Below are 144,179 nucleotides of genomic sequence, written 5' to 3'. Positions count from 1 at the left end.
GTTCACAACAGCTTATGCTTATCTGCCTATCTGCCATTTAAACCATAACTAACCTTCAGCGTTAGTCTTCTGCGATTGGTGATGGAAGTTTCCAAAAAAAATTCTCAGCAAATCCTTATAAGAAATCGAACCCTTCTTTCTCTTTATCTGTTCTAGTTGAGTCAAGGCATTATCTAATACATCAAATATGATGTCTTGCAGGTTTTTATCCAATAGTGTATATAGAGAGGCAATTGACTCGATGGAAGGGATTTTGCCTAAAACTTCTGCTGTAATCAAGATGACTCGAGGATGCAAACATTTATAAAAACTTAGTAAGAAGATAGTCCATTCAAGAAACAAATACCACCTAAAAGAAGTACATAAAAATCTTTTCATATTCAAAAATAAATAATTTACTTATAGCCAGAATTTCTTTGGGCATCCTTGTGTCTTTTATGTAGAATATGTTACGGACTACGTTTTCATTTTGAAATTTTTCTCCTTTTTAATATGGATAGGAATCTTTCTTTATAGGCATAAACTTCACCTTTATTTTGTTTATCTTAATGATGTAAATGCTTCCTTGCTCATTAAAAAGTGGTGTTGTGATCATACCCTTGGCTGACCTAGAAGGATATGGCAGGTCACCATTGATACAATGTCACTCAATTTCTTCCATCAAAATTCAGAAGGAAAAGTTACAAATCATTTTTGTTCAATTGAAGGCACAAATCGAACAGATGTTGTAAGGCACTGTATGCTCTTAGATGTCAGAGTTTTTTTTTTTTTTTTGGACCAATTTGTAATCCAAAGTTCTTGCAGCATCCATGATTAAGTGCTATTTTGATTGTCTGTACATATCAAAAACTGGGCAAAATATATTTCCAAATGTTGAAGGCACTTCTAGATCCATGTCTGCCATAGCTCTACTCTTAGTATACTTCCCTAAAAATAAGAATTTATTCAATTTACGAGTCCGTCGCTTCAGCGGTCTAGGGTATCTGACAAAATTGTTGAGGCCTTGATGTTTCAGATAGAATAAATTGGATGCCAGATTACTTTCAATTTGTGTTGGATCAAGAATTGGTATTCAATGATGCACATCAATTATCAGATTTTTCTGAAGGAAGAAGTGAGTCTTCAAATGAAACTTCAACTACCCTAAGTCTAATTCCAACTAGATCTTGGACTCTAAGTTGGTTTCAAATGCAAGTGAGTACTGATCTGATCCTTGTGGCACCTCAACAATTGCAATGGATCATCAATTTGTCGTGTTTCTCATTATCGATGCTCCACCACAATCTTACTCTGATGTTATAATAGCCCAATTCCTTTGGGCTAGTGGATCGGCCTAAAGAGGCTAGGCCCATTAGTATTCAAACGTGCTATTACACGCAATGAGAAGAAGACTCCATTGGAGTTTTCTTCCTCCTCGACTTTGCCGGACTTCAAAAATCTAGAGGTGATCCAATCACCGGCCGGATAAGACTAGGATTCGATCTATTTAAGGCCTCCTCCTCGAGCTCCATCGACGAACACCCAGCAAAAGGAGCCCAAGTTAGAGAGCCCTATTGTGAAAAAAATTTCTAATATTTTTCAAGACGATTTGCCTGAGCTACCTCTCGCTAAAGATATTGAGTTCTCCATTGACTTGTTTTGTAGTGTTGGTCCAATCTCTAAGGCTCCGTATTGGATGACTCCAGCTGAATTGAAAGAGCTGAAAAAGCAATTACAGGAGTTGCTGGACAAGGAGTTTATCAGGCCTAGTGTATCTCTTTGGACCGCTCCTATATTGTTTGTTAAAAAGAAGGATGGTTTTCTCCGCCTCTGAATAGACTACTGGGAATTAAACAAGTTGACAGTATGGATTAAATATTTCTTATCCAAAATTTATGATTTGTTTGATCAGTTGCAAGGGGCCTAGGTTTTCTCAAAAGTTGATCTTCATTTTGGCTATCACTAATTGAAGATAAAGGCTGAAGATGTGCCAAAGATAGCCTTCAGGACCAGATATGAATATTATGAATCCTTGGTTATGCCTTTTGGGTTGACGAATGCGCCTGTTGCCTTCATGGATCTTATGAACCGGGTATTCAAACCTTATTTGGATCAGTTTGTAGTAGTGTTTATTAATGACATTTTGATATATTCAAAATGCTCACAAGAATATGAGGACAATTAAGGGTAGTGTTACAAACCTTTAGAGAGAAGAATCTTTATACTAAGCTATCAAGGTGTGAGTTCTGGTTGGACAGTGTTACTTTTCTCGAACATGTGATCTCCAAGAAAAGTGTCTCTATTGACCCAAAGAAAGTGGAGGCAGTAGTTGAGTGGGGAAGACCTTCCAATGGGTATGAGGTGCGCAACCATGAATGGCGGGTTATTACCAAAAATTTGTTGAGGTATTCTCTCATATTGCCATGCCTTTATCTCGCTTGACCTAGAAGCGAGTAAAGTTTGAATGGGCAGATGATTGCAAGCAGAGTTTCCAAAAGCTAAAAAGATGGCTGGTGACAGCTCTAGTGCTAATTATTCCATCTGGAATAGGAGATTTCACCATCTACAGTAATGCATCTTGTAAAGGACTTGGGTGTGTTTTGATGCAGATTAGGAAGGTGATAGCTTATACCTGTAGATAGTAAAAGTCATACGAGCAAAACATCTCCATGCATAACTTGGTTAGCAGTTGTAGTTTTTGCTCTAAAGATATGGAAACATTATTTATATCGAGAACACTGTGAGGTTTTCACAGACAATAAGAGTTTGAAATATATCTTTTTCCAGAAGAAGTTGAACGTGAGGTAAAGAAAATGTTTGGAACTATTAAAGGATTATGACCCGACTATCAGTTATCATCCAGGGAAAGCACATATGGTGGCTGACGCTCTAAGCAGAAAATTTTTGAGTGAATTGGTGGCTCTAATTACTACACAGAAGCATATTTTATTAGATCTAAAGGAATCTGGGATCAAGGTACAACTATATGATCCTAGGGTATGATTAGCCACTCTCTTATTGCAGCCTACTTTGATTGAGAGGATTAAGTTGTCTCAAAAAGAGGACTCAGAGTTACAGAAGATCAAAGAAGTGGTAGAGTCGGTATGCAGTCAGAATTTTGATACATAAGGATAGTTCTTTAAGGTTCGATAGCAGGATATGTGTGCCGAAAGTTTTGGAATTGAAAGAGATTCTTGATTAGGCTCATAACTCAACTTCTATTGTGCACCAGGAGGTACTAAAATGTACTGAGATTTTAAAAAAAAAAATTGGTGGACAGACATGAAATGAGATATAGCTCAGTATCTCACACAGTGCTTGGTGTGTCAGCAAGTGAAAGCTAAGCATCAGAGATCTGCTGGATCATTGCAGTCTCTTCTTATTCCCCACTGAAAGTGGGATAATGTCACTATGGATTTTATGACTGGCTTTCCTAAGACCCTTCGGGGTAATGATGTTGTATGGATGATTGTTGATTGGTTGACCAAGTCAGCACACTTCTTACCATTCAGAGTTGGTTTTTCTTTGAAGAAACTGGCAGGCTTATACATAGAGCAAATTATAAAGTTGCATAGGATTTTAGTTACGATTGTGTCTGATACAGATAATATATATTTGTGTCACAATTCTGGAAGAGCCTTCATAAAGCCCTTGGTACCAGATTCAACTTCAATACAGCCTTTCATCCATACATTGATAGACAATTGGAGTGGACCATTTAGATCTTTGAAAATATGCTAAGGGCTTGTGTCATAGACTTGGGTGGTGCATGGGATAGTTACTTATTGCTGGTTGAGTTTGCCTACAACATTATCAAGCTCGTATTCAGATGGCTCCTTTTGAGGCATCGTATGGCAAAAAGTGTCGATATCCAATTTGTTGGAATGATGTAGGAGAGAGAAAATTATTTGGTCCTGAGATAATACAACAAACTATGGATAAGATTCAAGTAGTCAGAAAATGACTTCGCACAACTTAGAGTAGACAAGGAGTTATGCTGATAATAGAAGAAGAGAGCTGGAATTTCAAATTGGTGGTCATGTTTTCTTGAAGGTATCTCCCACTAAAGGTATGATGAGGTTCGAGGTAAACTGAGCCCTAGGTATGTTGGTCCATTGGAGATCTTAGACAGGATCGGAGAGGTGGCATATCGATTGGCATTACCATCAGTTCTATCGGTTCTACATAATGTATATCCATATTTTGATGCTAAGGAAGTATATTTTGGACCTGAATCATATAGTAGAGTATGAACCATTGTGTCAGCATGAGGATCTAACCTACAAAGAGTACCCAGTATGGATTGTAGATAGAAAGGATCGGTGTTACAACATCGGACCATTCCTTATGTGAAGGTGCAATGGAAAAATCATTCAGAAAGAGAAGTGACCTGGAAGCTCGAGGATAACTGCACCAAGATAGTAGGACTGTATTACACGTTAACTGCACCAAGAGGTTCACCATTCTATTCTGCTGGGTAGCCACTACATGCTGCTAGGTATCACTAGTGGATGGTGGGACTCATAGGGATTGTCTCGATGATCGATAAACCCTAATGAGTTGAGTTGGAATCGTTCCAACCCATTGAAAGGAGTTTTTCAATGATATTGAGATAAAGATCACAATATATCTCACTACCAGTCAGAATAGAACCTATGGGGTCACACACACTAGAAGTATTGACCGATCCGATGGTTGAAAAATGATTATGAATCACGAGTAATCAATTCGATTGATAAGAAGTTGAAAAAAGAATGGGAATTGATTAATTAGACTTAAAACACAAATCCTACTTGGAGTAGATTTCCTGGAGTCCTAATTGGATTAGGACTGGGAGTCCTACTTGGAGTAGGACTGGGATTCCTACTTGGAGTAGGATTCCTACAATCCTAATTAGATTAGGATTTTGAATTCAATTTGGATTCCTACTTAGAATAGGATTCCTAGAAGTCCTAATTGGATTAGGACTTCGGATTCAAATAAGAGTCCTAATTGGATTAGGACTAAAATTAAATAAGTCCTAATTTGGATTAGAATTTTTTAAGTCACAATTAATTATTAATCCAATGAATCAAGATGACTCCTAATTAGATTAGGATTGAAGGGTTCAATTGAGTCATGGTTCATTAAGTCCTAATTGGATTAGGACTTACCTAGATTAAACCCAAATTGGTTCACCCTTAGACTAAGCCTAATTGGATTAAGACTTAACCACATTAGGGCATCCCAATCCTTACTTAATGAGGATTAGGGCAACCATGAAGGAGGGGCACACGCCCCTCCTCCTTTTCTTTGCTTGGGGCGGCAACACAAGAGGGGCCGGCGCCCCTCTTGGAAGGTGATCAAGGGCTCCTAATTTGTAGGAGCCCTTCATGCCTTTAAAAGGACTTGTGGGCGGCACCTAGGGATTCATTGAAGCTCTCTTCCTCCAAGCCGTGGCCACCCCTCTCCCCTCCTTGTTTCAGCCGCAAGCAAGGTGAAAGAAAAGAAGAGGCTTGGCGGCATCCTTTCTTCCCTCTCTTGGTTTCCAACGTGAGCAAGGGAAAAGGCTGCAAGCAAGCATTGGATCTTCATCCATCTTCATCCTTCTTCTTCCTCCTCCCAAGCACAATCAAGGGTTGATTAAAAGGGAGGAGATCAGCCATCAAAGTTATCTCTGCAAGGGAGCTAGCACCCCGGAGAGATAGAAAGCTTGGATCGGTTCCTGCTTCGTGTGGATACCCGTAGAGGCCGGGTAATTGAACGGCTTCAAGCGAACCTTCATCCAAAACCACGATCATCAGTTTGCGGTGATCATCTACCCGCATAAGGTGAAGATCTGATCTTCCTAAGTTTTTAAAAGTAATTAATCCTTACCCATCTACGAACGGTTATCGATCGACGATCATGCGATGAACGTCGATCCCGCTTATGCTGATTCCGCTGCCATCTGAAAATTTTTGAATTTTCTGCGGCATGGGCGGATTCCCAATAGGCTTTGGGTTGGTAAATCAGAATACCATTCGAAATAGGGTACCCTATTTTAGTCTCATTTCATCCGAGATACATTGCCTTCGGCTGTTGGATTTGGCCAAGTTTTTCCACCGCTGGGGACCCTTGTGATCTTGTGGCTGTGAGTTAGGAAGACAGCCACGATTTAGACCGAGTTTGGCTAGATTCGAGAGCTTCATGATGATCAATTGTCATCGCTAATGATGACCGAGGCTGCAGGCCACCTATGGCCACCATTCGGTTGGGAGATAGGGCCACCGTGCCCCCCCCCCCCCCCCCCCCCCTTTGACCTACAAGGGGAGGGGGAAAGGAGAAGGGGAAGATGAACTTCACCGTTCATGAAGAGAGAAGAGGGGTTCCTCTTCTTTCTTCTATCTGTCTCTTCCCTTCCTACCTTTATTCACTAGTAATTGGTAGAAGGGATTTAGTGGATGTAGTGATGGACACTGGTAAGCAGTCTAGGTTACTAGACCACTGTATATTTTTCTTTTGATAATCATGTTTGATTCTACAGGGAGAGAGTCATTTGCGCAAGAAGGTTCTAATCAGGATACTCTGCACCCTAGCTCATAAATCATGAAGTGGGTCAGTGATTATTGTGTTTAGTCAATCTTCAATAGAGATAAAAATTTATGTACTTCATTACTAATATAAATATATATACATGTTTATTGATTTGTACAGTTGGATTTGCATCATAAGATTTATATCAATAGATTTAGTTTGGCATATGATGGTATGTTCTATATGATTTCTAGTACAAATATACTTGTATAGTTATTATATGTATTAGATATTGAAAATATGATTATGTGAACAATAATACCTTGAATTTGAGAGAAATGCACTATGTAAATAAAAATTGATTTGACAAAAGTAATATGTAAATCAGGAATAAGATATGATTTGGACTAAACTCGTCATGGGATAGCCTCCATGAGCTTATGCGTGAAAAAGTCTCTACAAGCTTATGCATAGTATAACCTCCATAGGCTTATACGTGGAATTTTATTTAGCAATCTTAGACTGGGTCATGATCTTGGTTAGTCCAAAGCCAAAAAAATATTGTTATGAAACCTAAAAATCAAGTTAATAAGAAATAGATGACATGGCATAAAAAATGTATATAAGAAATTGTTATTGAACAATTGGTTAAATTTGATATACATACATATATACATACATACATGACATGTATGTATGTTTGTATATGTATATATATGCTTCTTTGGTAAGATGATAATGAGGGCCTATGTATATGTTATTTGTATAAGCTTTCGAGTATTTATATGGTATTTATTTTATCTAGTATTGTTCATTTGATTATTTTCTGATTACTTATGGTATAGCGGTCCCAGATTCTTACTGGGCTGGAAAGCTCATATTCTTTTTTGTATGTTTTTTTTTAAGTCACAGGAGGCATAGTTTTGAATGGGAGAAAAATGGAGTTTGTGCAGTTAGTTAGTTGCTAGTTATCTCTATTATTTTTCTGATACTGGTGGACAACTAAATCTTTGTAATTGAGCTAGTTGATTATTTAATGTTAGTAGTTTTATTGGATTGATTTGATTATAATTGTTAGTATTATGTGGATATTGTTCATCTTAGGCCTTACATGATCTTTAGGGCTTCACTTTAAGGATTATGCGGCTGTGTCATGTGGTTGACCTGGGTGATGGGTTCGAGGCATGATAGATGCTAAAGACGACATGGCATCCCTGAGCTGAGAATTGTGATGTGGGATCATGGTGAACATATGCAAAATCTGATGATTGTATAGGATTGCAAGTAATTCTGGCTAAAACCAGATTGCAGGAAATCTTTTCTATCTTGGAATAAATTTCGAACTCTTATGCAAGTATGTGATGTTAAACACAACTAAGAAAGAATTGAAGTATTGATGCATTCCCATGCAGATGTCTTACTAGTACAGATCAAGCAAAACGTAGTCCTATCTATCTACCTCTCCGAGCACAATATCTTGAGTACCTAAAACTATATTTAGGGCTGCAAAAGCATAGCTGTAGCCCCTAACATCTTCATCTCCTTATTTTTATTTTGAATGTACATTTCTGTGATGATAATGGTACAAATCTTGGTGTCAGTCAGGAAAAACAAAGTTGAGGTGAACCATGTATCAGAACAGTACCAATATGGGAGTGGTATTGGTATTTTACATGTATTGTCCAATATGGCCCGTAGATATTGGTATGAGTTGATACTCAAATCCTTGTGACAAAAAATATGAACAAGTGACTGAAAAAAAAAGAAGGGACTTAAATTGCATACAATCTTGACCTATATTACATGTTCGACTATTTAAATAAATCATCATTATTTATAGTAAGTCAATTATTTTCTTGTCAAGCTATAAGAGCTGGATAACACTAAAAGAAGGGACTTCTGACTTTTAGGGAGCCTTACATTTCTTAGATGTCTTTATTGAAAGTGAAAAGAAGTGAAGATTCCAGCTCATCATGATAGTAAACCTAAGTTTTTAGGGTTAAGAGAATTTTGGGGAGGGCTACCCCCTATGGTGTAGTTCATTGCCTACAGTCCCTTCTATCAACAACAACAAAAAAAAGAGGTGAAGATGCATAAAGTTCTTTCACTTTCTTATATGTTCTTGTTTGTTATTTTTCTTTTTCATTTTTTTGTCAGAGATACAAGTCGAATAAGTTGGAGGAAAAAACTCACACTTTAATAGATTACAACTACCGCAGTAAAACAGGAGAGAGTGGAGGTTCTTGGTGCCATATGATAATTCTATAGGACAAGAAAGGAGGACCAGCTGAGAAGAGATCATAAGAAGAAAGAAGAGGAAAAAAAGGTAGGAAATGAGAGACAGAGAAGGGAAAGTGGAGGAAGAGAAAGAAGAGAAGAAAGGGAAGGAAAGCATAGGAGCAAAACAAGAAGAAGAAAGGAAAAGAAAAAGAAAAGAGAATTGGTCAATGCTAGTAAAGGGCATTTAGTTAACTCCCATAATCAAGATATGTAGCAGTTGTTGGAGTCATCATGAACTCCAAGAATCATATTATTTTTTTTTCTTTGTTTTTATGTACTGTTCCAAGTTAGTTAGGTTGAGCCTTAAGCTTAATATATTCGAGTTTGTTTTTTTTAATTGAAGTGGGATATTGATATTTTTGTCTTTTAGTGGGAGAAAGAGTGTAGTTTTATAAATAAGAAGAGAGAGTTACGCAAAAATTTGGAGAGAATTCTTTTTAGTGAGGTGAAGCATTTTGAAGAGACATGAGGTTTCTTTAAAAGAAGAGCCAGACCCATTATTTTGGATTTTATTTTCTTTTAAATAAATATAATTTTCCCTCTCAAATTTTTCTTTCACTATTTATGTTTGATTTATTTGGTATTTTTTTGGATCCTAGGTCGGCGTGGTCGATCTGTTCCAAGTATTATGTCATTCTACATGGTATCATAGCTAGACTGAAGTATGGGCAAATAGTGTGCGGCTTTGATCAGATTTATTGGAAGCATAGTTTGTGGAGCAGCGACTTGACTATTGGTGGTTTTTGTGTTCGTAGCTCGGCATGGTTAAAAAGCTTCCAGTAATTTACTGTACGATAGCGCAAGTATATGGATTCTTATTTTGATGATTTAACATATGAATTATCATAGCTGATGCTATTGCCATCTCTCTCAATAAGCTTTGGTTTTCTATAGTTTTTAAGTTCATCTAAAGTAAGAACAAAAATCTTTTGTCTTGTAATGGAATTTGTTTTATAGTGCGAGAGCTTTAGGGGAAGAGAAAGTATATGTGACGTTTTTAAAAAGAGGGAAACATTAGAGTGGGGATTTCTTTGAAGAGAGGTGAGGCATCCTTGTGTGGCACGAGAAGTATTGACAATATGACTTCCTATAAAAAATTATATGGAAAGTATCCTAATATTTCTCATCTTCGTGTGTTTGGATGTGTTTGCTTTGTTTATAATTATGATGCATTCTCTAATAAGCTAGATAAAAATTACGTCAGATGCATGTTTCTTGGCTATGATGAGGCTAGAAAAGGTTGAGGTGCATTAATCCTGAGACAAAGAAGAATTACATCTCCGGACATATTTTTGATGAGAGCTCTTCTTGGTAGTCTTTTGATGGGTCTTACTTTCCAGTTGATGAGTTTAGGTCAGTTTATGATGTGAGGACCGTATTTTTTAGAAGGATAGTGAACCTACTTCCTCCTCTACAACTTCTTCTTCAGCTCAACAGCCCGAGTAGTCTTCATTTTTGCCTACTTTAGGTACTCAAAAAAGTCCATTGGTGTATATGCCTCAAATTCTAAAAAAAAGGAAGACATAATTAGAGGAGAAGAAGACAACAAGTTACTTGAAGATAAACCTAAAGCTCCTAAGGATCCATCACCACTGTAGAGAAGCAAGAGAAAAAGGAAACAGGTTGATAGGTATCGAGATTGAGATTATTCTTCTATTGCTTATTGTTATATTTCTAAAATTGTTGATAAGCTAGAACCAACTTCATATGATGAGGCCAAAGGCATTAGTGTTTGGGAGGATACTATGAAAGAACAGATTTCAGCTTTTAAGAAGAATGAGCCATTGAATTTGGTTCTTTTGCTTAATTTTTCTTCTATTTCTTATAAGTGGGTTCATAAAGTGAGGAAAAAAAAAAGGTTTTTATAGAGGTCCAGTTAATGGATATTTTAATCAAAGAATCGGCGATCGAGTAGTTTAAAGATTTGCACGACAAGCTTGGCATTGTAAGCATGGGATTCGTAATGAGGGAGAGTATTGGAGTCATCACGAACTCCAAAAAGCCTATTTTCTTTTTTATTTTTATGTGTTGGTCCAAGTTAGCTTAAGTTGAGCCTTAGGCTCAACATACAAAGTTTGTCTTTTAAGTGCTAGTCCATTTAGTTAGGTTGAGCCTTAGGCTAATATTTTTAATTTTGGTTTTTGGTTAGAGTGAGAAATGGATGTTTTTGCCTTTTAGTGGAAGAAAGGATATAGTTTTATCAATAGGGGGAGAACATTGCGTGAAAACTTAGAGAGAATTCTTTTTTGGTGAGATGAAATGTCTTGAAGAGATATGAGACTTCTTTGTGAAAGAAATTAAACTTATTATTTCAATTTTTATTTTCTTTTGAATAAATATATTTTTTCTTTCCTAAATTTTTCTTTCACTATTTTTGTTTGATTTATTTGGTGTTTATTCTGGATCCTCGTCTGGTATAATCGATCTACTACGGGTAGCATGTCGTTCTATAGAAGTTTTGTTGGCCTACAAATATAGGCTCGTCAAATTCATATAGGTAGCTATACTTAGGTGCTAATAAATCTAATCTAGAATCATTTTGGCTTATCAAAATCTGACATAAACCCTCTTATAAAAAATCCCTATGACTTGATCTCTAGAAAATTTGTTATCTTTCAATACCTAGTGACCATAATTTTTGCCTGTTAGTTTATGTTAATGTACTATAGGTAGGTTTAGGACATCTGTTGTTTTGTTCTCATAAGGAAATGACATAACAAAAGAATTAGGATCTATAGATCTATAAATAAGTTAGGAAAGTTGCAACTTTGGTGGCGATGTTGATGAATTGATAAAAACTTACTAGTTCCATCCCCTTTTCTCATTCAACCCCTCGTTCCTAAAATCCAAGTCTTAAGGAGTCATCTAAGTATTATAACTTTGATCCCACAGAGAATTCATGTATAAAATCTGGAAAAAAAATCAAACGTTTTATACTTACAGTATTCATATACATAATCATAATCTTTACCATCCAACCTTTCCCCCAACTATTTGGTGTTGGTTTAGGGATCCTCATTCACTGAGGGTTCATGAGAGTACATTCATAAAGTGTTCTCGTTTTGGACCATGTATCAGCTTTTGTCCTTATGGAAACATTCACCAAGTGTTCTTGTTGGACCATGTATCAGCTTTTGTCCTTATGGAACTATATCCTCATTTGGATTTACAAAGGGGCATTTGTACAAGAAGAGATTAATCAAGAGGCCTAGAAATGTAGATTAAAGGAATGCCAAACTTAGGTTTAGTTAGATGTTATGTAGTCATCCTATTGATCCAACTCCTCCAATAATGCTAGTCCAATTTCCAACAACCTATAGCGTTGGTGAGGAAGCTTTGGAAAATAGTCCTAGTTGGAGTAAACCAGATCAATGCACAAAAGACAAGCAATAGATCCTTCAAGCATTGCCAACCCTATGTCCAACAGTTCCAATTATTCAAACATTTATATGAAGTCTCTTGAATGAAACTATTCCAACAAGTTTCAAATTAGGGATGGTTCTTTGTTTTTGTTACAAAATGGAAAATAAGCTGCATGAAGATTGACTTAAAGTTTCGATAAAAAAAAAAGACTTAAAGTTTGGAAACTAAACTAGTGAAAGAATCTCAAATGAATCACTTTTGAATGCAGGGTTCTCCTCAGAGGCTTTAAAATTCAAGTAAGCTTAACTTGCTTTGGTTGCCTCCAACGTTAAAGAAGCCAAGATCTAACCACAACTGGAATCTAAGATTGTTGGTGCCCGAAAGATGCATGGTTGCGGATCAGTAGTCTAAAATTGACGACGAAATTATGTGAAGCTTCAATTGTAGGTTTATTTTAACAGAATTGCTAGATAATTAAATTGAACATAACCAGAGGATCAACTAGGAGAATCAATAGTCCTATGCCTTTGGCCAAATATCAATCTTCTGTCGGAGTTAAGCTTGAAAATTGATAAGGATTCTTAATTTGACCCTTAGAGTTAGCATCAGGTAATCACTTGTGAGACTTCAAATTTAGCATTACTGAGTTTGCAAAATTAAGAAGCATATAAGAAATGCTCTCCAAGACAAGATTTTAAGTACCATGGGATGGGGACATTCTGGTTTTTTTGTGGAGCGAGACATCCCGTATACCGACACTTGGGATGGTGGACGTCCTGTCCCATCTAGGTCCAGTTCCCAACTTGTCCTATCCTAAAACTCAAGATGGTGAGACACCCGGAGTCCTGCCAGTATTTAAAACCTTGCTCCAAAAACCTTAAATATTCTGAATTTATGAATTCTTCATTGATTCCCACTTAAGGTCCCTTTTTGGTGCCTATGTTTTGTTGCTAACCTTAGAACTCGACTAGGATTTCAAACATATATAATTAATAGAAAGGAAAAACAAAATATTCAAATATATACATGGGACAGTGAACTAAATCTTACCCTAGTATCACACCTTTCAGCTTAGCAAGTAAAAATCCTGGGTTTGATTCTTGGGTGCAGTATCCCCAAAATTCTGGATCTAGGTAATGTTAGTGCAGGAAGGTCTTCCTCTTTCTCTCAAAAAAAAAAAAAAAAAAAAAAGAAAAAAGAAAATATAACTAGGAATGATTTACAAGGTTGGCAATACTTTGGGTCAGGTCAGCTTTGGATTAGGTCAAGTTAGAGCAATAAAATGGTCGACCTTGGCTCGTACATGACTGAAACCGGTATTGGAATCAGACCTTTGACCCATCTCAACTCATGACCTAATCTAACCCAACTGGCATATTTTCTATTACTCTTTGCCTGGCCCAAGCTGACACAACCCCCACATTGGCCATGGATAGTAAAACTAGTTATGCTCTCGTTGTAGCAAGCATGACAGAATAGACTATAACTATCTCATCTTGGGAGATGCTTAGAATGGTAAAGATTAGAAATCAGTTTGTCAAGATTAGAAAGAGCATACAACTTATGAGATCTGTCTGGACTTTGGAGGCCTCGATCATTCTATCCTTGAGATACATCGTGCACACAGAAACTTCGAAAGGCATATTTAGTTGGAGAAAGTTGGGCTCTGAAACAGAAATAAGAATGAATGAATTCCATTCAAGCCGTTTGATTGGAAAGAGACCCATTCCCATTCCAATTTCAGAAGAAAGGGATGCCCCAATCCTCTAAAATTCAAATCCAACTGTCTCCTAATATTCAAACCTTATTCCAATTCCGATTCCATATGAACCAAACATGTTGAGAAATACTGCCATTCCAATTCTCATTTCAATCCATCCCAATTACCCTTTCGGTTGTGAGCCAAATGCACCCTAAGTGGAGTAACGGAAGCATGGGAGAAGTGGTAGAAATTGCTAGAAGTTATGCAAATTCATCGAAAAGATTTTGCTCAAGAAAAAGAAAATTCATCTAAAAAGATAAGCTCAATTTCTCAAATATATTCAGATTATGGAATCTATCGGTTCTATTTCCTTCAAACTTCTTCATTCTTCCACCATGTTCTTTCTCACTATTCCCTTTGTGTAGCAGATATCACATGAACTGTTGGTTTGCCGTGGAGAGGACTTACAATAATGGACCAAGGCACTGACTCCAAGTAGTGTAAACTGTAGAAATATGCATCTCAAACTCTCTATACTGGAGGAAAACCACAGTGACCATGTCCCGATCTACTGTCAATTATGTAAGCTTTTATATATGGGTCTTCAGCAAAAAGGATGAGATGAAATGTGTCACTTTTTGTGCCTCAGGCCGCAAAGGAATTATGCCAAGGGCCTCTTTTTTATATTTTGAGAGAGATTCAACCACAGGAAATCAAAAATATTGGAAATGTTTTTTGAGGACTTTATATTTGAAGAAATTTTTTCACTTGATACGGAAAAGCTGATGGTTTACACTAACAGATTATTGGAAAAATTGTTTCAAGAATTTTCTTCTGTATTTCAAGGAAAAGAATTAACTTATTTTTCTATCATATCTTTGATAGATTTCACAAGATATATCTTTGTTTTTCTTTTTTTATGATTTAGAACAAGAGAATAGAAAGAGGATATATTTATGGCTTAAAACGAAACCATATAAACAAGGTATCAAAATTCATGCCTCAATTTTTTGGCAGTTCTTCAAACCGGAATCCACGCTTAATAGCTATTATTCTTGAATAAAGTTATGTTAGTATTAATATGCTTGAACTGGTGTAAGCATTTAGAGGACCCTAGAAAACTGTGAAAGAGGAGGAGAAGAAGAAAGAGAAGAAAGCTAACATCTAGGAATAAAAATTCTAACTCCTCAGCAAATTTCTTAGATATAAGCAACCAAAATAATAATGACAACCATGGATCACATAATTAGCACTTGTTGCACATCAAAGAAAAGCATAATAACAAGACAAACAAAAAAGACAGGACAACACTCAACAAAGAGAGAAGAATATCTTGAGCAGCATATCATTCATCTTCCTGATAATAAAAGAAACTCTTGCTTTCTCACCTGAGGCTGAAAAATATATAGGCTCTGCCTCTGTCCTCCACTGCCTCCGAATTCTCAAAAGCCAACCGATTAGCATGGATGCTGATGAAGAATTCGTCGTTTTTTCTCTTCATCTATTGATGAGAAAATATTTTGAGAATTGATGAAAATAAATCCGAAGAACAATAACACAATGGCCAATAACTTGTATTTTATGAAAGAAGGCAAAGGAAAGGATCAAAGAGAACAAATTACAGTCAGAGTAGACGAAAAATCTTTGCTTTGATCGAATCTGGAATTGTTCCCAAGAAAATCCTCCTCCTGGGAATCATTCCGCAGCCAAACTTGACTGACAGACTTAGGAGGGAAAGAGAAATTCTTCTTCTCCTCCTCCTTCTTCTTCTTCTTCTTCTTTCCCCCTTGAGGTTCCCCTGGAATGAAGGGAAGATGGGTCAAGGGAAATTCCTCTGTTGGGTCCTTTGTTCCCGCGTAATTCAAATTTCTTATAGCTCGTTACCCGCGTGGTCAACCGAGTTGGTTTCGTTTCTCAATAAAAAGCATGAAGTCTATGGCTTTGGCTGGTTTCTTTTCATAATATAAATTTTTAAATAAAAAAGTCAATGAATTGGACTTTTGACTGGCCAAAGTTTAAGAGCTCATTCTTTTCTTAATCCTACCTGCGATTGTAAATGGACATAAGGACCCGTTCAATCTTCCTAACTCAATGGCTGATTTAGGGGGATATTGGTTGTAACTTGCTTATTAAAGCTGAGGTGTACAGCTGTTATCCTAACCATAATTGGTTGATGACTATGTAATATAAGGGATCCTGGACCTCTGTAAAAAGAATATATATAACAAAGAAAGAGAGATTTAATGATGGATCTAGGTCATCATTGGGCCGAACCACATTAACCTCTGGTATTATTTGTCTTCTTCTTTTTCTTTGTTTCTTCTTGTATTTCAGAATTCTAGGCCATTGATCCATTTGGGGTCCGTTTAGTTGCTTCTTTCTGGTGTTGATCCAGATCGGGTCTGATCGAGACCTTCGTTCTTCCTAAGGCTTCTTTATTTCCTCTCAAGGATCATTTTTTTTTTCTTGGCATGGATTCTCACCATCATCCTCGCTTGGCGGTGAATTTGGACGGTAAAAACTACGTCCTATGGTCCTCGTATCTTCGTAATTTCTTGCAGGGACAAGAACTATGGGAGTTGATCAGTGTCGATACTCCTCAACCTTCTGATAAATCAAAAGCCCCCAAATGGTTGGCAAACAATGCCAAGATCAAAACTTGGATAATGAAGTCTGTGGAGAACTCCATTGCAGTGAATCTCAGCCCATTTACTACTGCCAAAGAAATGTGGGATTATCTTCAATGCTTGTATTTGTAGACCAATCAGGCACGTCTCTATCAACTTGAACAGGAGATAAGTTTTATTTCTCAGGACTCTCGTACCATTACTGATTTTTATGCTGCTATTACCTCTCTTTGGAATGAAATGGATATGATGTCTTCTGACATTCCTAAGGAGGCTCTTCCCACAATAATCACGATGCGACAACAGACACACTGTCAACAATTTCTAATGAAATTACGTCCAAATTTTGAGCATGCTCGAGCCTCTATTCTTAATCGTAGTGGGAGTTACCCTCTTGATACGATTTTATCGGAATTGCAAATGGAAGAGGCACGGCTACAGTCTCTTGCATCTCTCAAATCCTCTCCTGAGACTGCACTTCTTGCCAATACTTTCAAGGAAAAATTTCAAGATATTAGCCAAGTTAAATGTTTTCACTGTCATGAGAAGGGACATTACGCCAATACATGCAAGAAGAGAGGTACTGAGAGCAACTTGATGTTTTGCCATTATTGCAAGATGCAAGGGCATGTTATTGAAAATTGTCGCAAACGTCCTCAAAAGCCTAGAAATCATCGAGCCTATAATGCTATTGTCCAGCCACCTGTGGTCACACCATCTGCAGAAGCTCCGACTCTAGATTCTTCGACTTCAACAAGCTCAACATCTCCATCTCCAGACTTTATTCAGCAAGTTATACAAGCACTCCAAGCTTCTAGCATCGGTAAGAACTATAGTCGCTCTTCTTGGATACTTGATTCACGTGCTTCACATCATATGACAGGAGATTTGTCGACTCTTCATCATCCACATCCCAGTTATAAGAATAAGAATATCATGGTGGCAAATGGCAACCGTCTTCCAGTTGAGCGTATTGGTTCTTTAGATATTCCTCTTTCAAACTCAAAGTGTTTATCTCTCTCAAAAGTTTTATATGTGCCTACGCTCTCTGCAAATTTACTTTCAGTAGGACAGTTTGTGAATCAGAACTGTATTATCTCATTCTCTCCCTCTGGATGTCTAATACAGGACCTACAGACCGGGACAACAATTGGGACCGGCCGTAAGGAGGGGGATATTTTTGTACTGAATTTCGGGACTTCCTCATTAACTCCTCGCTGTTTTCTTGCACCCTCATTGAAGGAAATAAATTCAGCAAATAAACTTTGGAAGCTGTGGCACCACCGTTTAGGTCATCCTCATGCTCGCAATTTGCATTCTATGTTTACATCGGGTCTGTTAGTTGATAAGCTTGACTCTAGTATTGATGTTGACAAAACTTGTGAAGATTGTGCTCTTGCTAAAGCACATACTTTACCTTTCACTAGTAGTTTAAATCATGCACAAGCCTCTTTTGATATTATTCACTCAGACGTATGGGGGCCCACCCGTGTTAGTTCATTAACGGGAAAATATTACTATGTTTTGTTTGTTGATGATTGGTCAAGGTATTCATGGGTATATTTCTTGCGTCATAAGTCTGAGGTGATGCCAGTGTTTCAACAATTTTATACTATGGTCTCTACACAGTTTGACAAAAATATTAGGATTCTCCATACAGATTCAGGGGGAGAATATATGTCAAATGAATTTATTGCTTATCTTATCTCTAAAGGAATTGTGCATCAGCGAAGTTGTCCCCATCAACCTCAGCAAAATGGCCTTGCGGAACGGAAACATCGCCACTTGTTGGAAACCTCTCGCACTCTGCGTTTTCATGCAAATCTTCCTAAAGTTTTCTGGGCTGAAAGCTTTCTCACTGCTTGCTATTTGATCAATCGGTTGCCCACACCGATCTTAGGTAATATTTCTCCATTGCAAAAGCTTTTGGATTCTCACCAAAGTATAATTTACTTAGAGTTTATGGCTGCACTTGTTATGTTCTTTTGGCCCTAAAGGAGCACTCCAAACTTGATGCAAAATCAGTTAAGTGTATTTTTCTTGGATACTCCGAGACTCAGAAGGGTTATCGATGTTATGATTGGTTGGCTAAACGAATGCGTGTATCCCAGAATGTTGTGTTTTTTGAAGATATGCCATATTTCAGTGCTCCCACCCCTCAATCTGTTTCTGTGACTTCCACAGATGTGCCGCTATCTTCTTTTTCTCCGAACACACCGCTACATTCTTTATTACCTGTGACTCCTCCACCAATACCCTCGTAGCCACTGCTATCATCTTCTCCTTCATCACCACCGCCCCCACCGCCACCGCCACCTCTCCTTCGTCGGTCATCTCGTTCAAATTTCTCCAAGCCCCCTGATCGCCTATCTCTATTCTCTTCCTTGGATCCTTTATACATACCTCGATCCTATAAGCAAGCTTCAAAAACTGCTCACTGGACTCGCGCTATGGAGGAAGAGCTTGCGGCATTACATTCGAACAACACCTGGAATTTGGTTCCGGCTCCTGCGAATCATCCGCTAGTAGGGTCTAAGTGGGTTTATTCCATCAAGTTGAAAGCTGATGGCTCATTGGATCGTTATAAAGCAAGGCTTGTGGTGCAAGGTTTTAATCAGGAATATGGGGTTGATTATGCTGAAACATTTGCTCCGGTCGCTAAAATGACAACTATTCGTACTCTTATAGCTGTTGGCGCAATCAGACAGTGGGATATTTTTCAAATGGATGTTAAAAATGCTTTTCTTAATGGTGACCTTTATGAAACAGTTTACATGAGACCACCTCCAGGATATCATGCGGCTCCCAATTTGGTGTGTAAGCTCAAAAAGGCTCTTTATGGTCTGAAGCAAGCACCCCGCGCATGGTTTGCAAAATTGCGTGGAGTTCTACTAGCAGCAAGTTATCATCAGAGTCCTAATGATTATTCCTTGTTTATCTCCTCCACCCAACAAGGTAATATATTTGTTTTAGTTTATGTTGATGATCTCTTAATTAGTGGTGATAATAAGGATGGCATCCAATATCTCAAGGACACATTACAATCTTCTTTCCACATGAAGGACCTTGGTTTAGCTTCCTATTTTCTTGGATCGGAGATTTCCAAAAATTCTCAAGGATATTTTCTGAGTCAGCGGAAGTATACACATGATTTGATCGAACTTGCTCAACTATCTGATGCCAAAATAGTAGCTACACCTCTTGAACTCAATGTTAACTATGGCTGTGACGATGGGGATCCCCTTCCTGACCCCATGACTTATCGCAGTATTGTTGGTGGACTCGTGTATCTCACAGTTACATGGCCCGATATAGCTCATGCCGTACATATTGTTAGTCAGTTTGTTTCTGATCCGCGGTGTTTGCACCTCACGGCTGTTCATCGCATTATCTGTTACCTTCGGTCTACTTCTCATATGGGATTATCGTATGCTACAACTTCTGCTTCGTTATTAACTGTCTACTCGGATGTAGACTATGCAGGGTGTAAGGATACACGCAGATCCACCATAGGGTATTGTGTTTTTTTGGGAAGTTCTCTTCTCTCCTGAAAGTCCAAGAAGCAACCAACCGTATTCAAATCCTCCACTAAAGCAGAGTATCGTGCAATGTCTTCCACCTCTAGTGAGATCGTTTGGCTCCGCAGGTTACTCGAGGATTTTTGTCTTCCCCAAAAAGTCCCTACACCTTTGTTCTGTGACAATGAAAATGATGTTAAGATTGCATGTAATCCGGTGTTCCATGAACGCTCAAAACACATTGAAGTCGATTGTCATTTTGTTCGAGAAAAATTTGAGCAAGGTTTAATTTCTCTTCCTCATGTATCATCTAAGGAGCAGCTGGCTGATTTCTTTACTAAAGCACAATCATCGCTGCGACACAACTATTATATTGGCAAACTGATGATGGATCATCATCAGTTTGAGGGGGAGTGTAAACGAACATGAGGACCCGTTCAATCTTCCCAACTCAATGGCTGATTTAGGGGGAAATTGGTTGTAACTTGCTTATTAAGGCTGAGGTGTACAGCTGTTATACTAACCATAATTGGTTGATGACTATGTAATATAAGGGATCCTGGACCTCTGTAAAAAGGATATATATAACAAAGGAAGAGAGATTTGATGGTGGATGTAGGTCATCATTGGACCAAACCACGTTAACCTCTGGTGTTATTTGTCTTCTTCTTTTTCTTTGTTTCTTCTTGTATTTCAGAATTTGATAGCGATATAGATTAGATGGTCCACAATCTGATTGTTTCTACTCTTTCTAATGGTTGAACTCTACTCACGACTGTATACAACAACAAAGTCATCAACAACAAAAGCTATGTTTGAGCTTTACTTCCAAAAAAAAAACAACCTGAAAACTAAAATTAAGAACACCAACAACAACAACAACAACAACAACTCTGTTTGAGCTGGTGAATGATGCCGGAGTTAGGGGTATCAATGGAGGCTCATACTTTAACTTTGGATTGCAGGTTAGCATGTTATCAGCTTCCATTGAAACCCATAATAGCCAGAGATTTAAGTTCTTTCGAAGTTGGCTGCAGAGGACCTCATCCAATTAATGAGCTCGAGATTGAATTGCATGAAACTTAGTAAAGGTTCTAATCTACACCAAGACTCCCATTGGTATTTGTATATATTGAGCTTCTACACGATCAATGATGGACATCTGAAAATGAAGATCCATATGTTAATTATGACTTCTGATATCTAAATTAGTTAGAAACAAGAAAATCATGTGTTTTTGAAGTCCATCAATTGATAAAAAATCAAGCAATTTTAACAATATAATATCATGTTTTAGTATTATTTCTAATCCAGATGTATCTAAGTTAGCTAAAATTTTCATATTATATATATGTATATCAATTGCTAACTTCACCGATTATTTCATTATCTTCATAAGAATCCCTCGTTACGAGCTTGTACACATACTTCTAAAGCCACCCTATTAACTACTGCACCAGACTAATTTCCCCAAGGGTGTTCTAACGGTCGTCCACCAAGTTGTGGTATGGAAACATTCCAAAATCTTTCAGTCAGGCAGGCATATTCCAAACATGAATGCTGCTAAAGCCACAGGCATAACACCTAGCATAGAAACCCAATCTGGAGTGAAATAAATACAATGACTTCAGTCTAAAAATAATAGTGCTGAGAATGTATATAAATAAAATAAACTCAAAGTAATCTCAAGATAAATGTTTGGTTTTATATTATACATATTGTAATATAATTTTTACTCATTAACTATATTATTACTACTCATTTTGTTCTTGTTTGATGTATAGGGAAGAGATTTCCAAAATAAATGATTTTTAACCTCTAGGTGTTCCATACACTGTAGATCATAGTCAATAGCGTAGATTTTCATTTTGGGGGGTCTACAAATTTCAATCATTAATTATATCATTACTAGTCATTTTGTGCTTACTTGATGTATAGGGAAGAGATATCCAAAATAAATGATTTTTAGCCTCTAAGTGTTTTGTACACTGTAGGTGATAGTCAATAGCATGGATTTTCCTTTTGGGTGGTCTAATATTAATTTTCATTATAAAATATTTCAAACCAAATGCAATCAAGTATATTCTAGTCCCTCTCCCCATCCTCTCTATCTCTTATCTTGACCAACATAGATTTATAAATAGCAAGATTTGGACAATATGATAATCATATTTTTTATTTTTTAAAATTGATTTTAACTAATAAATTTCAGAGATAATATTTTAAACTACATACTGGTATTAGATCTATCGTATCAACTGAGCTTTTGAATGATGCTACTTCTTTTCAATTTTCTTATGTTCCATATTGGCCAAGACAAATGGAGATTTTAATTCATCTTGAGTCTCAACTATAGACTAAGATGACCAAGATCAACTTTTAAAACTTTGGTTTTTATGGGTCTTTAGTCTCAAGGACCTTGGTATTGCTTTTGCTTGATGTTTTTGGTTTCAAAATCTTAAGAAGAAAAATGAACTAAACTGAACAACTTGCTCATTACTTTGAGACTCCCCCTCTTTTGAGTCCATATAATTTTTTTTACTTTAGTTATCGGAATATTTTAACTGATGACAGAAAGAACACTACTCTCCATAGTACTCCCCTTGAGAAGAGTAGGGATCCGAAAGAATACTACCATTTTTAGAGAAAAGAAATAAGAAAGATTTTCAAAGAAAGTGGCATCCATGGACACAAAAGCAAAGATTTATTGCTTTTGGAGATAGTGCAAATAAAAGCAAGGAATAACTACCATAAACATTGTGAATGCTATCTTCAACATCAATACCCATGTAGTATTTCATTAATTCGTAGAGAAATAAAACACATAAATTTTTTATCAAAAAAGACAAAAACACAAGAACAAGAATGACAACAACAAAAATGCCAAATAGCTAGGCTCCAACTTATTTGAATTTTCAGAATCTCCACTATAAAAGTATATCTATATTATGTGAACTTAAATTTATGTAACTATTATTCAATATTTTATGTTTATATGTTAAAATTAATTTATATTTATTTGGTATTGTATGTCTATGTATTTAATATATATACTATATTTTATTATTTTTATGTTTACTCACTATTCGAATGATTGATACACTTTGAGGATTAGAAATCCAAACAAGTCAAGCTTTATTTTTCATTCAAAAAAAGGTTTTCATATATTTGAAAACCAAAAACCTTACTCCTTTTTTTAGGGGAAAAGGTAAAATGTTTCTTGGACCTGTTTAATGTTTCCTTATCAACAATTAGATGACAAGTTGCATTTTCATATGCATGAAACTTTTAATTTGTTGATGCACAATTTTCTAAGCAATGAAATAAGAAAAATGTGAGGATATTGTCAGTAAGATGATTCATGTATGCATAAATTCCTCCTTTAATATTTTGGCACCATCGGCAACTGCAACATTAGTCAATTATTTCAACTTAGATCATAGCACTTCAGGAGCATCTAGCAAGATGAATCAAGCGGAAGTTGACTTGTGAAGTGGATGCTCCTATTCTTCTTGTCATTGTTGTTGTTATTGTATAATAAAGAGTGAAATATGTTTCTCCAAAAAAAAGGAAAAAAAGAAAAGAAATAAAAGGTCGAATAGGTTAGGTTGCTTGAACTTAATTTAAGGCATGGTTTAGATCTAAAACTGGGTTTGCTACAAATAGAGGTGGCAATGCCTAATTTATTTCACCCGTTTAACTTGATTCAATTTGTTGTAAATCGGGTTAGGTTACTTATTAACAAAATGGTCAAGCAAAGGTCTAGATTCTTAGCCAACTTAATAAACAGGTTAGGTTTGGGTTAATGAATTTTTGACTCAACATGTATCCAACCCGACCCATATCTGGTCCAACCTAACCCAATTGCCATCCTACAAAGGAAAAACCAAGCTTTTGACATTGAGTTCTCCTCCAAAATAGGAGAGACTTTAAGATCTTTATACCCTATCAAGTGTTCAATAGTACAATGAAATTTTAGGCAGGCAGTACGAAGATCTCATTGCCTATCATGTATTACTAGCAAGCTCAAAGTGAAAATTTAGTTTCGCCCTAGGATGTACTTGTGTAGATCCTAGTATACCAGCAAGGCATCGGCTACACAAATAAAAAATAGCCTCTCCCAAAACAATGATTGATGCTTCAGTAACTCACAAATTTTGATGAAAAATAATAGGTTATACAAAACACTTAGGGCCTATTTGGATACTCCTATATGATTAGGTTAAAAATTCTGTAAGATTCGTGAATTGAGTCATCTAGTTAAGCATGGCCCAGTATCAACCAAACCCACCCAGCTCAAATCCCATAGGAAAAAGGAAAAGACTTTCATAGGCCTTTTTTTTCTTCCTACAGCCCAAAGGCTACGACCTATCTAGGCTAGGTTTGGATAAGCATTTGGAAAATATAAGCTAGATGGACCAACATGCTTAATTCCTATAGGATTTTCAACCCAATCCTATAGAAATACCCAATCATGCCCTTAAATTTCTAACTTGAAATAACATGCTACATAACATGCTACTTGAATGGTAAGGGACTCCAACTCCAAAACCTATTTTATACCCACATCTCCCCTCCACTTGGACCAAAATCAAGATCCGGCCAAGCCTAATACTCATGGAACCAGATAGTAGCGGTATCCAAACTAATGCTTGATGGTTAAATTAAGCAAATTGGCCTACCATTATACTAAAATTCTACACCATTGAGAATATGAATCCATAATACCCGACAAATAAAGGAACATCTTTTACCAAGATATACATAATTACCTCTTTTCCTTTGTACACTGGTTTGTATCATAATTTGAAGATGGGGAGTTCATCATCTTTTCTGATACAAAAGGTTTATAAAAAAAAAAGAACTTATACAAAATTACTTAAGTATTACCTTTGTTTCAACTGTGTTTTCACTAAAAAATGTCAAGCACCACACTTCCTACGAGAGAGTTATGGATTGAGATCCAGGATATCATATCCCTAGCCCATAATTTGCATAGTCCTGCAATTCAATGCAGGCTTGTCTGGATCATTAGATTTTGATCAGTGCAGTCGGGAACGGAGGGGTTTTAAGGTGCACATTTCACAGTAAGTATACAGGATAACTGTCTCCTTGTTTCATGAGGGTTGCCTGCAAGTGGTTTCCATTAGTTTACTATCTTTCTAGTTTTAATCATGCTGACTCATGCACATATTGTAACTTGTGGTCAAACAGGATTAGTTCAACTTTAACAAAACCCGAAAAGAAAAAAAGATTAGTTCAATAATGCCAATATCTTCAAATAAAAGTTATCGATGATGGGCTATCATTATTATTCTCTCGCTTGGAAATTGAATTTAACAATATTATTTTGTTTCATGGAATTGTGAAATATCAAATCTCAACTGTTAAGTTCATCATATAAATGTGATTAGCTTTTCTTTTTTCTAAAAACAATTATATAATCTATCCCCTAGCATCCCAAAATACATACATGCACAAATGGAATGAGCTGGATTAGATGGATCCATACTATAACAGTTGCCAAATAAATATTTCTTCTTGATGCACATTAACATAGAAACAGTGCTTCGAGACCATGTTTCAGCTTGAACCTCGTATAGTAAACCTAGAAGACTTAGGTAATTTATCTTGATCAAGGGCATGTGACACATCTTGCAAGAAGAAATTTTGTTAATAGATGTCACGCCCCGAACCCGAGGCGCGGCAGACGCCGCACGCCCACACGGCGGGCCGCACAGGCGTGCAAGGCAGCAGATCATATCAAAGCAGATACAGCTATTCAAAGATGACATAATTATTTAAATTGTTCAAAAGTAAACTTACAAAATTTCAAAATAACATATGCCAACATAATTCAAATGTCCAAACTAAACTAACTAAAATGCCAATAACTGAAGAATCATCCGAAAATCTAACGCACTCCCCAATCCCGTGCAATCAAGCCTCTGGATCTGAAAAATAGAGAAAATAAAATAATGAGCTACACTAGCCCAGTAAGCAACAAAATACCCCAAAGTGGGGTCAGAGCATATCAGATCAAATACAGGATAATAAAATAAATCATAAATAACATTGTTTTACTATTTTCAAAACTTATTATCATTTTTCCAAAAACTCTGATACTAGAATCTCAACATAATAGGCTACGGCCACGTAACCCAGTGGCATGGGTTGCACAAGGTGCCAAACACTACTATTATTATGCACCGGTGGTACGGTGTCCAAATACCACTATTCTAATCACCGGTGGTACGGTGTCCAAATACCACTATTCTAATCACCGGTGATACGGTGTCCAAATACCACTATTCTAATCACCGGTGGTACGGTGTCGAAACCGATTCCTCACAGATACAAGTCGACAGGTCCAACGTATAATCCCCATTGGCGGGGCCAGAACAGAACAGAACAGATCATAGCCATGCTGAGAATGCATATATATATATAAATATATTTCATGGATTTCAGAGCATATAACATGATTTTCAAATAAAATTTAACATGTCTGACCCATTTTACTGAATGCAAAACATATATCAAAACATAATCTGTTTATTAAATAATTCAGAAATCACACTTGAAGTATTAAGTTACTTACATCTTCTCGCTTGATTCCTACTTCAGATAGACGGATCAGGTTCACCTGTTTAAATTTAATTAATTCCTTATTAATTTCAGAGCTAAGCAAAATCCAAAAATAATACTATTGGTCACGGCCCAACAGGGTCCAGAGTTGGCCCATAATGGGCATGGCCAGATAGGGCCCATATTGGGCACGGTCCAATGGGCCCACATAGACCCAGCTAAATAGGGCCCCCAAGGTTGGCTTCTAATTGGTTTATTTATGCAATAAAATTTATTGCAGGGACTAATACTTAATTACAGGGTACTGTTCTATAATAAACTTTAGTGGAGGGACCAATCAAATATATTTGGGGAGCCTTATGTAATAATCTTTCTTATAGGGACCAAACATAAATTACAGAATACCCTTTTTGTGAAATAATATACTGGCAAGGGCTTATCTACAAAATTTCATTTATTGGCCAAATGGGTTCGGATTCCGGGTTCGGGTTTGGGTTCGGGTTTCGGGTTCGGGTTCGAGCTCCGGGTTCGGGTTCAGAGTTGAACTGGGTTTCGGGTTTGGACTGAGTTTCAGATTTGGACTGGGCCCACAAAAGGGTACGACCCAAATAGGGCCCGGACTAGGCTGAACTGGGCCCGATTTGGGCCCACAAAAGATTATGGCCCATCTGGGCCCAACACTATTGAACTGGGCCCAAGTTGGGCCCACAGTGAACCAGGCCCAAGTTGGCCCAGTTCGGCCCACGATGGGCCTTCATCTTCCCCAAACTCCCCATGGACAGGGGAGATGGGTACCAAGAGAGGGGAGAGGGGAGAGGGGAGAGGGGAGAGGGCTGGCTAGGTGGCCGAAGGCCACCCCTCGGTTGACGGCCAGCCGGCCGCGGAGGCGGCCGGCGGCCGCTGCGACGGCTAACGGGGAGGAGGGCAACCGAGATGATCTCGGTTTGTAGGGGCGAAACAGAGGAGAAATCAAAGGTAAATGGCAACGAAATGAAGAGCCAAAGAAGAGGCCTACCGGTGGACGATGGAGGCGGCGGATCCCGGCCGCATGTGGCTCAGTTCGGCGGTCAAGTGGCGGCGATGGCGGTGGGGCTCTCCGACAGGAAGAAGATTTCAAAACAGGGGAGACTCGCGACGGGGTTTCGGACAGCGCTCGGCCGGGAGGGCATGCCGGTCACCAAGGAGAGGAGGAGGAGGGAAGGAGGGAAGAGGAGGAGGAGACGGAGGAGAGGGAGGAGGGCTCGGGTGATCTCCGAAGGAGGAGGAACGGGGGTTTTATCACCCCATTTCAACGGCTCTCCGTTGCGGGAATTGCGGCGGAGGCGAAATCAGCGGCCGTGCGTGCGGCCGCGAGGTGGACGCGGGACGACCGCGGTGCAGCCGCGGGATGCCCACGGCGTCTCTGTGCCCGAAGAAGAAGGAGGGGATCGCAGACGCGATCCCCTGCTACGCCCCTTCCAAAAGAGGCGTTGGGCTGAAGTCGGCTAGGGCTGCCGGCTTCAGCCCAGTATCTCACATTCTCTCCTCCTTAAGAAAATTTCGTCCTCGAAATTTGAGAGATCTAGGCCTTTCAAATTTAGAAATGCTCAGCCTATTGAGTAATACAAATCCAAGTTCTCATTCTCCTCGGTCAAAATCAGTGATAGATAGATTTAGATCAATTATCAAAACTTTCATATAAACTCGCAAGATTAACACTAGATAAGTGACTAACTAAAATCTCAGACTGAAATTATCATCTTGATGCATGTTCACTCGAGATCGGATCAGGATCGATTCACAATAGGATTGATTAAAATTAGTTGTGTTTGGGATAGAACTTGAAATAAAATGAATTTGATGCTCATATTATGGTAAGGAGCTGATCCCACAATAGATAATGACCAACCTTAGAGTCAAATCATTATATTGCTAAGAATATGATTCGCAAAATGAACATGTACTGATGATCATTAGGTAGCAACGATTTATCTCAAAAATGATTTGCATCAAATCACAAAAGCAAGTCTGGAAAGACAAAGTATTGATACTATGATTCAATATGCCGCAAAGCTTTTAACTTAAACTTATAAATCATAAGATGGAAGCAAATAATGCATGGTGTATTCCGATACTTAACAAATTAGACCATATTTAATCAATAATCAACCAATCTTGGTCATGATATCCTCAAATTTTTCTTAGCATACCCAAAAATAGCAAAGTCTATCCAAGAGATAACATAATCTTATCATGATTGACCTGAGAATCAATAGCATACACCTTCCCTTATTAACAAAATCTTTCATTATTGAACAACATAGTCTTTCATAATAACATGTTACCAAAACACAGTCAATATTTTTGACCAGTTTAAATTGACTCAGTCCATCATACTTTCGCTGCGCAACTCTGATCAATATTCTCCAAAATTTCTTAATGATCCCAGATCATCAATATTTTTTTCTTTTTTTTTTATCCAAGCAAAATTTTATCCTTGCTTTCCAAGTACACTAGGTCATGATTAACCCTTGAGATAGTTGTCGTATTTGTACCATCGTATAATCAAGTAATCATATTCTAGATCCAAATTTGAACTAAGCCAATTCTAGTTTCCCTTGACAATTCCATTATACAAGTTAATATTTATTCTAAGCTTTGTTAATTAAAAGATTCTAGATTAACTTACTCAGGAGCTTACTCAATCATCCCGAATCTTTTCTTTTAGGCTAAACTTATTTGGGCCTCTCATAAAATCCCACTTGCATTTCTCATATGGTGATACAAAATCCACAATCAACTCACAGCCTTGATTAATAAATATTTAACTCACACAAATCTAATAATCTGGTTCAAAGATTTACAAGAAATTCCTCCAAGATATAAGCTCTATGATTTTTCATTGAGATCAATTCCTTAAATAAGTAAAATATTTTTTTATTTGCAATACTGCAAACATTTCGGAATCTTGTAAACTACTAGACTTAGAGAATCTATTCAAAACACCACAAACTCATTAACTATTTCATCCCTTTAATAATAGTTCCCATTTTTTTTAATATATATATTGCAGATAAAAGAATCTACTAATAACACAATGATATCCATATTGATCAAAATCAGAAACACTATACTTTCCAACGAAATTTTTCATTAACAAGAAAAACCATCAAGAACTTTTCCAAATCAAAGAGGACCTATTTTCGACCAACCCAAAAATATTTTAATACTCTAATATTCTCAAGACGTACTAATTGACTTCCCATCAAAATACCAATCTTAATTGTAAAACGAAAAGATATAAAATTTCAAGTCCCAAGTAGAGCCAAAGAAGAACTCTTGAGTCTCATCCTTAAATATATTTTACTTATATATAACAATTTCATATTTGATCCGACTACATATTTTAACCTCGAAGAATATCATAAAATCTCTCCTAGTTCAAGCATTAGACAACTTCCTATGAACGAAACTTAACTTGCCACCAAATAATTAACTTCAAACTAGAAGTAATATCCACAATACCTGATATCAAGTTGAACTTCAAAAATAATTACATTGCACGATAATATTCCATGATTAACATTCCTTCACTTAATTTAGTCAAAATCTAATTAATCATAACTTGAAATACAAATTGCTCTACCAAGAATACTCTCGGAATAGCTTATTCACACTTCGGTTACGACCATAATTAGGTTTCATTCTAATTTTAGCATTTCAAAATTATGATAAAATAACTCAAATTTATCAATAACCAAAGCAAATAAATGCCTTCGTCTAATGGCCTAATGTCTACCCATCTCTCAAACTTTCCGATGAATCCTAAAGATCCTAAAACTTAAGCTCCATCTGACTATTTCAAACACAATCCCTAGGAATCTGAAATCTGAGCTCTGATACCACCAAATCTGTCACGCCCCGAACCCGAGGCGCGGCAGACGCCGCACGCCCACACGGCGGGCCGCACAGGCGTGCAAGGCAGCAGATCATATCAAAGCAGATACAGCTATTCAAAGATGACATAATTATTTAAATTGTTCAAAAGCGAACTTACAAAATTTCAAAATAACATATGCCAACATAATTCAAATGTCCAAACTAAACTAACTAAAATGCCAATAACTGAAGAATCATCCGAAAATCTAACGCACTCCCCAATCCCGTGCGATCAAGCCTCTGGATCTGAAAAATAGAAAAAATAAAATAATGAGCTACACTAGCCCAGTAAGCAACAAAATACCCCAAAGTGGGGTCAGAGCATATCAGATCAAATACAGGATAATAAAATAAATCATAAATAACATTGTTTTACTATTTTCAAAACTTATTATCATTTTTCCAAAAACTCTGATACCAGAATCTCAACATAATAGGCTACGGCCACGTAACCCAGTGGCATGGGTTGCACAAGGTGCCAAACACCACTATTATTATGCACCGGTGGTACGGTGTCCAAATACCACTATTCTAATCACCGGTGGTACGGTGTCCAAATACCACTATTCTAATCACCGGTGGTACGGTGTCCAAATACCACTATTCTAATCACCGGTGGTACGGTGTCGAAACCGGTTCCTCACAGATACAAGTCGACAGGTCCAACGTATAATCCCCATTGGCAGGGCCAGAACAGAACAGAACAGATCATAGCCATGCTGAGAATGCATATATATATATATATAAATATATTTCATGGATTTCAGAGCATATAACATGATTTTCAAATAAAATTTAACATGTCTGACCCATTTTACTGAATGCAAAACATATATCAAAACATAATCTGTTTATTAAATAATTCAGAAATCACACTTGAAGTATTAAGTTACTTACATCTTCTCGCTTGATTCCTACTTCAGATAGACGGATCAGGTTCACCTGTTTAAATTTAATTAATTCCTTATTAATTTCAGAGCTAAGGAAAATCCAAAAATAATACTATTGGTCACGGCCCAACAGGGTCCAGAGTTGGCCCATAATGGGCATGGCCAGATAGGGCCCATATTGGGCACGGTCCAATGGGCCCACATAGACCCAGCTAAATAGGGCCCCCAAGGTTGGCTTCTAATTGGTTTATTTATGCAATAAAATTTATTGCAGGGACTAATACTTAATTACAGGATACTGTTCTATAATAAACTTTAGTGGAGGGACCAATCAAATATATTTGGGGAGCCTTATGTAATAATCTTTCTTATAGGGACCAAACATAAATTACAGAATACCCTTTTTGTGAAATAATATACTGGCAAGGGCTTATCTACAAAATTTCATTTATTGGCCAAATGGGTTCGGATTCTGGGTTCGGGTTTGGGTTCGGATTTCGGGTTCGGGTTCGAGCTCCGGGTTCGGGTTCAGAGTTGAACTGGGTTTCGGGTTTGGACTGAGTTTCAGATTTGGACTGGGCCCACAAAAGGGTACGACCCAAATAGGGCCCGGACTAGGCTGAACTGGGCCCGATTTGGGCCCACAAAAGATTATGGCCCATCTGGGCCCAACACTATTGAACTGGGCCCAAGTTGGGCCCACAGTGAACCAGGCCCAAGTTGGCCCAGTTCGGCCCACGATGGGCCTTCATCTTCCCCAAACTCCCCATGGACAGGGGAGATGGGTACCAAGAGAAGGGAGAGGGGAGAGGGGAGAGGGCTGGCTAGGTGGCCGAAGGCCACCCCTCGGTTGACGGCCAGCCGGCCGCGGAGGCGGCCGGCGGCCGCTGCGATGGCTAACGGGGAGGAGGGCAACCGAGATGATCTCGGTTTGTAGGGGCGAAACAGAGGAGAAATCAAAGGTAAATGGCAACGAAATGAAGAGCCAAAGAAGAGGCCTACCGGTGGACGATGGAGGCGGCGGATCCCGGCCGCAGGTGGCTCAGTTCGGCGGTCAAGTGGCGGCGATGGCGGTGGGGCTCTCCGACAGGAAGAAGATTTCAAAACAGGGGAGACTCGCGACGGGGTTTCGGACAGCGCTCGGCCGGGAGGGCACGCCGGTCACCAAGGAGAGGAGGAGGAGGGAAGGAGGGAAGAGGAGGAGGAGACGGAGGAGAGGGAGGAGGGCTCGGGTGATCTCCGAAGGAGGAGGAACGGGGGTTTTATCACCCCATTTCAACGGCTCTCCGTTGCGGGAATTGCGGCGGAGGCGAAATCAGCGGCCGTGCGTGCGGCCGCGAGGTGGATGCGGGACGACCGCGGTGCAGCCGCGGGATGCCCGCGGCGTCTCTGCGCTCGAAGAAGAAGGAGGGGATCGGCGATCCCCTGCTACGCCCCTTCCAAAAGAGGCGTTGGGCTGAAGTCGGCTAGGGCTGCCGGCTTCAGCCCAGTATCTCACAATAGACACCTACAAACTAATGAGTTGAATAGCAACATTGTGGAACTCCTCAGTTCTTCTACTACTTACTAGTATAATTGCCTTATTAACTTTGCTGCTATTGGTAATTGCAATTTGTTTTGGCTCCAATTCAATTCACTACATTAATTTTTATTCCAATATAACTTGGATTTGTGCCATGGACTGGCTATTGTTTAGCTCTGGAGCCCTGATTTAGACTTACCTTGTTCTTACATGAACCTAGCTTAGATCCACATCAATTGGACGCCTTTTTGTGACCTAACCCACCATAAAGTCTGCTACTCCTTTTGATTTCTGTTTCTCCCTCTTTCATTAATTTTGGTGGCTTCATACGGTGCGTTGTGACCTGCTGAAGCCCATTAAAAAGAAAGGAAAAAAAATCCAAAGGAGAAAATAGAATTAAGTATTGAATATATTGGAGGATGTTTTGCAACTTGCCTTATTATTATTATTATTATTATTATTATTATTTGCTTAGGAAAAGGGAAAGGGAGGAGGAAGGGACAAGTCCAACCCCGCGTAGCAGCCCCTACTGGGCCTCCACCCTGTCGCAAGAATGTTCGATGCGGACAAAAATGACCATATGTTGGGCACGCCAGCTGGTTTTACTCATACCCTCTCCACCCGTAGGCCGGGCTCGTTACCCCTCTGGGCTCCGGCACGGTTACCCTCCGTGTGAGTATGTCACACCCAGCACCATCGAGGCTACCAGCAGACCAATAAGCCCTCCCAGATTCCGCGTCCAAGCAGGGAGCATCCGGTCTCCACAATTTAATCGACGCCCGCGCGTTTCAAACTCGGAACCACTTAGTTGGAAATAAGACCCAGTTTTACTGAGCTACTACCTCATTGGCCGCAACTTCTCTTTATCACTTTTTCATCTTTCTTCTTTCTTAAATTGCTTGCGGTTTTCTTTCAAAAGTTTATTAACTAAAGGTCCTTTCTTTTTCCCATTTTTCTCTTGGCAAGAATCCGGGTTAGTTTGGTCATAAAGGACAATTAAGGCTGCAATAAGCACTTGGGAGGTTCCTAGTAAAGCCCTGTTAATGGCTAGTTTGGTCAGAAGCCTCTCATCCTGTAGTTGAGCCTAATTTAAACATTAAAATAATTCCCAAATAAATCAATATTTTAGGAATAAATTGAAATAATTAGAAGTAAGAGATAGGCTTCTATATGAATGTGGCCTGCCTAGCGCGGCTCATGCCAGCTGAGCCGAGCAAGTATGCATGGTTCGTAACCCAAAACCGGGGATATCCGATTAAAATCTACTAGTTGACAAGTATTAAACATAACACTATTTGCATTATTTTTTTCTCCATAGAAGTGACAAACTCGATATAGACCACTTTGTCTGCTACAGCTACAGTTGAACAAAGCTTGAAAGTGAGATCCATGATGTTAGAAAGTTGAATTGTAAGCCAAAGTTTCAAAAACTGTAATTGGTCCTTCCATGTTCGATTGAGATAATCTTTTTTATATAAATTAAGTAACTTTCCAAGCTTTGCGACGTGGTGCCGCACCTCAAAAGATGCAATCATGCCTCATATTTCATCATTTGAGTGTCGAAATGGACCGATCAAATCGAAATTTTCTTTTTAAGAAAGATTTTGATCAACCACATCTTCTAATCCAAAAATAAATAAATAGAACAATTGAAAGCAAAGTCGATGTAGAAGTCGAGATCTACCTCCTATAGAATTTTAGCTTTTTCATATTTATCTCTGTTAGTCATTTTTATTTTGGGAAAGCTAAGTCTTATTGGAACTAGAAGAGGAATCTAGCTGAAATTATATGAAGGAGGATCTTGCTATTATAAATAGATGTTATATATCTTAATTTATGATCATTAATGAAAGAAAAAGAAAACTATACCCTATTTTTGCCAAAATTTCTACTTCTTCTTCGATTTTTAAGAAATTCAAACTGAGCAGATTAAGAAAATTTTTCCTTCACTCTGATCGGATCAGACACGAAGAACTAGCTGAAATTATATGAAGGAGGATCTTGCTATTATAAATAGATGTTATATATCTTAATTTATGATCATTAATGAAAGAAAAAGAAAACTATACCCTATTTTTGCCAAAATTTCTACTTCTTCTTCGATTTTTAAGAAATTCAAACTGAGCAGATTAAGAAAATTTTTCCTTCACTCTGATCGGATCAGACACGAAGAACTAGTTGAAAAAATAAATATTTTGAAGAATGAACACATTCAATCAAAAATCAGAAAATATGTAAATAATTAAATATTATCTCACATGATCATCTTTTGGATGTCTTGTGGTCCAACCTTATGTCCCATAGGTGTGCCAAGCCACCAGCCCACCAAAATTAAAATTAAATATCTCTCAATCTAAAAAATATTAGATAGAGCGACTAAAGACAAAATTGATGTAGAAATCAAAATTTACCTCCTACAGAATTTTAATTTTTCATGTTTATAACTGTTACGGGGGAACTTAGCCACCACGCCCCACGTGACCGGCACGCGCACCCAGGAAGACTACGGCAGTCCCTTGATCCAGTAATCCGACCCCGAGTCGGATATCTTCGGCTTCGCAGCCCGACCCCGAGTCGGCTGCCCCTAGATCCAGCTGTCCGACCCCGAGTCGGATATCTTCGGCTTCGCAGCCCGATCCCGAGTCGGCTGCCCCTTGATCCAGCAGTCCGACCCCGAGTCGGTAATCTCTCGACAACGACAGGTTGTTCCCCTGAAGCACGCCGCGGCCCTCTGCTCCACTACTCCCTGCAACGGTCGTATCCGACGCTGCTCCACGATCCCCTGTAACAGCCGTACAAAGCGGAGCTCCACTACGCCCTGTCATGGCCGTACCCAGCGCTGCCCCACGACGCCCTGTAACGGCCATGTCAGTGGCAGCTCCATCGTGCTACACGATGACCAATCCCCCAGAAGGACCCCCCAGCCTGGTATATATGCGGCTGGGGGGAGAAGGGGGGAGGGAAGAAAAGGTTTTCCAGAGCATTCTCTTACCTGCTACTGCTATCTCTCCTTCTCCTTCAATCCTCTCTGACTTGATCGTCGGAGGGCCCCCACTACCCCAGTGGTGGTGCGAGGCTTGCTTGCAGGTTTCCCGGTGGAAGGTGGAGCGCAACCAACCCAACTCCAAGGGAACCCCGTTCACACCGCTGTGCCAATCGTTCTCGGTTTGGACCACCAGCAACAGTTGGCGCTAGAGGAAGGGACTGATCTCAGAGCGATCGTAATGGCACGGCGAGGTGGTCGTGAAGCTTCCAACGCTTCCGGTCACGGGGCCTCTCGCGCCTCCGGCCGGGAGGCCACTGCATCTCCAACGCGCTCTCAGCAACACTCCACCGCCCCACCGCCTATTCAGACGGTCGAAGCCGCTCAGTTCGACCAGCTAGCCCAGCAGGTTCGCACCCTCGCGGAGGCGGTGCAGAATCTGCAGGGTGTGATGTCCCGGGCGCCGCAGCGGGCTCAGGAGCCGCTGCTGCCTGAGCGTTCGCCTGCTCTCCTCAACCCGCGCTCCTTCCTCTCCCATGGGGAGGAGCGCCGGCGCGAGGAGGATTCTCGAGCGCGTTCCATTCTGCCGGGACCTTCTCATCGGAGCTGCGCGGGGTACGAGAGGCGGACCCGGGCGCATTCCCAGACCCCCTAGTCCTCGAGGAACCCGCGCTCCAGTCGGTCTCCCTCCTGCCGCTCCTTGTCTCCCGCCCACCGGTCGCGCTCCCTGGACCGGCGGGTGGACGATCTCCACCGACAACTCCAGGTCCTGAAGGGCCATTCCAAAGATCCCTTCGCCGACTTGGAGATCTCCTCCCAGCCGGCGCTAGCCTCGAGGATCCTGCGGACCCCGAATCCGCCGGGGTTCAAGATGCCGGCGATCGAGCCCTATGACGGGGCAGCGGACCCGCGGGATCACGTCGAGAGTTTCAGGACCCTTATGCTCCTCCACGGAGCATCAGATCCTCTCCTCTGCAAGGCTTTCCCAGCAACCCTCCGTGGCCCGGCAAGGGCGTGGTTCGCCGGCCTGGAGGCTAACTCAATCCAGTCCTTCGACCAGTTCACTCGCCTCTTCATCACTCATTTCGCCGTCAGTAGCCGGCGGCGACTGGTCTCCGACTCCCTCTTTGATGTTCGGCAAAACGAGGGAGAAAGCCTGCGGGATTATCTCACCCGCTTCAACAAGGCTACGCTGGAGGTCCGGAACCTGAGCCAGGAGGTAGCTCTTTCAGCCCTGAAGCGCGGCTTCCGGAAGGGCAGACTCACCTTCTCCCTGGACAAACGCCTGCCGAGGAGCTTCCCGGAGCTGTTGTCCCGGGCGAACCAGTATGCGGACGCCGAGGAGGCGGCCGCCCACCGGAGCAAGGAGGCCGCCGAGATCCCTCCAAAGCTTGGGAAGAAAAGGCGAAAAGAGGCACGCCAGAGGAGGAGCCCGACGCCCCAGCGTCGGCGCAGAAGCCCGTCGCCGGCGAGGAACCACGGCGCCCCACGCCCTCGTTCTCCGCCCCGACGTTTCAACCGGTACACCCCTCTCCTGACTCCCCGGGCCCAGATCCTTATGGAGATCAAGGGGCGGGAGGACCTCCCGGCCCCGAGACAGATGCGGAAGATCCCTGGAAGGAGGCCCTCCCGGGCGTACTGTGAGTACCACCGGGACCACGGCCACGACACCGAAGACTGCTTCCAGCTTCGGGACGAGATCGAGGCTCTCATCCGCCGGGGGCGTCTCGGACGATATGTGAACGACCGACGTCCCCCCGCGGACCCGCGTCCAGCCGACCCGGCTCCTCCGGAGCCTCAGGAGCAGAATCGACCCGTTGCGGGCGTGATCCACACTATCACTGGGGGCTGCTCACGGCCCGTGAGGAACGCAGGGGGCTCGGCGGAAGCGTCAGGGACGGCCATCGTAAAGAGGCAGAGGGTCGGTAATGTAATCACCTTTTCTGATGAGGATGTAAAGGGGGTTCAGACTCCCCACGATGACGCCATGGTGATCTCCCTCACTATGGCAAACTATGATGTAAGGCGTGTTCTTGTTGATAGTGGAAGCTCAGCTGATATTTTGTTTTACGAGGCCTTCCAAAAAATGAGCTTGACCAGACAATTGTTGCACAAAACATCCACCCCCCTCATCGGATTCACTGGTGACGCTGTCCCGGCCGAAGGAGTCGTTGAGCTGCCTGTGACTGCGGGCGTTGCACCCGCAGAAGCTACGGTGCGACTCGGGTTCTTGGTCGTCCGTGTTCCCTCGGCCTACAACGCTATCCTCGGACGACCTGGACTGAACGCCCTTCGTGCGGTGGTCTCTACGTACCACTTGCTCATGCGGTTCCCCACGGCGGCTGGGATCGGAGAGGTCCGAGGTGACCAACCGACCGCACGGCAATGTTTCCTAGCGACTCTCAAAGGGAAGAAGCCCGTGGAAGCCCTAAGCGTCGAGTCCCTTGATGCCAGAGACGAAGTGGCCTTGCGGCAGGGGGAGCCAGCCGAGGGTGTGGTCGAAGTTCCCCTCGAGGAAGGCCGCCCAGACCGGACGGTCCGGGTCGGCGCCAATCTCGACTCGAGAGCTCGGGCCCGGTTGGTGGAATTCCTCCGAGCCAATGCCGATGTATTTGCCTGGTCGGCGGCCGATGTACCCGGGATCGACCCGAAGGTCATTTCTCACGCCCTCAACGTCGACCCGACCCACCGACCAGTAAAGCAAAAGAAGAGACACTGTGCCCCGGATCGGATCCGGGTGGTCGACCAGGAGGTAGACAAGCTCTTGGAGGCAGGATTCATAAGGGAGGTGAGTTACCCCGAGTGGCTGGCAAATGTCGTACTTGTCCGGAAGGCGAGCGGGAAGTGGAGGATGTGCGTCGACTACACCGACCTGAATAAGGCATGCCCCAAGGATAGCTTTCCGCTTCCGCGGATAGACCAACTGGTCGACGCGACTTCCGGATATCAGCTGCTGTCTTTCATGGACGCCTTCTCCGGCTACAACCAGATAATGATGGCCCCACAGGACGAGGAGAAAACTGCTTTTATAACAGACCGGGGGCTGTACTGCTACAAGGTGATGCCTTTCGGTCTGAAGAATGCTGGCGCCACTTACCAGCGCCTCGTCAACAAAATCTTTAAAGAGCAAATCGGCCGGAACATGGAGGTGTACGTGGACGATATGCTGGTGAAGAGCCGCCATGCAGATCAGCACATCGCGGACCTGGAGGAGACTTTCACCACCTTGCGGAAGTTTCGCATGAAGCTGAACCCAGCGAAGTGCGCCTTCGGCGCTTCGGCCGGGAGGTTCCTTAGTTTCATTGTCAACCAGCGGGGTATCGAAGCAAACCCGGACAAAATCAAGGCTATCCAAGGTATGTCCCCCCCGACCAAAGTGAAGGAGGTTCAGGAGCTCGCTGGAAGGGTTGCCGCGCTCGGACGATTTGTGGCAAAATCGGCCGAACGCTGCCAACCATTCTTCAAGGTGTTGAAACGCCCGAAAGACTTCCTCTGGACGGCCGAATGTCAAGCAGCGTTCGACCAACTCAAGGAATATCTGGCGTCTCCTCCCCTGCTGTCCAAGCCGCAAGAAGGGGAGATGCTCTACCTCTATCTGGCGGTCTCCCCAACCGCGGTCAGTGCGGTGCTGGTTCGAGAAGAGGCAAAGCTCCAGAAGCCCGTGTACTACATCAGCCGGGTCCTACGGGATGCCGAGACGCGGTACACGAAGGCTGAAAAGATCGCCTTCGCGCTGCTGACCGCGACCAGGAGGCTTCGCCCCTATTTCCAGGCCCATTCGGTCACTCTCTTAACCGACCAACCATTACGACAGATCCTCAGCAACCCCGAGAATGCGGGACGGCTGGTGAAGTGGGCAGTAGAACTCGGTGAGTTCGACATCCGCTACCAGCCTCGACCCGCCATCAAGGCCCAGGTGCTCGCGGACTTCCTCGCTGAGTGCACGGTGCAGGAGGCGGAACCTAGACCGCCGGAAACGCCCAGCCTCGACCTCCCGATCTGGACGCTTCACATCGATGGGTCGTTGAACCCCGAAGGAGGAGGGGCCGGGCTGGTCCTTACCAGTCCTGATGGAGTGATAGCCGAGTATGCCTTGAGGTTTGGATTTCCAGTGACCAACAACGAGGCGGAGTACGAGGCCCTAGTCGCGGGACTCAAACTCACCAAGGAGCTCGGCATCCGGCGTCTGAAGGTCTTCACCGACTCCCAGCTGGTGGTCGGGCAGGTCCGTGGGGAGTTCGAGGCCCGGAGCCCGACCATGCAGAACTACGTCCGGAAGGTGCAAGCGCTCATTCCCGACCTCGGCAGCGTCGACTTCCAGCAGGTTCCCAGAAGCGAAAACGCCAGGGCCGACAGGTTGTCCCGCTTGGTGGACGCAGAGGCGCACAACTTGTCGAGGGCGATCTACCTAGAGACCCTGGATGCGCCGAGCATCGGCGAGGCTGGAGCGGTGATGGCAATTGATCCGGAGCCGTCTTGGATGGATCCGCTCGTCGCCTACCTCGCCGAAGGGATCCTTCCTGAAGACGAAGAGCAAGCTCGGCGACTTGTCAAGAAGTCCGCCCACTACGTACTCTATGAAGGGAGGCTGTATCGGACCTCGTTCACCGCCCCCCTTTTAAGATGCCTCCGCCCCTCGGAGGCGGTCTACGTCCTCGGCGAAGTCCACGAGGGCATCTGCGGATCGCACTTGGGGGCTAGGTCCTTAGCGCACAAGATCATGAGGCAAGGCTATTATTGGCCTACCTTGTTGGAGGACTCGAAGGATCACGTGCGGAAATGCGACGCCTGCCAGCGCCACGCCAACATCCAGAGAGTCCCTTCTGTCCCCTTGGCCCCGATCACCGCACCCTGGCCCTTCGCACAGTGGGGAATGGATATCCTCGGACCATTCCCCGTCGCTTCAGCCCAGCGGAAATTTTTGATTGTTGCAATCGACTACTTCACCAAGTGGGTAGAAGCAGAGCCGCTGGCCACTATCACGGAGGCGCAAGTCCGGAAGTTCGTGAAGAAGAACATCATTGTCCGATTTGGGGTACCTCGGGTCCTCATCTCGGATAATGGTCGACAGTTCGACAACAAGCATTTCCGTGACTTCTGCGAGGAGTTCGGGATCGAGCATCGGATCACATCTGTGTCGCATCCCCAAACCAACGGTGAGGCCGAGGTCACAAATCGGACGATCCTCCAAGGAATTAAGGCGCGAATCGGTCGGACAGGGCAAGCTTGGGTCGAAGAACTCGAGAATGTCCTTTGGGCGTATCGGACCACGCATCGGACCCCTACCGGGGAGACGCCATTCAGCCTAACCTATGGCACGGAAGCGGTCGTCCCCGTGGAGCTCGGACTCCCCTCACCTCGGGTGGCCGCGCACCGACCCGAGGTCAATTCGGAGCAGCTCCGAGGGAACCTGGACCTCTTGGAAGAAGCAAGGAAAATGGCGCAGGTTCGGATGGCGATGTATCAGCGGAGGGTGGCCCGATATTATAACTCCAAGGTCCGACCGAAACTTTTCAGAATCGGAGATCTGGTGCTAAGGCGAGCCAAAGCATCTCAACCCGCGGAAGGTGGGAAGCTGGCGCCGAATTGGGAAGGCCCGTATAGGGTTCGCTGGGTAAACCGACCTGGCTCCTACCAGTTGGAGGCCCTAGATGGTCGAGAAATTCCAAGGAGCTGGAATTCCGCTAACCTGCGGGTGTATTACCAGTAGAACGACAAAACCAGGAAGACAGTTCGAAGAATGTACAACTCTTTTCATTTCAATAATTCTTGGTTACAACGGTGTGTTCGTGTGATTACAAAGAATTTCCAGGGGGGAATTAGGGAGTAAAGAAAGCAAGGAAGAGGTGGAGACTCTGTGGAGCTGAAGATCTGGGATCCCGAACCCTCCATCCGAAGCAGCTGCAATCCCGCCGGGCGTGGGTGCTTCTCCCCGGAGGCGCCATGGACGCCTCACGCAAAAAGACGAAGAGCCAGCGCGGACGAAGAAGAAGTGGACGAAGAAGAAGTTCCCGCTGCCTCCAGAGGAACGCCACCTCCAAGGGATATCCCGGTCCTCCCCAGGTTGGGGGAGAGAAGGAATACAAGGGAAGAAGAGCGCGAGGAGGCGCGATCCCGGATGGAGCGTCTGGCGCAGAGCTCAATCGGGAGGGGGGACTGAAAGGAGGGGGGATGTGATCCCGGATGAAACGCCTAGAGCGGAGTTCCGCCGGGGAGAACCTCCTTGTTGATCCCAGATGAAACGGCTAGTTGGCGGAAGTCGCGAGGGGCGCGCCTCCCGTTCCTCCAGCAGGGGTTTTCCAGCCACGCGCCGGAGAGGAGGTCCACGATCCATGGCAACCTGAATACCTTCGGCTTGGCAGACTCCACCGCACCTGCACTTATATTTATAGCCAAACTGAGGCCCCCCGGTCGTTCCGATGCGGGTGGCTCCAATAAAGGCGGGCGCACCGAATCCGGAGCCGTTCCGGCTCTCGAGGCGTATCCTCCCACGATCTCCTAAGCGTCGTTCTCCTTAATTGCATTCTTTGTGCAGGACACTCCGGACGGCATGTATCCCTCGGTCCACGTATCTCCGCTCGCGCCCAGGCCGCATCCGCCTCGAAGAACGCGCGTATCGCGGCCGCTTAACTGACACTCCTTGCAAGCAGCAACTGGCGGTCCGATTTCCCAGGTAACGCTTCAATTAGCATTTAATGCCCTTCTGGTGTTCCCCAGGCGACGCTTGGAGAGGAGGAGAAACACGATCGTAGCTGGACATGGAGAAATCCCGTCGAGTGGCAAGCGACAGGCGCGTGGCCAACGAGCGGAATTTTTCGAGGCTCGGCCCTCGGATGCCAGGCTAACCCGATGATCATCCCGGGAGCAGACTAGCCTGAAGCCCCGACCAGTCGCCTCGGCTTGCGCCAGCCTTGGCCGACCAACGAGCGGAATTTCCCGAGGCTCGGCCCTCGGATGCCAGGCTAACCCGATGATCATCCCGGGAGCAGACTAGCCTGAAGCCCGACCGGTCGTCTCGGCTTGCGCCAGCCTTGGCCGACCAACGAGCGGAATTTTCCGAGGCTCGGCCCTCGGATGCCAGGCTAACCCGATGATCATCCCGGGAGCAGACTAGCCTGAAGCCCCGACCGGTCGCCTCGGCTTGCGCCAGCCTTGGCCGACCAACGAGCGGAATTTCCCGAGGCTCGGCCCTCGGATGCCAGGCTAACCCGATGATCATCCCGGGAGCAGACTAGCCTGAAGCCCCGACCGGTCGCCTCGGCTTGCGCCAGCCTTGGCCGACCAACGAGCGGAATTTTCCGAGGCTCGGCCCTCGGATGCCAGGCTAACCCGATGATCATCCCGGGAGCAGACTAGCCTGAAGCCCCGACCGGTCGTCTCGGCTTGCGCCAGCCTTGGCCGACCAACGAGCGGAATTTCCCGAGGCTCGGCCTTCGGATGCCAGGCTAACCCGATGATCATCCCGGGAGCAGACTAGCCTGAAGCCCCGACCGGTCGCCTCGGCTTGCGCCAGCCTTGGCCGACCAACGAGCGGAATTTTCCGAGGCTCGGCCCTCGGATGCCAGGCTAACCCGATGATCATCCCGGGAGCAGACTAGCCTGAAGCCCCGACCGGTCGTCTCGGCTTGCGCCAGCCTTGGCCGACCAACGAGCGGAATTTTTCGAGGCTCGGCCCTCGGATGCCAGGCTAACCCGATGATCATCCCGGGAGCAGACTAGCCTGAAGCCCCGACCGGTCGCCTCGGCTTGCGCCAGCCTTGGCCGACCAACGAGCGGAATTTCCCGAGGCTCGGCCCTCGGATGCCAGGCTAACCCGATAATCATCCCGGGAGCAGACTAGCCTGAAGCCCCGACCGGTCGCCTCGGCTTGCGCCAGCCTTGGCCGACCAACGAGCGGAATTTCCCTGAGGCCTAACAACCCTCAGATGCCAGGCTAACCCGATGACCATCCCGGGAGCAGACTAGCCTGAAGCCCCGACCGGTCGTCTCGGCTTGCGCCAGCCTTGGCCGACCAACGAGCGGAATTTCCCGAGGCTCGGCCCTCGGATGCCAGGCTAACCCGATGATCATCCCGGGAGCAGACTAGCCTGAAGCCCCGACCGGTCGCCTCGGCTTGCGCCAGCCTTGGCCGACCAACGAGCGGAATTTTCCGAGGCTCGGCCCTCGGATGCCAGGCTAACCCGATGATCATCCCGGGAGCAGACTAGCCTGAAGCCCCGACCGGTCGTCTCGGCTTGCGCCAGCCTTGGCCGACCAACGAGTGGAATTTCCCGAGGCTCGGCCCTCGGATGCCAGGCTAACCCGATGATCATCCCGGGAGCAGACTAGCCTGAAGCCCCGACCGGTCGCCTCGGCTTGCGCCAGCCTTGGCCGACCAACGAGCGGAATTTCCTGAGGCCTAACCCTCGGATGCCTGGCTTAGCGCCGGAAGAATTTCCTGAGGCCTAACCCTCGGATGCCTGGCCTAGCGCCGGACGAATTTCCTGAGGCCTAACCCTCGGATGCCTGGCTTAGCGCCGGAAGAATTTCCTGAGGCCTAACCCTCGGATGCCTGGCCTAGCGCCGGACGAATTTCCTGAGGCCTAACCCTCGGATGCCTGGCTTAGCGCCGGAAGAATTTCCTGAGGCCTAACCCTCGGATGCCTGGCCTAGCGCCGGAAGAATTTTCTGAGGCCTAACCCTCGGATGCCTGGCCTAGCGCCGGACGAATTTCCTGAGGCCTAACCCTCGGATGCCTGGCTTAGCGCCGGAAGAATTTCCTGAGGCCTAACCCTCGGATGCCTGGCTTAGCGCCGGAAGAATTTCCTGAGGCCTAACCCTCGGATGCCTGGCTTAGCGCCGGAAGAATTTCCTGAGGCCTAACCCTCGGATGCCTGGCCTAGCGCCGGACGAATTTCCTGAGGCCTAACCCTCGGATGCCTGGCTTAGCGCCGGAAGAATTTCCTGAGGCCTAACCCTCGGATGCCTGGCCTAGCGCCGGACGAATTTTCTGAGGCCTAACCCTCGGATGCCTGGCTTAGCGCCGGAAGAATTTCCTGAGGCCTAACCCTCGGATACCTGGCCTAGCGCCGGAAGAATTTCCTGAGGCCTAACCCTCGGATGCCTGGCTTAGCGCCGGAAGAATTTCCTGAGGCCTAACCCTCGGATGCCTGGCTTAGCGCCGGAAGAATTTCCTAACCCTCGGATGCCTGGCTTAGCGCCGAAAGAATTTCCTGAGGCCTAACCCTCGGATGCCTAGCCTAGCGCCGGACGAATTTCCTGAGGCCTAACCCTCGGATGCCTGGCTTAGCGCCGAAAGAATTTCCTGAGGCCTAACCCTCGGATGCCTGGCCTAGCGCCGGACGAATTTCCTGAGGCCTAACCCTCGGATGCCTGGCTTAGCGCCGGAAGAATTTCCTGAGGCCTAACCCTCGGATGCCTGGCTTAGCGCCGGAAGAATTTCCTGAGGCCTAACCCTCGGATGCCTGGCCTAGCGTCGGAAAAATTTCCTGAGGCCTAACCCTCGGATGCCTGGCTTAGCGCCGGAAGAATCTCCTGGGGCCTAACCCTCGGATGCCTGGCTTAGCGCCGGAAGAATTTCCTGAGGCCTAACCCTCGGATGCCTGGCCTAGCGCCGGAAGAACTTCGAGAGTCAGGAGTCGGCGAGACGCTACCAAGAGTTAAAAAGAGGAAGGATGTCCGCCGAAATCCGCAGACTGCCAGATCAGCGACAACCGCTATACGTCATAAAGGAGGCGGGGAGCTCGAAGCGCGCGCGCCTTTCCGAGGGATGGCGGCAATCTCGAAGCATCACTCCCTTCACCCGTTCCCCTCCTGGTTCCAGGCTCGGAAGTGGGGGGCTACTGTTACGGAAGAACTTAGCCGCCACGCCCCACGTGACCAGCACGCGCACCCAGGAAGACTACGGCAGTCCCTTGATCCAGTAATCCGACCCCGAGTCGGATATCTTCGGCTTCGCAGCCCGACCCCGAGTCGGCTGCCCCTAGATCCAGCTGTCCGACCCCGAGTCGGATATCTTCGGCTTCGCAGCCCGACCCCGAGTCGGCTGCCCCTTGATCCAGCAGTCCGACCCCGAGTCGGTAATCTCTCGACAATGACAGGCTGTTCCCCTGAAGCACGCCGCGGCCCTCTGCTCCACTACTCCCTGCAACGGTCGTATCCGGCGCTGCTCCACGATCCCCTGTAACAGCCGTACAAAGCGGAGCTCCACTACGCCCTGTCATGGCCGTACCCAGCGCTGCCCCACGACGCCCTGTAACGGCCATGTCAGTGGCAGCTCCATCGTGCTACACGATGACCAATCCCCCAGAAGGACCCCCCAGCCTGGTATATATGCGGCTGGGGGAGAAGGGGGGAGGGAAGAAAAGGTTTTCCAGAGCATTCTCTTACCTGCTACTGCTATCTCTCCTTCTCCTTCAATCCTCTCTGACTTGATCGTCGGAGGGCCCCCACTACCCCAGTGGTGGTGCGAGGCTTGCTTGCAGGTTTTCCGGTGGAAGGTGGAGCGCAACCAACCCAACTCCAAGGGAACCCCGTTCACACCGCTGTGCCAATCGTTCTCGGTTTGGACCACCAGCAACAATAACTATTTTCGGAAAGTTGAGATTGTGTATCTTAATTTATGATCATCAAAAAAAGGAAAAGAAACCTAAACCCTACTTTCACCAAATTCTCTACTATCTTTTTTTTTTTTGAGAGAGAGAGAGAGAGAGAGAGAGATTTAAGTTAGACAAAGAGAATTCTTCCTTCTCGTAGATCAAATCAGGAACCTAATTTATTGAACTAGCTGAAAAAATGAATACTTTAATCAACAAACATATTCAATCAAAAATTAGAAAATATTTACATAATTAAATGTTTTCTAACATGATGATCTTTTGGATGTTTTATGGTCCAACCATCTATCCCACTGGTGTGCTAAGCCGCCAGCCCACCAATTTGGTTTTGCCTATTATTTGAGCACTTTGGACTAGATGTATTAATTGTGAGACTCAAATGTATCACTGGAGCTCAATTCTCAAGCTCAGAAGCTAGTTAGGTCATGAGTCCATCTTGATTACTTGTAAAAGATTAAAATTAAATACTTACTCAATGGAACTCTAGACCTAGGGTGGCATTTGGTGATCCAAATGGGAAGTGACCCAAATGGGATCATCAAGATGATCTTAGATCACTAGCGATCCTTGTTTCGAGATAATCTGATCCTCGATAATCTAAGCTTACCGTATTTGGTATATTATATTCCTATTATTTAAATCCTTGGGTATTTACAAGTAACTTGTTTGATATTTTATGAGAATCCAAAATCGCTAATCATATAATACTAAAACTACCCCTACCCCTGATATATTCTATATAATATATTTATTAATATATTAACTATTAATATACTTCACAAAAATATATTTATTAATTCTATAAATATATTAATTATTATTATAGAATTAATATTTTTATTTATAATAATATATTATTATTTTAAACACTAATATCTATTTTGATTAAAAATGAAACAAATAGAAGTTATATATTTAGGCCCCATTTGGGAAAGCTTTTGGAGGGCCAAAAAATACTTTCTCATCTCCAAAAGCACTTTTGGATGAAAAAGGGTGTTTAGTAAAAGTTTTGGAAAGTTGTTAGAGCTTTTTCAGAAAGCTAAAACAACTTTTTGGGAGACCTCCATTTTGAAGTTTTCCAAAAAAGCTATTTTGAGCTTTGTCGGAAAGTTATTTTTTTGACCAAAATACTTATAATAAAATATAATAATTACATACTTTATCCTTTTATAAATCTAAAAATTTAGTGGAGCCCTAACAAAGAACCCTAGCTGTAGATCAGGCTCCCCTCCGTGCAAGAAAAGGTATTCTTATTTTCTATTATTATTTTATACCTTTATTATTGTATTATACTATAAATATAATATTATATTACATTATATCATAATACATTAATATGTTATGTTAAATAATTTAATATTATGTTATATTATGAAAAATTAAATTTATGCTATAATTATAATATTTTATACCTTTATTATTGTATTATACTATAAATATAATATTATATTACATTATATCATAATACATTAATATGTTATGTTAAATAATTTAATATTATATTATATTATGGAAAATTAATGTACGCAAATAATTATAATATTTGGTAGCTTTATTCTTGTATTATACTAAAAATATAATATTATATTACATTATATCATTACACATTGATATGTTATGTTACATAATTTAATATTATATTAAATTATTATACTATAGTATACAATATTATATTATATTACAGTAATATTATACTATATCATATATATATATATATATATTAATGTATGTTATATTTTATTATGCTCTGCTGTATAATAATATGTAATATCCTTTATGGTAGTTTTGTCTTACAAAAGTATTTTTTCAATTTGTTTGCCAAACACATATTAAAGTGATATAACACTTTAGAAATATGGTTACTAAACAGCAAACAGTTTTTTATAAAAACTCTACTTCAGTGAGCTCTACTTCCAACAGCTCCTCCAAACAGAACTTTAGTAATTTCATAATACCAATATAAAGTGCAGTAATATATTTGTATTGTAATTAAGAATTATAATTTAATAATAATATAACAGTAATGTATAATATATTATATATCATAAATATAATTTTAGTCAAAGATTGCTGCTCTGGATTAGAATCTGGATCAGGTGAAAATTTGAGAAGTGGATATGCTTTAGAATCACAGCTTATAAGATCAGAATATAATAAAATATAATGAATGCCAGCACCAAATGCCCCATAAAAGCCATCGTATGCAGGTCAAAAACTGAACCTGAGGTGGGTGCCGTACTACTTGACAAAAGCGGCGGAACTGCGTGCAATGGCTGAGCTCCATGCGCGAGCCCTTGTCAAAGGAAAATAATAGTTTTTTTCCCTGCAAATCAGAGCCGAATATATAAATGAAAGCGTGGAAAAAATTTGTCTCTTTTGTGCCGATGAATAGCGACGTCTTCCCACCGCCGGAGACTCTTCTACTCTGGGAATCGGAAGCGGAGAGATTCTCCCATATTCGTCCCCTCTCCCAAAAATAAATGGTTCTCTCCACTTCTTCGGAGTCGTCATCGCCCTCGCCATCTTAGAGAGTGCGTGGGAGATGAGAAGGAGCGCCTCCGACGGGGTCGAGGAGGAGGAGCAGCAGGTGATCTCTGAAGGAGGAGGGAGAGGTACGTGGAAGCACGCGGCGTTCCACGTGGCGACCACCATCGCCACGCCGGCGGCCTATGCTCCCTTGCCCTTTGCTCTCGCCTCACTTGGCTGGCCTCTTGGTATTCTCCTCCTCCTTTTCGCTTCCTCATCTCTGTAGAGAAAACGTTTTAGGAGAAATCTCTGGGCTCATTCGACCATCCATCCGACCTTAGCTCAGTTGGTAGAGCGGAGGACTGTAGTTGAGCAGGTTAATCCTTAGGTCGCTGGTTCGAATCCGGCAGGTCGGATTTTTTTTTTTTTTTCTATGAAATTTTTTTCTTGCTTGGAAGTGCTGTGTGCTGAAGTCAAAACTTCTTTTTTTATTTTCCTAATAATAACTATTATTATAAATCATTTTTTAATTCGATTGACATGTTTAAAATTTTAATTTGCATGTATGGTTGTTGTTAAAGCATCAAGCACTGTGAAAGAATGCATTGTTCTTTCCAATTAGCATCTCTTTTTTTTTTTTTTTTAACTGCTAGGTGCTGAAGTGAAAGCTTCTTTTCTTCCTTCCTAATCATAACTATTTTAAATCATTTTGTGATTCAAGTGGCATGTTTAAAATTTTGATTTACATGTACGGCTCTTATTAAAACATCAGGCACTGTGAAGGAAGGCATTGTTGTTTTTCCAATTTGGATCATTGAAAAGGCATAGGAACTCACCTTGAAGCCTTTGAGTGCCCAAAGACTAACTACCAAGAGAAGGAATATGCAGTTCAATTGTACAAAAGTAATGAGAATCATGATGTAAAGATGAAATTAAACCGAAGACTGGAAAACATATCATGGACGAGGTCAGGCACACGAAAGCCTAAAAAGCAATGGCCCTAAGCTCATAGCCAGAAACCGAAAGCTCATGTCTAAGACCGATCCAAGATGGTGTGAATATACAATTTTGAAATTACAAATGTCTAAAACTTTAAAAATGTAGGAAAATATATGTTTGTTGAGTTTAATAAATATTTATTCCATTAAGCAAGTCGGTATGTATCGTGAAGCCTTAGAGTATGTCAGTTGATACACCATAATGTGAAGCAATATTGAGTTGTAATGAGTCCATTTTTACTGCCCAAAGGTTACAAAGGGTGGGCATCATGCTTAAGAGACCTCAACATATTTCGTGCTACATGATAAGATATGCATATATGGTGCAGAGCATTTTCTAAAATTCAGAGGATCTACATGAGAAAGCATCGATCAGTGTGTACTAATATTTGTTTTTATTGAAATAGGAACAACCATATTATTGACAGGAACGAAAAATAGAGATAAAAATTTGAAAAAGATGCAAAAGAGTAAAGATAATGTTCAGATCATACACCTATTAAGGTATAGGCAGTTGTGAGGAACAAAATTGAAATTGATCCTAATGATAAAGATTCTAAAGGAGACCACAAATTCTAAGGATTAATCTGGATTTATGGTAAGATTTTAAGCATTTGAGGTTATCTTCTTCCTAAGGAACTTCCTACATGAAAGAAAAGAGAAAGAAAATAAATACAGTTTATTGACGCGGAGCATTTGAAGAAATGGTTCACTGAACATTAGATGCAAGGCAAATAATAGGACTATACCATATCAAGATATACGTAAAGACTAATACTAGAAATTGTGGTGGCAACGCAAGTGAGATTCTATGATTTGGGACTTATACTGATGTTGATCTTTATTCTTGATCTATTTACATTTGTTGTGGATGAATAATTGTTGAAAATAAGAAATTTCCAGGATATGATGTCTGCAGTTGATGGTGATGCACATGCGAACTAATATTTAGGAAGAAAAGCTATCGAGAAGAAGGCTTCAAATATTAACAGAATCATAATATGTACGGTGTATGCAATTTAATAAGGAATTAAGAGGGAGAAATGATGATTCAGAACTCTTGCTCTCGTAGCTTAATTATACAATCAGTTCTGGATAACGGATTGTGCCGAAAAGAAATAAGCTGGATAAATGAAGTGAAAAGCTGCATGCCACTTAGTATCGAATAATGAGTTTATATGATAATGGTGTGGCTTGTACATGGCTCATGGATTTTAGCACTCGCAAAGGGTTATGCTCATGAGCGGACATCACAAAAATGACCCTATTAAGGTGATAGTTTGGTAAATGGTAATGGCAGAGAGGATAAGCTTAAGATTGAATGCATTAGAGGAGACAAATGGTCATGCTGGTTATAGACGAGTTCCTGCATTTACGATCATGTGGGATGTATATGGAATATCAGTGGAGGCTTTCATAATAAGTGCTAGTAATTGCCAAAAGGCCAAGAATGGTTGGCAAGACCTTAGATAGCTAAGTGAAAAAGTTTGGAGAAACAACTGACAAATCTTGCATTGGTAGATAGATAGCCCTCAAAGGGAATGAGAAAGGATTTACTTGTCTAACTTAAACCAAGTAGTAATTGGCTTCATGGAAACTATAAATAGCAAGCCTTATCCCAAATGGACCAATTTAGGGATTTCTCTAGTGCTATTCAAAAGGGCTAAACTAAGCCCCCAGTAAGATGGTGCAGATTGGATCTCACAGCTTTCATACAGGTTTTTCCAAGTGGCTTTCAATCCTTTTATTCAAATATCAGCCCCATTCTATAATATATGTTTCACCAGTTTTGTGTTATCATCTGCATGACTGCATCACTTTGCATTACCAATTCTTTGTCTTCCTAATAGACATGTATGCATAATTTCTTTCTTATTTTCTATCTTCACAACATCAGTCATCTTATCTTTATGCATTCTATGCATTTCCAACATTTAAACACATAGACATTATCCTCCTATGCAATCGACGATGGCACAAGTCTGTATATTTTTCCCTTCCTCCATTCTACTCTAAGATACTATGAAAAGTTTTGTCTTTTCGAAATGATCTTGATAGTGGTTGCTAGGAAAAAAAGTTGGCAAGGCTATGGTATTTGTTGCACTCACATCTGATGAATGATTCTGATCCTTTTGAATGTAGATCCAAGAACACGATTTCTCTGAAAATGATCCTCCAATCTGAAAATGCAACATTAAGAAGTCTTATTTTCCTGACATATGAGAAATTCAATTACTTGAATCTTCATGAATCTCTCAATTTTCTTTAATTGCACTAAATTCTCTGATAGAATCCTTCATATTTTTGGTTAGTTGAAGACTAGAATTAAATTTTGGTCATTCTGGTTTTAATTCAGGTGTTTGCAGTTTGGTTGGTGGAACGCTCACGACATGGTATTCCAGTTTGTTAATTGCTTCATTATGGGAATGGAATGGAAAGAAGCACGCTACTTATCGTCTACTTGCAAAGAGTATATATGGTTAGTTCCTTTCAACTAAAAATAAAGTGTTCTACAAAGATTAGTAAATTAAAGCAACTCTTCTTGATTATGAAGTAAACTAGTGAAGTGTTTCTAACATTTTAATTGCTTTGTAATCTATTAGTTTCCTTAACTTGTGAAAAGTAGTGACATGTTGTCTTCCAGAAATGGGCTATCATTTAATTAGTCTTAAACACATCCCAACACCACAAATATATGCATGTGCACAATGTAATTGAAAGGAAGAAAAGCTTTATAGTTCGTCCTCTATTTATGATCTGATCAGGGAGAAGAAAAATTTTCTTCAACCCACTCAACTCAAATCTCTCGGAAGATAACTAGAAGAGGATAGAAGAATTATTAAAGTAGGGCTTTAAGTCTCATTTCTTTTATTAATGATTAAAAAAATGAAGTACATAGCCTCTATTTATAATGTGAGGTCCGCCCAAATACAATTTGGCTCGGATCTTTCTTCCTAAACTTAGTAGGACTCTCTTTCCTAAAATAGACGTTACTAGTAGAAATCTTTTAGAAAAAGCTAAAAATCTTGAGGGGGTAGATCTCGACTTATGTTGCTTCACCTGATTCTTCTCAGATAGAGAGCTACGTCTAGCCAAAGTCTTATCCGAAAAAAAAAATTTGGTTTGATCGGCCCGTTTTGGGCCCCAATCGATGAAATTTGGACTATATCGCTTGGGGCGCCGGCCCCTAAGGGCATGGCGTCACGTCGTAGATATCAAAAAATTGTCTGATTTAAAAAAAAAAAAAAAAACCATCTCAATCAGACGTCGTATGACCAAGTTATGGTCTCTAAAAGCTTTGGCTTGCGACTCGACTTTCTATTGTAGTGGATCTTGCTCCTAGTCTCTGTCTAGCTCTGCTCGTAGTGGCCAAAATAGTGCACATCGATCTGGAGATCCTCTTGGATCAAGTTACTAGAAAAAAAAGAGGAAGAGGGGAAAGAGAAAATAAAGAGGAAGAGGAGAAAGAATGTGAAAACAAAACAGGAGTTTGAGAAAAGGGAAGATGGGAATTCTTATGATTGATATGGTATAATGTGGCTCGTAAACTTTATGTATCTAAGCATGGGCTATACAACTAATCTCTACTCCTCATATTGTTAATGGTACACCTAAGATCATTTGTCTCTTGAGCCAATGAATGAAGGTCCATCTTTCCTTGCTTGCTTGAGTTCTTGACACTTCAGAAAGAATATTAGCAAGACAAGCTTGTCCTTATTTAAAGGAGAACAATTTCTTTTGTGGAAACTCTATCTATCTATCTGCCTGCCTTTTAAAATAAATATTAAATTTTATAGTTTTCTTGCAAAATAAATAAGGAACTGTTCTTCAAGTTATTAGGTTTTTATTTGGGCTTCAAAAACTTAGGTAGATTGCCTGTCAACCACAAGAGCAGGCCAATCGGGATTTATGTCTCTACTGTCATGTGATCATGATTGGTAAATAAAAATCTTGTCTTTGCGAGGAGTTCAGATATCCTAGTGTGCAACTTAGGATGATTTAAAACTTTATGATGCATGATTGATTGATTAGGACCCCAAAACTTATGCAGTGGTATTAGATATGGTGTCGATCATCCTCCCAACTACCAACTGGAACAACCCTTCTTTTGAAGAGTTTCTTCACTTTTTTATTGCAACTTGAGTGGTGTTCCATGAATGCATCATCTTATCTTGATCTAACTTTCTACTCACTGAGCAAATATCTTGTGTACCAAATTCTCTTATAAAAATAAAAAGAAGTAGCAAAATAAAAAATATTGGATAAGGATTGTGCTAAAAACAGGAAAAGAGAGAACTGAGGCCAAGTAGAAATAGAGGGATGGTTGTTGGGGTTTTTTAGAGATAGGTGGGGGTCCATACTGTTGGGAGAGAGAGGATAAGAATTGTTAAGAAATTAAACAACTTTTTAAGATGGAGAGAAACATCGAGAGAGAGGATTGTTTAGATGGATGAGGATAGGAAAAGAATACTTGTATTAGGAGATTTGAATTTAAATAAAGAAGAAAATTTTCTCTTTCATATTTACACATGCTATCGATTCTATTAAATAAAGCTTTATATGAATAACTAATTGAAATTCTGGCAAGGGTCAAATTTGATAGACCTAAAAGCCGCATGATTGATTGATTAGGACCCCAAAACTTATGCAGTGGTATTAGATATGGTGTCGATCATCCTCCCAACTACCAACTGGAACAACCCTTCTTTTGAAGAGTTTGTGGGGGTCCATACTGTTTGGGAGAGAGAGGATAAGAATTGTTAGGAAATTAAACAACTTTTAAGATGGAGAGAAACATCGAGAGAGAGGATTGTTTAGATGGATGAGGATAGGAAAAGAATACTTGTATTAGGAGATTTGAATTTAAATAAAGAAGAAAATTTTCTCTTCCATATCTACACATGCTATCGATTCTATTAAATAAAGCTTTATATGAATAACTAATTGAAATTCTGGCAAGGGTCAAATTTGATAGACCTAAAAGCCGCTGCCCTCCCCCCCCCCCCCCCCCCCCCCCCCCCTCCCCTTCTCTTTAATATAGTGTAGATATAGATGAAAGGAGGCAAAAGCTAAAGTTAGAAATTTTCAAATTCAGGTAAAATTGAATGAAAACATTTTTTTCATCAAACCTTCATCTCAAGAACCATGATTTTATATTGTTTCTCTGTTTCTCCACTGAATGTATTATTTTTCTTCTTAGGATCCTGGGGTTATTGGTTTGTGACACTCTTTCAACAAGTGGCTTCTTTGGGCAATAACATTGCTATCCATATTGCTGCTGGAAGCAGTCTTAAGGCAAGTCTTCGATACCATGCATTTATTCATCCTAGTGGATACCAGCTAACTAACTTGAATCATTTCTGTTTTTTTCTCAGGCAGTGTTCAAGTATTATCATAGGGATGGTACTTTAACATTACAGGATTTCATTGTTTTCTTCGGGGTCTTTGAGCTGCTTTTATCACAACTCCCAGATATTCACTCACTGCGGTGGGTAAATGCCTTGTGCACGTTTAGTACCATAGGCTTTGCTGGAACAACCATTGGTGTGACCATATACAATGGTAAATTCATTATACTTGTTTTCTCTTTGTTAATTCACAGATATGACTTATTAGATCAAATCAATGAATACAGCTTAACTTTGCTCCTGTTCTTTTCAGTTTAAATGCTAGAATTAGCATGCAATATTATTTCCTTTGAGGATCATTATGTTTTGTAAAGTTACTGTTAACATTTTTTGCATTGGCTAGCTTCATCAATTGTAAATTTACTTCTATATTAAGGATATTTAGGCTGGCAAGAACTTCTAAGGGGCTTCTCAATTATACTTTCTATGTCACTGTCCCGCCAACAAGGCTTGCCATATGTTTGTATTCGAAACAGAAACAAAGGGGCATATATGAACTTCGATATACGTATAGAGGGATGTTATATCTATACAAGAATACTCTTTTTTGTTATATAATCTTATGATTACTGATATCCCGATACATTTTCCAAGAACATGAAATGCAGGTATATTTTTATAATTTAACCAAAAAAGTCAGTATTCCAGTTACCTGTGAATTTCTACATTTTCTTTTCTAATCTCAAGTACTACATGTTTTAACTTATTCCCTACTGAACACTTTGCTCCATTGTTGTTGGTAGCCTTTATTACCCTCTACATCTCCATTTCTATCTCATGGAATCCTCATTATACAAGGTATCTACTACTTAGAACAACTACTAACTATTTACTAGGGAATGTAAAGAAATATAACTAAACTACTTAGGTTCAAGCATTGCCTTTTACAGTTGTCTTTCTGTTCTAGAACTATTTTAATTTAGGATGATCCTGTTATAATCTTACTGAGATTTAATTTCCAGCTGAGTGAATGGATTATATACACATGAGTTGTGAGACTGATAGTTAAGCATGTCTCAAAAGGAAAGAAGGCACAGAATTGGATCCATAGTCCATAGCATACCTCAAGACTTCTGATTATCATGGGCAAAGCTGGCTTCCTCCCAAATAGCATGACATCATGCAGAAGATCCATGGATACTGAACTACAATTTTCTTGAGGTCCAAAATTTGTGTGTTTACTAGTCTCTGCAAATGGAATTTACATTTAACATTGCTGTGGTGAAACTGCAGGCAGGTAACCAAATCCAACAGCAACCAGCACAACTGCACGGCTCTCATTAGATTGCCAACTGAAAGGAAGAAACGAACAGGTAAAAAACTAAAAGAATATAGACTGAAGGTGGCAGGATGAGACATCATGCAGTCCCTCCTCGCAGTTCGGAAACATTTTTTTAAGTGAAATTGGGTTCGGGATGCGGCAAAGCTAATTCAAAGGCATGCAATATCGGCTTGCACTTCATGATCACGCTTGTGGACAATTGTCATTATTTCTACCAAAATGTCTTGGACCTCCAAAAGTATGGCCCTGAGATGGTCCAATTATTCAAAAGAAAAAAGAAAAAGTAACCTAAGGGATTAGAGGAGGACGAAAATAGGAGTGTCCACATTCTTAACCCAAACAAGGGAAAACTCAAAAGCAAGGTTGCCTAAATCAGTATCAGTACATGTATCGGTCAGCCACTGGTTGGGTACGGTATCGGTTTGGTATCATACCTGCACACAGTATTACATGGCATGCTGGTCTGATGATGACATGCCTATTTGTTTTTTTTTAGTTTTTTAATTTTTTTTTAACATTTAATGAAATGTAATCAATTGTTTTTATTCTTTAAATGATTTTTTTAACTCTAATTTGATGTTTCTTAATATCTTTTGATGTTTTTATTAAGGTGAACCTCCTAATTTGATATTTTTATCATCTAATACATCTTAAATGATGCTTCTCAACCCTAAATAGACCATAATTATATCATGAAATGAAATTAAAGTAGATCAAGCAGTATATTTGTAAAAAAAATAGTGGAATACAAAATATATAATTAATTAGATGTATTTAAAGTACAACATACATACGAATATTTAAAATCTGGTGGAGTGTCGATGTCTCTCGTAGATGTCTGGATCATTAACATAATTAGGAGGTACATCAGTCCACCTCTCTATTCACTGTGTACATGATCGCCCCCAAACTTGAATAAATGAACACTAAATTTAGGTCGAGAGTAGCTTGCATACCCTTAAACAAGCTTCAAATTTTGCAGTTATTTTTTTGTTATTATTTTATTTGTTCAAAATTTTTAAAAAATAAAAATATACTTTTGATTTAAAAAAGTATAGATTTAACAAAAATTAAAAATTTTAGTGCCATTATATAGATCATTCATAAATCTACAATATATCATGAAATCATACTAAATTCAAAATTTTTAGCATAACCTCCTCTATTTTTTTCATTTTTTTTTCCAATTTTTGGCCTAAAAAGGAAAGAAAATGAAGAAATAGAGAGTGGGAGAGTAGGAATACCTTGAAAGAAGCTTGGATCTTATGCTTTTATTGTTGAAATCGGTGTTTATGTTTATTTTCATGGGAATTTTTGGAGAAAATTGAAGAGAGGAGGTGCGAGAAGCAACAAGAGCTTCTCACGCCCTTTTCTTCAATTATAAAAGGGGAGGGGGGGTGAAACCAGACTGAATCGGTCAGTGCGAACCACCGGGTTTGCATCGGTTCCACTCAGAAGCTCTTGATTCAAAGTGGCTTGCACGGGTTTGGTGCATTTTTCATTTTGTGGGAGAGAACCTTGCCCAGTTTGGTTCGGTACGCCCAGAATCAGGCAATTCGAGGCGCATACTATGCTCAAAAAGAGAGTAAAATAATAAGAGTTCATTAATTTTTTTAGAAGAAATAGCACAAATTAAGTTGTATATTTCACAATGAAACCATTACAAAGAAGATTCAACCCATTCCAAATTAAGAGATGAGATAATGCAGAGACAACATAAAGGACAATGAGATCATAAGAAAGAACACAGAACCGTGGTGGTGGTGGGAAGGGCAAAGAGAAATGGAGAGAGAGGGGGGCACAACTAAGATTTGAGAAAGAGAGAGCAATGGAGGGAGAGAGGGGAAAAGGGAAAGAAAATGTAACACTAATTTAGGAGAGATGGAGAGGGAGATAGGACCAAAGCCATGACAAAGTATGGAAATGTTGCCTTAAAGATATGGATGGCCGAATGCCATAGGCTGCAAATTTACTGGGAGTCTGAATGGCATCAGCAAGATCACCAGTAAAGGAAAGACAACAGATATTCCATTTTCCACATGCTGGCCTTGAAGTGTTTTGTCCTCAGCAAAAACTTTTCCACCTCCATCATCTCCTCCCTCTCTCTTTTTGGGCTCTTCCATCCACCTCACCTCCACCATCTCTACCTCTATTTGAAAATGCAGATTCCAATGATGCCTCATGGTCTCTTCACAAGCCATAGAAACAAGAGAAGGGGTTACAAGGGTCCAAGATCTTAGAAGTTGATTTTTTTTTTTGGCTTCTTGGTATAATTTCTTCTGATATAAATAAAATATGCTCATGCCTCAAAACGGGCATTTGGAGCATGAAATGGGGACACGGCAAAGTTGCAATAATTCCCTAGTTTTGGCTTTTCTTCTCCAAGATTTGAATGTTAAGAACTTCAAATAAGAATCGTTATGTTTTGGCAACTTCTTATGTGTGTGTGTGTTCGTGTGCATGTGTAGATTACGTACATGTATATTATGTGCATATGTGTTAGTCTATGTATGCATGAACATGTATATTATCTCTGTGTGTGAGAGAGAGAGGGAGATAATACACATGGTGTGAAGAAAAGAGTTTACGCCTTCTACAAAATTTTAGAATATATTGACAACTAACAGTGGTATCATTAATGTTGCTTTCCTTCTACTCTTTAGTTTCACTATCTCTTTGATGTTGAATCCTGAGGTTGTTTGCTCGTTTGTCTACAATTACACAAGGGAAATGTTTGATACATTTGCTGTATATAGCACATATCTAAACATGCAGGCCATGAAACTAGTAATGAAATGCAGTAAAATTTAATCAGGAAACAGTGGACAAGACAATGGATAGCATGATCTCTAGGTTTTCTATATGATGGTGGTTACCAAGTTTTCCTCTTTTTTTTGTAGGAGAAAAGATTGACAGGAAGTCAATCAACTACACATTGCAAGGGAGCACTTCCTCTAAAATTTTCAAAGCTTTTAATGCTCTAGGTGCGATTGCTTTCTCATTTGGAGATGCCATGCTTCCAGAAATACAGGTGGAACATCTTGGAATGATTATTTCATCAGCATTTTCTGTTTCTGGTTGCATTGAGCATATTTTTTTTATCAGTAAACTTAATGTTCTATATTTTACTGCTTAAATTGTCGTCTACAGCCAAGGAAATGATCTTCACAGATTGTATGCAAATTGAGCTAATCTAGTACAATTTCAAAATTATTAACATTATGTGAATAAGCTTGACTATAGGAATTATATCGGAAACTAGCCATAATTTTAGCAATGCTGCATAACACATTAGAGTTAGTAAAAATCTGGTGGAAGAACTGTGAGTCATCTTTTATTAGGAAAAAGAAAGATATCATTAATTTTTTTCGTTGAAAAATGTTTAACACTTAAACTAGATGCCTCGATAACTTAAAAGAAAGTCCAACTAGTATATTCATATCATAATATGGTTTAGTTGAATGGTATCTCCTGTACGTGATTGGGCACGTATATTAGATGGGAGAAAATATCGTATACTTAGCATTCATGACCTTATAGCTGTCTCAAATTATGAGTCGTTTGTCTTTTTATTTTGTTATTTTTATTCCTTTTTATTGGGAAAAAGGAATTTTGTTCTGATGCAGCAAGAAAGAACTCTGAACCAAGGTTTGTTGAATCGTGCCGAGCCGGCCGGTTCGGGGTGTATCAAACCAGACCAGTCGGCTACCGGCACGATTCAGTCCATCGATTCGAAACAAAGGAAGATGGAGGAGAGAGAGGAAAAGAAAGAGGAACGGAGACGGAGATGGAGAGTGAGGGAGAGAGGGAGGGAGAGAGAGACCTCTCGGCTCGTCAGTAGGGGTTTCCCCTATTTCATTCTGAAATAGGGGGATGCCCTTAATTTTGTTGATTATTTTGAACTGAAGTCCACAAGCAATTTGCCAACTTCACTTAACTTCACTTAAGTAAAGTTGGCAAACAGTTTGCCAATTTCAATTCGAAATCAATAAAAAATTGAACTCGGTAAATGGTTTGCCGACTTTAGTTTGAAGTATTCAATAAAAAAAATACTGTAATCCTAGAATGGCACTGTATGGGCCTGTACCATACCATGCTGGTCGCGACTAGCGTGAACCCTAGAACCGGTTCGGCGAATCTTGCTCTAAACTGAATTAGTAATACTTGTAAGAGATCTTAGTTTCCACCAATATGTGTTTGTGATGCTATTCAGATATGTGACATAGTTATTAGGTGTTCAAGCATCGTTAAACAATGGACACGGGCCTTTAAGAAACCAGACAGCAGAATGGAAGATCTCTAGATTCACTAACTGTAGTTACTATATATTTGCAACATTTTTCAAACAGGTGACGTGTCTCAAGTCTCCAGCTTTCCAGAAGGACCTTAAAGAATTCCAACATAGGGAAACAAAAAGTACATCTGCAAATGTGTTTAAAGATCTTTTCTTATGTATATAAAATATAAGCAGTTGATCTAACTGCAGTACAATTTGATAAAAATGACATTTTGATAAGTATTATGTTAGAGCAGACTATTTTACCTAAAATTACAAAAAAAATGACAGAGTAGTAATGATATCATGGTTTGATGTGATGAAATCTCGAGGAGTGTGGATGAAGTCTACAATTTCGTGACAGGTCAGGAATCGAAAATTTAAAGCATCCAGATAACAGTTAATGTTTTTACATTATTTTTATAATAAATCTGGTATTCCAATTTAAGATTTATATGGACACATTTACATAGAGGCTAAGTGCTATCAATTGAGCGGATGGTGTATTCATTTAATAATATATAAATATGCGACTCTCTTACCAGAATACTGTAAAGGAACCTGCAAAGAGGAACATGTACAAAGGTGTATCAGCTGCATATGGAATTATTGTTTTGACCTACTGGCAACTGGCTTTCACTGGATATTGGGCATTTGGTTCCCAAGTTCAGCCCTACATCTTGTCCTCCCTCACCATTCCAGGATGGACAATCGTCATGGCAAATATATTTGCTGTTATTCAAATATCAGGATGCTTTCAGGTACCTTTCCTTCATCCCTATCAAAAGCTGTAATTTAACACGTATGCTTTTCGATGTAGTGCAGATAATGCAAGCAATTTAAAACATATATCTTGATGAATTTTTTTCACTTCATACTTCTTCCAATATAAGCAGTGTGGTCCCGATTGCCATCTATTAGATAGGAAAAACAAACAATCTGTTCACACACGTATTCTGATGCATTTTATATTTTCAGATATACTGCAGGCCAACGTATGCATACTTTGAAGAACAAGTTCTGTCTAAAAATACAACTTATGGCATGCGCATCCAAAATGCTCTATGGAGACTTGCTCTCACCTCCATCTATATGGCTTTGATTACTCTAACTGCTGCTGCCATGCCGTTCTTTGGAGACTTTGTTTCCATTTGTGGAGCTATTGGGTTCACCCCTCTAGATTTTGTGTTCCCAGCTTTAGCTTTTCTAAAATCTGGAAGAATGCCCAAGAACAGCAGACTGAAACTTCTGGTGCAGATATTTAACCTTGCCATTGCTATTTGGTTCTCGTTTGTTGCAATACTGGGTTGCATAGGTGCTGTTAGGTTCATTGCTCTTGACATCAAGACATACAAGTTCTTCCATGACATGTGATCTTATATTTTAGCTCAGCCGTATCCCTGTCATCAGGGTATCGATTAGCTTTCTGGATTCTGGGCTTAAGCCTGCAGGTATAGATTGAGTTGCAAAACATTTAACGTATACCTGTAACTTGTAAAATATTAAAAAAAAAAACATCTTGAAACACCTGCAAACTATAGCCCTGTAAGTATCTTAAGGACACATCACTTGCATTATATCAAACATTTCCATATTATCTTGCCTATAGGTACTTGATATAGTCAAGTGTTGCAGATTACGCTGTTAGACTGAACGGCAGTGAGTTGGATACAGTCAAATTGACTCCAGAGTCCAGACCATTCATGGAAGTGTTTGATCTACCGAAGCTTGTTTGACAAATTCAGGAATCCAATTTAAATCTTAATATTTCTATTATGTAAATTTTTTGAGATAATTGTATTATGTAAATTTTTTTCAGATAATTGTACACGACCATCTTGTTTAATGAGGCTGTGGATTGTGAAGATATACATAAACAAATGATTATATGAAATCTCTTTACTTTCACTATCTTCTTTCATAATCATGGTCCTACAAGCAGAATTGAAATCACATGATTGAGTTGATAGATTATGCAGCAAGAGGTTGTGCAGCATAACTGATCAAAATTGAAGGGGCTTACCTGAAAATTCGAATGGATGGTGAAACCTAAGGAGCATCCTATAGAACACTAAGCTTGATCAGCAAGTGGGCCTTCTTTATTTATTAAGTGATTGAGGAATTCTATAGTAGCTAATAGAATGTCTTGTTTTCTGAGGACAGTTATTATCTATAGAAAGCATGGTCTGTCGTACTGCTACATACCAGGCCCCATACCGCCTGGTACAGGGCGTAACATACTATATTGAAAGAAAATTGGTACCAAATTTAACTTCAAGTCGGTCCGTACCGATGAAAATGAGAAAAATGGTTTGAGAGCTATTTCAGTACCGAGATTGTGGACCTTGATAGAAAGTCTCTATATATTAACTGCAGAAGGATTCTGCCTAGACTCTAGTATGTTTTGTAGCTAGACAAATTGATTATGTAAATTGTATTCCCCTAGAGAAAATGAGTAGAATTAAAATACATCTTGAATCAAGATGGTTATGTACCATTAGATTCATGGTTGTAAGGGTTGGTACAATGAGCGGCGGGAGAATATCAATGAGATTGTGTAAGCATTGGTAGCTGCCTTGGTTCTTTGATTTCTTTGTTGTTATTCAATTTTTAATTTGTGGTACTTAAGTTGAAATTTAATTTTGTAATTCTTAGTTCTTTATATTTTGATTGAAATTTTTAAATTTCTTTTTAATTTATCCTATATTTTCCTATTTTGTACTTTTATTGTAAATATTTTCTTTTTCTTTACATTTTTACTATATTTTTTAGCTCATATTTTGCAATCTTCCATTTTTTTAAAAAATTTATTTTTAAGTTTTATTCAACTTATTCATCTTAATATTATAGTAGTCTATTTTATTTTTGTTCATTTGTAACATAATTCCTTTAAATGGTTTGTAAATTTTTTTCCATGAATACTGCACATGCCTCTGCTCCTTCCGAATGCTCCAACATCTGATGAAGCTCATATCACCCTCTAAATGCTATTCATGCAACATTAAGCCAACCATCGCCTGGGCAAGAAAGTCTAGATTCTTTAGTAAGTTCTATTTCTTTTCCTAGATTCTTTAGTTTTTGATCAAATTGATCTAGGAGTTCCCTTGACTTCATCTGTTAGGCATTTTATCAGCAAGCTCTGTGTATATTGCACCAGTAATGGTTCCACACAGTCAAAACTGCATTGCTCATAGTAGCTTCTTCCTGCCCAAAAGCCTGAAAGGTTGATATATAAGATTGCACGATAACGACGCGCTTGAGAATTCTCGCAGTTTAATCTTGGTTTCTGTTTAAATGTCCAATCATTCTGGGAAGGCTGAATGCTGCATAGGATGCTATAAAGCAAGTAGGATTCTTAAACTTCTAGTAGGAGGTGATGCAGCAAAAATGGTCATACATTTAGACTCCTCCCCTCCAATATATGTCTGAAAATAATTTTAGTACTAACAGGCCATTTTCACATGTATTTTAGCAAATTCAGGGAATGCAGAATATGGTTTCAAGGGTGTGAAGTGGAAAGTAGATACGACCAAGACTACATTCAAGGGAATTTTAACGTCACAAGCTAAAGGGGCATTTCGGCTGCTCTCACGGTACATATAATTTTACTCTGTACATTCAGGATGAGAGTCAGCATGGGTACTGGGTGTAACATCAAGGGCGAGTAAAGATGAATCAACTCTGAAATGAATCAAAAAATTAACCTGGCTCCCACATATACTCATAGCTTACGACACCAAGACAAAAAGAATCCAGAGCAAAAAGGAGTAAAGAGAGAGAGACCGTCCCGCAGAGCTTGATCCTTGTCTATGTTTTTGTCTCACAAATTTACCTACGACTTATCAAGGCTTGAGAACTATCATTTGGTAGTGAGTTCTCAGGTAATATAAATGAAGAAAGCCTCTAAAACTCATGCGCAATGCAAAAATATTAAAAGAGGGCAGAGGACCATATTTTATATACGAAATTTGTTCTCCAAGCCAAATAATCTGATAGCAAAAGTGAAAATAAAACAGTACATCCAAAACCATTTCAAGTTGGATCTTTATGGATTGGCCCATTCGATTCAATGCCTCATCATTATACCATATATGCTTTTTCTCTAACTCATCCAAATCAGTAGAGGGACTTTTTTGGGACATACTTCAGGCTAGCCTGCTCAAATTTTGGATTTGATTTAACTAATTAAAATGATAATTTGCATAACAAATATTGTTTATGGTTACAGATACATGATTATATTTCTTCCACTTGAGCCCCATTGCTTTGAAAAATTGGGTCATATATACAGCTCATCAGCACTCAGCAGCAGTATCTGTCATTCCAGTTTGCTGATGCTGGATGGAATTCATGGATGTGCGGACGAAGCCAATCGAATCTTCTTCATTATCTTCAAAAACATCAGACTCATCATCTTCATCGCCATCACCATCCTCATAACCATCATCACCACCATCAGCAGCCCCACCATTATTGGCATAGTTTTCAACTCTGCCATATTCATCACCATCAATGACAACAGCAGTATTAAAAGTGTGAAGATAAGCCTCATCATCATCATCCTGCAAATAACAAAAATAAGAGGATCACTCTTTGGCAATTCCATTTTCTTAACATGGAAAAGATATGCCAGAGTAAGTCTTTTGTTAATAATTTATATATAGCTCAAATTGGTCCACTGAGAAAAATGACTGGTGGAGATTAAGTATGAACTGTTGAAAAACATTTGGCCCATTTGATGGTCTCATTTTCATGCAAACAGCTTCCCTTCTCACAAAATTAACAGCTGATGTCAAATGTAAGTATATCTACCTCTGTATCTTCATCTTCAGTGGAATATGCAGAGTCCAGTTTGGTATACAATTCCTCGTCCCCTTGGTCTTTTACATTGTCCATTTGGACCTGAGATAAATGTAAACTTTTAGTGAATATACAAAAAATATATAAGTATACAGATTTTAACAAGAAGCTCATGTTAGATCTTAAACAAACTGAGCTCATACCAGTTCAGATCTTAACTGCTCCACCCTTTTCTGTAAATTTGAGATATGACGGCTAAGAGCCTGTTTGAGAGAGAAAACTATAGAACATCAGAGCACTCCTGAGATATGAACCTGTTCTTTGCATATAGCAATGCAAATTACGTAGCAGTTTTTAACTGGACTCTCTATTTCGTTTTTTCTTCTTTTTTTCCTATCATATGTTCATGCTTGCATAACTAAGACTGATTTTATTTTTTCATATAACATTAAAGCTTACCTCATGCCTTTGAAGCTCTATAGATCGTGCTAGAGCTTTCCTTTTAGTCAATAAATTCTTAGGCCTCAAGGTAGAAGGTCGCTCATAGTCCTTTCCTCGGTACACAATAATAGCAAACCCCTTAGAGACCTTGTCCACAGACACTAAGACACCTCCACTCTCAGATTCAAGTGATAAAGCAATGTACTTAGCCTGTTCAAAAGTTTTTGTTTTCACAATGACCTTAACAAGTTCCCTGTACTTCCAATGCAAATGCATGTTTTCTACAGTACCAGCAAACACTCCTCTCCTCCCTGAAACCATTACCATAATTAGAATATAGGATAGATTAATGGAAACCAAAAATTTGCAGATGATAAAAGGTAAAATAGCATGTATTGGGTAAAAACTCAGATATTGGATAGTACTCGTGTATATATAAAAGAAGTATTATAGGTAAATGTATATTTAAAAAGAAAATATCAAAACATTTATGAATAATTTGTTAATTGCCATCAGAAGAAAGACGAATGCATAATCATGAATAGATCATACATATTATCCTTTGTTTGCATGATAAGAAAGATCTGCATAAGTCTAAAAAACAATGACAACATTCTATGAACTTCCAGCTCTGAAGTAAATAAATGCAAAGGCCAAAGAGAATATTAGCTGCAGTTTTGGTGCAAAAGTTACCAAGGAGCAAAAAAGCCTTCATCCTTAACCCAAGCTTGCGAAACATAAATCTCTCCTCCTCAGTTATGCTTTCAGGATCTACAGTATGTTCAGCTGGCTTCAGGGATTCTTCTACTTTGGCTAAAGCTTTTTCAGCTTTCATTAACCTGCGTTCAGCCTGTGTCAAACAAAACATAAAACAATATTAAGTCAGAAATACACAAAGAAAATGCAGTGTGATTCAGAATTTGAGCCGCAACTTTTTATTTCACCAGATACATGAAAATTGTCCTTGAAACATGTTGGTACAATTAAATCTCCATGTCCCTTAAATATGCTTCATATAGAAGATACTAATTGCCATTCTTTAAGCAGTCTAGATAACTTCTCATTTGTAACATCAGAGACAAAAAACTTCCTAGTATTCTTCTAGAGTGCTGCCTGATCTGAGAACCAAATGAAACCAGCTTATGTTGGGTAACAGAAAAGACAATAAACAGAAAAGCAAGAGGGCATTGATGTCATCAAGCCATACTATACAATTTGACTATAAAAACCCTAGTGTATTCCTTATTTCAACAAAATCATGAAGGGCCTGCACTCAATCTACATGCACTGGTTACATGATAGGCAGGGCAATCCTAGAATAGACAAGACAGAATATGCAATGCCAAAGAAAGCCAGTATGCAGGCTGAAAATAAAGTGATATAGAAGAGAAATATAAGAAAAGTTTTGAAATTTAACACAACTCCATTTGTGTTATATTGCAACGCCAACAAAAATGTAGGATGCAATAAGGTCTATGCTTCATCTTCGAATTGATTAAGATGGACCAGGCTATAAGTTTAATTCAGGATGCCTTGTAAGTCTTAAGAAATTATGAGGACCACATTAGATTTCCTATTAACGCCTCGTGCTTGGGAGGATTTCTTCATGAAAATACTCTCATTTTCGTCAAAGCTAGGTTGATTTGAAAAATATTACAAAGATTAATTTGTTTGTGGATATTCTGGGGTCAGTTTAGAATCTCACCTTTCCATTAGTCTCTTTTTTTCAAACTTTTCCATCGAAGCATAACTATATTCTCTATATCTACACTCATCTGCATCAGGTGATATCTAGATTATATTCCTCTAAAGTTACCTAGTTTATGCCACTGCAGGTTTGCATATGAATTAGCAGCTAAAGGTTAACGGATGGGAGTCCTTATGATGTGTGGTAAAATGAGGGAGAAAGAAACAGGTATGGATTATTACATAGTTCTAACAGGATGTAACCTTTAATTTAACAATGTTTCCTTCCTTTTATCCACCATATATTTCAATGTAAAGCACTGATGGTACAGAACCCCAAGATACCCTGATAAAGAAGCAGGATACAGAAACAAATTCAGCTGTAGGAGTCAAGAAGCTAGAACCTTTTGAAAAAAGAAAATAAAAAAATGAACTGATAAAGCCTGGGAAAATTTGACAATATAAAGTTAAATTAAATATTATCAAGTGATGTAATCTAGTAATCAGGCTGATTTAACTGGTTTCTATGGGAGAGTAGCCAACTATGTTTATCACATGGAAATGAACATAGAATAGAAACAAAATATTACATAGCATAATCTTATTTGGACATAGGTTACCATCGACAGGATAAAACGGCATAGTTATGATAACAATGGGCTTGAAGCATTAGAAAATGTTTGCGAGTGCCACTTCTGGAGGCACTGTGGTACCCAAAGTGGAATATTCCACAGAGAGAACCCAAAGTACCAGTTAGACAAGGACAATGATATCTAAACATCAAGTGTAAAAATACCTCTAATCTTCCATTTCTAGAATTGGAACAGGAGTAACTATGATCATCTTCCCCGAGATAAGAATCATGGATTCTCTTATACCATGTCACATGATGCACATAAATACGACATGAGCAAAAAGGTTCACATATCCTGTAATATGATGAGAGCTCATGGAGTAACCTATCATGCATTGGAAAGCTATCTAACACGATCATATGGGAAAAGAGTTTGAGAGTCAAAGGTAGCAGTTCTCAACGTGCAAGTTAAGGTAGTAAATTGAAACAAGGTGACCAGCTAAGAGAAAATTCTTCAAGTAGAATCAGCCACCTGAAGTGACAAAGGATTTTTAGCAAAAAAAAAAAGTGACAAAGGATTCAGTTTAATTCTGCAAAGTTCTGGGGGTACCACCACCATGCGATGGATGGGAAAGCATAAAGCACACACAATTACTAACAGGTTATGGTATCAAAATTTGGGACAAGATGAAAGTCCCTTCAAAGTTAACTCTCAACCTAGTTAATTCTGAATGGCCCCTCCATCTCCAGTTCCACCAGCAAAAAGATGACATAGTTTCACAAGAAGTATGTAATTATGTGAGATTGAATAGGGAAAGATTATGACATTTAAACTCATTCTACTAGATATGTAGTTCACCCCAAAACAGCATATAAGATTATATCGTGCATTTCCACATTTATACAGTAATGGAGAAACATTGCACACCAACTAAAAGAGAAACCACAGATTTTTTTCCCAGACAAAAAGCAGATTCAAAGCTTTAGATAACCAACATGACTCCTCGAAGACAAACAAAGAACAGGCATGAAAGGCTAAAAAGAAAAGTAAGTGCTGACAACAAGTTGATTTCAAAACTTTAGTGAAGTTCCCTTTGCTTCTTAAATATGAGCTTAAAATCCGAAAAACAAAATTTCAAACAAAAAGGATCAAATGAGGATGAAAGTGATGTAAGGTCTCATCAACATTATAACAAGGGGAAAAAAGCAGATACCACGAAAGGTCTTCAGACTTACATTTTGCGATAGCAAATTATGCAAGAAGATTTTCAATAGTGATAGAAAAAAGTATGTCCTTGTCACAGCAGTAATCAATAAGATAAGATGAACTGATGACATTCATGAGAGTGTGCAAGGAAACTCGTTTAATTGGATGACCATGAAAAGATAGTACTACAGTTCAATTTGTCAGTGTCTAATCATTTTTAGTTGGAGAATCAACAACAATCAGGTCCCTTGTGATGTTGCACAAATGTCAGCCACGAGGACAAATGTTTGTAATTCAACTGAAATATAAATTTTAAAATATAAGATGCATTTATTCTAGTGGGGAATGTAAAAACAAGTAAATTCCTATTTCATATTGTTTCATTTAAAGCAGTACCAAGAAGATCTAAAACAGCAAGTTGGCACGATTTTCCTAAAACAAGATAGAGAAATCCATAAATCATATTATTACTTGTTTTAGTGAATAATGCAAGACCAACTAGGAAAGGCCTGCATAGGCGTAGGTGGACCGATGAAAGGAATTTAATTAGGATCAATGATCAGGTTGCTTGCTGTCTTCGACCTGTGTACAGGACCTATGATAGGAATTTAATTGTGATTAGGGATGAACAGATTGCTTGCTAACTTCAACCAATATGTGGGACCAGTGATCAACGTTTGAAATTAAGGCCAAGTAAAGGTCAGATAAACCTGCCTTATGGATTTTGTGATGTGAAAAGACAGGAGGTTTTAGTAAAAAAGAAGCTCTATGATTGTTATCTAAAATTCAGAAAGCAGAGCATGTAGTTATATGAGCAAAGACCAAAGATACTACAACAAAAATTGCAGGGGGGAGACTTCGGAAGGGCCTTCAAACTGTCATTCTTGTTCAAGTTACATTGAGATCAAAAACTTTGGTTATTTTAGGAAGTTCTTCATGTGCTTAGTGCCTTGCAAGATTTTAGATAAACCAGTACATGCTGGAAGTATTTTAGGTATCTTACCCATATGATCTTACCCTTCTTACAATGCTCAGGAAAATATTTCAAATTTAGGATACTTACCAAAGAAAGCCTCCTCTCTAGCTTCCTCACAAGGTCAGCATGCCTTGCCATTTCTGCAGCTCTCATCATTTTCTCCATATGATCTTCATCCAGTCTATTCCCCCATCTGGCATCAGCTTCCAGAGTCTCTCCAAGAGTACCAGCTGTCCCAGGTTCATCAGCTATTTCAAAATTTGAAACAACTGAAGAGGAGGCTCTTAGTCGGGCTTGCTCCTCCTCATCTTGTAGGGTCTTAGCTAATGTTTCCCTCTCAAGTAATGCTTCTGTCACTTCTGGGGCCAAGAAATCCTTCCCTCTATAAAAAACAAGGTAGTCCTTGTTACTAGAAAGAATTGTACCCCCTGTTAATTTCTGCAATCGATAATAAGAAGAATTAATACAACTATGTTTTTTACAATTTGCAAAAATATTACAGAACAAACCAGTGAAAAGAGGGGAAAGACAAGGACAAGAAAGACCCAATGTATATTCCATAGACATGCAATAGATAAATGCATATTCCATAGCCCTCTTTCATCTAAAGAAAAAAAAATCCAATGCCCTATTCATGACTGAATACAAACTGAAACATAACAGAGACAAAGAGGGCCCTCTTGAACATCACCATTAAATAAAATTAAAAGAACATAAAATTCAAAGGATATCCTCCAAACATCCGAACCAAACAATTAACTATTTTACTTACACCTTTCCCATGCTAGCCTAAAGGGAAAGAAAACTGAACATGATTTGTGATGCAAGGCCCAATCTCAATGACTGGAAAGCTTTAGATATCCTCACAATGGGAGAAGCTGGATCAAAGATATATCACAAGTTTTGTGAATTATGCATCTACAAGTAACACTTCTTAGACACCGATAGCTTTAATTCCCTATATGACTGCAATACAAACACACGATCATATCCAATAGGTTGCCATTTGGTCACTGTAGCTACGCATCTCCAACAATGATCATCTCAAATCCTAGGTTCCCAATTCAAGCTCCAATTGCTGCAACTAACCCCTATTTCCATATATCACTCATAATTAAGAAGTCAATTATCATAAGCAAAATGCATGAAAATCACAATAGATCTTTTTATCCTTGGCCAAAAATGAGTGCTTTCCAAAAATAATCTAGATACATAGATAAAAAAGAAAACCATGAAAGTCAAAGTCACTACATTAACTTACACTAAAAGGTTGGTTATAGAAAAGTTATGTCAATTATAGTTACAGTTATAAATTATTAAAAAGAGCAACCAGCCAGACATAAATGGCATACAGTTTTCTAATTATGGTTACTTAACACAATATGTTAACTTGTTATTAGCATTAGAGAAACGAATGTGAATAGCCTAGTTCTTGATGGACAGGATATGGGATTAAATAACAATCTAATTTGCTAGAAGGTTGATGAAAAGTTTTGCACTATTTAAACAATAAATTAAGAAAGAATGGAAAGCTTTGTCAATTTTAAAATGAAATGGAAACTCAATTGATTACTACATTTCTTTAAAATATCGTTTAGCCTATAGATAAGTTGCATTTGAATAATACTTTGCCTAGAAAAATTTCTAGTAAGAGGAGATATTTAAGACATACTTTTATTTCTTCAGCCATTCTTTCACTCGTCGTAAGTTGTACCCCACGCTTCAGAGCAATCTTTGCAATGGAACTTTTCTCCCAGAGCTTCACCATGGCTGCAGCTAACCCTTGATGTTGCCTACTTCTCCCTGTAGATGTTTATAATGCATATGTAAGAAAATGCTCGTCTCAACAGTCCATCAATCAAAAGCAATTTTAGAAAAGGCATCTTACCAAGGGCAAAATGAGGAGGCAATAGCCTTGCAAGCCTTCGTAATGCTGTACCTTCCTTCAGACCAAGAGTGCGTCTGACTCCATATGGAAGAATTCTGAAAGGGGGTTTATATCCAGGAATCACACCTGGAAGCAAATCAGCATCCACAGGTAGTGGACCAGATCCTGGCCAGTCTGTGTAACGAGGACCTAGGCCATCTAATAGCTTGTCAATCTCATGTTCATATTTAATTTCTGCATCTGGTTCAGTATCTTTTTTCTTCTCAAGAGAAGCTGTCAAATCTTCATGAAGATCTTGTATATTATTGCCTCTACCATTTTCTATGGAAACTCCAGTTGGATAGTAAGTATCTTTGTTGAATGTGTCCACAGCAGATCTTTGCACACTCTGATATTGCTTTTTTTCTGGTTGAGGGATCTCATAGCCTACACCCCTATATAAAGAAATAGAAGTCCCTGACCTCCATATCACCAGACCTCCTGTTTTTCTCTGATTATCATTGGTAGATAGAAATCAGCATGCTGGGTTGGAACCATTTCAGACAAGTTGAACATGAAAAATTAGAAAAAGACATCAATAGATAAAGGAGCATGTGATGTAATGTGATAAAACTAGTGAAAGTTATCAGATGCATCCAAACAAAGTACTTGGCCATGACCATACACTTAATACAATGACTGACTAGGGTTATTAAGAAACTTAACCAGTGCAAACAATTATTAACAATGGAACAAAAAGATAGTAAAAAAAATTAAGTATTTAGCAAGGAAAAAGGAACTTTTATGACCAAGGTTTGCTGGATCGGTATTGGAGGATCCGTACCGTGCCGATCTAAGGTGAACCGAAAACAAGGAGACAAGGAGGAGAGGGAGAGGAAGGGAGGAAGGGAGAAAGGAAGGGGAGGGTTAAACCCGAACCCTAACCCTAGCAGGGAGATAGGAAGAGAGAAAGGGAGGGAGGAAGGGAGGGAGGGAATGGGAGGGGAACCAGAGAGAGAGAGAGAGAGAGAGAGAGAGAGAGAGAGAGAGAGAGAGAGAGAGAGGACCCTTACCGGTGATGCCGCGGGTGAGGGGAGGTGCTTCAAGCGTGAGAAGGGGGTGGCAAGGTGCTTCAGGCCAATCGCGTGGGTGAGGGGTGATCGCACGGGTTTCTCAAATGATCGAGCCAGGGGCCGCAGAGGCTTTTTAAGCTATTTTTTTTAATCAAATGGGCCTTAATTGAATGGTGGACATATTCCCAAATATTTAATCCAACGGTTCCAAATCGATAGAGAAAACTGTCCTAGCTCCCTATCAATGTGGTTTGGTATGCTCCAAACCAGTTCACCCAACCTTGTTTATGACCTATTCTTATGGATCTATAAAGGTCAATAACTTTGCTTGCAAAACCTAGCAGGTTAAGGTCAGAGGGGAAGCAGAAAAATAGCATCTAATTTCTGGGTGCTCAATTTCCAATCCAAGAAAGTTTCATTGACTATACCATGTAAAATTGTCCACAAAAACCTCTTCCTCTCTGAAGATCATGTTCTTTTCTGTTTTAAATAAATATTCAAGTACATGGATATGCTATAACTAAGACAATTACAACATCAAACACGAGAAACAGTGAAGAGGACAGGCAGGTTTTTTTAGTTAGGCAACCTTCAGTTAAAGTAAGACTTTTCATCCTCATAAATGCTCAGAAATCAGTAAGGAGTTGTTGCCATCCCAAAATAAAAATTTGAATTATGACCTCTTATTGTTGTCAGCATGCTCAAATTTCACCATGAAATTTTCTTCTCCTTAGAAAGAAAAACTATCATTGTCCTACGTAGTAAATGTTAAAGTTGCCATATCAAGTATTCTTATTTATAAATCAACACAAAAATAAAGATATAAAAGAGAAAAGCCGAATAAAAAGAGGTTCTAGAATTTCTCTTTTATGATAGTTCAGCCCTAAGGATAGTGAGCTACGCAATGCATTAGCCTATCCCCCACTGGATCATCTCTGAACTAGGCCATAACCACACCCAACTGCACCAAACAACTCTGAACTGGCCTAGGCCGCACCCTTTCCATAACATGACTGCTGAACCGCCCTCTTAGGGGCACACACAGCAATTGTCCTCATTTGAAACTCCACAGAAATGCACAGACTTGCAAACAAGGTACTGCTCTGGTGAAAAGGGAACAGAAACAGTCATGCAAGTAAAGAGATACATGTACTCAAAGCATATCAATAATGAGTTCCAGCACCACATTCATAAGTACACAAATTTGTATCAGGGACAAGTATATGCAATTATATCAGGACCATGCTAGCATAATATATCAAAAGTTGGGGCTGTTAGGATTACCATTCCAAATTCCAAAGAGATAAATCTTACCATCAGGTGAAAACATAAATTTCAATAGCAAAAGTAATATTTGATGAATACTGATGAAAATTATGCCAATGTTTCACCTCACCAAGCCAAGAATTCTATGACCCTATCCCAAGGCAGATCTGACCTTCCACAACTACCAAAAAGTGGCAACTTCTATAAGACTCTATTAGAGTAAGGATTAGGAAGGTATTAGCGCTGTCCTCCAGTTTTTGACAATCAGTACACGTTTTTGATAAATATTGATATGTCAATGTGTCTTGGCACCGACAAAAGAATCAAGCTGATCTTTTATATCCACGTAAAAGTTGTGATCTTCTGTACCAAATTGCAGCTGAACTATATCAGAATTAGGATTCTGAAAACATAAGTGGCACTGTGTCTTGGCACCAAGCTGGACATGGATGTGAACAAAAGACAGAAAATCTCATGTACATGCAAACAATATGCATTTAACAGACATAAGTAAAGTTCATAACACTAAACAAAGAAGTCCAAGGAATTCTAAGACACTATCTCACTGTCAAGTAAATATTCTCCATTACAGGAAAATTATGATTCTCCATAACTAGTTAGGACTTAACTCTGTTGGAACTAGAATTCTGAAGAAGTGTAAGATGAATTCCTAGACTGTCAAAATTTGTTGCACAAAAGGGATCCAATTTCTGCAGTTTCTCTGTCATAGAAACAGAGAATTTCAAATGATTCTAGACTACCAGTTTGGAATGTTCACATCATTTTGTATTTATTATTCTTTCACTACCTCATACCAAAGTTTAGCCCAGAGAAGGAAGAAAAGGTAAACCAAGTGATGTCTAACCTCCAAGATCTCATGAGTTCGTTTCATGTTAAGTGCTGGAGCCCCCTCACACTTAAGCCTCACTACCTCCGTGGTCTTCCACTGCTCGTGAATCAAATCCACGATGTCCTTCGTCACTCCCGCACCTTTAATCTTCGTCTTTGACTTTATTCTCACAGCCATATGCCTCAGCCTCCTCAGCTCCCCTTCCGGGAGCGTCAACTCTGCCAATGAAGTCTTGCTCCTCCTCTTCCGCATTGAACTACCTCCTCCATCCCCTTCCTTATTCTGCAAAGGCTTCTCCCATGGAAATCGGACCTCCTTGTTCAAATCCAACGACAGTCCACCTCTCGAGTCAGGCAAAATCCCATCTTCTGCGTAGAAGATGTCCTCCACCGATCCCTTCTCCGGCAAAGGACTCTCCTTTCTCTCATCGGAGACATCAATATACCCAAATTTCTTCAGTTTCTCAACAATCTTTTCCATCGTGCTACTCCCAGTGCTTCTACTGGTGCCCACCACATCGTCGTCGCTGGAAATGCCCTCCCGGTAATCCAAGAAGGCTCTAGGCCGCTTCGGGCTTGTCAGGAGGCGGGATTGGTTCCAGCTCTGGATCCAGGTGGGCCGCGACGAGAGGTCCCCGGCTGGGAGACGGCGGGGGCGATGGCCGGGTCCGGGGTAAGGAGAGGATTTGCCATCTGGGGCTTGGTCGTGGATGGAATTCGCGGAGAAGCGGAGTTTTTTGGAGGGAGCAGTGGAGGAGGAGGAGCGGAAGAGGAGGAGGCGGGGAGATTGGAGGCGCGAGAGGGAGGCATGGAGGGAGTCGAATATGGGGGCGGGGTGGAGTTGGAGGGTGGGAGCAAGCGCCATGGATTTGGAGGAGAAAGGGGTATCAGGCTTTGTGATTTGAAACGAGGGACATTTTGGGGTTGGGATTTTCAGGAGTCGGGGGGTTAACGACAAAGGCTGGGATCGACGACAATGAAAAGATCTTGAGCAAGAGTCACGTAAGCCTTGCGCCTGACATGGTTCACTGAAGCATGAGTTGCTATGATCCTCGTCATCACATGATCTGATCAAAATTTTGCTCACACCTTATGCACGTGATTCATCAAAGAGTATTGTTGTGATGGACATGGGTTATATCTTTCGCGCAAAAAAAAAAAAAAATGAACTTTTTTCATGCGACTCCGCCATTGGATTGCACGAAATAGCCTCTTCGAGATATATATAGTTGATAAATGGGATTTGTATAGGGTGCAATCCGAACGATTGATATCGCGGAAGAAGATCATCTTCTTTCGTGCAAAATATAAAATCTGAACCCTGCTGCGACTCACTCATGAAATCACTTCTCGGTTCATCGAGCTTATGTGGCAATCAAAGTTTGGTACAATACACGGTAGGCATCGTATGCTCACTCACTTAAGAGGAAGACTCGGTGGAATGGAAATGGGCCACTCAAAAACCTTCTTGGTTCAACACTGTTACAGGTTCCTAAGCCTTTGGAGGATAACGTCATCCTTCGAGAAGATAATCTGATAAGTCATCCCTCCCTGACAAAATGAAAAATTTCAAGTGGTTATCCTTGCACAATAGAATTCTCACGGCGGAAAAGTTGAAACAAAAAAGGAAGTGGCTTGCACCACCATTCTGTATATTGTGTGGCGAGGAAGATAAAATAGTGGATCATGTCTTCCTGAAATGTTCTTTCTCTGTAATGTTTAATTTAGCAAGGAGCATACTGTAGAAGCACTCTACTCTCCTATCATCCTCTATTGAAGAATTTTGGCTGAGGTGGAGACTTAGGATATCAGATAGATGGCAATGGCTGGCTTGGGATTGTTTATTTTTGATCAGCTGCTACTGGACCATTTGCATTGAATGAAACAACAGTTTTCAAACAATAAGCCACATCTCCAACGTCCCTCCTACAATGAGCGCAATGGTTACTATAAGACTGGATGTTCAGCATTGAGGGAAAAACCAAAGCAGTGATTGAGGCACTATGGTGGGGTAACTCAGAACTTTTGGATAAGAGAGTTCGACCTTGTTGAAGGTTGAGAGGAACCTATTTCCCTCTCCTAGGAGGCATATCACGTTTCATGGTTCTTGCAACATGGTCCAGCTTACAAATCAATCATGTAGTCTATACTCTGTCTATGGACTTTGTTTTGGAATGCACCAACATCCCTTGCTGGGTCAGGCTCACGAACCTTCATCCTATCAAAACATTATTTTTCTTAACAAATAAACCTTAGATGGGCCACCCTCCCTTTTCATCAAAAAAAAAAAAAAAGAGCATCAGTCAGACCCTAGACCCTGCCTATCACTCCTCGACCACCAACTTCCATATCAAACCAATGAACTAAGTAATGATTTAACGGGTAATCTCTTACTCTTTTTTTTGTATTTCCATCAAATGGTTATGGATATACAAACTAAGCTTGTCTATAATAAATTTGATAAGTATACTTTCATTTTAAACATATTAGTATAATAATTATTCTAAAATCATTGTTAATATTAAAGACTCAACATAATCTAAAAGAAAAGAGTCATTGTAATGATTTTTGCGTGGGGTTAGCTTAAGATGCTGCTATCCCACACCACAAGGATCATCATCTTATAATCCCTTACCTCAAAGCATTCGATGTTTTTTTGAATTATCTCTTCCCCACATTACTCTCTAAAAGGAAATAGAATAATGGCAAATCAAATCTACTTTCATCTTGATTCAAATAAAATAACAGATTTGATTTGAAGCCAAATTCATGGGAGATTGTCTTGCATCCCCTTTTAGCCCCAAACTACATTCCTTCTCAAGTTCGCCAAGTCTCTCCATTAGACCATTACTTGAACCTTCATCTAAGTTTGGACAACCATGTAGATTCAACACCTTATACCATCTTTAGGCCTCAAGATAGAGAAGACATTTAAGAGAAACAAAGAGGAGATAAACAATCAAAATCAAATGTATATTTGGAAGCAGTAGTAGAAGTCAAGTCCTTTCATGATCTTAAAATGTGAAACAAAAGATTAGAACTAGCTAGCATTTCTCCATTAAAAATTATGTTATTTCCAAGTAGCCATAGCCTCAGCCAAATAGCCAAAATTAAGATTTGCCAACCATAAGAAAATTCTTTAGAATAGAAGCCTTGGACCTATCAAACCAAAGATCTTGAAATGATGGAGGAAGAGAAGAGATATCCAGCTTGGTGCAAAAAATGTTTCTAAATAATTTGCCACAGTACAATGTATTATCAAATGAGAGAATGTTTCTTCTTCACGAAAACAAAAAACATAAGTAGTATGAGGTCATCCCTTTTTACCAACTATCCTCTATCAAAATCTTATTTTTAAGAATAACCAACCAAAGATCTTGACCTTCTCTATAGTAGAAGTTTTCCACAATTTCATAATATCTTTTTGCTTGAGTCATCCAAAGTTAAGAAACTTCTAGAAAAAGCTTACTGAAAAAGAGGCTAATTACATCTTCAAAAAAGCTAATCATGGTTACTTAAAAATAAAAGAGCTTCCAAAGAGAAAAAATAAAAGAGCAAAATCATTAGGCAACCTTGAATCAAGATTTCTTCTAAAAATCTAAAAAGCATATAAGTTTTCATGTTTCAAATTAATTATCCTAGTGGAAGTGTTTGGTTGTTGTGATCACTTCTAAAGAGATAAACATGGGGTCCAAGATAGGTCTGAAATCATTGTTGGCTATTTATAGCCAGCATAAACCAGAAAACCAAAAAAAATAGGATGAACAAGGAGAACTAATAGAACCCAAGCCTTGATTAAGTCTTGGGGATACTATCAAGAAAGGTTCAAAAATGAAACACCCCTTTTAACCCTAAGCATAAAGACTTAGATCCCTACTTTCGCGTATAGAATAGTCCTAAGGCATGTCACGATGGCCTAAATAAATAGGTGCAAATAGTCGAACATCTAGAAATAGCCTTCAGCACATGCTAGGATACTATTTCAATTGTCTTGAGATTCTTTCAAGGGTAAGATTAAGGGATATTAGACCCAATTAATCTGTCTAGACAAAAAAAATACAAGTTACTTGGCAAGAATGCAAAAATTAAACTAAAAAGCGAGTAAAAGAGAAAGATATAAGCCATTTCATTATCAAAAAGCAAGAATTTCTATTCAAATCAAGTCAATTATGTGCTGTCAAATGAGATCCGGGATCAAAGTAACACAAAGAAAAAAAGGAAGAAAATGATAAAGTGACTCCTCATGTGATAGATTGATATAATCTAGTGTGTTTCCTTCTCTTTAAAGGAGACCTCTTGATGGATCTTCTTAAGCTTGGACTTCTTCTTGCTCTAGGCTTTTTTACATCTAAGATCGAGATCCCTCCTTGGGATAGGGAGATCTATGTCTAGGTAATTAAGAGTGAAGAAGGGAACCAGAGAGGAAAAGCTAAAACTAAATGATCCTAAGATAAAGCAAGAGAAAGGGATCAAAAACATCAAGAGAGAAAAAGGTAAATTGGGAGAAAAAGATCCAATTCTCTCCTCCAATAGGTAGTTTATAGGTGGAGGAGGGATGGTCAATAGTTGAATTTTTTGAATTGGAGAAGGGTTCAGATGATGCTAAGCGACATTCTAGGATTGGCTTAAGAAGAGATTTGTAGATCAAAGGCTTGATTTGATGACTAGGATGCTCATTCTTAGATTTGAAAGCTTAGAATGATACACTCTTCTTAACTTTGAGAAGAAAAGTTAGAGCTATAAATATGATATCTATTTGATATTCTTACCCTTTTTTATTTTTTGATAAATTTCGGCTAGACTTTAGGTATTTTTGGATGGTTTTAATTCTTAAGGGATAGAAATATCCTAAAAATATAAAATTTTAAATGAGATACCTGGACCATAAGCGGAGGCTGCAATTTAAATGTGAGTCCAATATAAGCTTGTTTGACTTGGTTTCAAAAAAATTCAATTTAGGCACAAAAGTGAACCGAATTGAGTTTAATTGACTTGCATGTGTTGAGAATTGATTAAATTGAGTTTGAATATGTCTAAGTAGACCTTCAAATTAAGGATAGAGAAAAAGTAGAATTGGTGAATAATTTGAAGAGGATTGTATCTGCTTAGTAAATTGGGCTAGATCATGTGAACTAGGGTTGGCCTATTCAAAGTTGATTGATAGAGTTGGTGGAAATTTTGATCAATTGAACCTATGATTGACCAATTAGAAATGGAATTAAGTAAAAGATGGAGCAAATTAGGCTTGGAATGACTCAAGATAAGTCGAATTGAAACACAATGGGTGAATTAGGGTTGAAATTAGTAAAAATGGGTTGCTTGATGTAATTGGGTGTGATCAAGTCCAATTGAGAGTGAAATTGATCAATAGAAGTGGGATGAGATGAACATTGACCAATTTTGGACTAATTGAAGTCAAAGAAAAGAGATTAGCAAGATGAAGAACTACAAGAAAAAAATAAGGAGTTTTTGATTTTGAAGCACAATTTTTTATTGATTTTTAGGTCTAAGAGATTTGGAGCGATACTCGGGATGTTTGTACATATTTAAGTAGCTCAAGGCTAATGATATATTACTCTCTCTTGAATCAAGGACTCTCCCAAATCTACTATCTCCAAATCACAACCCTAAGAGCATTGCTTGTTCTTTGTTCCACGGCACATGCGGCACAAAAGTATAAGAATAACATGTTGGCATTTAATTAATGAATATATTATTTTAATATTTATTTTTAATATATTATAGTTAACAATATTCAAATATTTCTAGTATCAAATAATATTTTCATTAATGTAGCACAAAGAACATAACAACAGCATATTTGGCATTCAATCATTAACTAGTGTATTTATTTTTTGACATTTATTATTTTAATATTCATTCCAACTATATTTAAAATATGAATTTTTGATATAAAACAATACTATCTTTGATGTACCACTGAATATAACAATAATATATTTGGCCTTCAATCCAATTGTCTTCCAATAGACAAGGCAATTTTGTCCAATTTATATAATTACTTTTGAATCTCCTTATTCCAGTCTTCCATCCAAATTTCGTTCAGGCAAAACCTTGGGAATAATAACAGATTCTTATCAAACAATATTTGGGTTTATTCCATCAATTCATGGAGTATGGCAAGGAAGAAATTATTCCACTTCTACTCTTCCAAGCACAGCCTTAGGGTTATTGTGCAATGCATGAGAGAGTATTGAATGTTATCCAACATTCTCATTTCACCACTACATGAATCCTTGCAAATATCCTCTGATTTAAACTTGTTCTACTTCAACCACAACCATCTCTTTCCCCACTAACAAGTTGCAAACATGTACATTTATCCTAGGGGTGCAAATGGGCTGCGTCTGAGCTCAGGCTTTGCATAATTTAAAACCAGTCTATTCTAGATGGAAATCCAACGGTCGTAATCTTCTCCAGGCTGAAATAAAACCCTTCTCGGGTCTTTTCTAGAGCCGTTTCGGTCTTCTTCGAGGCATCCCCAAGAGACTCTCTTTCAGCTCTTGGAAGCAAACGCTTAAAACCCCTCGACTGCTCCCTCGGAGAACAGCCCGAATCAGCAATGGCGTCCGATGCTTCAGCAGCCCTGTCAGGTCTCGCGGCTTTCCCCTCAAGAAAAGATCTTCTTTTTACCCGATTTTTATCTCTCTCTTCCGATTTTTCTCCTATTTTACCGGTTTCTTCTTCCTAAAGTTTATCGCTTTTGATATCAGTAAGGCAGAAAGTTCAGAAATTTCTTGATGCTGCTCGCACGGGGAACCTCGATCTCTTCAAGAGTGAGTTGGGCTTCTTTTTTCCTTATGGTAGAAGCGTTTCTGATTTTTCTGAATTTTATTGGTCATCTCTTGATGCTTTTGGTATTGTTATAGCGCTGGCAATGCAGCTAGATGAAGGGAAGGGGCTGGCGAAGACGGTGGCTGACGTGAAGGATGCGAATAAGAGGACGGCGCTCCACTTTGCGGCGAGGGAGGGGAGGACCGAGGTTTGCAAGTACTTGCTCGAGGAGTTGAAGCTTGATGTCAATATGAGGGATGATGATGGTATGACTTCATTTTCTGAACGTTAGTAAGCTCTCGTATTTGTTGGAATGCTAGTTAGATCAAATTGAAAGGTATGGGCTTTATGAATCCCTTGTGCTTCTTCTCTATCAGAAACATACTTTTAAAAGAAACTTTGGGAATTTCGAGTTCTGATGATTAAGTGAGAGTAAAAAGATGCGATATGGTTGGAATGTTACTATGGAAAGGACAGAACCTTAAAGAGTACTCAAAGGACTAACTACTAAGACTTGAACATCTCAAGAATGTCTAAAATTAGTGAGCATCATGACTTATGATCTCTGGGCATAATTTCAGGTCTGTTTCAATGGTTTTCAAGCAGGGAATTTTAGTGTTAAATATGCTGAAATCCTGGGAGAAGGAGTCCTCCAAGGAGGCAATCACAACTAACCAAGTTACTATATGATTGGCTTCCTTGTCTCTTCCTCACCTCTTTGGCTTCTGTTTCTATCCTAATAGGAAGCCAATTCTGAGAAGATCTTTTCAGGCGATAAGATCTCCAGACATACAGAAATGCCTATATGTCCTATTCCAGTCCATAAAACTGCTGGAAATTTGTTTTATTTGAATTATTCTTGAGACATTTTTGTTTGGGATTTCTCATTTTATGAGCTACTTCTTTTCTTAAGGATTGGGAGGTGGGAAGGTATGTGCTTTGGGTTCCAAATTTTCTCCTTGCATGTTGGAGACAACTATCTCATCTTTGTTTCTACATATCCTCCTTGTTAGTTGCTGTGGAGTTGGAGTGTTCTTTTTTCTTTTTTCTTTTTTATTTTTTCTCCTTCCTTGATTTGGCATGTTGAATGCTTAATGTTGTATAATTTGATCTTGTAAACCCGTGTTGCTGTCCATATACTAACTCTGTGTTCCTATATCTACATATTGATTATTTATTAATTCACTAATACAGTATTACTATTACACATAATACATATACCAACAGCATACATTTCTGTTTGTATCAGATGCAATTAGGATGGAGTTGCTTTAAATTCAGAATATTAGTAAGTTGAGCCATACCTGTGACTTTAGTGTGCTTCCTGCTTTGAAAATCTTGCTTATAAACTGGTGTTTTAACCTTATGTTCTCTTTTTGGCAATTTGGTTTTCCTTCTTGATAATGTCTTGTCTTGCCTATGACTATCTCTTCTTTATTGTAATCAAAATTATGTTGTAAGGTTTGCTATTACTCTTTCATGTTAATGGGTAAAATGAGGACCTTATAAACATAATATTCATGATTGCCTGACAGGAGAGACTCCTCTTATTCATGCTTCTCGACAAGGGCACTTTCTCACTGCAAAGTATCTTCTTGAGCAAGGGGCAGATCCATCTGCTTCCAGTGAACTAGGCGCCACTGCTCTGCACCATGCTGCCGGAATAGGTCTGGTCCCTTTCCATGAACAAAGATTAGATATTAAATCTGTTTGGGGTTATTTCAGCATGACATTTATTTATGTACATGCAGAACTTATTAGATTACGACATCTCATATTAATGGAGTGCCCTTCAATTGAGGCTGCGATGCTAGTTTATAGTAGAAACAAGTCGTTATTACCAAATATTGGAATATAAAATGAGTTCTCATTTTTTCCCTTGTTTTGGGATGCTCCAGCATTCATATATATATATATATATACTCGTACATACATACATATACATATACATATATATATTCCAGTGCAAGGAAATCAAAAAAACTTTGCATGCTATAGCAAAACAAGTTGTGATCCTTACTTCCAAGGGAAAAAAATCTAAGGGATTACGTGTCTTGTGTGGTTGATATTAAACCCAATCACCAAAGAACAACATGCGCACACACAAAAGAAAAGAAAGAGAGAAATCTTCTCTTATACAGTTTGGAATTCTGGTTTCCAAGTATGTCTTTTTTGAGGTCAAGGACCATTGCTTTTTTTTTCTCCTTGTTGAAGAAATTCTTGGAAGATCATGTTTTATATATATTGCATTTAGTGAGAAAATAAAGATATCTTTTGTATGCACTGGAATTATGGTTTTCCAAGTTGATCTTTTTCAAGCCAAAAACTTATGCTTTTGGTTAGTACACTCACGGTAAATATGTTCTCACAAACATTCCATTTCATGCAAGTCCAACTTAGGATAAGTAGACTCATGGTGGTTTGATTTAATACAGTGCTTTATTCTATAAATTTGTGTATTGTGGTGATGCGACCATATATTTGTGAGGCATTTTTCTTACTTTCTTATCATGTAAAGAAAGGAGCCAGAATTCATGGAATAAGAATTGCAACATATCCTGTAAGTCTCATTCTTTGACAGTTTTATTATGAGAGAGTGCAACATAATTAAATTGTGATCAAAAGGCACATCTACAATAATTCTTGTTATGCATCTATCTATCTGCATTCTTTTGTGGTATGATACGCTTATATTTTATGCTATTCAGGCTCTAGATCACTCTATCTAGATGAACATATAATTTTCCGAACAAACTACTTTAGTCAAGATAATTGTGGAATATATACACCCTAGACATTGGATTGTGCATTTTGCTTTTGGCTGTACTTTTGGTCATGGCTGTTGGAGAACTGCTTAAATTTATAGTAGTAAGACTTTGAAAGGCTTTAACCATAGGGCTTTCTTTTTCATGATAAGAGGACCACATCTTTATGGTTGGATTCTCAAGTCAATATTGGAATCTGGTGATTTGAAAATGTAATACTACATTGTGTAATTTTTCCATGACAAAGCCTTGTTCAGGCTAGGATGTAATTTAGATCCTTGAACTCATTCCCAACAATTCTTAAAGCATATATGTGAAATTTGGAATAGAGGGCTGGGATGCGTTTAGATCCTTACAACCATTCCCAAGGTTCTTAAAGCATATATGTGAAATTTGGGTAGAGGTTTAGGCTGTTTTCCATCTTGATAAATTCTGTTTTATGTGGAGTTATTCATTGTTCCATTAGAGGCAGGAGTGTAGGTAGATATCTAGCACGCGCGTGCACACACACACACACACAGAGAGAGAGAGAGAGAGAGAGAGAGAGAGAATGATGGCTTGGCCGACTGTTGGTGGCAGCTTGCGGTGGTCTAGTGGTGGTCCAGTTGGATTTCCACTCATTGGAGAGGACAATGTGCCTAGGTGGATAGTAATCCAAATGATGGCAAGGGATGGAATGAGATGATAGGAAGGGGGGTACAGGAGCGTGATTGGGACAATATCAGTTATGGGTTTGGAATGAGAAGGGCACTGAAAGGTAGCCATGGATTTATAATTATTTTAGTTCTTTTGAGAATTAATATCTATGTGTTGCAAATTCAGAGTGAAGTTGTCAAAAAGTTAATCTTTCGAGCAAGCTCAGGTCAGGCCTATGGTCCAAAGAGTGGCTGGATTTCATTTCAGGTTTTCATATGTAGGCCTACCTTGGTCTATGGTGCATTAATTATAGTCAAGGTTTGCCCCTAAAACTATTTCCAAGTGTTCCTTGCATAGTTTAGGCTATGAAGGACATTGGCAAGAAGAGTTGATTCAACTTACATAGGTGGTGACGAGGGAAATAAAGAATAACTGAATGAGAGTAATGTAAAGGTATTCAAATCCCCATAACTTTTGGGAGGATTCTTCGTTAGTTGAGCTTTTATAGGTGGGCATTTTTATATATGTATTTACGTATGTATGTGTATATATTCTTCTTAATCTTATCACCTTGCTTTGAAGGTTGCTTTTCTGAAGGGTCTTAGTTCAACCCCCTACTTTTATAACTTCATCATTTCAGTTCTTTCGTTTCTTTTATAATCTATTACATGACTTCCTTATTGTATTTTACTATATGTATGCAGGAAACATTGAGCTGTTGAGACTTCTGCTTTCCAAAGGGGTTGATGTGGAATCACAAAGTGATGCTGGTACTCCCCTAATATGGGCTGCTGGTCATGGACAACAAGATGCTGTCAAAGTTTTGTTAGAACACCATGCTAATGTAAGCTGGATATAGACCACTAAATTTTATTCCACCTCACCGTTTTTATGATTGTTACAATATGTTTATTTTATATGCCTTTATATATATATATGTATGTGTATCTAGTCACATGCTTGTATATATAGGTGTATGAATTTGTGTTTGTGCGTTTATCATTAGAACATTTTAGTCCAACTTGTTATGACACATGACCTCACCGAAAAAGCGCAAGCTAAAATATTATTAGTTGGGTTCCTAGGCCCTTCTTAAGTATCCAAGACCTCCCCAACACAAATTCATTGTGAGGCTAAATACTTGCCTTCACGGGTTAAGCTTTAGTTTCTTGGCAGGGAAAGAGTCCAAACACCAAATACTATGATTGGCCCATGGTCAGCTGCAAATAGGCGCGTGCTACAATGTCTCTTAGCCATATGGGTGATGGGTTGGGTTGTTTTTGATATCATTTGTAACAACCTATGACCTCACCCAAAAAGTGCTAATCCAAAGGTATCTTTTGTGCTATAGAGGGACACTTAGAAGGTTATTATTTGAAACCTTGATTAAAATTAAAGAGTTTTGAACGTTCCTAGTCCTTGCATGTATTTTTGGGTTATCAGAGAAGTAAGTTATTCCACTGATAATGTCTGAACAAATAGTAATACCGAACAATGAAAAGAAAAATGAACTTTTGTAAAAAAATGAATGCCATATAAATATTGTTATTAAAACAACAATATTAGTGTAGCTATTTTATTATTGATTTTTAAAACATGACACAAAAATCTTCTCTTCTAGTTAGTTGAAAGAGGTTGCAAAGGGCCATCTTGAATTGCCTAACACCCTGACCGCTCAAACTAGGGTCTTGTTTATGTACCTTCTTAAGTGCATACGTATGGCCTTACTAGTAAAAGAAAAGAAATTATTAAATTGCTCAAGTTTTTTTCTTGGGTCAAAAATTTGTGAGGAATAGAGTACAAGAGTGCAAGGGTACATGGACTCAATATCTCTATAGTGATGCATTGTAGGCTTGATTGCGTGTTGGCGGCACCACCTCATTATCTAACACCTCCGTGGAGGTCGTGGTCTCGAGGTCATGATAGCCGCCTCGATGACCCCTAAGGCCCAAGACTTGCCTTACAGTGAGCTGCCAATCATCAGAGAGCATTGTCAATAAAGAAAAATAACACTACTAAGGACACTATAATAAGACTTCATAAACATGACAACGAATTATAGGGAAACGGTAACAACTTATTAGTTCTCCCTAGGGTCACAGAGGGTGGACCGCCTATACAATAAGCATTCTTCTAGGATTTATCTTTAGTAAGACTTCTTCTGTAACTAGTTTAGCTAGAGACTTTTGACCTTGAGATTCTAATCCATCAAAATGATATGAGATGCGAAAATATTCAACAATGGAACTAGAGCGACTTGGCTGGGGGAGAGGGGTGGGGGGTGGGATCATTGCCCACTCTTGATCAAAATTGGCCTTAAAAGCGCCGCCTTCCGGCCGTTCGTGGTCTTGAGTTTGCAGGGATCATTGACACGTTTGGCCCACAGTATCGGGATGGCGACCTTCTCCGTGGAGGTGTTCGATAATGAGGTGGTGCTTGTATCACTTAATGATGTCAAACCATTTTCTGCATTGCCACAGATATTGAGTCCTTCTACCTACAAACTAGACACAAAATATTTATGGGCCTCAATTACAAAGATTAATCTACAAGAGTCAATCAGCCTACAAATTTCGAACAAGTCTCACTGAGTCTTCTGAAAAATCATCAATATCTTTTCGAATCAAACTAAAGTCTCGTGGATCCTAGATTCTTCAAAATCTTCAAAAAATTATATCTCAACTGTAGTTGGAGCATGTATATTGATTTCACAGTGAGTTCATCTGTCAATTAGACTTCAACTTAACAAGTTTTATGGATATCTTGTGATTAACCACCTTTCCTTATAGAAAATAAAGACCTTTACGATTTTGGCCTTTTATGTGGTTAGGGATCTAGCAGTGTATATAGTAGGTATATTGCTGCATAGAGATGGAATGGTTTCAGCAAAATCAATTTCAAGGTCCCATCAGCTTACATGTACACATCAGCTCGCATGTACTTGTAAGCAGTAGCTTCATACTTAGCCTCTGTGGTAAAATAAGCAACCATCAACTGTTTCATGCACTAGCACCCTGATCCCAATGTACAGAAAGATGATCTGTCTTATCTGCTTTACTTTGTTCTAAACATTAAAATGTCCTTGTGGCAGTACAATATGTTTCCTTTGGGAGAACCTTTCAAAAATTTGATATATTACTTCTAGTTGAGAACGAAGGGCTACTCATTAACTTGTTGGCCACTTTCATAAAATGGAGTTATATCAGTCAAGCATATGTCAAGGTGCTTTCCCTAAGAGATAGTTGCTTTGCATCCCAAAAAGTTGTTTTGCTGTTGCAAAACCAATACATATTTCAAGCAAGATATTAGCTCATCTTCATTCAAATTTGGTACTTTATTGCCAAGAACATAGTGGCATTGTTCCAAGGTTTTATTTTCAATCAGTGTCGCAGAACTTTCAGAATAACATCTTCTAAATATGATATCATTTACATAGACAATGGGAACCATATGTCCCTAGGTAGTCCTTTAATAACTGGAAAGGGTGATCTTGACTTCTTGTGAATAGAATTGGGCCAAGCATACAAGGACTACTTAAGACTGCTCATGAATTTCTTCAATTGAAATACTAGATAGAAAGCTGGAGAAAATCTGGTAGGAGGATCCACATAGACTCTATGGATGTTTTACTATTTGAAAATGAGGAAGTGCATATTTGACATCTAAGTTGCAAGAGGATTATTTTAGGTTTGCTGCAGAATGATAATAACCATACTGATTTCAACGTGGCCTATAATGAGAATCTCTCAAAATAATTGACTCCATAAATTTTTTAGTAAAAGCCATTTGACCTAAGTTGTGCCTAGATTTCCTCATACGAAGGGGATAATATGGATGTGGATTTTATGTGTTAAATAACCGACAATACTTGGAAAATACAAAGACAATATGAATGATTAATTTCTAACTTTTAAGATAAGGGAATTGAGATGCTTGAAGTTTTGCGGTACTCTGCTGTACAGTCGCAGAGCATGGGGGGTGGGGGGCGGGGCTTGGGGGCATGTTCCCCCTTGGCCTGTAGAAGATGCCCATAGTCCTTGTGCTTTTGGCAGCAGAAATGGACCCAAACAACCCCCTAGCACACCATCTCTTAAGGTCCCTTGACAGGCTTCCTGCCATTTCTCTCCTCTTTTCGTCTCAGTGGAACGGCCCACAGGCATTATCTATAAAAAAAAATCAAAAATATGTAATTAGATTTTTCATTTTATCCAAAACCTTATTAGTCCACTTCATTTTGAATGGAAAACAACATAGAGGGGTACCATTTCCCTGCTCCCCCCAACTCCAGCCATCAATAGTTCGAAGCCTTGCTTTATTTTACTGTATCTCATCACCCATCAATTCCCTAAACTTACCACCTAATCCCTTTTGTTCATTTCCCCGAACAAGCATGATCCAGACAAATGCTGCTTTGCTTTATATCTCAAAAAGGTCAAAGGACTAAATGCATGTAAAGAACTGGTGTCCCTACCATCCCTAAGGTTTAGCCATTGTCTACTGCCTCTCAAAATAGCAGGAATCAATCCTTGTTCTCCCTTTTATTTTTTTCATTTCATAATTTATCTATAAGTTAATTGATTGCTTTGCATCATTCATGAAATATTGCAATATTTGGGTGGTTGTAGCCCTTTAAAGATGGTGCCCTTTCATCCTACAAGACCATGGATTTTTTTAGGGTACCTAATGTTGCCTCTTGAAATACTTGCCTCTTTGTATGTCGATGTAAAGTGGAATCAGATAGTATGATATAACTGATTTTGGTTTTTTTGATAAAAAAATCTATATCCTGTTGGTTGTTCAAAATACTACATTTTATATTTAGTTGAACTATAATGAGACAACCAGGCAATGATTTCAAACCTTGAGAAAATGTGGAGGATGATTATAATGCACAACGAAATTGTAATTGAAAAAATTGTAACTGCAACATATTCTATGAATGGAAGGTAATGTTGATGAATGTATATATTTGAATTGACATTTTAAAAATTTATATTTGACGTATGTTTGTATTAGAACAAGATTGTGATTTATATCTAAGGAATATCCGCCATCCTAGAATTCCAGGTTCTGTCCCTGCTCATGTGCAGTAGTTGACTTGCTTGGTGCTTGCATTAAAGTGGTATTTTTTCACAAGTCAAAACTTAATATCCATGTTCAGCTTTTGGTCAAATATACCTCCATGTAAATTTAGACCAATAGCAACCACAAAAGGTTAAATTTAGATCTCCATTTCCCCCTTAGCTGAAGTTTCTTATTCTAAAACATATTCATGTATCTCCTCTTCTGTAAAAAGAGAAGAAAAAGCAAAAGATAAATCTCTGTGATGAGTATTGGCCTCTTAAAAGTGGTTTTCACATGAAGTAGAAGGGATTCGTAGGAAAATAACTTCTTGTTTCTCTAAGGAAATGATCTGCATCCTTGCCTTTTGTAAAACTACCCTAACACTTTTTTTATATTGGATGATGTTCTTGTTTCTCATTTATGTGCAAAATAATGTTCACAGTTAGTCAATAGTCCAGATCTCAAATGGATAGCTAATTATTTCCTTCCGATCCTTAAATTTCAAATAAAAACCAATTCTGTATGAAGCTTAATTATCTCATTCTAATTAATTGGCCAATAAAAATAATTAGATTTTTTTTGTCTCCATCTATTTATATTTCTACATGTTGAATAATTGATAAATGCTACTGTTCTTGAGCATGATTCGCCATACCACTTTGTATCGGCTGTACTGTACAGATGGTGAACCTATACTTAGTATAGGGGGCATATCGAGTGTTGGTACCGTAAACCGACATATACCAACAGTGCACTAGCATGGTATCGGTATAGGGTACTGAAATTGATACTGTGAACCATGATTTTGAGTGATATGTGATTCTTAGTAGTTTTCTTCCCTATTACTTGTATTGAAGCAGTTAGTCCTTCATGACTTTCATTCCATCTTTAGCTTCTAGTCCACTTTAACTTGCTCTATGGACCAATATAGCTGCAATGGTCTATGACAGAAATTTAATTTATCCCAGTCCAATCAAAGCCTAATTGCAAATATACGCTACTTTATGGCTTAAATAAAAAAAGGAAAATCCTTATGACAACCTCCCAATAAATAAGTCTAGCACACTTAGAGAGTTAGAGTATTTGGTACATTTTTTTTATGTGCGATGTTTCTTCTTCCTCACATTTTTTTCAGTCTTCTTTTGTCTAAGCAAATTCATCTTTTAACTTACACTTTCTATCTTAACTTTTGCAGCCGAATGCTGAAACAGATGATAATATTAGTCCATTGTTGTCAGCTGTTGCAGCTGCATCGCATCCATGTCTAGAATTATTAATTCAGGTATGTGAACTCACTCTAAGTAATCAATGACATGCACTTGTTAGAGGTTTATGTTGTTTTTTGCTGTTGGAGATCTACATCCGATGAAGGTGGCAACTAGAAATGTGTTGTTTTTCTTTCAAGTCTTTGCTTTGCATGAATATATTATATGGTCAAAAGGCATCATCTTGCTATGATAATGTGAAAGATTTAGCCCCACTAAACAAGCTGGCCTTTAAATTCTAATGCCTTTCTTCTTACTTTAATCTTTCTTCTGCTAAATAGAGAAAAATAGGACTAAGCTGGAACGTACGCATGACCACTAGTTCTTCCAAAATTTTCTTGTCCGTTCTCATCTCCCTTTTGCTTGTTGCAGTCTCATTTTTAATAAAAACACCCCCTTTCGCTATCGTCACATCACGTTCAAAAGAGATGGATTGGGATATGGATAGGGATGTCGCTTGGGCTATGGTAGTAGAGATCTAAGTTGACACTACTCCTAAGGTAAAAAGTGGTAAGCTAAAATAAAATGTGTTGATTGGATTGTTGAAAGATTCTTACAAAGTACAAATTTTGTTGAAAGATTCTTACAAAGTACAAATTTCACTTATTTATACGAAACATAATAACTACCCACTTTGATAGTTACCACCCATGTCAGGCCTCAACTCCTGGCAGTTCTGGTAACTGATGCCAATTGTCCTCCCACTGCGCATGTCTGTCAGAGCAAACTAATCTTTACTACTTCTCAGAGCGATTGACATATTTAGTTAGCTGAAATCCTTATTGTATCTTCATTTGGCCTACTTTATATTGGTGCCCTCTTGGTCATTCTTTTGTATTCAACCTCTGGTGTGCTTGTCAGCTACCATACGATGTCCATTTGGTCTTCGCTCTTGGGATGTTCTCCTGAAACCCATTATGTCAATTCTCACTCCATCACGTGGCCAATTAGGCACATGTCTCCCACATGTTGGTTTGAACAAGGATGTGGTGTAAACAGAGTCCCTGTAGGTGGACTGCCTGCAACTCAAGTTGCATTGCAGCACCACTTATAGGGCTCTAAACAGCCCCTTAGTGGATGTCAATAGTCATCATCTAGAACAATTTCATATGGAGAATGTAGAAACAATATTATTACTTCTGTTAAAGGATGCACTAATGAAATGCATGTCTTCCCAAGATAAATAACTAACCCAAAATGTTGATGAAATTTTGAATACCAATACAAATTTTGGTAGGAAAAAATGGATCGCCTTGGTCTGCAACTACACAATTATAAGTTATATAGCAAAATTTGTCAATTAAAGTTGAGACCGAAGTGAGTAATATCGAGACATTAGTCTTCAAAAGAACTCTATTTATATATCTTGCAAGTTGCGGTCTTAGGAAGGCCCACCTGTACATACTGAGATCTTTATTATCTCATATGCATCAAGTTTAGGAGAGGCTGACTTATATGGCTGAGTGGAAGGGGCCATTGGAGAGCATATAGGGGGGCCGTGTGCTATATATGGTAAGATTTGGAGATCTATAAAATCAAAAGATTGAAGTTTGACTGCATGGCCGCGACCTTTTAGAAGGCATAACTTTTTTGCAGAAATACCAAATTTCATGATATTGTATTCATTTAGAAGGAATATTTGAGATCTATAATTGATATCTCACACCCAGTGAAATTCGAACAGTTCCTGAGTAGAAGAGCTGCTGAAAGCTAAATTATAATGTATAGTGACAATTTTCTTCTGATTTTTGGAACTTTAGTCATATTTGGAGTCGTTTAAGAGTAATTAAAATAATTACTATTTCTTCAATTAGATTCAAAGGTTGTGATGTCCTATAGACAGAAATTTTTTATTTGTGCTTTATTTATAGTATAGATTAGTTTTCTGCACATACTAGCATATGGACACATGTAATGTATGTTAGATTAATATGATATGACTAAACACCTTGTTTTCTAATATATTTTTGAAATTTTAGTTGCTTTTATTAGCTTGAAGACAAGGATTGGATTTCACTTGTGCTGGTCCTGTACTAACTGGCTCTCAGTACTATTGGGGCCGGTACATGTTGGTTTCATGGAATTGGGCAGATCGACCCGAACCAATTCGTACCATTTGGTACCAATCAAGAAACCTTTTGAAACCGCCTCCTTCTTTTTGGTGTTTCTCACCATTTGAATATGGGAATAACCAAGCAGAGGGAGTGTTGAGGTGAGAACAATGAGGGATTTCTCAATTAGGAGTTTGGATCAGCAGATTTGAGCTATAAGTAAGCTTCTAGCTTGGTGATGATCTCCCTCCCTGACTTTTTTTTAAAAGTTTATCAAAAATCCAATGATAAATGATATGGAATTGAAGAAATAATGTAGCTACATGTTGTAGGTAGATTTAAATCAGTACACTCATCATATTTCTGCAAAAATAGCATAAAAATAATAAAACACAAGAAAAAGGCAAAAGAAAAATCTGGAGTGACCTTGTCAATATAGCATGAGATATGGTGTGTACCATACTACCTGGCCATCTCTATGCACCTGTACCTTGATATATGAGTTTGTGCTTCAAGCACAACAAGGCTATTCCATATAATATGGCATATATTACCCTTTCTTTTTTACTCATTTTCAAATATTTTAATGGTTTTTAAATCTTTTTCAGTAAAAGATCTCAATCCCTTTGTTGGAAATTAAAATCATATATTAATATGTTTTGATTCTTGGTTAAAGAACACATCTAATGTTTGGATTCTTTAAATTAGTCTGTAGTTCTCTGTTGTTCTTTTTCAATAGCCAATAGCTGCAAAATATTATCTAGATGGGTGGAATGGTTCTACTTTTTGGTTCCATCGGAAATCTGTTTGTTGCAATCAAGGTCCGCCAAACCGGATTTTTTTTTCAATGTTTTTTGAGTTTGAATTAATGCTATTCAATGTTTTTCAAATTTTTCAATGATTTAAAGTATAATTTGATGTTTCTATGATCCCGATACATCCTAAATGATGCCTCTTAATGTTTTAGAGAGATGCAAAATATAAAATGATTAGTGAGATGTTGCATGCTAGAAGAAGCAATATGAAATATCCTAAAATTAATTAGTGAGATACAAAAAATAAAATATTTTAGTAGGATAGATTGTGTGGATCATCCATAAATTTACAACATATCATGAAATCATGCCAACATCGAAAATTTTGGCACAGCCTCCCTTTATTTTGGAAATTTCTTGGCATTTTTCGGCGTTGAAAAAGAGAGAGGAGGAAATGAGGTAGGAGAGGGGAAACATACCTTGTTTTGGGTTGGATCCTCCTTGAATCGTTCAAATCAATGTGATTTTTGGCCCGAGAGAAGGGGGGCGGGGTTGAAAAAACCGTGAAGGCTCGAGAAGACTTGGGAAGCCTTCTCTGGCCTTCCCACCCCTTAAAAAGGAAGGGGGAGGGGGGAACCGGTTCGGGGCAGGTTTCGAATTCCACAGCCGAATTGACCCGGTCCCATGCCAATTCGGTAGACCCTGGTTGCAGTAAAAGATATTGGCACAATCCACCTTTTTCTGTGAATGCGCCTTTTCTACTTTGTGATACAAGAACAGTTTTAAAAAATGATCCACCTTCAAGATTTACAATAAGCTTTGTGATCTAAATCTGCCAATTGGTATCACAATTTTCCAATATAGTGGATCTCAAAACAGTAGATTCAGATACAAGAAAGGTCTAAAAAAATGAACCAGCTTGCAGATATACAATAAGAGAAGATAGTTTGCAAGACTTGGACATGACAGAAACCTACATCAGTTAGGGGCTGAAAGGCCTCTCTACTGCTGTTATTGGGATAATGGATATGGTAAAATTGTCCTGTGTCAATTTGTCCCTGCAGTCCTGAACCAGACCAGCAGGTTCATCGTCACTAACCAGCAACAGCCACATGTTTAGGCTGTTTAACATGAAGTACATGGTGCAGCAATTGTGGCTCTGGAAGCCCTTGTGGAGGGTGCAGCAAATGGAGCTGAGTAGATGGTGAGGATCACATGGTATGCTTGGTACCTAGGATTGAATATAGAATTTACTCTATGTCAGGCAATGAACAAAACTAAATAAGAATCATCCTTTAAACAGCTGATGCCATATGTTCATGCTTGATTAGTTAGTATTTAGCCAGTTGGTTATTTGTACAGAACTTTTTTATTTTTCTATTCTTCATTTTCACTTCTGTGTCCTTCTGGGAGAGTGATATTAGCAACTTGGTTGTATCAGTGCATTCTTTGGTTGTATCAGTGCATTCTTTGGTTCTAGGTCAGTGGATATTGTCATAAACTTTTTCTCTGTTACATTTACATGTTTAATCATAAAAGATCAAAGTAAATTATTCAATTACTAACTTCATGTTTTTCTTCTGTGAAGGCAGGTGCTAGTCCAAATATTAATGCAGGTGGAGCAACTCCATTGCATGTTGCTGCTGATAATGGAAGCATAGAAGTTATTGATTGCTTATTAAAAGCTGGAGGAGATCCTAATATTTGTGATGATGTAGGTTACTTCAGGTCTTTATTTATGTGCTTAAATTGACGTATTGAATATTATTACTCCATTTTAGATCCATGAAATGCACTTGATCAGCATTTGATATACTCAATAGTTATGTAACATGTTTTCTTTGTTATTTCCTCAGTATCACACATGATTGTTTTAGCTGTTCAATGGTGTGTCATTGTTGTTGACTAGTTGTTATACATGAAATTATGGTTACCATCAAGCAATAAAATCAGTGTCAAATTAAAGCTAGTTTTTCATTCACACCAAAACTTCTAGTTGTTTTGATTAACCATGATGCGTATGCAAAAAGTGAAACTCAGAAGATTATGCATATTTTTTATCCCATTATATATTCTTTTTCTCAAGCATTGAGGAACATAGGAACAAATATTACACCACATCTTATGAGGGTTTGTATCGCTAAAGACTCTTCCTGAGGGGAATATTTTCTTTGCAATGTTGCAGAAAGCAAGGTTGTCTACCTTTATGAAAGAAAGTGTTTTTGTTTCACCTGAGAAATTTCAAACACATAGATTAATACCTAAAACCTGTATTATAAGAATGAGGGATAAAGTCTCTTTCATTTGATAAAATGATTCATATACATTTTCTTCTCTCCTTTAGAGTACATTTCTCTTCATTTCTCTTGTTTTCTCCTTTTATTTTCATTTATTTGCTATCATTCGATCCATCTCATGGTGGGTTCTGAAATGGTTAGTCAAGTTGGCATGTGACACTTTCATGATCCAGTTAGACACCATCCGTTCAGGAACTGATCTTATGTCAGCCAAAAAATTTGATAGCTTGATTAACCTGAGAATGATAAATCTATCAGATGCTGTTATCCTAAATTAACTATTTTGGTGGTGGGGTGCGTTCATGGGTGAGGGGCTAGAATTGGCTTTTTTCTTATTCCAACCAGCCCCAGTTATTCACACCAAACTTAACTAGGTCCTAAAATTACCCTCCCCCACTGTGTTTTCTTTTCTATTTCCACCTTTATCCCTTCCGGCCTTATCACCCCAACCAACAACTCAAATTGCACCAGTGACTTGGCTTCATCCTTGCCCCTGAAGGTCCTAAAATTACCTCCTCTGCATTTTCCACTGAATGTGGCATGAGTAATATCACAAGTTTTGGTGGGACAGCTCTGCCTTGATCTTATACTCGATGTTGCTCAGCATCCTTGGATGCAATTTCCCTTCCCTTCATCTACAATTGAAGGCCTCATCCTTTCCTTCTCCATCTAGTAATGCTGCTATGCCTCCTTTCTATTTTTACTGTTCCTTCTGTTCTTACTGCAGTTTATGCAAAAAAATTTCTTTGCTCCAGACCTCTTTATTTCTGACTCCACAGCTAGATTTTCTTTGGCCTTATACCTGATCTTTACTCTGTTCATGTAGCCATCACTAGTGCATGCTTTGGGGGAACACCACTTCCTTCTCAATTGAAGGCTGTGGATCTAGCAGAACCCCTGCGTCCTCCTTTGGTCAACCCTCCTTCCCCTGTTCCTTCTGGCAAAATAGCTATGCCCCTTCCTTGTTGGTTCTTGACCATCTTGCTAGGGTTTAGGGAAAGATTTCCCCCCTTTTCCTCCCTTCCATGTTTAACTCAGCCACCAAATTTGCTCTGCTCTTACCAGACTCTGTCTTAGTGGCTAAAGCCATGCATGTTGTGGTGGAACATATCATTCATACTATGAGTTATTTCAGGAGTATTTTATAGTCCCATCTTAACTAAAAAGCACATTTAACCATTCATCTAATTGTTTTCAGGAATAGGGCATTTTAGCTAAATGAATAACTTCTTAATGAACAACTTCAGGTGGTACAACTATTCTTTGTCTGCTATTTCTTATGCTCAGACCAGTTGGTGTCAATCTTTATTTAGTTTTGATCCGTCAATGTACCTATACTCAATTCTTCCAAGGGTGGTGACACCGTTTTTTGGGTACTAGGGTGGTAGGGCTTATGATCCTCTGAACCTCATTATCTCCATCACTTTCTGTCATTCTACACCCTACTGCATCCCTAATATAAAACTTCCAAAATATGTAATGACCATGATTAACTGTGTGGATGCTTGATACCTAGAATGCATAAGTGAAACCTCCAAACCATTTCCTTTCTAGCTTTGTGCAATTTAGATGTTGTAATATGCAAATAATGGTGTCAGCTCTCAGTTTATATGGCTCGTTATACATGTTTTGCATAGATATATGTATGTATGTATATAAGAAATTTAATATTGCTCATAGTGCAATATTATGTAATCATACAAAGCCTCCATACTTGAAACAAATTGCAAAATAATTGTACTGATAACTTGTAACATAGCTGAGGATCATCTAGTATACAATGTGTACCTAATATTATAATTATTTACATTGTTCTTACAGTTCCTCTACCCCTTACCCCCTTGTTTGTGTGAAGAAGGATGACAGTAATTTAAGGCATCACTTAATGAAAAATGGGGGTTATATCTCTCATATAATATCATTTTGTTATTTTTTTTTAATTAACAAGGGAGCTGATAAGCTTTTGGATATATTGGAATGTTAAGGGAATGGTTTCACAATTTAAGGGTTTGAGATAATGATGTTGTATAAACAGATTTAAATGGTCTTGCATGAGAGGAAAGTAGAGATGGATGAAATGTTGTTCTTCATGGGTGTTTAAATTTACATCCTTAGCTTTCATCAAAAGATGCTTCAGGTAATATCAATCTTTATCATTTAATTGCTATTTTAACCATTTGTGTCATTGTTGTTAGACAGTGAGATGACATCAATAGTTGAGAAGAGTGATGTTCTTAAAGGGGTGGGAATTGTTGGACATCTTGGATTTACCATATATTCTAAATGCAATCATAAGCCATCATAACAAAACAAAACCAATATCAAGTTTTAACAAATTACAGAAAATGCTGATCCTGGACACAAGTAGATGGTAGGTAAGGTAAGTGGAAAAACAATCACTAGAGGCTTGTGAACATGTAAGGTCTGGCTTGGACTGGAGCATGGCAAAGTAAATGGAGAGGCTTGCATTCAAAATGTTTGTAACCCTTAGTGGGTAGAAATTGGAAAGCAGGATTCTAAGGTTGACACAAATTAGTTTAGTAGTTAGTTTGGATGCAGCTTTTTGATTTTAATTGTAATCTGCGAAGTTGCATCTATGCAGTCAGCATTCTGAATGAAATTTAAAAATATCACTTTATAAAGTTTTTCTAAAGGTAACTTAAGTATCCTTCGGATTTTTCCACATTATTCTCTATCTTCAATATTACTGCATATAAACTCTGCACTGTTTGATAATTATGTACACACCCTCAACAAATTTCAGTCGATTCAAAATAAGAAGTTCTGCCAGTTCTATATTGTCAAAAATAAGGAATAAATTGCAAACACTCCTTCCCAATAGCCATTAAAAGTGAGTCAAACGTTTAAATGACTATTTTTCCCTTCTTCTCCAACTTCATCTCCTCAATTTTGTCACCATTTATCAAGCAGCTATTGATGATTCAAGACATTTTCTTATGGTCACCGCTACCAAGGATTAACAAAGGGTGGATACTCTCATCTTGCAATCAACCCCAGTTAAGAAGAAAAGTTGACATCAGTTAACTGTAGGACTCCCTTTGCAAACAACCTGATTTATTAGGGGGCACTTATGATGCTTTTTTCCTGAGCATGTATTTGCTAAGATTGGGAGGATGTTCATAAAGAACACTATGTCCTATTTTCTGCTTTCTTTATTTCTTTCTTTCTGTTTTCAATGCAGGATGGTCTAAAGCCTATACAAGTTGCTGCTTTAAGAGGTATCCGTGGAGTTGTAGAGATTCTTTTTCCATTGACATCTCCTGTTCCGAATATTTCAAACTGGAGCATTGATGGAATAATTGAATACATGCAATCTGAGGCAAAGAAGGAACAAGTACATCCATGAATCTTAGTTTTCGTGTAATGTGAATTTGGAAGCTTATGCGCATTTGAAAATTATGTTTTCATTAAATCTCTGTCTCTTTCTTCTCTCTGTTTCTCTCTTGCTCCCATGCATACACTCAAGCAACATAAAATTCCTTATTTTCCAACCTTATATTCTTCAGTTTTAGGTTTTGTATGATATAAAGTGAAAAGTTTGTTGGCTTTTCAAACTTGTTGACAACTTCACCAAACACTCGCTCTCTCTTCTCTCTCTCAATGTGTTCATTGGTGCTTGTGTTTCTGCTAACAAAGTTCATCCTGTAGGAAAATACGAAGGAAGCTATCTTGCAAAAAGGTGCCAATGTACAAAAACCGGAGATTATTGAGGTGACACTCCTACTTTATACTATTTTAGCTCTTCCATGAGTTATTAGCATAACATGAACATGTGTAGTTCTCTATCACCATTTAATTGGATTATTATCTTAAATTCTTTTATAGTATAAATGATAATTATAAAGAATATAAACAAGACCATTCCTGCTAGTATATTTGTTGATGAATTTATCTATTTGCTTGCAGTTCAAACTTCAAAAAATTAAGTATTTAATTGATTGGTTTTGTATGTTCCTTATGATCTTTATTGACGTGCAAGCCAGTTATTTTTGTAAAGTAGGCATGGTCACATTATCATTCGATGGTTGCTTAAGCTTTTCTTTTTTCCAGGTTAATAATGGCTGATCAGAATCTCTTTGTAGAATGAACCGATAAATCTTGCATCAGGCTTTCCCCAAATACTTGTGTTTGACATGCTAAAATTATTCTTAACTTGTGCAGGTGACACCTGAAGCAAAAAGGAAATCTCTGGAAGCTAAAGCAAGAGGCGAAGATGCCTTTAAAAGAAAAGACTATCAAATGGCAGTAGATGCTTATACGCAGGTAGCTCCTTTAGCAATATAATCTAGATGTGTGCTTACACATTCAAATGGTTGTTTGGTTTTATTCAAATTACTTAAAGCAAGAGTTATTGATATAACTTGTGCTCTAGCTGAAGCACTAGCCAATTACAGAAACTTGCACAGCATACAATTACCAGTAGCCTGCATAAAGACATCTGAAGGGATAAAATTGCTGCAGATCCCTGAGAATTCAAAATACACTCGCTAAGATTCAAAAGCCAGTTGAGTCTTTTGAAGCCTAAATTGCCCTCCTTTTGCGCCGAGCTCCTGGTTTTCTGCTTGAGCCGCATCTCCTGCCTGTGCTTGAGTTTGGTATGAGTTGAATTAGTTTGTAGTTAAATTTGGATATATCTGCCCTGCGCCCTAACAATGTTATACGATACCTGAATGAATTGTAAGTCATGAAAATCCGTGAGCATAAAAGCCAAACAGAGGAAATATAAGGAAAGACAAAAATATGAAGATAAAAGATTACAACTTTATTAAAATTATCATTACTAGAGTGTGATTTGGCACATGCAGTCCTAGAGATTATTCCACTATTATATTAGGTTGAAGAGTATAAATGAACAATTATGGCAACATGGCTAATTATGTTCAAATCATATCCTAGACGCAAGAAGACGTCCCAAAAACCATAGCTGCTAAAGATTCAAGGATTGGACTTAAAGTAGGAAAAATAGATATTCTCCTCCTGAGACCTAGATGTAGCCATGGTATCAGAACTGTGCATCTTAATTGTCAGATATTTAATATTCATGACTTTTTGATCCTTTATTAGCTTTTATTGTTAATTTTCTAGATGTCAAGTCATCATAGTTCCTAAAAAGACAGATACTATTTGATAACACATGCTAAGCCACAATGCATGTATATCGTTAGCCAAATTGTTCATACTTTGAAGAGTATCATATGTAAATTGGTTGCCACTCGGTCCAAGATAATCCTCTTCGATTTATTCAATCTCTTAATTCCTATCTATTTGATCTATCTATTCGAGAGTCATTCCTATTTGATAATATGGCATTGTAGTCGGCATAATATAGAACGAGAAAAGGTGAAATGAGGTGATCAATGCCATTGTAGCAGTGGTAGAGATTGAGGGGCTGGAGGAACCATGTGCTCCCCTGGCTCCAGAAATATATAAACATGTGTGCATGCACACGCATGCATACACACTCTTGTCACCACTAAAAACAAGACTAGGTGAATAAGTTGATCAATGCTATTGTAGCAGCGATGGAGGTAGGGGGACCAAGGGACCATGTGCCCCTCTGCACCAGAAATATGAATACGCGCACACACACAACCCTGCATACATACTCGTAGTCTCCGCTAAGTAAAACAAGAAAGGTGAAATGAGGTGATCAATGCCATTATAGCAGTGGGGAGTGCTCCCTCTCTCTCTCTCTCTCACACACACGCACACATGCTGATCATGGAACCTTCAAGACATAACCAAAGGCACTGACAAAGGATCACAAGTCTTTGGTTGGAAGATGCTAGTTCTTAGTTGGTGTTAATCTTGTTTTAGTCAATTTTAGCGTTTTGATTCGTTCATTTATTATTTTCTTTTAGGTGAACCCCTCTTAGTTATAATTTCTGGGGACTAGGGACCATATGAATTTCTTAGGGATGCTAAGTAAACATAATGGTTAATAGGGTCTTAGATTAAATTTGCCACTTATACCTATAGAAAGTGGTTGGCCATAGGGTTTGTTTAGAGGGATACCATGATGAATAAAAGAATGTTGCTTTCTTCTTCACAGTCTTCTCCTCCTTCATGCGGGACGAAGCTGGCTTGAGGCCTTTGGAATGAGTCTGAGAAGACTTGTATCTTCTCTGACCTCTCTTTTCTTTCTTTCTCCCCTTATTCTTTGAGCCTTTCTTGCTGACTCTCATTTCCTTCCCATTCACCTGGACGTCGAAAACCCGAACCCTGAGGTTGTTGACATATCCTGTAGCAAACAGCCACCAGCTTTGTTGTTACCAGCGGTTGGTCTTCACCAGGTTGCTGCCAGCCTGCCTGCAGACCTGAAACAGACCTGATTTGGTCCAGAAACAGCCAGGAGCAGCCATTCTGCAGGACCATGCTGTTTTCTTTGGAGTTCAGTCATTCCTTTGATCCCCAGTAATGCCTTCTTCAATCTATCTAAACCTGAAAAACTAACCAGCCTGTGCAGTCCCAAGATTATCCTTTTTCCAGGCCTTTTGCAACTTGCTGTCATCCCTCCACCTAATCAGCTTAGAACAGCCCCTTTTAGTTATTTTCTGGATCACCACCTAAGTTGACCAAAAACCTGTTGCTGTTTGCTGAATTTCTGTGTCTGTGGCTTCGCAAGATTGGTCAGGATGATCTTGGTGCATCTTGAGGAACTATCTCAGGTTCCTCAAGATCACCACCTAAGATCACCAAGCTTGAACTCTTTGAATTTTTGTCACTTGCTGGAATTTGCAGGTATTCTAATTTTATGATTGCCTTAATAATTTGAGTTTGAACTCATCTTAAATTATTCATAGCATGCATATTAGGTTATATAGAAGCATTGTCACTGTTTTCTGGCTATTTATTCCCCTAAGTAGTCTTATTTTCTTTCCTGTTGTTAGCAGTTCATTTCATTTTATTTCATATTTTTGCCGTTGCTTCTTTCTTCTTGCATCAGCACCATTCTAGGTGAGCATATAGAGTTCCCATTAGGTATGCCCTGCTTCACCCCCACTAAATAAAACAAGAGAAGGTGAAAGGTGAACAATTCCATTGTACCAGTGGTGGAGCTGGGGATGCCCAAGAGACCTTTGTTATTTCATATATTTTCAGCGCGTGTGCAGGTCCCCACTTCAGTTCACTGCTGTTCGTGCCTCCCAAGCACGTTTTGTTCTGTGCCTAAGGGATCCTCCTATGCATTTTGGTGGGCAAGAATATGCCCATTAGTCCCAGGTTTCTCTGGGCTCACTTAGGTTTTGCTGCCATGTGCGTAAAGAGAGAGAAAATCAATGTGCTCTCTGCAAGATTTGAACCATATGTTACATCACACCTCGCCACTGCACAGTTTTCTCTCCCCCTTTTGTCCACATATCTTGATTGAATCACTTTGGTGGTTCCTTGCCTCTTTACTTCCAAAACTCTGGCACCAAATGTCCCTGCCAATTCCCGATATTCTAAAGTGCCTCTCTCCCTCCATGCGCACCACCCTCACCCCCCAAACACCCCTATAGTACATCTCTCTCAGGGCATGTCTCTCATGTCCAAGTTCCGTCAGCACTACAGGGATACAGTTACAGACAGCTTCATGATATATCTTCCCCAATCCCCATCACAAGATACATGTCATTGTCTCTGTCTGTGGGCTTCATATCCATTCTGTGGACACCCTTGCAAAAATGATTTATACAATCTTTAAAGATTAGTTGTTATTATGAATACAATGATAGCAAAAATTGCACAAATGTCCATTCTTTTCCTATATCTTTGTAGGAGTGGTTTTTTATTACAGGTTCTCATCCCCACTTCAGTAAAATCCTGTTGCAAGATTAAGGAAAAGATATAAGAAGATAACTTTAACCTAGACAATAAGATGATGAAGGGTGAACAATTAAAAAGAAATAGCGGAGGAAGCTAGATTTATGTTAAAAAGTAATGCCTTATGTATAATGGTGGCCCCCTACATGAGAACGCTTGCTCTGCCCCAGAATTATAGGATTTTTTTTGTTTCTATGAAAATGAGTTATGGTAGAAAAGATTAATTCTTTGTATTACAGGCTATTGATCTGGATCCCAATGAAGCTACTTTGCTCTCAAATAGAAGCCTTTGTTGGATACGTCTTGGACAAGGTGAGTGCGCCTTGGCTGATGCCAAGGCTTGCAGAGCTCTGAGGCCAGACTGGCCCAAGGCTTGCTATAGAGAAGGTGCGGCATTGCGTTTATTACAAGTAGGTTATCTCTGCCATTCCTCTTACTATGCTTGTTCAAATTATTGTGCCAGAATATTTATGCCATCCTTTTTATTCCAGCGGTTTGATGAGGCAGCTAATGCCTTTTATGAAGGTGTGAAGCTTGACCCTGAAAACAAGGAACTTATAAATGCTTTCAGGTACTGCTTGATGTAGTTTCTTTTGCTTGCCATCCTTTGTTGCTGACCAGAAAGGAAAAATCAGAAAGCGCATCTTGCTTGTAGTTTGAAAGTCCGTTACATTTTTTTGTTATTTTATAGCCAGTTTCCAATATTCTATCCAATAACACACGTACAAGGAGTCATAGTAATATGACATGAGAACCACTATATCATTAGAAAAAAGAAAAAGATTCTAGGGTGTCAATGCGCTAGGCCATGCCTAGGACTGAAACCAGCCTGGAGTTTATGTCAGGCCCTAGCCTGGCTCGCCCCATCCAGGTGCAGGGTACCGGACCCGAGCCTAACCCCAGTCGGGATTTTTGGTCCTAGAATGGATCAAAGCCACCATTCCTTTTCTACCAAAATTCCATTCTGGAATTATTTGGGCTTCCTAAAATCAGGGCTGAGTCAGGCTTTTGGGCTTAAAACAAGAATTCAACCTGAGCATGTTTTTTTCTGGGTCAGGTCTTTAGGCTGCTCGGGCTGACCGGACCGATCAACAACCCTGTATTATTGACAAGTCTGAGAAATTGATCTAGTTCTTGACCTTCAAGCTGCTATTTTCAATATTAAAATTTTCACTGAATCTTGTATAATGCAATAATAAAATTTATTTTTGATGAAATGTTAAATAATTGTTCTTTTAAAAATCTTGCTAAGTAAATATTAGGATATAAAGCTACTATTGGTGCAGTTGCTGGAGAAAGTTGTTCTGCCATGTGATGTCTTCTTATATCATCTTTATTATCACCAAAGAAAATCATCATTTTTAAGGAAGACAGGATTATATCATTAATTCATATTGTGCAACCATGACGAGCGAGCCTCATCCCAATTGTTCAGGTTGGTGTTTCTGAATCTGTTGCCAGTCATTCCTAATCCTGGACTGCATAAACTGTCCCAACCAGTTATCTATCATTTTCAAAACTTTCATGGATGTTTCCATACTTTCTGGATGCAAAAATATGCAAGTGTTTTTGGAAATAGCACCATTAGCTGACCATACCAATTGTTTCAAATCCTTACAACTGTGTATTTTGTCCTAAATCTTTCTTATTCATAACTTTGGAAATACTCCAGCCTGGAAAGATATCTTGTTTCAATGAAACCAATTCAGTTCTTCAAACTTGCCTCCTCACAGTGCTCATACCAGCACCCCAGGCCCTTACCCAGCATAAATTTCAAGCTCTATATATGGTTCCATTTCTGTTTATACTTAATCCAAATTCTGCACGGATAATCATACTATTTGTTTTATTTTTCACTTTCACTTTAGTTATAAAGTTTCGATTTAGTAATAAAGTTTACACACGGATTTGGTCAGTTGGATGGACAATTACCCCAGTTCTATGTTCTGAGTTTACTCTGACCTCTTAAGTGACTTTCGAAAACTACTGTAAAGGTTTCAAATATAGGGTTCTGCATGCAACTTTGGCAGTTATAAGTATATTTCTCGTGATGGTTCTTGTTCCTTAAATTTACTTTTTCCTCTTCACTTCATCAGGGAAGCTGTCGAAGCTGGAAAGAAATTTCATGGCACGGACCAGCAAAAACAATGACATTTTTTAACTGCGAGGACCTGCTAGGATTGTGAAGGCTTCCTGTATTTTTCTTCCGATGCACACTTTTTTTGAAATTTCTTTTTACAAATCTGCCTTTGTTTTATGTCCTTGTAGGTGTCCCTTTTTGAGGTGGAATATAGGCATCTTGAAATTACTATGAATAGAATGTGTGAAAAGCCTGAGTGGTTTATAAATCTGTTTGGAAGTAGCGAATGTATAAGTCCATCTTTAGCAGTTAGATTTCCTCCTCTCCCCACTCCTCTCTCTTTGGTTTTTGACATGGGTGTTTTGGGGTGATTGGGTAGGTGTGGTGATGTTTCTGGAAGTATGGATGTGACTTGATAATATAATTTTCAGAAATGTTTGCCCATTCTTTTGTTTGATGTCTTATAGATGTTTTATTTTTTGATACAATGCCTTGTATGTTTAAAAACTATCCGTTTGTGATGACGAATGAGATTAAGACTCTTCAGTGATCTGTTGTGAAGGTTGAGTTGCTCCCTTGTGACCTAAGTGTCAGGTTCGTACACGGGTTCACACACAAGGGTAAGGATGTAGACATTCGATCCTCCTTGGTCCTCCTAGTAATGGGGTCTCTTAGAATGTTTTTTTTCTCTTGAATGAATTGAGGTCTATTACTGATATTTATAAGCAAGTTAACTCTTCTTGTTTTGACTAATTTGATCTAGACTTGGGTTAATACAAACTTAAATTTCCATTGGATTTGGATCATACATCATTATTGTCATCACCCCATTCCTCATCATCCAAGATTTTCCATCAACTACAGATTGAGAAGATTTAAGAATTTAGCAAATTCTGCAAATGCTTGTGTTTGCTTTATACAGCAATTGTGAATCAAACATATTTTCTTTCAAGTCGAAGTCCATCTAGTCTACCATGATGCCAGAGCTTAGGCCCCATGGTTTCATGTCTATTTGAAGATTTGTAACTTAATAAAGACGCTGTCAGTATGTTTCTTTTTTTTTTTCCGTCTTGTTTTCATTCTTTCTTTTATAAGTTCCCCCCATTTTTTTCATGTAATTCCTCTATGAACAACAGACAAATATGAAAAATGAAAACATATTGCAGATAAACATATTGTAGCTCAAACTACTTTCCACAGTTCCTCATAAGAAATTATTTCTTTTTTAATTTTTTGATACAATGAATAACTCATACAACTCTCATAGGAGTATATCCAAGAAATTTAGGAAATAGCAAATCTCAAAGCGTCCGGGGCAACTTCGCCTCATCGGTCCAAATGACTCCACTTGAGTGATCAACTACAAAGAAAGTCACCTAGGGCTCGTTTGGTTCGCGGGAAGTATTTTCCCTCCTAGGAATATGATTCCTGGGAATCATATTTCTAGGAAGAGGATACCTAGGAAAGTATTTTTGGCATGTTTGGTTAACCATGGGAAAGTGATAAATTTCCAAAGTGCTCATGTTTGGTTGACCATCCACTTTCCTAGGAAAGTTATGTATAATTCCTATTATGCCCTTAATAAAAATTAGTTCTTTAATGCCTCTTTAATGCTTCTTTAATGTTGAAGGGTCTTTTTGGAAAAAAATAAAAAAGGAGTGATTCCCACCTCATGGGAAAGTAACTTTCCCATGTTTCTCATGGGAAAGACTTTCCCATGAAATATGGGAATCATATTCCCATGGGAATACAACTTTCCCATCTCTCTCCTTTGAAAACTCCAACCAAACAAGAGGCATTTCATTACTTTCCCGTTGACCATACTTTCCCCCCTCCTTTTCCTGCGAACCAAACGAGCCCCTAGTCTATAGCTTCATTTGCCTCCCAATGACATGCCTCGCCTCGAAGGTGATACCTTCATTAGCCATACCTCAGATGTTCTGAAGTAGGAGGTGGTGGCACCTAATCTTCTTAGGCTGCCCTAGGATCCAACCGACCATACTGGCCGAGTCATCTTCTAGTAGGATGGCATTGGCCCTCAACACATATCGAACATGACTGAAGCTAGCCTAGGTTGCTGTTAGCTTCGTCTTAAGGACTGAGGTGTCAAAAATCGGACTCTCTCCAGCCGCTACCACTTTAGAATCTGGGCTTTTGATCATGAAGCCTACCCCTCTTATTGCCATCCAATACTTATCCATCGAAGTTAACCTTGAGAAAGCTCGAAGGTGGAGGCTTCTAGGTGATAAACACTGTCTGAGACGCTACAAGAGCAGAGGTAGAGTCCTAGGTGCCCCGAGCTATCATAGGCGCTCCAGATGAACCTGTATGAATGATCTCCGCAACCTGCATGTGTGCCCTCTCTAGAGTAAGCCTCAGCAGCGAACTACCTCAAAGATTCAGGAATTCTTGGCTATCCAAATGTGATAGGCAACATATGTAGCCATAATCGCCGCAATCTAGGAGTAAGGTGTACCCGACCACCTCCTCAATAACTAGAGGAAGGAATCAGCCAAGGTCGTGTTGCAGAGTACTTTCTATGGAATGTTGGAGAGTCTCCACACCCGCACTGCTCGGTCACACTGAAAGAGGACGTGGTCCACGAACTCCTCTGGCTAGCAGCTAGGGTAGGTCGGCGGAATGCTCAACCCACGCCTGCTCAGGACAGCCCAAGTTAGAAGACAACCCCAGGTCACCTTCTAAAGGAACATAGCAACCTCTCGGGTGAAGACCAAACCTCTAGATCTAGGCACAATCCCGACTTTGAGTTTGCTCACTCTTGAAGAGGCCGTAGAGATCCCTCAATTTGACCCTTGGGCTGCAAGATGAGCTCCAGACCCTCACGTCTGAAGCATCACACCTCGGAACCACCACTGACTGCACTCTCTTTACCAGATGCTCGTTGAATAGATGGCTGATCTAGCCAGGTTTCCACCCTCTTCCATCGAGATAAAGAAGATCGCTGAGCCGCAAACCCCCACGACCTCAACATTGACCGTGGTCGGCCAGAGCCTCGACAAGAGGACATCTATCCACGGGTCACCCATCATGTCCGCACTTCGCTCGTCCCCAACGAGCCATCTAGTGTTGGCCAGGACTCTTGGACTGTGCGCACAGATCTTCCTCCAAATGAAGGAGCTTCTCCGTCCACTCTAAATCTCCTCATCAACAGTCCATTAGCCCATACCTGACCCTCATCACCAAACTCCAAAAACACTGGGCTCCAAAACCAATCTCACAGCATGCCTGACAACCAGCACCTCTCTCCTCCTCACCAGAGTCTAGATACCCAACCCTCCATTATGTATTGGTTGTCAAATCGCTCCCCATAAATCCAAATGTCAAGAACAGATGTGTTATGGAATGTTTTTAATGCAGAAAATTCACTGAGTAACTTAAAGTCTCGTATCATATGTTTTACCAAAACAAAAAGGCTCACACAATATGCTGGAAGTCTCCATGGACCAAGAGTTTGAGTAGAGGGACCCTTTTTGCTGTATTCTGTAGCATTAAAGCCCTTAGGCATAGCAGGTGAATATCCTGCTATACTGCAGGGCAGAACTTCTCCCCACTTGTTATGTTGTGTCTTACGTCCAAACAACATTTTGGTACCTTGACAATGAAGAAAACAAGTACGGAGCCATGTAATTAAGATTTTTTTTTTTTTGAAAACATGTTTGGTATAGCCAATTAATTTTAAAAATAAACAAATAATAGTAGCAGAGGACAGTGATATTAGCAATGGAGGCCGTGGATATAGCAGTGATATCGACGATAGGGTTGGCGATAGTATTACGAATGTGATGATGATGGTGGCGGTAATGTGGTGGAGGTGATGGTGGTGGCAGTAGAGGCATCAATATGTGGTGGAGGCAATAACGATAGTAGAGATGATGTGGTGAAGGTGTCAATGATGACAACGACAAGGTTAGTAGTGGTGGGGATGATGATAGTAGTGCTATACTAGCAGCAATTGTAAAGCCGGCAATATCAACAATAGTGGTGATAGTGGTGATAATGATAATACAACGACAATGGTGGTAGAGGTGGCAAAAAATATGAGTTTCTTGTTTTTAAAATATTAGAAGTAAGAATTTTTTACCTTTATCTTTTAAAAAATAATAACAATAATTTTAAAAATAAAAAATAAAAAAATAACATCAAATATATATTTTTAATTCTCAGTTTATATAATTTTATTTATTTTTTTTTCAAAGTGGAAAACAAGAAATAAAAATGATGCTAAACAGATCCCAAGGTTTTGCCGGGAGATAGTGCAAGATTTTATGCGAGCATAATTTTTTAGTTGATTATGCCATTTAACCATACAAATAAAAGCATAAATATACAAGCACCATCATCATCTGCATGTTTGAGGATTTTTTGTAGTAAAATCAATAAACAAATTTATATCGTTCGATACAATTTATTCTTTCTAAAGAGCAAAAAGATGTCTTTAACAAAAAAAAAAAAAAAAGAAGAAGAAAAGAACAAAAAGATGACTAAATAAAGTAATTGGTAGTAGATCTTATTCCATCAGACCAACCAACTGATTCGTCACAAAAATCATTCTAGACGACTATGATATAAACTAATCTGCATGCTTTTACTCCTCGTCTCTACTTTTGATCCGACGACATATAATCTATTTGTTCACTGAAAGGAAGATGTCAAGAAGAAAAGAAGGGCGCAATGGGATGGGATTTGAATGCTTCCAAACACAAGCAATCAGCCACTTTCTTCAAGTATAACAAGATTGGTTTTAAAATTTTTATTTCCCTTGAAATCCAATTAACAAGGACTAACAAGATCAAAATACATGGGGGACTTGAGGTTAGTTCATTGAGTTGCTGAAGAGGGAGAGTCAAAATGGAAGTATGATTAGGGGATTGGATTCTTGGAACTCCCTGAACAAGGGATTAGAAATGGTTGGTGTCCCATAAAATCCAAGAAGATCAAAATAGGTGGATTACAGGATGACTTGAAAGAAGGATGATCGACTTGCTGAAAAAAGAAGTCAGGATAGACGTGGTTAGCCATTTCTTAATGGATTTGGACTCCTAACACTTCCTAATTAAGGGATCAGTCCATAGAGAAAACACTACTGCTCGTTGGAGAATGGAAGGATAGACCCCGGGGGTGATATGTTGGATATTGTTGGAGGTGCGGTTCCTAGAAAATCACCAATAATTTCAAAAATGATAACAATACAAATTACAAAAATCAAAGGAAAGAAGATGTGCCTGGGCCGAGGCATGTGAAAATACTGATCTAAGAACAAAATTTGCACCCTTATGCGAATCTACAGCAAGATCATCCCCAAGGTATAATCAACATAGCTCAGCCCGTATCCTCCAATCACGGGCACATTTGCATGAGAGGCTTGACCCAATTGACTCTCTTTCAGTTGTCCAAAAAGTATTATAAAAGAAAGAGCTTATGAAATTGAGAAAGAAATGAAATTTGGTGCAAATTGAAGGGAACATCAAAGGCAAAGAATGCATAGTAATAGTACAAGGCCTGATCTAGGTTTGGATGTGTTGTCCCAAGACTCAAAACGTGGAGACTTTTTTATAGGCTCGGTCAATCAGGAGATACGATATTTAAATTTCAAATTCAAATTTGAATTGAATCATCTTATGTTAAGATTCCAAAATCATATATGATTTTAAACTTCATATGCGACGCTTAAGTTACAAATAGAAATCAAATTTCAATTTTAATTCAATAAATTCGACAGGATGTATGGAAAAATGTGTCATCTTATGATAAAGGTATTTTAATTAAGCAGTGTTTCCTGATAGTAGATATTAATATAGTGCTTTGTGCCTATAAAGTAGGAGGACGAACCAATAGAACCGGAAAAATTTGCTAGGAAGCAATTGTGGAAATGCTATATCTTTATTTTAACATTCTTAACAACTACAGTACTAGCTGTATATGAATATTTGAAATAATCCTATTGAAGAAAGTCATTTTCTTCTACAACTTATTACTCGGTATAATCAACCTAATAAACAGTTATAACTCACTACAACAAATATGAGTTTTGCTGAATGTGTTTTTCCGACGCTAGGGGAAAGCATCAGGAAAGTTTGGCTCAGCGCCAACCTTTGCCAACGCTTTGCCCTTGCGTCGGTAAATCTCCAGAAACGACGACGCTCTAAAGCGTCGTTAAAACATTCGGAAATGACGACACGTAGCAGCGTCATTAGAAAACATAAAACCCTCCCAACCGCTCGCCCGGCCCCCTCTCCTCATCCTCTCTCGGTTGATGCCCTAGCTGCGCGCTGACATCTCACCTCCATCCCGAATATTTCATCCATGTTACAACGATTTCTCCCTTCTCAGGTAAATAACTATATCTATTTGAATACTTTACATATTATCAATTATGATATATGAGTTAATGTATTACATTTTTCCTAACTTCTAAGGTTTCTCTTTTTTTTGTGCAGATTTCTGATACTTCAACCGCTTGTAGAGATGATGATGATGGAGCTAAATCCCGTCCCTGATGCCTTGTAGACTATTATTTATAGAGTTTGATATGTATATGTTTCTTATTTTTCAGAGTATATTGTAATTCTAAACTTATTAAGCAAATTTTTAATCAAATATGATAATATTCATATTTCGAATGATATGAGTGTTTGTGTCAATGTGTCAATGTAATACAGGTTCATGTTGTTATAATATATGTTTCATAATGTGTGTTTTATAACGTGAATTGGTATTTTTATTTTTTAAAAAAAATACAATTCCCGACGCTTTTAAGCGTCGGTAAAAGACGTTATAGCACAGCCCCGACACGCCTATGCCGATGCTTCAAATGCTTGCATTAGCGTAGGCAAATGCGGGATCCCGACGCTTTGAAGCGTCGGCAATTGTCGACGCTTTAAAGCGTCGGGGCTGTGAGGAATTTGTCCGTCGAGTTATCACCGACGCTTTATAAGCATTGACAAATCTCAGTTTTTGCCGACGCTTTCGTCTTGCGTCGGCAAAAAGTTTTGCCACTCCGGTATCGCCGATGCTTTGGCGACGCTTCGCGTTGCGTCGGCGGGATTTAGCCAACGCTTATAAGCATCGCTAAAGATTGCAAAAAGCGCCAGAATAGGTTGGTTTTCCTATAGTGATTATGCTATTTGTCTATTTAATCCTTTGAAACATTGCTAAATATTTTCTTCTCTAGTTTTTTAATAGGTTGAAATAATCATATGATGTACTTCAAGCTCCAAATAAAATGAAAAAAAATGACTCAACTTCAAAAGATTGGAAACTCTCGATCAAATAAAAAAGGAACAGATTTTTTGATGTAAGCAAACACTTATTTATCCTACTACGAACATTCAGTTGTTTTATTTAATAATTTATCCTTTCCATCGGGGCTGATATTTTTATTCATGAGAAGTTGGACCAAAATGGTCAATCATTATTATACAGATCTCACTTAAAATTTAATTATCATTCTATTTCCCAAAACTTTATTCATTCTTTTGTCACTTAAATTTAATTTTAAATTTTCATTATCCCCCCACATGTTGCGCGGGTATCATTCTTGGATTCTTTTTAATTAAAATTAAACTTTTATAATGAAATAGATTTATAAATTAAAAATATAAATGCAAAATGCTAGCTTATTATCGGCGTACCCACCTTGTGCTGCCTTTTCAAAAGCACAGAGTGTTACGTCCATATGGATATTTTTTTGGGGATGGGGAATTAATTACCCCTATTTTTTTTGCATAGGTTTTGTTTCTGAGCTTTGTTTTTAGGGTGTCGTTAGAAGGCCCTGGCATTGCCTACATGGGGCACTGATTCAAACAAAATTTCTTTAGTGCGCGCACCGGAGAAGATTGCTTGAGGACCTCGGCAATTAATGTAGCTCAATAGAGGGATAAATTGGAGTTTTCAAAAACTTAAGTGTAATACAGTGAAATTAAAAATTTTATAGATGAATATTAGTTTTAGCAAAAGTAATAAGTAGAGATGCAAGAAATATATGTAAGCAACACAAATGCATATGATTTATAGTAGTTCGGTGCCAACTCTCTAAGACTTTTTTTTTTGAAAATTTCACTATAATCTTTTTGGGATTACATTCAATTATTTTTCATGAGCTCATAATCAACTCAGTTGATTTTTTCAAGCAATTAACCAAAATCTACATAGATTGTTTTACTCGGGCTCACAATGAACCTAGTTGATTTTCTGAGGCAATCAACCAAAACCTTCCCTGATCCTATCCTAGGCTCAATACAGTCCAATTCAAAGTTTGGATGGATCTTTTTTCAAGTTTTAGTCCCTAAAACTTGTTACAACAGAGTATAGAATGAATAAGTGCATGCACAATAAAGTACAACTCTTAAACAATATATACAAAGAAATAAATGGAGCTTGACTTTGTTGGTTGGCTTTCATTGATCTCAAATGCACTTTACCAACTCTCAGCTTTAGAAAATGTGATCATTCAGCTCACTATGAATGCTCTTGAATGATTTTCTCTTTGAAGCTCTCTTCTTTTTCTTTTTTTCTTGCTTTAGTGATTTTTCTTTGTATTGCTTGAGCTCTCTTCATCTCATGGTGTTCTTATGCATTTATACCATTTGAAAGAGATTGAAACATACTCCTAGCCGTTAGACAGGTAAAAGAGTTATTGTGAGATGACAACAATTGTTCTGACTCACATGAAAACTAGCTATTATTATTGTCAGGCGCAAAGAGGTTGACTCGACATCTTCAGGGGTCGACTCGTGATCTTCAAGGGTCGACTCGAGCTTGCTTTTGTTTTTGTTGCACTCTGTCTTTCTTTTATGTATAATGTGGAGTCGACTCTCTTAGTTTAGGAGTCCACTCATCTAGTGATATGAGTCGACTCGTTTTCTAGGGTTGACTCCTCAATGGACTAAGTCTTACTGCTCTCTATTTTTTCACTGCGGTCATCAGAGATCAACTCGTTTGTCTATAGGGCTGGTCTACTCTTGTTTGACTAGAATTGGCTCGTATTTTTCATGGGTCGACTTGCCAATGTAATAAAATTTTCAGCTTTTTATCCTTTTTTTGTGGCTATTTAGGGGTCGACTCTTTTTAGATTGGAGTCAGCTCGAGCTCTTCATGTGTCAACTCATTAAAACGATGAATTTTATAGCTTTTTATTTGTCTTTTGAGATTGATCTGAGTCGACTCGTGATCTGCTGGAGTGGGCTTATGAAGGTATATCAGATAATAGAGTATGCCGAGGTTGACTTGTTACAAACTTGGGATTGACTCTTAAGGTAGCTTAGGATGAAAATTTCTATATCTACATGTGAGCTTCCAAGGATTGTTTTCATGACCTTTTTGGAGTTATGCTTCTTGATATAGAACTTCAGATTGATGATCTTCATTTGAGAGTAATTGAAGCCTTTTTTCTTTGCTTTCTAAAATTAATCAATTAAACTCAAGAAAATAGATTAGTTATCTTTTTACTTAATTATTTTGTATCATCAAAATCAACCCTTTAGAGTCAACATTCTCTCTCTTTTTGGTGATGACAAAACACTTGAGTTCTAAAAGAAAATGATGTAAATAGGGATAATAACTGTTGCCCAGAGGTGCGTGGCCCGAGAGAGGGGGGGGGGGGGGGGTGAATTGGGTCTTTTTTTAAAAAATTAAAGTTAAAACGTGTGAAGAGTATGAGTTACTGTTATGTTATAGATTCAGCAGCGAAAATAAGATTGCACAAATACGACAGCGAATAAAATGAGGAAGTCAATCAGGAATATGCAGAGAAGAGAAAGAGAGAAAAACTACAAGCACAAACACTAAGGTTTATAGTGATTCGGTGCACTCTCAGCACCTACGTCCACTCCTCAAGCCTTGCTTGAGATTTTACTATAACCCAACAGATTATTGTTTTCCGGGCTCACAATCAAAACCCAGTTGATTTTCCCAGGCAACCAACTGAAAAACTTTTGTTTTCCGGGATCACAAACAACCTAGTTGGTTTTCAGATAAACCAACCAAAAACTTTACGCAGTTTGTTTTTCCGGGCTCACAAACAACCCAGTTGGTTTTCAGACAAACCAACCAAAAACTTTTCACCGTTTGTTTTTCCGGGCTCAAAAAAAACCCAGTTGGTTTTCAGATAAACCAACCAAAAACTTTTTCCTTGCTGAATATTCTCGATTCAGCAACTTCCAATCGAGGCTTGGAAGAGCCTTTACAAGTTTCAAATCAATGAAACTGTTACAGCAACAATTAATCTGACTAAAAGAATGCTGTAACCAGAAAACTTAAAGCTTCAGAATATAAAGAGTGAAACAATAAAAATGAAGACTGAAGCTGATGAAGAGGTTGGCTATGGAAGGATGTTCCAATGCTTAAACAACTGCTCTTCTCGATGCAGTGAGAAGCTTCGACTGATTTCCTCACGGGAGAAGGTTTCAGATGGAATGCCGGTGAGGATGATGAACTGTTAAGCTTTTCTTCTCTTTTTCTCAGTGGAAACCTTTTGTTTTCAATAGAATCTTTTTTCTTTTCTTGTTGTTTCCATTTTGAGGTTCCCTCGTATTTATAGACAAATTCTTCGGCAGGATTTGAAATTCTTTCTTCCCGTTCTGATGAGAATCTTTTTATGTTATAGAAGAAGATAAAAGTCGTTCAAAGCTTTCCGTTGTGGTCTCAGCAGTACAAGGGTCGACTCATCTAACTCAGGGGTCGACTCATGTTCATTCTGGATGGGCACTTCAAGATGTTGAGAAGGCTTATGCTGTGATATCTTCAAAGGGTCGACTCTTTATCCTTAAGGATCGATTCATCTTCATTAGGAGTCGCTTCTTTAAACGCAAGGGTCGACTCATACTATAGTTTTTGGGCTGACGCTGAGACTGAGCAGGGGTTGACTCTTCAAACGCAAGGGTCGACTCTTCAATTTCGGGGGTCGACTCATTTTGAACAAGGATCGACTCATGTTTTGCGGGGGTCGACTTATTGACTGTGCTGCTTGAGTAAAACATACCAGAATCAACTTAAACTTGTCCTTTTTGCTTAGGGGTTGACTCAAGTTTTTCAAACAGAAAACTTTAGACTTCATCTTTGATCTCCATGGATTATATTAAGATCATTTTCTTTTAGAACATGTCCAATGAGATGTTTGCGAAGAACTTATGATTTGCAGTGCTTCATTTCTTCTGATTTTTCTTGACTTATAAAACTTCACAATTAAGCCAATGTCATTAGTACACAATATCATCTCATGTGTTTTGTAATCATCAAAATTCATCCTTTAGGGTTGACTATAACTTTTAGAACAGAGTATAAATTTGTAAAATTCAGATAGTAGTATAAGTAGGAAATATCATTTGAGTTTATATTGCAAATTCAGAGAATGATCATATCTTTTTAAATTGAGTTTATATTTGTTTGATATCATTTACTCTTTATACTTGATTGATTGAATTTACTTTTATTACAAGGTTTATAAGTAATTCTCCCCATTTTGATATATAGATATAACTTTTTAAAAAAAGAATTCCAATTTTCAAAGATTAGCTTGCTTGTTTCCATAGCAGTTCTTATGCTATGTCTTTATACTTATAACTTTGTTTTTGTTTTCCATGGATGTCAATTCTTCATTCTTGTATATCTATTTTTTTTTTTTACTTAAACTTTTCTCCCTCTATTTGCTTTTCTTTTGAACTTTTCTGTTTTCGTTTTCTCATCTTTTGGTATTTCTCTCCATTTTTGTCATGATCAATAAGAAGGAAACTTAAGAGATTAATACTTAAATAATGAGAAACACTTAAACATCAAACTGAAACAAACATTCATCAGATAGAATTGCAATATTAAAGCATATCATAAGAAGCAGAAATAGTAAACACTTATCACTTAACCTTAAGCTATAGATATTCATTAAACACAAGTTACTTAAACTGAAAATTTCATTGAGTAACTGAGTTTAAATACAAGTAGGGATAAGTTACTGAGAAAAGCATAACAAGAAGATACATAGCAGGAAGGTTTGAACATAGATCAAGGATAACTATAAAATAATATCTAGTTTTCGTTAGAAGAAGAAGATACATCTAAATGAGTTGGCATGTTAGAAGATGCACCAGCTCGGCGACTCCTAATTTTGCTAGAAGATCCAGCACTAGTGAAGAATTGAAAAGATCTAGATGAAGAAAAAGTTTTAGTTTTAGAACATAAGTGATATCGATAACCAAGTTCATCAATACATAGTCCACATAGTTAGTTGAAATATATCTCGTAAATTAGTCATCAGTGACCCAATACACATCTCTAGTAGTATTGATATATAGTATCTAGAATATGGCATTCATGGGCACATAATTTATGGCCAGCTAATGCACACCTAGGGATGGATTGTTTGAGGATAGGCTGCTTGGGGATGGGAAAGGGTAAGAGACTCCCAAGGGTTTCGAGAGAGGAGAGAGACAAAGGGGCTACGAAATTGGCGGATGGTTCTCATCTTTATTATAATTATTATTTATTTTTTTTCCAAAAGTAATGGGGACAGGAGGGGCTTAAAAATAAAAAAAAACTGCTCGTTTCTGTTCGCTACCTAAAGGCTAAAGCTATCAAGTCTCTTCTAGCCGTCCAAACTAAAACGAACGATCACAGTTACCTCCCTGTCCACCGGTGAATAGGTCCCGTTGAATGGCATTGTTTGTAATTTCAATTAAATATGAGGCTTGGTTCATAACAGAGTTTTTTTTTTTGATCCTTTTGCTTTTTCTTCTCTATTTCTCCCGTCGCTCCCTGTCCCCCTTTTCTCCATTCCGTTTCTCTCTTCGTCCGCCACTGGCCATCGACGAGGACGGCCACGGCGGACGGCCATCTTCGGCCTCCCTCCTGGCCTTCTTTTCCGACAGCACTCCTCTCCCTCCTCTCTCGCTCTTAGTCTCCTTCTCTCTCACTTTCTGAGCCTCCCACCAAAGAGGACAAGTACCGCTGACGGAAACCTCCGATCTCCCTCGTCGCCTTCTCCTGTGACCGTACGTACTCCCATCCCTCCTCTCTCTGCCCCTCTTCCTCCCTTCTCTCTCTCCCGCTTCTCTCTCTCTCTCTCTCACTCTCTCTCTCTTTCTCTTTCAGCCTCCTTCGAAGAGGACGCCCACGAGAAGTCACCTCCGACGACCGCCGACGACCACAGGTGCTTCCTTTCCCTCCCTTCCTCCCTTCTCTCTCTCGCATTCACCATCCCTAATCCCCCACCTCTCTCTCGCATTCAACATCTCTCATCCCTCATCTCTCTCTGTCTCCCTAAGCAATTTTTCATAATGCATAGGGTAAAAAAATGTTCATATTTCATGATGCAGAGAACGACTGTTACTTCATTAATTTCTTACGAATTCAAATTGAATAATGGAAGTCCACTCAAAGTTTAAAATGGAAAAATGATCGGAAGAATCATGAAAAGTAAAAATGATGTATCTAGGTTCTTTATGGAGAAAGAAAAAGAAGTAAATATAGTTATTTTATATTTAAAAGAAATTGATCTTGCATTGCAAAAATTAAGACAATAATGCCAGATAAGCAAAAGAAAGGGGTCTTGCAGTCCTAAGATTCAAATAAACTAGGGGAAAATGGACATATCCTCTTCTTCAACTGCAATGAACATATGACATGATCTTGGGCCAATAGACGTCTTTGTTGGTTACCAATTTAGCAGAGTTTGCACCTGCACCATGTTAGCGCTTATAGATCTCTCTTTCAAAACCATCTCTATGAATTTTGAAGTACCATGCTGCAAGGAAACGTTCGCAATTAGTTTATCTTTGGGTTTATGTTCTCACGAATAACTTGATTTCAAGTTGATTAAGGTGTTATTCTTGTTACAGATAAAACGATGATGTATATTGACATAAGGTTGTCCTAATATATGTGCCTTAGGCATCTAACTTGATAATTATGATTTGGGCAATATGAATTTTTCTTGGGCTCCTTTGATGCTATCTTTCTATGGTTAAGGTGAGTTCATATGACCATGTGATTATCTCTATAAATAAAAATCCTTCATACAGATATAGTTGTCAATTTCTAACTAAAAGAATGCTTGTGGAAAAATTTAAGCCCCATGTTTTTCACCAGTTGATGGGTTCACAGTCATCTATCAAATATCCTCCTCTTGGATGGGCAGTGATATCACAACTTAACTTCCATCTTTTCACAATTTTCAACCTGTCTTTTTAGCTTACATGCGAAAAAGGCCCTACACTCCCTCCAATTGACCAATTGAATTGCGGGGTTCTTTTCCTCCATCTATATCTGCCAATTCTTTTTTTTACGTTTATTTTTATTTTTTGTTTTTTTATATCTTCTTCAGTCCTTTTATCTTGTCATTACTTCTTACCAGAATATCTGACAATTCCTTGAGAGCACAAGCGCCCAAACTAGTCATGTTCACAATAGGTTTATCATCTCTAGGGAAAGTTTATAAGGTTTTTAGTTTTTCTTTCAAGCTTCTAATAAGAATATAATATATTCCATATTTCAGCAAATCGAGACCAATACAAATAAGAGCAAGAAAAAGAAGAGGTTTCATTTATACATTTCAAACAAGCAAAGAATGTACATATGGCTTTGAGATTAATTCCCCAAGCTTTATGTCTTTAGGCTACAATCTGTAAGGTTGTGGTGCCTTTTTTCGTCTACCTACAACATTAATCTTTGACCTCCCATCTGCTACTCCAAAAAACTGCAATCATTCTGCATTAGAATAGGGTCTTCTAGCATTGCGGTCTTCTCAGTTCTCCTGATTGAAATTCACATTAGAGTAGAGAAATATCTGATGACCTTACTTTCACTTTTGATGGGTCCACTATGTACACCTCAGCTCTTTCTTGAAACATCTCTTGCTTTGATGGAAGCATGAAAAAATCTTTTGAATTGGTCTGAATTCAGTAGGTAGTTAATCTTTGGCTTTTACTCAAGCATTTCCTCCTCTCACTTCTCAGATACCTTACCCTTATCTCTTAATTCTTTAGTTCTTAATATTTAATATTAATGATGATAGGTCAGCATGTCCTGCATGATCTCCAGCCCTTTCTTACATTGGTATTTTAACTCCTTTAAGACCCTGCTCGCCCTTTTCAATTTCTAAACCAAATATACATGGGGCTTCAAAAAATAGGTTTTGCCAATCCTTTTGAAACCACTTTCAAGAAATCCTCATGCCTGAACCAAGCATTAGAGTACTTGAAAGTTTTTTTTTTTAATACGAATTGGAGAGTTCAGGAAAGAATTATAGGCAAATGATCACTTATACTAGCCAATATAGCAGCAAAAAGGCATCGGGTAATTTGTCAAGCCCAAAGGAGTTGAAAAACTCTAAGTTTGACATCTACATTTCTTCACATCGATAATCTAGCTACATTTGGTCCTTGGTAGCTGGAATCTTCTACCTAAGATAACTCACCCACTTGTAATCTTCCGGAATCTCAAACCCCCACCGTTTTCTAAGTGTTTTCTTATTAAAAGTATTCCTAAAGTATCTGCTTCCCTGCACCTGCATTTGTACCCGCACCCGCACCCCTACCATATGGATATTGGTTTCCACCTCTTTCTACAAATTCATTTTGTTGTTGTTATTGTTTGTTGTACCTGCATATAATTTTCTTCTCTATTTCTAGTTTCGAGGATATTTTGGTTTGTACCAATTTTAAAAATAAAACTTGATTATGTAAACAAATATGAAACTCTTTTCTTTACATATATGAGCTAATATAATTTTTTTTTTCAATTTGGATTTGTTGAAGAGTACCAATTTAGTTTTTTCGCACAATTTCTTTACTTATGTTTTGAGCAAACTTATTTTCATAAAACTTGCTGATAAAACAACCCAATAAGATTAATAGTAATAGCGAACCTCATTGTAGACAGTCCCATTAGGGTGTCCACAGGGAGAGGGTGGTGTGCAGAGTCACCATCATCTTTCTAAGGAAAAATTGGAAAATCCTCAAAGATTCTAAAATAATGACTCAGTCTTCGAACCAAAGCTTGGTAAGCACCAAAGATACTATGTAGGAAGGGGTCAGGCACCCCCAAAGTGCCCTCTGAAAGAGCTAGGTCCATAGTTACTCTATACCTAGGATTGTTGGACTATTACAGTGAATGTCACTTACAGTGGTGCTCACTAGAGCAAATTCAGCGAACAGAGACATCTAAGTCATCCTCCTTACATGTTCTTGGGGGATTGTGAGGGCCTTGGATTTGTTGATCTTTGGTCTAGGAGAGTGGTGTAAAATGGGTAAACCCTAATCCATCTTGTTAAGTCCAAATCTTAAAGAAAGTATAAGAAAAGAAAAATAAATTAGAATTTAAAACAAAGGAAAGGAGCAGCGTTACATGGTGGATCAAAGCATCTATGCCAAATTTTAATAGAATTTGTGGCATAAAGAAAAGAAAACAAGGAGAAAGGAAGTGCAATCAGATATGCTGGCTGATTGAGGACCTCTCCTTTTGGAGAGGACCCCTTAGGAGGCCCTTTCTTGCTCTCTTGCTCCTAGGTGTGGAAAAGTTCAAGCTTGATGCCTTCTTTGAAGTGGAACCAGGGTGGATCTAAGTTGATGAGGGAAGAAGGATCAAAGAGGAGAAGACTCCATGGATGGGAGCTTTCCTTCTCTCTCCTCTCAAACCCTATATTTAACCCTAAGGGAGAAATCTGAGATCTAAATAGCAAACGTTTCCTAAGGTTTCAAAAGGTTCTCTCAAGTCTAAATTAAGGGGTATTTATAGGCTCTTAGAATTTGATGAAGCATTTACATCTAAGGTTCTAGAGGGTTTCTAGGATCCTAAGGTTTACGTTGGTCCAAATGTCCCTAGGTTACTGGTAGGAGGTGAAGCCATGGATCATGCCCATGGAGGGCTTAGATCAAAGGAGATCAAAGGAGAGAAACCACAAAATGATCCAATGGATGAGGTCTAAAAACTATACTGGATTAGCGAGTCATAAAAGCAGAACACAAAAGTAGGTGCACTTAAATTTCACCAGGAGTCGAGCCAGTCGTACTGGCTCCAAAATAAGGCCAAGAAATGCAGAAAATTGGCTGAAAAATTGGGGAAAAATGTATGAATCAAAATTGAACCCTAAATAGGCTTGTTAGGTTTGGAAAGTGAACGTGGTGGGGTGGAGAAGGGTGAAAATTACAGTTTAACTAGGGTTTGGCTAGATCCAACCTTACAGGATTTGAAGCATTCAAGTTTGTATATGATCAAGAAAGCAGAGGGAATTCCTAGGGGTGTTTATGCTCATATTGATCAAAGATTATGCATCTTTGTTCTTGAGCATGAAATTATGCTTTGTGGCATTATGATATCTCTTTGAAAAAGTTAGTTGTTATACTTAATTTTATTCTTAAATACTTTAAACTGATTGCCTTACCTCTGCAGCGTACATGCTGAAATCTAATTACAATGTAATTGCTTCATGCTCTTTTATTGATTCCATGTTTTGGCTTAATGGAATATTGATCGTCAGGTGAAATTCCAATTCATATTACTGAATGATATTTTTTAGAACCTGTGATGTTGATAAAATTTTGAGGTTAAAGAACATCCCAAATAACCTTTTTACATTTTTTTTAATTATTTTTATATCATTATGCATTTGAACAGTATGTTTTATGGCTTATCAACATCTTTAATAAAATAATGAAATTATTGTGAACATATTGGTAATCATGATTACTTAATTGTTTCAAGTCATGTCGTGAGTTTTCTAAATTATTATTTTGATCTTATTTTTTATTTGAAATGCTTAAATGGTGAGATTCATCGAAGCTTTAAAAGAATCAGGCAACTTTGTTTGAAAAGAAGCCAAATGAAACTGAGGAAAAGTTGTAGAATTGACAATAGGAGAGCCACTGAGTATTGTTTGATTTGCTCTGTTTATCCTTTTCCCTAGAAGGTCATGCCACTTCATAATTGTAAGGTAGTCATTACCCGTGATAATGGATTCTAAAACAAAAAAAAAAAAAAACTTTATTTGAGTTTATGTAGAAAATCTGTGATATAAATTCTAATAACTTCACAGGATTTAATTGCTGGTGTTGAGATCTGCATTCTTCAAAATTTCATATCATGTTCTAGCTTTGATGAAATTCTTGATGTTAAGATGCATCTATGGAGATTTAAATGCATATTTCCCTCTCATTGACATGTTATTCTAAGGACACAGAAGAGCATTTAAGCATATGGAGATATGTTATTTGGAAGGATTCATTAAAATGAAATGTTATGAAATCCATTCAAATTGTTATATATATATATATATCCATTTATGGATCGATTCCAATTAAAAGTTGTGAAATTAAAGCTCATATTTTTCTTTATTGGGTTCTGGTAGATCAAAACATGGTGTTTTTTGAGGTAGAAATGCAATGGAATGTTTTAATTTCTCCCAACGAGCTGGATGCAAAAGGGCTTCTGCTCCAGAAAGCGATTATTGTACACCTTATGGAGGAATTTGCAAACAGAAAGGCATCTAAGGAGCATGGATACTATGTTGCAGTAACTTCTCTGAACTCGGTAGGCGAAGGGAAGGTCCGAGGTCTCACAGGAGATGTTCTTTTCCCTGTAACATTCAGCTGCATCACCCAGAAACCTGCCAAGGGTGAGATCTTACAAGGGTCAGTGGAAAAAATTCTTAAACATGGCATCTTTCTGAAATCTGGACCAATGGAAAGTATATTTCTGCCTGAAAAGACGATGAAAGACTACCGTTATGTTGCTGGGGAGAACCCCGTGTTTCTGAATGATAAGCATTCGAAGCTGGAGAAGGACACCATTGTGCGGTTCAAGGTTCTTGGGTTCAAGTGGTTGGAATATGATAGGCAATTTCAGTTACTAGCAACTTTAGCAGGTGATTTCCTTGGACCTATTTGATTAGCTGGCATTAATGGACCTGCTTATGATAGCTTAGGGTCTTTTTGTTAGGCAGAAGCTGGCAATTATGTGATAAGAGGTTTGTTTTCAGGTTCCAACCTTCTATATGTGCTGGTAGATGCTGTATGTTTTGATGAACTTAGCCTACTTGTAAATCTGTGGGCTGATGTATGTTAAACTTGATCTGGACTTGACTGTACCGCAAATATATTTATGTTCTTGGCAGTTCTAAAAATCCTAGAATGCTTGTAGGTTGAGTTGTTGTGAAGTAAAAATTGAGTCAGGCTTAACCATTCTAATTAGGACTACATGGATTGCACAACAATTTTGGTGACAGCTTGTATTTGCTTGTAAATTTATGCAATGCTGTTCTGCAAATCAATATGGCTAAATTGTTCAACCATATGAATGGTATCGCTACCGAACAGCTGCAACCATCCTAGTCATGTTGACCTTGTTGCATTATTTTTAATTTAGTTATCTTAACCTACATCTTTTTGTAAGATGATGCTGACCCTGTTCGGTGTAGGGGAGCAAAGAGTAGTGTTTGAAGGTTGTGGATCACCCATACAAGTGTAATCAGAGCTTTCACGGGAGATGTCATTAAAGGCTGAGAGTACTTGTTTCCCCCCATTTGGGAGTTTATTGATTGTATTAGCCTTTGGTGCAGCAAAGAGGGAGGATGATTAAGAAATCAGGGCTTGTTTCCTCAGTAATAACATCGTTCTATGCATGCGTTAATTAGTAAGTAATGAGTTTGAGATTAATGATATAAATGTTACGAGGATTTGGACTTTGCTAGAACAAAATAATGATAAATCCTTCTTTTGAGTCATTTCCAGAGTTTTACATAATTGTGGCATTTTGTTGAATTACGGAAATATGATTATAGTATATGACAATCCTATTGGCAATGGCAGCCATCATCTTTCAAATTTCTGTCTATTTTTCTTCACTTTTTCTAGTGGAAAGGAAGAAAATCTTCAGTGTGGTAAACAAAGAAAAGCAAAACAGTTCAAATTTTGTCCTCAAGATGATAGATAAAAGAAGTGCAACTTTTGGTTTTCTTCCTCCTCATCTCTCTTCATTGTTGGATTCTTTCATTAGAGAGGTTCCAGCTTTCACCAACAGCATATATAACTTTGAATGAAGGTATAATCAACTGCTTTGATCATTTTTTTCTCCCCTGACTGCCACAGCGAAAGTGATGCAACTGTCCAGATGGAAAATTTACATTCCAGAAGGCAAAATTATTTCTTGATAGAATTGTATTCCACTTTTCTGCTGATAGGAGAGCCAAAGAATCCAATCTAGATATCAGAACAAAACAGTCTGAAACTATCATGCTCCATAATCCATGCAAAAAACCGTTATAATCCGAAAGCCAATAATGATAACAAGATCACAAAGTAAAATTTCAGTTTTTCTGGAATGTCCTTTTAAGATTACTGTTGGCAGGCAGTTAAAATATCACCACTCACAGATTCCTGACAGTGAGCTAGATATGCTTTATATTGCAATTCCTGAAATTATTAAGTTGCATAGATTTACAAACCAAGTAGGGCATCGTAACTTCTCATATTTTCTGGCCAAATAAAGAAAAAACAAAGAGAATAATGCCAAGAACACTTCAGAGTGCAAGACAAATCCTTGTTGCACCAATGGACTGCAGAAGCTGTAGCAATTAGGACTCAGTAAAAATGTTTGTAAAAAGGATAATAATCTTGTAAGTATCTTAGTGAGCATTTTGGACACTGTATATCCTGTCCTAAATCTCTTTGAATATGAAAACTGTGCCCTTGTGCAATGACACTTTTACATCAAATTATTTCTGATTGTGCTTTCTATTAGCATGATCAGGCCAATGACATATTATAGATAGCTTCACAAATATCAATGAATATGCCGTATGAGGATGATAGTGTTATTTTGATGATTAACAAGCAATTATCTAGAGTATGTTATAAGTTAAATCGATACTACATTCTTAAGTCTGTTACTCTCAGTATATTTGTTTAAATTGATATAGATACATTTCATTGTTTATTTGAATGAATCTAACCTTGAGATGCAGCAAAGTGTGGATTGAGTCGACCCAAAGGATGATTTGGTCGATCCCGGCACATCAAGAAATCATTTGGCACACTTCTGCAAAAATGGCACAGATGAACAGTGTGTTGGGTCGACCCAAGGAAAGCATGAGTCGACCCAAATATCAAGATCCTCAAAACAACTCAGAAAATGGTTCTCTGGATTTACTGAGAGGGTCGACCCAAGATGAAGTTGAGTCGACCCAAGCTTGAGTCGACCCAAACCCTGTGTGGGTCGACCCAAAGGCAAGACAGAACAGAAGACAGAAAAGGTTCTCTGGAAACCCTGTTAGGGTCGACCCAAGAAGAAGTTGAGTCGACCCAACTGAACCTTGAGTCGACCCAAGGAAAGGTTGGGTCGACCCAAGTGAAGGAAAGCTGAATTCCAAGTTTCTGTGTTTCTGAAGGTTGGGTCGACCCAAGAAAAAGTTTGAGCTGACCCAAGGTTTGGGTCGACCCAAGAAAAGTTTGGGTCGACCCAAGCACGGGCAGAAGCATAACAGCTAGTTGTGCAGAAGTGCTTTTTGGACTCCCAACGGCTATAAACAGCTAGTTTCTTCAATCCAACGGTCAGGAAGGACTATTTGGAGGTTGGAGAAGTATTTAAGAGGGAGTATTCATTAGAGGAAGCAAGCTTTGAAAAATACATCAAGTGCATTCAAGAGAGAACCCTAGCAAGGCAAGCTTCATCCAAGTGCTTCATTCAAGAATCAAAAGAAAGTGGTTGAGCAGATTCAAAGAGTCATCAAGAGCTCCATCCACCCTTGAAGAGTGAAGCATCCTTGACAAAGAAGAGAGAAGTCACATCAAGCGATAAATATTCTCTAAACTCTTCTTTGTAGATTATATTGTTATATTTGCTCATCTAGGAGTTTAAATCTTCTTCCTTTGTTTATTAAACTACTTGTAAAGGTTGGTTGGTTAGCCCGCAAAACCAACGGCATAGGTTGATTGGTGAATCCGGAAAACCAATTGTAAAGGTTCGTTGGTGAGCCCGTAAAACCAACATAGGTTTTTGGTGAACCCAGAAAACCAAAGTGTAAAGGTTCGTTGGTGAGCCCGTAAAACCAACATAGGTTTTTGGTGAATCCGGAAAACCAAAGTGTAAAGGTTCGTTGGTGAGCCCGTAAAACCAACATAAGTTTTTGGTGAACCCGGAAAACCAAAGTGTAAAGGTTTTTGGATTGTGAGCCCGGAAAACAATCCAACTGTAATCCGCGGGATTATAGTGAATTCCCAAGGGGTCGCTTGGGGAGTGGACGTAGGTGCTAAGGAGAGCACCGAACCACTATACTTCTTGTTGTTTGTATTGTGATTTGTTTAAGTTCACTAACTCATCATTTAACACAAGTAAGATAGTTAAAATTAAAAGAAACCAATTCACCCCCCCCCTCTTGGCTTGTCACCTTGGGCAACAAGTGGTATCAGAGCAAGGTGCTCCAATAGTACTCATTGATCTCACAATCAAGAGTTAAAGATCATGACAACCCAAGTGGGATGTTCTATGAGTGAGGGACAATTAATTGATAGACCTCCACTATTTAATGGTATAAACTACACACATTGGAAAGCACGCATGCGCATTTTCATTCAAGCACATGACTACGATTTATGGAGTATCATAGTCAATGGGCTACATACAAATGCTAATCATGATAAGAAAATGGCTCAGCAAAATGCAAAAGCCATGAATATTCTATATTGTGCATTGGATGATAGTGAACTTAATAACATATCTTTTTGCATGACTGCTAAGGAAATATGGAGTATGCTTGAAGTTAAATATGAATGTACTAACATTTCTAGTGAATTTGAAACTAGCTCCGAAGAAGAAGAGCAGCAAACTGAAATTGAAAATCTATGCTTTGTGGCACATGAAGATGAGGTATGTACTTGAATACAAAGTGATTTCTCATTCAAAAATCAAGTACATACTGAAGCTCAATCTGATTTTACATTTGATGAACTTCATGATGCATTTTCTGATTTATACTTAGAATACAAGAAGCTTAATTTAAAGAATAAGAAGCTTAGTTTAAAGAATAAAAGGCTACATCTGAAAATATCAGAGGAAAGAAATTCTACTGCTGAAATGAAAGACAAATTAAATTCTGAGAATGAACGCTTAAGAGTAAATTCAGAAGAATTGATTCAGAAAAATCAGAATTTAATTAAAGAAAATCAAAACTTAAGTGAAGAAGTTAACCAATTGAAATCTTTTATTAACAAATTCACTGTAAGTTCAGAAAGATTAAAAACGATGTTTGAAAGTCAACATGCTGTTTTTGATAAATCAAAACTTGGCTGGATTTCTTTGCTCAACAATAAACCCCTAAAGAAAAAGGTTATCAATTCGCCAAGCAAACCATTAAATAAGATAACTTATTTCAAACATAAAAAGATTGGGCATAAAAACTTTACCTATGGTTCTAATACGAATAAATCAAATGATAAAGTTATTACGTTTAAACAGATTTGGGTTCCAAAAGGAACCATATGCACTAACCCTCAAGGACCCAAGCAAGCTTGGGTACCCAAAATGAAAATATGAGGGTGTAGATATAAGTGTGCCAAGCTACCCATGGAACAAATGAAACTTTCATACAAATGGGTGCGTTGACACATAATTAAAAATAAGTCTCAATTTATTCATTAAATCTAGTATAAGGTTTAACATTCTACATCGTGTATCAAAATTATCTTTTTATGAAATTACGATACTCTCTGCATCAAAGTTCTTAAATGCCTCATATGTTGAATTTTTATCTCAACGATCTTAGCATAAAATTTTTCTAGTGCTTGCATGATAATAAGAAAACAATGAATGAATATGTATAACCTTCTCCTTTAAGTTTTTCAAAATCTAAATTTCTTCTCTAATATAAATGGTTGATGCTGATTTCATGCTAAAACTTTATTGAGCATAATACTTATGAAATCTTAGGTTATCCTTCGTGAAGGTATGAATATAATTCATCATGTTATTATACCATTCATTCCTTATATGATTATCTGAAATGTATTATGATTTGCTTTATAAGTCTCATATATGCATCATAGGTTAAATCATAATCATTTCAAATTGGTTCAATCATAAATGATTAATGTGTTATGATCATAATAAGAAACTTACTTAAAAGTTTCTATAATAACAAATCGTCTTCCCTCTTACAAGTAATGCTCAAGACTATTTTAAAATTCAAAATCAATAAATCTGATCATTAAAATATTTCATTGAGCATAATCATTGTATCCATGATTAATATCTTTTCCTAAAATGATCTCAAATTCCACTGATTAATTTTAACTCATCATATTTAATCTGAGCATAAAAATCTGTTAAAGCATGAATATTAATTTTCTTGAGCTATCTCTCATAAATCAAAAATATTTCTTATTTTTTTCTAAAAGAAGATTGCTTGTCTTCCTGAAACAAGAGTATCCGTGTTGAAAGCTAAATCATAATCAGAATTTTGATAGAAACAACTACTTAAGATAATCTGATTAAAATTCAACTTGTATATTTTATTGATAATTATCTTATGCAAATTGAATCTAAGTTAAATTGATTCTGAAAACAAAAAAATTGATTTAACTTTAATGAATCTTTCTATTGCCTCACATGCTTGTCCTTGAACCATTTTACTTAATGAAGTTATCTCTTTAGTTCAAGTGACTTGTGCTTGCTTATATTTAGGCAATCTCTTGAGTAAAGTGACTCAAATTCAATTATTGTCATGTCTCATGTTGAGTCATCTTGTTAAGAAATATGTTGTATGAATGTTTTTGTATCCTAGAGAACCTAATGAATTGCCTTCAAGAAAAGAAAAAGATTTTGCTAATGATACAGGATTTATGAGCAAGAAATTTCAACTTGAAGGACACCTCGATGAAAGATACAATAAACATTCCCTTGCAAATAAAAAAAGGAGAGATTTTCTTCAGCCAAGGGTGTAAAGAATCTAAAAGGTATTTGGCTTGAAGAATGCTAAATGCACTGGTAATCTAAACTCTTCTCTTGTGAGTTAGTTGAGCAAAATCAATAGTCTGAAATTATATGGTAGCATGATTAAACCTTTAATTGCTGATCATCTTGATATCATGCTTCATTCTCATGCTAGTGATAATTGTTTCATGGTGTGATTAAATTGAAGTTCACTTTTTCCTATGTAATGCATAACCATGAAATACACAAGTTTATGCCTCAAATCTCTAATTCAAAATAACTTGTGATAAGCTATGAATCATTGGGCATAATGAAAATGCTGTTTGCATGATATACATTTATATGCAGCATATTAGATTAATTTTTTTTTTATTCTGCTCTTTCATGTAATTACTTGAAAATAATAAAAAGAAAGAGAGATAAAGAAAAGAAAATGAACAATTATTCAAGGGAAGTAATAAGTAAAGGCAAATACTCCAATCTTTAGGAAAAGCAAAACAAGCATAATATATTTGGCACATTTGTGAGACTAATATGAACATTCTTTTTGGAAGAGATAAAATCCGTAATTAATTACAGAAAAAGTTTGAAGTGAACATTTTAACCCTTCTATATTGCTCATCATAGGGATGGTGTCAATGGGAAGGCTAGTGGTAGTACCCGACACTATTTGACCCAACTATTCGGTGTAGGGCATATTAGGGACGGCACAAGAGGGAGGCTAGTGGTAGTACCTCGTGCCCCTTCCAACTCCACCGGATAGGGAGCAAATAGAGTATAGAGCATAGAAAAGTAAAACCAAAAGAAATGAAGATTAGAATGTTCACTAAGTGGTTAAAGGAAGAAATTCAAAAATGAGGAAATGAATGACAAGATAAATGAAAGTATATAAAAAGCTTGTGAAAAGCCAAATGAAGTTTCGATCACTTGAAAACACACCTTAAAGATAAAATCAGTGTAGAATTATATATAAATAGGGAGAGTTTATTTGAAAAGAATAAATTTTGATCCTTGACATGCTTGCTCTTAATGTTTTAATACATGATGTTATGACTTAATGCATATTATGTTTTGCATGTGACATGATGTTATGAATTATGTGTTTTCAATATTCAAATAACAAAGATCTTTCCTAAATATAACTTGTAATGCTTCATGCCTATAAAATTTGATTGAAACATGTTATTACCAACAACAACATCATTTTGTTTTAGTGAATATATTTTGAAAAAATAAAAAAAAAGAATAATTTGAATTTGCAAATTAGGCAAAATGAATTGATTCTGATTTATCTTTTATCTTACCTAACATTGGTACATAATATCCTGATACTTGTTAAATTGCTCCAATTTGTGCCAAAATTAAATGTTAATTACAAAGATTCTGAATGTGTTCTAATACTTTTGAAATGTGTGTTTTCAATCTTAATAACTTAAGATGAGCTACAATGTAGAAGATGCATATCTCAAATTATAATCCTGAAAGCTTCCTTGAAATTTTTTATGAAATTCAGAATCTGATTTTGTATAAAAGCTTAAACTTAATTTAAAAAATGCTTCTATCATTGCATTTTTGTAACTTTTATTATATGCTTCAATGATTGCATCATTTTGAGGAATAACTCAATATGATTCCTGGATGAAAACTACGGTCTAAGAAAAATAGAATTAATTTTGATGCCTTAATTGTTTGCTCCGATACGCATCTGAAACATATCATTTTCTATCTTATAAGTTTATTAAAATTAGTCTAAATGATGCGTTTTTCAATGATCTTGATTGCAAATAAATGGTTCTAAACATATGATATTATTTTGATATTAAAAAGATTTATGGTGCTTCATATATACATTGCTGAAAAACTATGACTAAAAAATTAATATTTTGAATATACACTCCTACATAATTAAATGCTTCTATCATTAAAAAGAAAAGCTATTTTTAAGAAAAGAGTTAATGATCCTAAAGCTTAGAATATTTCAACTCACTTCAATAATTCTTATAGGAAAGAAAATGTAATTACTTTTGAAAGAAATTTGAGCTTCAAAAGAATTATTGTCTGATTAATATTTTCATACATATTCAAAAAAAAATAAGAGGAAATATAATTTATTCTTGAAAGATTAAAAAGAGTGATTGCTATAAATTTTGAAAAATTCTAGATCACTCTACATTCTTGATATTATAGAAGAACAAAAAAAAAAGGTTTGAAAGAAAATGCATCTTTTGAGGGGGAGCTTTAAATACTCAATCTCTTTATTGAAAATTATCTTCAAACTCTAAACTCTCAAATGGAATGATTAATTAAGGAGAAGAAAGAAAATTTCAGAGTGAGAGATCATATAGAACTTAATCGTATAAATTCGCATCTAAAGATGAGACAAAGAATACTAAATGTAAAGTGGTATTAAACTTTGTGCTTCATTGAATATTTTTTGAAAGTTGGATTTCCATCTGTATTCATCGGTAAATCATTTATTTCTGAAAATTTAATTGAAAAGGATTCCATTTGTCTTAGTTTCGAAAATTTATCTTGGAATCTACTTATGAGTTCTTATTGGCTTGCACTTTAGTGTTTCAATCCTGAGCCAATTCATTTTAATTGATTTTGATGCTATGATCTTTAAAGGAGTAAAAGAAAGTCTTTAAGAGAGCTCTAAAAGAACTTTCAAAGCCTTGAATTTTATGTATCCTACACTGTATAAATTCATGTTTTGGTATCTATGCCCCAATACTTTTATATCATGAAAGAACTTTGAAGTCATTAAGAATTAAGGATTCAACATAATCTTATGTTTTTCGAGTATATAAGGTTTGATCTTTATTTGCTCTTATACTATACTCTGAAAATTAATTAGATTGCTCTCATCTTGCTATATACTTAATATATATATATATAAAGGTGTTGAATTTTCATTCGTGCCTTCTTTGAATATTATTCTTGATACTTCTTGAAATAACTTGAAAAAGATTCCATCTACACTTGATTTGAAAAATATCTTTGGAATCTATAGTTAGAGATCTCTTTTGGCTCACATCTTAAATGTCTCATTTCTAAAGCCAAACACATAGAAATAAGATATCATTTTATTAGGGATCATGTGCAAAATGGAAACATATGTATTGAGCATATATGTACTGAAAAACAATTAGCTGACATATTCACAAAACCCTTGAGTGAAGATAGATTCTGCACGCTAAGGAGGAAATTAGGCATATGTGATCCTTTTTTATTGAAGAGATACAAAAGGGAGCAAGCAGTCTCATGATACATTCCTCCCATTTCTAAAAACCCATGAAACATGAGTCAAACTTGTAATCTATAGATTCCTTACTCATGTATCATTGTCCCAGAAAGAATTTGTAAGGATTGGAAGCAAGGAAAATTTTTAGAAGCGAAAAGGAAGAGAAAGGAAAAATTCTGAACTTGGGTCGACCCAACCCAGAATAGGGTCGACCCAACGTTGAGTCGACCCAACGTCGAGACCCCACTGTTAAAAGGGGGACCCGTGAGCTATCTAGGGCACTGTTTACCCTTTGTCCTCTTCCGAAAACCCTATTTTCCACTCTTAAATCTTCTCCAATCATCTCCAAATAGTAGATTACTTCAATATCTTGGAGAAATGGGACCCAAGAGAGTCGTAGCCAAGCGATCCGGGAGAGTCTCACGATCTTGTTTAGAGCCTAGGATATGTATCTAGTTCTCATATGTATTTTGTGTTGATCATGTATTTTGAACCTTGATTGAGGAACATTGTATTTGCTTTTGTTTTTGGCATGATTGTACTAAAATGTTTCTATTTTGATCAATGAAGTTTGAATGTTTGTTATTTATTGTGTCTTTTCCCATGTACCTATTTGATGATAACAAAAAGGGGGAGAAGTAAAGAAAGAGTAATAGGGGAGAAGTAAAGATAGAGTAAATAGAGTAACAAAAAGGGGGAGAAGTAAAGAAAGAGTAATAGGGGAGAAGTAAAGATAGAGTAATAAGAGGAGAAGTAAAGAAAGAAAGAGAAATAATTTGTAAAACAAATTGAAAATCATATAGGAAAGCATATACATCCAAGGGGGAGCAATTTGCAACAATAAAAATGATCAAGTCAAAAATTTATATCAAATTTCAGAATTTGGCACATATAATTTCAGAATTTGGCACGCACCTTTCACACCTCGATACATAACCTGAAACTCATGTTTTATCTCAAATTTTTGGAGTTTCATCTTTAATGAATTATAAATGAAAGGGGGAGTAATTCAAAAAGTCAAATTGGCAACATTTGAATGATATAGGGGGAGACTTCACTCTTATATATGAAAAGCTGAAATTCAGCAAGTTAAGCCCTTTCAAAAAAACTGATTTTAGAGACAAGTATCAATAGGCTCATACTCTTTATTTTGTAATCATCAAAAAGGGGGAGATTGAGGATGATAGTGTTATTTTGATGATTAACAAGCAATTATCTAGAGTATGTTATAAGTTAAATCGATACTACATTCTTAAGTCTGTTACTCTCAGTATATTTGTTTAAATTAATATAGATACATTTCATTGTTTATTTGAATGAATCTAACCTTGAGATGCAGCAAAGTGTGGATTGAGTCGACCCAAAGGATGATTGGGTCGACCCCGGCACATCAAGAAATCATTTGGCACACTTCTGCAAAAATGGCACAGATGAACAGTGTGTTGGGTCGACCCAAGGAAAGCATGAGTCGACCCAAACATCAAGATCCTCAAAACAACTCAGAAAATGGTTCTCTGGATTTACTGAGAGGGTCGACCCAAGATGAAGTTGAGTCGACCCAAGCTTGAGTCGACCCAAACCCTGTGTGGGTCGACCCAAAGGCAAGACAGAACAGAAGACAGAAAAGGTTCTCTGGAAACCCTGTTAGGGTCGACCCAAGAAGAAGTTGAGTCGACCCAACTGAACCTTGAGTCGACCCAAGGAAAGGTTGGGTCGACCCAAGTGAAGGAAAGCTGAATTCCAAGTTTCTGTGTTTCTGAAGGTTGGGTCGACCCAAGAAAAAGTTTGAGCTGACCCAAGGTTTGGGTCGACCCAAGAAAAGTTTGGGTCGACCCAAGCACGGGCAGAAGCATAACGGCTAGTTGTGCAGAAGTGCTTTTTGGACTCCCAACGGCTATAAACGGCTAGTTTCTTCAATCCAACGGTCAGGAAGGACTATTTGGAGGTTGGAGAAGTATTTAAGAGGGAGTATTCATTAGAGGAAGCAAGCTTTGAAAAATACATCAAGTGCATTCAAGAAAGAACCCTAGCAAGGCAAGCTTCATCCAAGTGCTTCATTCAAGAATCAAAAGAAAGTGGTTGAGCAGATTCAAAGAGTCATCAAGAGCTCCATCCACCCTTGAAGAGTGAAGCATCCTTGACAAAGAAGAGAGAAGCCACATCAAGCGATAAATATTCTCTAAACTCTTCTTTGTAGATTATATTGTTATATTTGCTCATCTAGGAGTTTAAATCTTCTTCCTTTGTTTATTAAACTACTTGTAAAGGTTGGTTGGTTAGCCCGCAAAACCAACGGCATAGGTTGATTGGTGAACCCGGAAAACCAATTGCAAAGGTTCGTTGGTGAGCCCGTAAAACCAACATAGGTTTTTGGTGAACCCGGAAAACCAAAGTGTAAAGGTTCGTTGGTGAGCCCGTAAAACCAACATAGGTTTTTGGTGAACCCGAAAAACCAAAGTGTAAAGGTTCGTTGGTGAGCCCGTAAAACCAACATAGGTTTTTGGTGAACCCGGAAAACCAAAGTGTAAAGGTTTTTGGATTGTGAGCCCGGAAAACAATCCAACTGTAATCCGCGGGATTATAGTGAATTCCCAAGGGGTCGCTTGGAGAGTGGACGTAGGTGCTAAGGAGAGCACCGAACCACTATACTTCTTGTTGTTTGTATTGTGATTTGTTTAAGTTCACTAACTCATCATTTAACACAAGTAAGATAGTTAAAATTAAAAGAAACCAATTCACCCCCCCCTCTTGGCTTGTCACCTTGGGCAACACCGTATTTATTTACGATATAAGCTAATTAACTAATAAAACTCGTCGTCTATCAAAAAAAGTGAGAATCTGACATCTCATAAGATTTTTTAAAAAATAAAAGACAGAATAAATATAGAGGGGGGATGGGGGTGAAGCGGCTCATAGCTTTGATTTATACCTATCGATTAGAGGTGAGCAAACCCTGGGCCTGGCCGGGGTCTGTGGCAGAAGCTAGATCTGATGGCTATGCCCAAGTTCGGCCTAGCCCGGCCTGGCCTAACCATCAGTTTTAAATTTTTGTCCAGGTCCAATCCAATTTTTGCAGAGCCAGTTCCAGGCCTGCCCATCGACCCAAGCTGTTTTAAGTTTGAAATTCAAACAGAAGATATCCAATTCTTCTCAAAAGATGGGCCTGATAAACAGCTCAAACAATGCAGTAAATTTAGGCCCACAAAGCCAGCCAGCTTATTTACATCCTTAGTTAACCTATCACTCTCTATGATATTTGTGTGTGCACGTGTGTGCATATATACATATCGGGCCTTCAGGTCTGGCTATTTTTCAAATTTTTTGGGCTCGCCTCATAGGCCTATTTTCAGTGTCCAGGCCCGCTAAATTTTGCACTGGGCTAGGTAGGTCACCTAGCCCATGATCAGCTTTACCGTCAGACTAAGAAGCATCAATATTTTCATACATTAGACAATAAAATGTAATATGCCCATGATAATTGCTTATATAGGTTACAAGTGATAATTAATTGATTATAATTATATAGTAGCTATGCAAAATCCATCAAGAAATTAAAAATGAACTACAACAATGGAGGAAAGAGAGGAACAAAAAGAATACAAATTCATATAATTCTGACAGAATTCATCAATCTAACAAGATTTGGCATCTTTTCACGTGCTGGATAACATGATTATACCATACTACATAATTTAACGGCAGAAAATTTTTACTCATAGATATCATAAGGAGTGCAGGGGTCGTATCTAATCGATTTGGAGCTAAATCGAAAACTCAATTGATTTAAACGTGTTTCCCAAATGAAAATTAAACTGGTCATCTACAAAAACCACTTGAAACTAATTCAAAAAAATTAGTTCATTTCGAGACAGTTTATCGAATTGATAATCTATTATATATATAAAAAAATTGAAATTCATATATATAGACATATTAGGCCGGGTTGTGCTGATTCAGTTTGAATACACACACACACACACGTAGGTTGGGTTGGGTTAGGTCAGATCGAATGAATCAATTTTTTGAAAACTCAAATTGAAAGCAAACTGAATTTCGGTTCAAAATTTTCTCAAACTGAAACCAAATCAATTTAAAAAAATCAATATAAACCGAACCAAAAATATTGATTTAGATTAGATTTGCAGTTTGGCCGTTTTTTACACCCCCCTAGTAGATTCTTTTCATATCTATAATTAACCCTAAAAGTTTAATCATTGTGCATACTAAATGAAGTTAGGTCTTAAAAAATAAGCTTCCAGCTTCCATAGCAACATCTTTTTTCCCAACCTAATCTAATATTGTACATGTTGCTAGAAATCAGACCCGAGGGTGACCGCTAACCAAGGAGGAGGAGCTTCTGTTGCAGTACGGTGGCGGACGGTTGTCTCCAGCAAACTTGCAAGAAGCCTGGACCGGGGAATCCGACGAAGACCCGCCGATGCTTAAGTCAGAGAGGGATCTTGAGATATTTTAATGGAGATGTTTTCTGGCGAGGGGAGAAGATACCTCTTTCCCCGGAGTCCTCCCCTCTTTATAGGAGGAGGTGTAGCGGTTACTCATAATCAGATGTGATTATGCAAATCTTGGGTTAAATGAATCTCTTTAGATGGCACGGAATTTTAGGCTAGCTAGCAATCGGTTGAGATTGCATGGATTCAAATATTGACAGCCATTATGGCAGAGATTGCGAAATTTGATCCTGAATATGGAGAATTTGGTGAGACCTTCTTTAGGCAAACCGACTTGACTGTTTGTGGAGTCGGGGTCGGTCTCAGCTTCTGACTAGGTCTTCCTTGGCTGGAGGTCAATCGGGCTTTGCTCAGCCGAGACCATGCCTGCCGAGGTCATGCCTGCCGAGGTCATGCCTGCGGATATCATATTTGCCGAGATCATGCCTGCCGAAGCCGTGCTTACCGAGGTTATGCTCGTCGTTGGACTCGGATGCTTTAATCACATGTATTGGGTGGTCTATTTTCCCCCCATCACTATCCTCCGACTTCTGAGTTCGAGCCATTTTCGAGCTCGGGCGAAGGAAGTAGCTAATTTTGTCATGCTGATGAGATTAGGCGGCTTCAAATCATTTTGTCGTTTCAAAAGAAGGGGAAAAGATACTTTTGGGTGTTTTTAATGAGAGCACGAGGTGACAACTTTTTTTTTTTTGAGGTGATTTTGAGCTGCAACTTCATAATGGGACTCCAGTGTTCGAAGAGACGGCTGCTCCCATTCCGTTTTTAAAGCAGTGATCTAGGTTGATACGCTGAGCCGATTTTCGAGACCGACACATGGCATAATATGGACGCGAGGCGTAGCTTGCTTTTGTCAATCCAATCCATTGGGAGAGTCTATATAAAACCCAAACCAGCCCTAAAAACCTTCATTTGGCTGCCACAGTCTTCATCTTCTTCTTCTTTCATTTTCTTCTTCCCGTGATTGTTGTTTGGTCTTCCCTCAAGGTACTTTGGGGTGTTTTTTTGGCGATTTTTCTCGATTCTTCATTTCCGGCCGTTAGTATTTTCGGCGAGGACTACGGTAGGTTTTCTTCTCACGTTTGCTCGGAGGCCTACCTTTTCTTCTTCTTTGTTTCTTTTTTGTTGAGGTCAAGGTAAGGTCGGGCTCCGGCCCGCGCGTCCAGTGCTACGGGAGGATTTTCCGTCCTCCGACCTCACCATTAATGAGGTCAAGGGAGGTGGGGCTCCGGCCCGCGCGTCCAGCGCTACGAGAGGATTTTCCACCCTCTGACCTCACCATTGATGAGGTCATGAGAGATCGGCCTTCGGCCCACGCGTCCAGCGCTACAGGAGGATCTGTCGCCCTTCGACCTCGTCCTCACCGGGCTCAGACAGCGGAGACGACTGCTTCTCCTCAGAGGTATTGTCCGCTTTGGGCGCATCGTGCGCTACCCTTGGAGGTCCGCGTAGGTACTAGCCCCTTTGGCGCGTCATACGCTACTCTCACAGTTTTGCCTCACAAAAGACGTCTCTGAAGAGAAAGGGGTTGTCCCCCTCCATTTAAGGAACATATCTCTCCGCTATCTAGTCGATGTGGGACTAAGTTCAGAACCCCTTATTCCCACAACAGTACAAATAAATAATTATATGAATTAATTGAATCTTTTATTTAATATTCTTTTTTACCATATGGTGCGTTTAATAACCAATCTCCCTTAAGTAAAGGGATGCATAAATATCCAAGGCAATTACATAAAAAGAAAAAAGAAACCAAATAGGCTCATATATCACAATCATATCTGTGAGGTATAATAGATCCGTATCTGCTGTATTGGTTGTCTCTAGGTCACCGAGAATGCTATATAATATATAAACAAAATATTGATGCGTATTATATTGGCCGCCCACGAATAGCGGAGGAGGAGGTCGAGGCAAGGTGGGGACTGCAAAGGGATGGTTTCCCCTTTGATTGGAGTTTGAATGGTGAGCAAAAGTAGAATTTGTAGAACAACATGCTACTCGGTGTAGGTCAAACTTGCCGATCTAAGTTCCTAAATAAATATTAATTAAATTAAACAAAAATAATAGAAGAAAAAATTTGGAAGAAAAAAAAATTATTTTTAAAAAAATAAAAGATGAAACAAAGAGTTTGACTCGAAGTCTCACTGCCCGATACGTAAAAAAAAATACTCTGTTTCTTACTCTATTGAAAGACACTCTTGTATATATTGGGTTTGAAGCTAACTTAATTTGTACTAGCACTAAAAGACAAAAAATTTCAATTAGAATTCGAATAAGGAATTAAGATAAACTAGGACTACAATTGCAGTATAAGCACGAAAAGTAATATGGACTTCCAACAGGAATTCATCTAGGCTCACAAATGATTTGATCAAGTTGTGCTGGGAAGTGATGTGATTTTTCAATCAATGGCTAATGTGAAATGTGAGGTGGTACTTTGTTATTTTTCCCTTCTAACTTTGAAGTGGTTTCAGTTGAGGAGAGGAATGTATTTGATTGGTCGAACACTTTTGCTTTTGAGAGAGAGATGAGGAGCCATGAGTGGTTGTTGCTTGGTGCAATGATAAGGCTTGGATTGACATGCGTAGGTCCTTGGATAATCTCTTTGTGCAAAAAAGTCAATGATCATAGCTGGGTAATTGACTTTTTGAAAATAGAAAAGCATCAAATCATTTTATGAGAAAATAAAATAAAAAAAGTTGAAAGGAAAAAAATCTTGATTCTTCAATGGTTATGATATAACATAGAATTTGCTCGGGTTACAACTATTCTAACAAAAAAAAAGCGAAATTATTAGATAATAAGATAAAAAACTTTCAAAAACTTTCCTTGAAAGAAAGAATTCTTGACTCCAAAAGAATATTATCAAGGACAATAAAATATAATTGAGAAAAGAAAAAGAACGAGCTAATAAATTAGTTGGGAATATGCCCCTCAAAACTACTAAGCCCATACAGTAAAGCTCAGAACCTAACCCCCAAAAAGAAGAAAAGCTCCAACTTGCAAAGAACTCGCACAGCCTAAGGTATGATGTGCAACAAATCCTGAATATAGAGAGAGAAAACATCTTGCACTAGAGTTCTGGCACAAGGGGCATAAGGTAGAGAGATGATGCAGAATTGAGTTTCAAAAACTATTAGCTAAAATGAACTATCTATTGAAGTAATAAAGAGAATGAAAGAAATAAAGTCCAAACATGCTAATGAAATGTACTCTTTTTCTTCTTAAAATTATTCTTGTTTCTAAATTCACAACCAAAGACAATATTTGACATGATACATTAGTCCATCCCAAAATGAGAGCAGCTTTAATAATTGTTCTTCAAAACTAAACTTGATGTTTTCCATGGCTGATATGCCAAGATTGGACAACAACCAAAGAAAATGATAACAGAATTTGTGGATCAATTTAAGATATAGAGGTATAAATGTCATCTTTCAATATCAGAGAATGAACTTGTTAAAGCAGCATAAAATATGTTAGATATTGCACTTAGGAAGGAACTTGAAAAAATGGATTTCACAGATAGCGTAGATAAGCATGAAAGAAGAATATCACAAGATAATTTTTATCTTGAGTTATGTTATCAAGATCCTTATGTTAGCCAAGGTAGTAGCTCTAAATACATTTATTGCAACAGCTCAATCCGACACAAAAATTTTAGCACATCACTTGTTAATTAAAATTCTGATACTTTGGAAATTTATTTTGATTTTAAAATTGATCATACATAAAAAAGAGGGTAATGTTGATCAAATTTTTGAACACTAAATTATTGGAAGGTTTGTTCAATTTTTAGATATGCATACATTGCTAATGCCTAAAAAGAAAAAGATAGATATTTTCTTTTGTAAATGACTTAGTTATCAAGATATGTACTAATACTTTTATGGCTTTTCAAATTCCTATGCAAGAGAATACTAAAAAGATTCTTATAATTTTTAAACAAAACAAAGGATTATTAAAAACTTGTTGGACATCAATAATTATATGTTTCTTGAAATGAAATCAATTAATATGGATTCTTTAAAGAAGAATTTGGAAAATGAAGCTTCATTAAACCCCAGAAGGAAAAAGAAGCAAAGTGGTCAAGGTAGATCCACTTATTGGCATTTGCTCAAGATAAATAATTTGTGGAGTTGACCAATAATAAAAAAAGGAAAGATTTGAACACATGATAAATTATTGAGTTTTTAGTTTAGGGCACTTTTTTTTTGTTTTATTAGTATGTCAAAATAGGTTATTAGTCTTTTAACATATTCAGCCAGTTTAATGAAAGTGCAAGTCCTCTATAGTTCGGACTTGAATTAGAGAGGGCTGGTTCTTTAAGCACAACTGCTGCTGGTGATTTTTGGAT

At 38.6% G+C, this 144,179-nt stretch overlaps 4 protein-coding genes, 2 long non-coding RNA genes and 1 other non-coding gene across 11 annotated transcripts; 4 read left to right on the top strand and 3 right to left on the bottom strand.

Annotated features, from left to right (window-relative positions):
• Positions 1–9,806: 9,806 nt before the first annotated feature.
• LOC148703378 (uncharacterized) lies at positions 9,807–15,659 on the bottom strand. The gene is made up of 2 exons (XR_016413144.1): positions 15,442–15,659; positions 9,807–15,320 (listed from the first exon to the last, which is right to left on the bottom strand). It is a non-coding gene; the product is annotated as an uncharacterized LOC148703378 (long non-coding RNA).
• Positions 15,660–30,541: 14,882 nt separating this feature from the next.
• Positions 30,542–32,605, bottom strand: LOC148702980 (uncharacterized). Its single transcript, XR_016395569.1, has 3 exons — positions 32,363–32,605; positions 31,368–31,412; positions 30,542–30,716 (listed from the first exon to the last, which is right to left on the bottom strand). It is a non-coding gene; the product is annotated as an uncharacterized LOC148702980 (long non-coding RNA).
• A 16,272-nt stretch (positions 32,606–48,877) lies between these two features.
• LOC103716583 (GABA transporter 1-like) lies at positions 48,878–62,822 on the top strand. Of its 2 annotated transcripts, none has more exons than XM_088721649.2 (7): positions 48,878–49,195; positions 52,302–52,424; positions 55,146–55,244; positions 55,325–55,507; positions 59,536–59,666; positions 61,457–61,672; positions 61,890–62,413. In XM_088721649.2, exons 1-7 carry the CDS (start codon positions 49,024–49,026, stop codon positions 62,283–62,285), a joined length of 1,320 nt encoding a protein of 439 aa, XP_088577775.2. In that variant the 5' UTR covers positions 48,878–49,023; the 3' UTR covers positions 62,286–62,413. The 2 variants fall into 2 exon arrangements, with proteins under 2 accessions (XP_088577775.2, XP_026664052.2); XM_026808251.4 differs by having other exon boundaries at positions 48,881–49,195; positions 55,146–55,240; positions 55,321–55,507; positions 61,890–62,822.
• TRNAY-GUA (transfer RNA tyrosine (anticodon GUA)) lies at positions 49,279–49,363 on the top strand. The gene is given in 2 exon segments: positions 49,279–49,315; positions 49,328–49,363. It is a non-coding gene; the product is annotated as a tRNA-Tyr (tRNA).
• A 2,245-nt stretch (positions 62,823–65,067) lies between the features above and the next one.
• Positions 65,068–76,616, bottom strand: CFM3A (CRM family member 3A). Its single transcript, XM_008804616.5, has 9 exons — positions 75,667–76,616; positions 72,484–72,973; positions 72,268–72,398; positions 70,683–71,033; positions 66,846–67,002; positions 66,171–66,463; positions 65,915–65,974; positions 65,724–65,813; positions 65,068–65,473 (listed from the first exon to the last, which is right to left on the bottom strand). The coding sequence occupies exons 1-9, from the start codon at positions 76,513–76,515 to the stop codon at positions 65,207–65,209; spliced, it is 2,688 nt and encodes an 895-aa protein (XP_008802838.1). The 5' UTR covers positions 76,516–76,616; the 3' UTR covers positions 65,068–65,206.
• Positions 76,617–82,116: 5,500 nt separating this feature from the next.
• Positions 82,117–107,626, top strand: TPR10 (ankyrin repeat family protein). 4 transcript variants are annotated; one of them, XR_015986981.2, is made up of 14 exons: positions 82,117–82,264; positions 82,385–82,447; positions 82,541–82,711; positions 83,981–84,112; positions 86,551–86,690; positions 92,106–92,192; positions 96,570–96,695; positions 100,481–100,633; positions 100,948–101,010; positions 101,461–101,562; positions 101,694–101,894; positions 105,342–105,489; positions 105,594–105,673; positions 107,199–107,626. XR_015986981.2 is itself a non-coding variant. In XM_089930681.1 (13 exons), the coding sequence occupies exons 1-12, from the start codon at positions 82,234–82,236 to the stop codon at positions 105,631–105,633; spliced, it is 1,284 nt and encodes a 427-aa protein (XP_089786807.1). In that variant the 5' UTR covers positions 82,117–82,233; the 3' UTR covers positions 105,634–105,673; positions 107,199–107,626. The 4 variants fall into 4 exon arrangements, 2 of the variants coding, with proteins under 2 accessions (XP_089786807.1, XP_008802839.2); XR_605546.5 differs by lacking the exon at positions 101,694–101,894; XM_089930681.1 differs by lacking the exon at positions 101,694–101,894 and having other exon boundaries at positions 105,566–105,673.
• Positions 107,627–119,923: 12,297 nt separating this feature from the next.
• On the top strand, positions 119,924–126,372 carry LOC103716576 (DNA-directed RNA polymerase V subunit 7-like). The gene is made up of 3 exons (XM_008804620.5): positions 119,924–120,183; positions 120,284–120,341; positions 125,535–126,372. Exon 3 carries the CDS (start codon positions 125,543–125,545, stop codon positions 126,071–126,073), a length of 531 nt encoding a protein of 176 aa, XP_008802842.1. The 5' UTR covers positions 119,924–120,183; positions 120,284–120,341; positions 125,535–125,542; the 3' UTR covers positions 126,074–126,372.
• Positions 126,373–144,179: the final 17,807 nt, after the last annotated feature.

The sequence above is a fragment of the Phoenix dactylifera genome, chromosome 5 (assembly GCF_051530095.1).
Source record: "Phoenix dactylifera cultivar Ajwa chromosome 5, Ajwa_hap1_PhDact_Kaust_v1.1, whole genome shotgun sequence".
NCBI lineage: Eukaryota > Viridiplantae > Streptophyta > Magnoliopsida > Arecales > Arecaceae > Phoenix > Phoenix dactylifera.
This window is presented reverse-complemented; position numbering and strand designations above follow the sequence as displayed.

Bases quoted from the DNA above. Each gene is read 5' to 3' on its own strand.
- LOC103716583 (XM_026808251.4), top strand. From the start codon at position 49,024: ATGAGAAGGAGCGCCTCCGACGGGGTCGAGGAGGAGGAGCAGCAGGTG. The intron at 52,425-55,145 runs GTTAGTTCCTTT...TTTTCTTCTTAG, and splicing joins ACTTGCAAAGAGTATATATG to GATCCTGGGGTTATTGGTTT. The intron at 55,508-59,535 runs GTAAATTCATTA...TTTTTTTTGTAG, and splicing joins TGGTGTGACCATATACAATG to GAGAAAAGATTGACAGGAAG.
- CFM3A (XM_008804616.5), bottom strand. From the start codon at position 76,515: ATGGCGCTTGCTCCCACCCTCCAACTCCACCCCGCCCCCATATTCGAC. The intron at 67,003-70,682 runs GTAAGTATCCTA...TGTTTGACACAG, and splicing joins TAGAGAGGAGGCTTTCTTTG to GCTGAACGCAGGTTAATGAA. The intron at 65,474-65,723 runs GTAGATATACTT...TGTTATTTGCAG, and splicing joins CTGAAGATGAAGATACAGAG to GATGATGATGATGAGGCTTA.
- TPR10 (XM_008804617.5), top strand. From the start codon at position 82,234: ATGGCGTCCGATGCTTCAGCAGCCCTGTCAG. The intron at 82,448-82,540 runs GTGAGTTGGGCT...GTATTGTTATAG, and splicing joins GAACCTCGATCTCTTCAAGA to CGCTGGCAATGCAGCTAGAT. The intron at 101,011-101,460 runs GTGACACTCCTA...TAACTTGTGCAG, and splicing joins AAAAACCGGAGATTATTGAG to GTGACACCTGAAGCAAAAAG.
- LOC103716576 (XM_008804620.5), top strand. From the start codon at position 125,543: ATGGTGTTTTTTGAGGTAGAAATGCAATGGAATGTTTTAATTTCTCCC.